This window comes from Oncorhynchus gorbuscha, linkage group LG06 (genome assembly GCF_021184085.1).
Source record: "Oncorhynchus gorbuscha isolate QuinsamMale2020 ecotype Even-year linkage group LG06, OgorEven_v1.0, whole genome shotgun sequence".
Lineage (NCBI taxonomy): Eukaryota > Metazoa > Chordata > Actinopteri > Salmoniformes > Salmonidae > Oncorhynchus > Oncorhynchus gorbuscha.
In genome coordinates this window covers 81,976,535-82,120,713 of record NC_060178.1, presented here as the reverse complement: position 1 = coordinate 82,120,713, position 144,179 = coordinate 81,976,535, and the positions used below count along the sequence as shown (strand labels likewise).

At 42.9% G+C, this 144,179-nt stretch overlaps 3 protein-coding genes across 4 annotated transcripts; 2 read left to right on the top strand and 1 right to left on the bottom strand.

Moving 5' to 3' along the window:
• The first annotated feature begins 39,250 nt into the window (after positions 1-39,250).
• Positions 39,251-80,960, top strand: LOC124038417 (microcephalin-like). The gene is made up of 12 exons (XM_046354275.1): positions 39,251-39,297; positions 39,532-39,616; positions 39,878-39,989; positions 40,063-40,194; positions 40,318-40,401; positions 40,505-40,930; positions 42,266-42,387; positions 46,715-46,752; positions 46,909-47,071; positions 47,271-47,348; positions 79,384-79,621; positions 80,772-80,960. Exons 3-12 carry the CDS (start codon positions 39,887-39,889, stop codon positions 80,834-80,836), a joined length of 1,449 nt encoding a protein of 482 aa, XP_046210231.1. The 5' UTR covers positions 39,251-39,297; positions 39,532-39,616; positions 39,878-39,886; the 3' UTR covers positions 80,837-80,960.
• Positions 48,819-61,421, bottom strand: angpt2a (angiopoietin 2a). The gene is made up of 9 exons (XM_046354274.1): positions 60,916-61,421; positions 57,466-57,621; positions 56,202-56,323; positions 55,685-55,923; positions 54,097-54,224; positions 53,613-53,714; positions 53,281-53,447; positions 50,531-50,661; positions 48,819-49,771 (listed from the first exon to the last, which is right to left on the bottom strand). The coding sequence occupies exons 1-9, from the start codon at positions 61,195-61,197 to the stop codon at positions 49,611-49,613; spliced, it is 1,488 nt and encodes a 495-aa protein (XP_046210230.1). The 5' UTR covers positions 61,198-61,421; the 3' UTR covers positions 48,819-49,610.
• Positions 80,961-82,954: 1,994 nt separating the features above from the next.
• Positions 82,955-139,272, top strand: LOC124038415 (1-acyl-sn-glycerol-3-phosphate acyltransferase epsilon-like). Of its 2 annotated transcripts, none has more exons than XM_046354273.1 (8): positions 82,955-84,070; positions 107,962-108,031; positions 108,165-108,277; positions 108,396-108,485; positions 110,561-110,651; positions 118,897-119,058; positions 135,570-135,693; positions 136,168-139,272. In XM_046354273.1, the coding sequence occupies exons 1-8, from the start codon at positions 83,852-83,854 to the stop codon at positions 136,310-136,312; spliced, it is 1,014 nt and encodes a 337-aa protein (XP_046210229.1). In that variant the 5' UTR covers positions 82,955-83,851; the 3' UTR covers positions 136,313-139,272. The 2 variants fall into 2 exon arrangements, with proteins under 2 accessions (XP_046210229.1, XP_046210227.1); XM_046354271.1 differs by having other exon boundaries at positions 82,956-84,070; positions 108,162-108,277.
• Positions 139,273-144,179: the final 4,907 nt, after the last annotated feature.

The window sequence follows — 144,179 nt, the reverse complement described above, 5'->3', positions numbered from 1 at the left end:
CACTTGGAGATTTGGACATGGGAGGAGGAATTAGACGGAAAAGGAACCTAGTCGCAGCCGGGAGAATATCGCCGTCCCAAGGATGAAATAGACGCGGATAAAGCCGGGAGGCGCAGGTATGAGGAGGCAGCACGGCGACGCGGTTGGAAGCCGGAAAAGCAGCCCAAAAAAATTATTGGGGGGTGGCTAGAAGGGAGAGTAGTTATGCCAGGTAGGAGACCTGTGCAAACTCCCTGTGCTCACCGTTGGGCTAGAGAGACCGGGCAGGCACCGTGTTATTCTATGGAGCGCACGGTGTTTCCAGTGTGGGTGCAGAGCCAGGTGCGGCACATACCAGCCCTGCCTATTGGCCGGGCTAGAGTGGGCATCGAGCCAGGTCAGCTTGGGCAGGCTCGGTGCTCAAGAGCTCCAGTGCGCCTGCACAGTCCGGTCTATACAGAGCCACCTCTACACAACAGTCCTCCGGTAGCAGCTCCCCGCACCAGGCTTCCTGTGCATGTCCTCGAGCCAGTACCACCAGTTCCAGCACCACGCACCAGGCCTCCAATGCGCCTCGCCTGTTCAGCGCAGCCAGCACTTTTCTCCTCTCCTGCGCTGTTGGAGTCTCCCGCCTGTTTAGCACAGCCAGAGCCTTTCTCCTCTCCTGTGCTGCCGGAGTCTCCAGTCTGCCCAGCGCCGCCAGTGCTCCCAGTCGGCCCAGTGTGGCCAGTGATCCCAGTCGGCCCAGCGCGGCCAGTGCTCCCAGTCTGCCCAGCGCAGCCAGTGCTCCCAGTCTGCCCAGCGCGGCCAGTGCTCCCAGTCTGCCCAGCGCGGCCAGTGTTCCCAGTCTGCCCAGCGCGGCCAGTGCTCCCAGTCTGCCCAGCGCCGCCAGTGCTCCCAGTCTGCCCAGCGCCGCCAGTCTGCCCAGCGCCGCCAGTGCCGCCAGTCAGCCCAGCGAAGAGACAACCAGTCTCTTCCAGATCTGCCCGACAACCAGTCTCTTCCAGATCTGCCCGACAACCAGTCTCTTCCAGATCTGCCCGACAACCGGTCTCTTCCAGATCTGCCCGACAACCGGTCTCTTCCAGATCTGCCAGCCAGCCAGGATTTACCGGAGCCTACTACCTGCCTGAGCTTCAGCTCAGTACTGGTCTTCCTCTCAGTACTGGGCTTCCTCTCAGTACTGGGCTTCCTCTCAGTACTGGGCTTCCTCTCAGTACCGGGCTTCCCATCTGTCCCGAGCTGCCCTTCTGTCCTGGGCTGCCCCTCTGTCCCGGGCTGCCCCTCTGTCCCGAGATGCCCCTCTGTCCCGAGATGCCCCTCTGTCCTGAGATGCCCCTCTGTCCTGAGATACCCCTCTGTCCTGAGATGCCCCTCTGTCCTGAGATGCCCCTCTGACCTGAGCTGCCCCTCTGTCCCGAGCTGCCCCTCTGTCACGAGCTACTCCTCAGTTATGTGGGGATCAGGGTGAGGACTATTAGGCCATGGTCGGCGGAGAAGGTGGATTATCCCAGGACGCGAAGGGGAGGAAATAGGACATTTATGGAGTGGGGTCCACGTCCCGAGCCAGAACCGCCACCATGGACAGACGCCCACCCGGACCCTCCCTATGCTCTTGAGGTGCGTCCGGGAGTCCGCACCTTAGGGGGGGGTTCTGTCACGCCTTGGTCATTGTATTTTGTGTTTTTGTTATATGTTTGGGTAGGCCAGGGTGTGACATGGGTTTATATGTTGTTTTTCGTATTGGGGTTTGTAGTATTTGGGATCGCGGCTAATTAGGGGTGTTGTATAGGCTTGGCTGCCTGAGGCGATTCTCAATTGGAGTCAGGTGCTTATCGTTGTCTCTGATTGGGAACCGTATTTAGGTAGCTTGAGTTCGCTTTGTATTTTGTGGGTGTTTGTACCTGTCTCTGTGTAGTAGTCACCAGATAGGCTGTAATTAGTTTCACGTTTCGTTTGTTGTTTTCGTATTCAGTTATTTCATGTACCTTTTCATTCATTAAAGTCATGCGTAACCTACACGCTGCATTTCGGTCTGACTCTCTTCTTACAACAGACGAACGTCGTTACACCTCTGATCTGGCGGACTCACTAAACACAAATGCTTTGTTTGTAAATAATGTCTGACTGTTGGTGTGTGCCCCTGGCTTTCTGTAAATAAAAAATACAAGAAAATGTTTGCTTAATAAAGGAATTTGAAAAAATGTATACTTTTACTTTTGATACTTAAGTATATTTTAAACCAAATACTTTTAGACTTTTACGCAAGTGGAATTTTACTGGGTGACTTTTACTTTTACTTGAGTCATTTTCTATTAAGGTATCTTTACTTTTACTCAAGTATGACAGTTTGGTACTTTTTCCACCACTTCACACACACACACACACACTCGGAAGTGCCCAATTGACTGACTATTAGCTAAACTATGTTTTTATTTTACTTATTTTGTTGTCTCCATATTATGTCTATCACTGCTAAGCTACCCTGGAAAGGGCTAAGAATATCCCATATTAATATACTGTATGTAGCCTTAGAAATAAGGTTAATGAAATCAATAACTTCCTAACATCAGATAACATTCATGTACTGGCCATCTCCGAAACGCACTTAGATAATTCATTTGATGATACAGCAGTAGCAATACAAGTATATAACATCTACAGAAAAGACAGGAATGCCTATGGGTGAGGTGTTGCTGTATATGTTCAGAGCCATTATTCCTGTAAAGCTTAGACTGGATCTCATGTCAAATGTTTTTGAAGGGTTGTAAGTTCACTTGCCTCATCTAAAGCCTCATCTTTTGGGGTGCTGCTATCGGCCACCAAATGCTAACAGTCAGTATTTGGATAATATGTGTGCAAAGCTTGATCGTGCATGTAATGTTAACAGAGAGATCTAGTTTCTGGGTGACCTGAACATTGACTGGTTAGCAACTAGATGTCCTCTCAAGAGGAAGCTTCTAACTGTGACTAATGCTCGAAATATGACCCAGGTTATCACTCAACCAATTGGAGTGCATACCAATAGTGTTGGATCTGTGACATACAATTGTATTGATCATATCAAATGAAAATAAAATGTTATTGGTCACATACACATATTTAGCAGATGTTACTGTGGGTGTAGCGGAATGCTTGTGTTCCTAGTTCCAACAGTGCAGTAGTATCTAACAATTCACAACAATACACAAATCTAAAGAGTAAAATAATGGAATTAAGAAACATATAAATATTAGAACGAGCAATGTTGGAGTGGCATTGACTAAAATACAGTTGAATAGAATACAGTATATACATATGAGATGGGTAAAGCAGTATGTAAACATTATTAAAGTGACTAGTGTTCCATTATTAGTGGCCAGTGATTCTATGTCTACGTATATAAGGCAGCAGCCTCGAAAGTGTAGGGTTGAGTAACCGCCTTCCTGTGACATTGGGTGCTGTAGGTGTCCTGGAGGTCAGGCAGTGTGCCCCCGGTGATGCGTTGGGCAGACCCCATCACCCTCTGGGGAGCCCTGCGGTTGCGGGCGGTGCAGTTTTATTGATTTATTTTACCTTTATTTAACTAGGCAAGTCAGTTAAGAACAAATTCTTATTTTCAATGACGGCCTAGGAACAGTGGGTTAACTGCCTGTTCAGGGGCAGAACGACAGATTTGTACCTTGTCAGCTCGGGGATTTGAACTTGCAACCTTCCGGTTACTAGTCCAATGCTCTAACCACTAGGCTACCCTTGCCGTACCATGCGGTGATATAGCCCGATAGGATGCTATCAATTGTGCATCTGTAATAGTTTCTGAGTGTCTTAGGAGCCAAGCCGAATTTCTTCAGCCTCCTGAGGTTAAAGAGGCGCTGTTGCGCCTTCTCCACCACACACATTCTGTGTGGGTGGACCATTTCAGATCATCAGTGATGTATACGCAGAGGAACATGAAGTTTTCCACCTTCTCCACTGCGGTTCCGTCGATGTGGATGATGGCGTGCTCATTGGTGTGCTGTTTCCTGAAGTCCACTATCGGCTCTTTCGTTTTGTTGACGTTGAGGGAGAGGTTACTTTCCTGGCACCACTCTGCCAGGGTCCTTCCTCCTCCCTGTAGGCTGTCTATTCATTGTTGGTTATCATGCCTACTACTGGTGTGTCGTCTGCAAACTTGATGATTTGAGTTGGGGCGTGCGTGGCCACATAGTCATGGGTGGACAGGGAATACAGGAGGGGGCTGTGGGGCCTCTGTGTTGCAAAATGTTGTTTCCTGCCTTCACCACATGGGGGCTGATCTTCAGGAAGTCCAGGACCCAGTTCCACAGGGCGGGATTCAGACCCAGGGCCCCGAGCTTAATGATGAGCTTGGAGGGTACTATTTTGAATACTTCGCTATAGTCAATGAACAGCATTCTGACGTAGGTATTCCTCTTGTCCAGATGCGATAGGGCAGTGTGCAGTACGATTTCATCGTCTGTGGATCTATTAGGGCAGTAAGCAAATTGGGTCTAGGTGGGTCTAGGGTGTCAGGTAAGGTAGAGGCGATATGATCCTTAGCTAGCCTCTCAAAGCACTTCATGATGACAGAAGTGAGTGCTACGGGGCCATTGTCATTTAGTTCAGTTACCTTTGCTTTCTTGGGTATAAGAACAATGGTGGACATCTTGAAGAAAGTGTGGACAGCAGACTGGGATAGGGAGAGCTTGAATATGTCCACAAACACTTCAGCCAGCTGGTCTGTGCATGCTCTTAGGACGCAGCCTTGTGAGGGTTAACAAGATTAAATGTCTTACTCACGTTGGCCACGAAGAGCGAGAGACCACAGTCCTTAGGAGCAGGCTGCGTCAGTGGCACTGTGTTAGCCTCAAAGCGGGCGAAGAAGGTGTTTAGCTTGTCTGCGGGTAAGATGTCAGTGTCTGCGACGTGGATGGGTTTCCCTTTGTAATCCGTGATTATCTGTAGACCATGCCACATACCTCTCATGTCTGAGCCGTTGAATTGCGACTCCACTTTGTCTCTATATTGACTTTTTGCCTGTTTGATTAGGTTACAGAGGGAATATCTACACTGTTTCTATTCAACCATATTCCCAGTCACCTTGCCATGGTTAAATGTGATGGTTCACGCTTTCAGTTTTGTGTGAATGCTGCCATCTTCCACGGTTTCTGGTATGGGTAGGTTTTAATAGTGGGAACAACATCCCCTATACACTTCCTGATGAACTCAGTCACCGTGTCCGTGTAAGTGTCAATGTTGTGCTTAGAGGCTACCCGGAACATATCCCAGTCCGCATGATCAAAACAATCTTGAAGCATGCATTCCGATTGGTCAGACCAGCGTTAAATAGACCTTAGCACCGGCACTTCCTGTTTGAGTTTCTGGCTATAGGAATGGAGGAGCAAAATAGAGTCGTGATCTGATTTGCTGAAGGAAGGGCGGGGGAGGGCTTTGTAGCCATCTTGAAAAGGCAAGTAGCAGTGGTCTGTTTTTCCTAAGTGAGTACTACAGTCAATGTGTTGATAAAACTTTGGTAGCGTTTTCCTTAATTTGCTTTGTTAAAATCACCAGATATAAATGCGACCTCAGGATATGTGGTTTCCAGTTTGCATAAAATCCAGTGTAATTCATTGAGGGCCGACCATTGTATCAGCTTGAGGGGGAATATACACGGCTGTGACTATAACCGAAGATATATTTATCATGGGAGGTAATACAGTCACCATTTGATTGTGAGGCATTCTAGGTCAGGTGAACAAAAGGACTTTAGTTCCTGTATGTTATCACAATCACACCATGAGTAGTTAATCATGAAATATACACCCCCGCCTTTCTTCTTCGTGGAGAGTTCTTTATTTCTGTATGTGCAATGAACTGAGAACCCAGCTGGCTGTATACAGTGTGGCAAAAAAGTATTTAGTCAGCCACCAATTGTGCAAGTTCTCCCACTTAAAAAGATGAGAGGCCTGTAATTTTCATCATAGGTACACTTCAACTATGACAGACAAAATGAGAAAAAAATATCCAGAAAATCACATTGTAGGATTTTTAATTAATTAATTTGCAAATTATCTCAATACTTTGTTATATACCCTTTGTTGGCAATGACAGTGTCACGCCTTGGTCACTGTATCTTGTGTTTTTGTTATATGTTTGGGTAGGCCAGGGTGTGACATGGGTTTATATGTTGTATTTCGTATTAGGGTTTGTATTAATTGGGAGTGTGTATTATTAGGGGTGTGTCTAGTTAGGCTTGGCTGCCTGAGGCGATTCCTAATTGGAGTCAGCTGATTCTAGTTGTCTCGGATTGGGAACCGTATTTAGGTAGCCTGAGTGCGCGTTGTATTTCGTGGGTGATTGTACCTGTCTTAGTGTTAGTCACCAGATGGGCTGTATTAGTTTCATTCGTTTGTTGTTTTCTTCTTCGTTATTTCATGTACTGTATTAGCTTCATTAAAAGTCATGAGTAACCTACACGCTGCATTTCGGTCTGACTTTCTACAAACAACAGACGAAGATCATTACAGACAGAGGTCAAACGTTTTCTGTTCTTCCGAAGAGGAGAGGCGAAAAGGATCAGAGGACCAATATGCGGCGTGGTAAGTGTCCATGGTTTTTTTTTATTCGTAAACGTACACATGAACAACTGACTACAAAAAATAAGAAATGTGAAAAACCCCAAACAGTCCTATCTGGTGCAAAACACAGAGACAGGAACAATCACCCACAAACACACAGTGAAACCCAGGCTACCTAAGTATGATTCTCAATCAGAGACAACTAGTGACACCTGCCTCTGATTGAGAACCATACTAGGCCGAAACATAGAAATACCACAAAACATAGAAAAACAAACATAGACTGTCCACCCAACTCACGCCCTGACCATACTAAAATAAATACAAAACCATGGAAATAAATGTCAGAACGTGACAGGACAGTATATCCCAGTCCCTGATGTCTCTCTGGAAGGATATCCTCACCCTGAGCTCTTCTATTTTCATGTCCAGAGACTGAACATTAGCAAGTAATTTACTCGAAAGAAGTGGATGCTGTGCCTGCCTCCTGAGTCGGACTAGAAGTCCACTCCGAATACCTCTTCTCCACCGTTGGCATCTCGGAGCAGCCTCTGGGATAGGTTAAATTGCCGTGGGGGGTACAATGCACTTAAAAATTGGAGGAATTGGTGTCTAGGGCATTTCAGACAGTTTCTAGGAGACCTTTTTACTGAAGAATGTGTCTGTTTTTTATGATTGTGTTTTGCTTTTCATGTATTGTTGTGTATCATTACATGTTTTCTATTGAGTATATGAATGTGTAGCTTAATGTGTATTGTATTTTAATGTGTGTTGTGGTGCTGTACAGGGCTCATCTGGAAAAGAGACCTTGGTCTCAGCCTTGACTCCCTGTCAACATTTTAAATAACAAGTCACATAGACAAAGATGTTGTGATATTGGGAAGTATGTCTGTTAGAAAATATGATTAGCGTTTTTAAAATAAAATAATTAACTGTACTAGTTGTTCAGGCTCTGGTCTTGTCCCATCTTGATTACTGTGGGGTAAAATGGTCAAAGAAAGATCTACCAAAGCTGCAACTCGCTTGAAACAGAGCAGCACGCTTTGCTCTTAACTGCACACACAGAACTAACACCATCAACAGCATTTTATTTTATTTTTTTTACCTTTATTTAACCAGGCAAGTCAGTTAAGAACATATTCTTATTTTCAATGACGGCCTGGGAACAGTGGGTTAACTGCCTGTTCAGGGGCAGAACGACACATTTGTACCTTGTCAGCTCAGGGGTTTGAACTAGTAACCTTCCGGTTACTAGTCCAACGCTCTAACCACTAGGCTACTCTGCCGCCCCATGCATGCCAGTCTTTCCTGGTTGAGAGTTGATGAGAGATTAACTGCATCTCTTCTAGTTTTATGAGAAATATTACTGTGGTGAAAATTCCAGATTGTCTTCATAATTAAATAACATTCAGGTCAGACACCCATAAGACATGCAACCAGAGGTCTAGTTACAGTCCCCAAGTTCAAGTTCAAAACGAATTCACAGAAACGCACAGTATTATACAGAGCCATGATCGCATGGAACTCCCATCTCCAATTACTCAAGCAAACAGCAAAATTACCTTTACAAAACCAATTAAACAACATCTCATGGAACAGCAGGGATTGTGAGGGGACAGACACTAACACACACACACATTCTAACATACATCATTTTTTAGTTGTATAGTTTGTTGTATTGTTTGTATATCGTTATATTTTATTTGTGTTACTGTCTTTGACTATCAGTGTATCAGTGTTTTGTTACTTGTGATCTTTAGTTGTTTTTGTGGACCCCAGGAAGACTAGCTGCTGCTTCTGTAAAAGCTAATGGGGATCCTAGTAAAGAAATAGGCCCATGGGGATACGGTAAATAGATTTGCAACTTGTGAGCTTGCAATCTGCGAGGAGAAATGGATCTTTCAGCAGTCTGTCTGTCTGTCTGTCTAATAATCTACCTTTATAAACAATGCATCCCACTAGGCACAGGCGTCAGTTCAATGTCTAGTTTTGGTTGAGTTGTCAACTAATGTGAGTTCAACATTAAATCAACAAAAAGTGTCACCATGTCATTGGATTTAGGTTCAACGTTGTATGAAAAAGTCCCTTATGTTGATTACTTTTTGCAAATGCAATCAGTTTTCCACGTTGAATCAACGTCACATAGATTTTTTTTGGTTGAAATTACTTGATTCAGACCAGTTTTTGCCCAGTGGGTTGACATTGGTTAAGACCTGTGGTTATTTTGCATTGAGGCTACAATACCTTTAATTTGTGACGCCTTTGATTAAGCTCTGAAGGTAGAATTCTCAGAATTTGGCTGCTGCTTTTGTCATAAGGTGGGTGTAGCTGGTGCATGAAGTCAGGCGCAGGTGAGCAGAATGAGTGAGCAACGTACTTTACTCAAAATAAAGGCACAAGATAACAATACACTCGACCAACAATAAACGGTAATCAATTACGCACAGGTGAAAACAGCACATGTCGAAAACCAGCCATAACATACCAAATGAACATAGAAACAATCACACACAAAACATGGGGGAAACAGAGGGTAAATACATTAACATGTAATTGGGGAATGAAACCAGGTGTGTAGAAAACAAAGACAAAACAAATGTAAAATGAAAGGTGGATCAGCGATGGCTAGAAGACCGGTGACGTCGACCGCCGAACGCCGCCTGAACAAGGAGAGGGACCGACTTCGGCTGAAGTCGTGACAGCTTTCCTGTACGTGTCGGTGTGTATTGGCATCTACCTTTATTCCAATTCAGTCTAGGGAGAGGTGGTGTCCCAATACCAGAGAGCAGATGCACTGGGCCCAGCTGCACTGAGACAGATTGACACTGGTAGAACAGGACCACTGTTTGCTTTTTTAACTCCACCACATAGTTGGCAAAGGAGACAGAAAGAGGGAAAACAAACAGTAGACCCGATTTAACAGTGAACAAAGCAACAAGAGAATGCTCTTACCATCAGCCCAATGCTCTCCTGCACAGCTGTACTCTCACCAGCATCAGACACAGCCACTCTGTGCTCAGTCACTTTTTGAACAAGTGGATTCCAAAGAGGGTATAATTCATGCTTCTCCTCCAAAGATGTGCACTGGAAGAATGGGAGCAAAAAGAGGACAGACCTTAAATGTATATTTGGACAAAGGTCTGCAACTTCTGCATGTGTCCCAGAGCTATCTGGCTCATAGTTTTTACGAAGACTTTGTCTTCCTGCTGGAAAATCCTGTTTAACCTCTGAGCTGGTCAGTTGATGGAAGACTAGCTTCAAGCTGAAGGAAACAGGGTTGAGCTGGCTATAAGCTGGTTGAAATATGCTTTAACTGGCCAGGTTGGTATGGTAATACAATTGCTTGAGCTGATATTGACATTGGCATTGATGTTTATTTATTCTGCTACAGAAAACGAATATATGGTGGACATATATATTTTTTACAGAATATAAACATAGCCTATCCATGATTTTCATACACAAATGAACATGGAACATTTTAAGGTAGACTCAGCAAAATGTCATTGCCACGAGCAGCACCACAAATATTGCGATGATCGAGATGCAAGACTTCGCTCCCACACAGTCACAGACAGTATCTACGCATGTGCATGGGTTCGCTTCACGCTGTTTGAGTGTGGTAGGTATGAGACCAAAACAGTATTTAGAATTTATTAGTCACATGCACAGGGTCACAGATGTAATTGTAGGGTACAGTTACATTCTTAAGCTCCAATGGTACAGGTCAAACCGAAGTGAATGAAACAATAATACAAATAAAAATAATAATATACACAGTACCAGTCAAGTTTGGACACACCTATTCATTCACAGCAAAGCTGTTATCAATGCAAAGGTAGCCTTTGGTGGCTACCCTTTTGAAGAATCTCTAATATAAAATATATTTGTATTTGTTTCAGACGTTTTTGGTTACTTCATGATTCCATATGTGTTTTTTCATAGTTTTGATGTCTTCACCATTATACTACAATGTAGAAAATAGTAAAAATGTTAGGTGTGTGTCCAAGCTTTTGACTGGCATTCTACATATTTACAACTGTAAATATCATTGGGGGTGGGAGCAGGGAAGATGTCCATTGAGAAGGGGGTGGGGGGAAATGTCCATAGGTGTATTAGCAGGGGGTGGGGGTAGGAAGTCTGGAGGACAGGAGGGGGACAGGGGAGCAGGTAGCTGACTAGTGGTGGCTGTTCTGCAGCCTAATGGTCTGGGGGTAGAAACTATTGGCCAGTCTGTCAGTTTCTGCCATGATGCTCTTATATTGCCTGCCTTTGAGTGATGGAAGCAGGGAGAACACGCAGTGGCTCGAGTGCCCTGTCTTCATAATAGAAATACCTATGTGAGAATGCTGTTTATTCACTACAGCTCAGTGTTCAACACCATTGTCCCCTCCAAACTCGTCACCATGCTAAGTACCCTGGGACTGAACATCTCACTCTGCAACTGGATCATGGACTTCCTGACAGGCCGAACAATGGTTGTGAGGGTAGGCCGAGCTCCATACCATCCAGGACCTCTATATCAGGCGATGTGAAGGGAAGGCCCGGAAAATCGTTACAGACTCCAGCCAGACTGTTCTATCTGCTTCCGCACGGCAAGCGGTACTGGTGCATCAAGTCTGACACCAACAGGCACCTGAACAGCTTCTATCCCCAAGCTACAAGACTGCTAAATAGCTAACAAAATGGCTACACAAACTATCTGAGCTGACACTTGTATTTTGTTTTATTATGCACAGTCACAGGGCTCTACACACTCACCCATAAAAACACTCCAACACACACACAAAGCTAGCTTTGAAGTTTACAGTGATGTTGACTAGGTCTGAGTTTCTCTGACAGCACATATTTAGAGCTAGCTAGCTAGATAGATCAATACTATTTAAATAATTAACACCCCCGTAGTGAAGCCTCCTGTTCTGGAGCCTCGGCTGCATATCAGACCCAAATGTAAGTATTTCCCAATTAAATAAAAATGAGTGTTCTCAAAACATTTACGCCTACCCCTAAGTGTGCTTTGCTTCACTGCGTCTGTCATCTATGAATCTTTGTAGGTAATTGCAACTAATTTTAGGGGTGCAACTGTAACGGCGTTCGTTTGTCGAAAGAGAGTCGGACCAAAATGCAGCGTGGGTGTTACTCATGTTCTTTAAGGAATGATCACGATACATGAAATAACTTATAAATACAAAACAACAAACGGAACGAGAAACCTATTACAGCCTATCTGGTGAATACTAACACAGAGACAGGAACAATTACCCACGAAATACACAGTGAAACCCAGGCTACCTAAATATGGTTCCCAATCAGAGACAACGAGAATCACCTGACTCTGATTGAGAACCGCCTCAGGCAGCCAAGCCTATGCTAGACACACCCCTAATCATGCCACAATCCCAATGCCTACAAAAAAAACAAGACAACACAATAAACCCATGTCACACCCTGGCCTGAACAAATAATTAAAGAAAACACAAAATACTAAGACCAAGGCGTGACAGAACCCCCCCCCCCCCTCCAAGGTGCGGACTCCCGGACGCACCTCAAAACCATAGGGGGGGTTCGGGTGGGCGTCTGTCCATGGTGGCAGATCCGGCTCGGGACGTGGACCCCACTCCATTAATGTCATAGTTCCTCCCCCTCGCGTCCTGGGATAATCCACCCTCGCCGCCGACCATGGCCTAATAGTCCTCACCCAGAACCCCACTGGACTGAGGGGCAGCTCGGGACTGAGGGGCAGCTCGGGACTGAGGGGCAGCTCGGGACTGAGGCGCAGCTCGGGACTGAGGCAGCTCGGGACTGAGGGGAGCTCGGGACAGAGGGGCAGCTCGGGACAGAGGGGCAGCTCGGGACTGAGGGGCAGCCCGGACTGCGGGGAAGCCCGGGACTGAGGGGAAGCCCGGGACTGAGGGGAAGCCCGGAACTGAGGGGAAGCCCAGTACTGAGGGGAAGCCCAGTACTGAGAGGAAGCCCAGTACTGAGAGGAAGCCCAGTCCTGAGATGAAGCTCAGGCAGGTAGTTGGCTCCGGCAGATCCTGGCTGGCTGGCGGATCTGGAAGAGTCTGGTTGACTGGCAGATCTGGAAGAGTCTGGTTGACTGGCACATCTGGAAGAGTCTGGTTGACTGCCAGATCTGGAAGAATCTGGTTGACTGGCAGATCTGGAAGATCATGGCTGACTGGCGGATCTAGCTGCTCTGGCTGCTCCATGCAGACTGACAGCTCTGGCTGCTCCATGTAGACTGGCAGCTCTGGCTGCTCCATGCAGATTGGCAGCTCTGGCTGCTCCATGCAGACTGGCAGCTCTGGCTGCTCCATGCAGACTGGCAGCTCTGGCTTCTCCATGCAGACTGGCAGCTCTGGCTGCTCCATGCAGACTGACAGCTCTGGCTGCTCCATGCAGACTGGCAGCTCTGGCTGCTCCATGCAGACTGGCAGCTCTGGCTGCTCCATGCAGTCTGACAGCTCAGGCTGCTCCATGCAGGCTGAAAGCTCTGGCTGCTCCATGCAGACTGGCAGCCCTGGCTGCTCCATGCAGTCTGGCAGCTCAGGCTGCTCCGAGCAGGCAGGAGGCTCCGGCAGTGCTGTAGAGGAGGAAGGCTCTGGAAGCGCTGAACAGGCGGGAGACTCCGACAGCGCAGGAGAGGAGGAAAACGCTGGCTGCGCTGAACAGGCGGGAGGCTCCGACAGCGCTAGAGAGAAGGATGGCTCTGGCTGTGCCGAACAGGCGAGGCGCACTGAAGGCCTAGTGCGTGGTGCTGGAACTGGTGGTACTGGATCGAGGACACGCACAGGAAGCCTGGTGCGGGGAGCTGCCACCGGCGGACTGGTGTTTGGACGTGGCTCTGGATAGACCGGACCGTGCAGGCGCACTGGAGCTCTTGAGCACCGAGCCTGCCCAACCTTACCTGGCTCGATGCCCACTCTAGCCCGGCCAATACGAAGAGCTGGTATGAACCGCACTGGGCTATGCACCCGCACTGGAAACACTGTGCGCTCCATAGCATAACACGGTGCCTGCTCGGTCTCTCTAGCCCCCCAGTAAGCACAGGGAGTTTGCGCAGGTCTCCTACCTGGCATAGCCATACTCCATGTGAGCCCCCCCAATACATTTTTGGGGCTGACTCTCAGGCTTCCATCCGCGTCGTCGTGCTGCCTCTTCATACCAGCGCCTCTCCGCTCTTACCGCCTCCAGTTCTTCTTTGGGGCATCGATATTCACCAGGCTGAGCCCAGGATCCTTTTCCATCCAATATCTCTTCCCAAGTCCAGAAGTCCTTTGATCGCTGCTCCTCACGATTAACAGGGAGAGTTGGCTCAGGTCTGACTCCTGACTCTGCCACTCTCTCCCTGAGCCCCCCCCCAACACATTTTTGGGGCTGACTCACGGGCTTTCTTCTGCGCCATCGTGATTGTCTCTCCAACTCCATTCTCCTATAACCCTCTTCGCACTGCTCCAGCGAATCCCAGGCGGGCTACGGCACTCTCTCTGGGTCAACCGCCCACCTGTCTATTTCCTCCCACGTCGTATACTCCATACTTCTGCTGTCCATAACGTCCTCCCTTTGCTGCTCCTGCTGTCGCTGCCTGTTACCACGCCACTCGGTCCGTGTGGTGGGTGATTCTGTTTGTTTGTCGAAAGAGAGTCGGACCAAAATGCAGCGTGGGTGTTACTCATGTTCTTTAATGAATGATCGCGATACATGAAATAACGTATAAATACAAAACAACAAACGGAACGAGAAACCTATTACAGCCTATCTGGTGAATACTAACACAGAGACAGGAACAATCACCCACGAAATACACAGTGAAACCCAGGCTACCTAAATATGGTTCCCAATCAGAGACAACGAGAATCACCTGACTCTGATTGAGAACCGCCTCAGGCAGCCAAGCCTATGCTAGACACACCCCTAATCAGCTACAATCCCAATGCCTACAAAAAAAACAATACGACAACACAATAAACCCATGTCACACCCTGGCCTGAACAAATAATTAAAGAAAACACAAAATACTAAGACCAAGGCTTGACAGCAACAGAGCTCAAGAATGAGAAGCATCATGCTTAGATGTAGTTCTCGTCAGATCCCTGTATTTTGGATGAATCGATGTCCTCCATATAGGGTTCTAGCATAGGAAAGAATATGGATAGGGGACACATATACAACCTACCTTTACTTGGCAATGTTAATAAAACAGCAGTGCATATTCTAACTGTGCTCAACAGTTGCACATTGTCATAGCTGTAATTGAGACATATTGAATCACTACCGATGGTCAGGTCAGTGAGAGCAAGAGAGGATGAAAGGCTCACTCCCTGACTGTGCTGCCCCTGTAGCAGATTATATTTTCTTCAGTGGGGCTCTGTCTGGAGGTCCCTCACAGCTGTCCACAATTCCTCCACCACTTATGCATGCCAATGATTAATTATTGATATGCCTGACCACTGTGTCCAAGCTGTCAGACTAAATGAGATTGTCACAAACGTTGTTGTAAGAATCGACCAAGGTGCAGTGTGGTTTGGGTTCATCATCTTTAAAACAATAAAGAGCAAAGAAACTAACGTGCAGCTTTGTCGTGCTCAAAGGCAACCATACAAAAACAATATCCCACAACCAACAGGTGGGAAAAAGCTGCCTAAGTATGATCCCCAATCAGAGACAACGATAGAAAGCTGCCTCTGATTGGGAACCATACCAGCCCAACCTAGAAATAAAGAAACTAGAATGCCCACCCTAGTCACACCCCGACCTAACCCAAAATAGAGAATACAGGATCTCTAAGGTCAGGGCGTGACAGTACCCCCCCCCCCCAAAGGTGCGGACTCCGGCCGCAAAATCTGACTCTATGGGGGAGGGTCCGGGTGGGCATCTAGCCCCGGTGTCGGCTCCGGTGCGGGACGTAGACCCCGCTCCGCTCGCGGATCCGCCCACTTCGGTGGGGACTCCGGTGCGGGGATCGTCGCCGGAAGCTCCGGACCATGGATCGTCGCCAGAGGAACCGGACCGTGGATCATCGCCGGGGACTCCGGACAGTGGATCGTCGCCGGAGGAACCGGACGTGGATCGTCGCCGGAGGAACCGGGCCGTGGATCGTCGCCGGACGCTCCGGCCCATAGATCGTCGCCGGAGGAACCGGACATGGATCGTCGCCGGAGGAATCGGACCGTGGATCGTCGCCGGGGACTCCGGACTGGGAACCCTCGCTGAAGGCTCCGGACTGGGAAGCCTCGCAGGAGGCTCTGGACTGGGAACCCTCGCAGGAGGCTCTGGACTAGGAACCCTCACTGGAGGCTCTGGACTGGGAACTATCACAGGAGGTTCTGGACCATGGATCCGCACTGGAGGCTCTGGGCCATGGATCATCACTGGAGGCTCCGGGGCCATGGATCATCACTGGAGGCTCCGGGCCATGGATCACGACTGGACGCCCCAGGTCATGGATCACGACTGGACGCCCCGGGCCATGGATCATCGCTGAAGACTCCGGACTGGGAACCATCGCTGGAGGCTCCGGACTGGGAACCGTCACTGGAGGCTCTGGACTGCAGACTGTCGCTGGAGGCTCTGGACAGCAGACCATCGCTGGAAGCCTGGTGCGTGGAGATGGCACAGGGAGTCCCCGGGCTGGGAGACGCACTGGAGGCCGGGTGCGTGGAGCCGGCACAGGACGTACCAAGGCTGGGGAGATGCACAGGAGGCCTGGTGTGTGGAGCCGGCACAGGGCGTACCGGGCTGGGGAGACGCACTGGAGGCCGGGTGCGTGGAGCCGGCACAGGACATACCGGGCTGAGGAGACGCACAGGAGGCCTAGTGCGTGGAGCTGGCACAACGTGTCCTGGACAGATGACAACCTTCGCACGGCAAGTACCGGACGTACCGGGCTGTGGAGGCGTACTGGAGACTCAGTGCGTAGAACCTGCACACATTGTACCGGAACGATAATACGCTCCTCAAAGCGAGTGCGGAGAGCTGGCACAAGACATACTGGGCTGTAGAGGCGCACTGGAGACACGTTGCGTGGAACCGGCACACATTGTCCCGGAACACTGACACTCCTCAAAGCGAGTGCGGAGAGCTGGCACAGGTGGCATCGGAAGGCTAACACGCTCCTCAGGGCGACTGTCTTGCCTCTCCAGCCAAACCAACAGCCTCTCTCATCACTCTCCTCAACTTTCGCCAACCAACCTTCACTCAATCTATCCCAATATTCCTCCTTGGTCTCTGACTCACCCCTCAACTCCGCCGACCACCCCGTGTTCCCCCCCAAAAATAGTTTTTGAGGCTGCTTCTAGGGCCTACGTCATGGTTGCGAACCCCGGTGTCATCGCTGTCCCTCCCTCGCTGCTTACGTCTGCTCCTATGGAAGGCGATTCTTTCCGGCCAGGATTTCCTCCCATGTCCAGGATCCCTTCCCATCCAATATATCCTCCCACATCCAGGATGTCTGCCCCTCCTGGGCACGCTGCTTGGTCTGTGGGTGGTGGGATCTTCTGTCACGAATGTTGTTGTAAGAATATAATATATGCCATTTAGCGGACGCTTTTCATCCAAAGCGACTTACAGTCATGTGTGCATACATTCTACGTATGGGTGGTCCCGGGAATCGAACCCACTACCCTGGCGTTACAAGTGCCATGCTCTACCAACTGAGCTACAGAAGGACCACATTGTGTACCGGTGCTCGACCAGTCGGCGAAAGCCAACAGCACCCATGACAGAGAACAGTTGACTGTCAAAGGCAATGAATTCCATTATCTTGGCTTTCATGGATTTCGCCTTTGAGTTGAAATGTTCTTACTCTTTCAAATGACTGCTCGACTTGTTGACTGCTCAATCCACACAATCCACACAGCAGACATTGTGTGGGCTAGGTTAGGAATGTTATGTTGAACGTGCAGTGCAACATTTTACGTGGCGTTATCACGCCATGTACCTACATTATATAGGTGTGCACAGTAGCTTTGACATTGTTTTTTAACAATCAGTGTTAAACTTGGTATCGGGCCGATACCGATGTTGGCATTTTTAGCTAACATCAGCCAATTCCGATATATCGTGCATCCCTAGTAATATCATTGGTATAACTATCATAGTTTCACATAGACGTGAAGACAATCTTGTTAAAGACTCGTTCATTGAAGTATTGATATTACTATAGAGGAATATTGCCTTGTCCTGGACAATCATCATGGATTCTTCTTGTGGGGCGGGTCCATGTCCATTTTGGCCAATCCTACGGCAGAATTCACTTTGGGCCTTGCTCCAAGCTCCAAGCTCTGATTCTGGCCCAGAAGTTTCTTCTCCTCCACATCCTCTGGGTTATAGATGCCCTCCTCCGCCACCACCTTCTCTATCTTCTCCATAAGCTGCCACAGCTGGGGGTGCTCCCCAAATATGTAGTTGCTGATGACAAAATACCGCATCTTGCACTTTTCCAGCACCCACTGCAGATCCTTCGCCTCTCGCTTGATGTGCCTCTCGATGGACATGTTCCTCAGCACATCTGCCCAGGTGAACACCACAGAATCGGACCAAGGAAAGGTTTGGAAAGGCACACACATGTCTATATAAGGTCACACAGTGCACACATTTCTGCAGCCTTCAAGGTCCCCAAGAACACAGTGGCCTCCGTCATTCTTAAATGGAAGAAATTTGGAACCACCAAGACACTTCCTAGAGCTGGCCGCCCGGCCAAACTGAGCAATCAGGGCAGAAGTGCCTTGGTCAGGGAGGTGACCAAGAACCTGATGGTTCCTCTGTAGAGATGGGAGAACCTTCCAGAAGGACAATCATCTCTGCAGCACTCCACCAATCAGGTCTTTATGGTATTATGGTAGAGTGGCCAGACTGAAGTCAATCCTCAGTAAAAGGCACATGACAGCCCACTTGGAGTTTGCCAAAAGGCATCTAAAAGACTCTCAGACCATGAGACACAAGATTCTCTGGTCTTATAAAACCAATATTGAACTCTTTGGCCAGACTGCCAAGCAGCACGTCTGGAGGAAATCTGACACCATCCCTACGGTGGAGCATGGTGGTGGCACCATCATGCTGTGAGGATGTTTTTCAGTGGCAGGGATTGGGAACTAGACAGGATCAAGGAAAAGATGAATGGAGCAAAGTACATAGAGATCCTTGATGAAAGCCTTCTCAAGAGCGCTCAGGACCTGAGCGCTCTTGAGAAGGCTTTCATCAGACTGGGGCAAAGGTTCACCTTTCAACAGGACAACCCTAAGCACACAGCCAAGACAACGCAGGAGTGGCTTTGGGACAAGTCTCTGAATGTCCTTGGGTGGCCCAGCCAGAGCTGGGACTTGAACACGATCAAACATCTTTGGATTGACCTAAAAATAGCTGTGACGTGACGCTCCCCATCCAACCTGACAAAGCTTGAAATGATCTGCAGAGAAGAATGCTCTCAAATACAAAGTTTGTACTGAATACTTGAGGCTAAAGGGTGCTTCAACAAAGTACTGATACTTACTTATGTAACTGTGATATTTCAGTATTATATGGAGTATTGTGTGTAGATTGATGGGAAAAAAACAAACATTTAATACATTTGAGATTAATAAAAATGTGGAAAAAGTCAAGGGATCTGAATAATTTTTGAATGCACTGTATGTTTGCACGTGTGTGGTCATGTGAAAATATACAGTATGCATTGGTCATTAGGAAAAGGAAAATATTAGTTGTAATTTCTTTGAAAGTTCAAAGATCAATGAACAGTGGGAAAATGCATTGCCATACTCTCATACCCCTGGATATTGTTTTTATTTTTTTAAACAATTTTTATGAGAAATGCTTGATGCTCATTTCTCATGCTCTGCTTCATGTCTGCACAATGGAATTATTAAAGAATGCTAGCTGGATAAACCAACAGAGGTTAAATCAGGGGGAATTTTTTAAACTTTTACTTTCTTTACTTGTCCAGTCATGTAGAAACAAAGGAAGCTGGCTCTTGATCCACAAGCAATTGGACTCCATAGCCTTTTTCACCGTGATGCAGCCATCTGAGTAAATTAATTCACAGAAGAAGCATCTCAGACGTATCAAGGTATGGGGGGAAATGATATGCATGATCTTTCCTTAAACAGTGTGAAACATAACAATATCAAGAATGTGAAACAACAATACCATTAGATACTGTGAACCATCAACATTCAGTAACAAAAATGTGGGTGTAACTGTAACAGATGTGATTGTACTTCGTTTGTAACTCTCTTGCGTTTTTATAGAAAGGAATGCCCAGCCAGCGGTCTCAGTTGGTGTTTATTCTGACGATAGACAAAGGGAAGAACATTAGATGTGCAGGACAACAGTGTGTCGATGGCTGTATATGTGTGATTTGTCGCTTGCATGTCAATATCAGACTGGGTATTTTGTAATCAAACATCTTAAGTAGTACTTTAAGTGTGTGTATGATGTTGGGCTGAAGCTACTGACCTGGAAACTCTCGACAATGAGCTTGTCATTGCGGATGTAAGCAATATCCCCACACTCTATGGCAGCCTTCATAGCTGGATTAAGTTCTTTCCATCTCTGGCATTGAAGAAGATCTTCGTTGATGTCATCCAACTTAGTGTCTGTTACAATGGAACTCTTTGTCAATTAGCTTTATTTTTCAAAGTGCTCTAAACAAAAATGCTATTAGTTGTGTTGTCAAGGTGAATTGTGCATGAGGAGATAACTGCATGCTGTCGGTGGTAGCACATTCAGGCAACCATCTTTATTTATTTTATACACTGACCATTTTAGAGATTTATGTAAATAATGTCATTCTTCTCTCCATGAAACAGGTAGATGTTGGACTAAGCACAATACCAGAGGTACTGTATTTCTACTCAAAGACTCCAGACATAGGTCAAATAAATACATGTTCTGATTTAATTTGCCTGGTATTCTGGAACCAATAGAATAGTCCCAGAAGTGAAAAAGCTAAATCAAGCTAAAATATTTGATTAATATTTGATTTATTAATATTTATGAAAAAGACCATGTGTCTTTGGTACACTGTATGGTATCACCTTGATGAACTGCGGAATAGAATCAACGCCTCAATACACACACATCAATCATCCACTGCAGAATGTTGAGGCAAGCTGGAGACATAGAGACCTCTACTGGCAAGAGTTTACAGCATATTAGGTATGGTATCACCTTGATGAACTGCTAAATAAAATCACACCTGAAAACTCAGTGGATAAAAGGTTACATTATATTAGGTTAGTAAACCTTTACATAGAGGGTCATTCAAAAAACGTTCAACATAGATGATTCTAAAAATATGATAAACTGTATAAAAAACATTTTTTGTATGTACTGTCTTGCTGTTTGCTTTGGCAAGAGCTGCACATGTGCTGCTCTATGTTAGGGTCTATGAATCCAATAGAGTAGTTGAAAATCAATTTAGCATTACCCCTGCTAATGCCTATGAGTGATAGAAAGCTTCTCAGTGCCATGCACCTGCGATTGCATCACATCTAAATGATCAATCAATCTGAGCTAATGCATTTTGAGACTTTTCTCCATGGCCCTTTGCCAAAATTGTCTTAGTTTTGTATGGAGAGGGAAATGTATTAATGATTATTGGATTGACAGTCAACCTTTTGATGGTTGTGTCCCCTGCACATTACTTAGCTTTATATGAACTCTCATAATTCACATTTTTTTTCACAGAGAGACTGCACTGAATGCATTAGTTACTTTCTAAAAATGTTCAACTGTTTCTCATTATTCTCATTAGAGATAACATGTACAATTGGAATTTCATACCTGAAATGCAATTTGCTTAATTGAAGCAAGATAGTAAAAATGTCTCACCAACCAACAAGCACAGCACAGTATGAGCACAAATGTGGCAACTATTTATGCAAATGAGTGCATTCATATCCAAAAGAATGATGAATTAGAATGATAGTCAGGCAGGTATTGTGATTCCAGATGCCAGTGTTGCATGGATAATTTAGAACAATCAACTCCATCACCCAGCCTCACCAGCCTTTCATAGTATGCTTTTGAGACGTGCCAACGAAATACATTTTTAACTAAACATGCAGGCCTATTCTTACTTCAGCAGCATCATACCTAAATAATATGTGTCAGACACTTGTCATCCTCACTGTTTTATCAACAAAAAAAATGCATTGTTTCGCAGAGATATTAGTTGAAACACAAAACAGCTTGTCAGGAGGTGTCTGGGGACATCAGATAGTGAAAGCTAGAATGAGGAGAGGAGATTATATGGCTATGGCTTCAAAAGATATTGTTCTCATAAATGCTGTATCGTGATCTTGTTAAAAGACCCACAAATCTAGCTAGCTAATAATGTACATTACTGTATATTTCAGACCAACCAATGACAGGTTCGTACGTCTTCTATTTCCCAGCATGCCTTGTGTCATAAAATTACACCCGCGGAAAGTCTCAAGATTGTAAGTATGGAGAAGTGTTTTTTAAAGCTATACAGTTTTAGTACATTCTTTATAAAAGTAACTGGCTGGATGACAGTCTTGGATCTGTTTGAAATTGTCGACACACTCAGTCGGAATATACTAGCTAAATTGCTTTGTTTTTAGCTAGCCAGCGTTAGTACTCATACCTTTTTGTCAAGTTGCTATGTATCATGGTACGATTTGCACTCACACGCTAGGAAGTTAGCTATTGTTAGCTACTTTGCTAGAACTCTTCGGACTCAAGGTTATGTGAATTTGCTAGCCGTCAAAGAAATACGTAAACGTTAATGTTACACCACAGACAGAATTGAGTTGTATAAATATTTGGTTACACTTTCGAGTTCTTGGTTTGAAGATACTATTTGGGCATGACATTTAGAGTATGCTATCTGGGGGAGACTGAATGACATTGGTGTTGGATTAGAACATGCTAATATTAACGTGGAATTGAAAGCGTTTTAGCAACAAATCAAACTATGTCGCATGCACCGAATTCAACAAGTGTAGACCTTACCGTGAAGTCCTTAACCAACAGTGCAGAAGAGTTAAGAAAATATTTACCAAATAAACTAAAGTAACATAACAATAACGAGGCTATATGCATACTTTCTGGCCCCCTTCTAATTTTCTTAATATTGTGGCTAGAGTCAAATACTATCTGTGGCACACATCAGAGTGAAATACTTTTAAAAGAAGAACACATTTCACGTCAGGATAGGCAACCGAAATTAATAATGAATGTATGTGTGTTATATTAAACAGAGGGAGTAAAATGTTGGCAAGCAATAAATGGCTGAATTATTATCCTTACACTTTCAAAAATACTAGTCGAATAAGACATGGGAGAGATGACACTTTTGTCAAAGAGATTTATTTATAGACTAATACAGATCAGTAGCGGATTTAGGTACTGGCGACATGGGCGGGTGCTTGAAGTTAGGGTTCGCCCAGTGCGCTATACAAGCTAGAACTCTTTCCGCTACTAAGATGAGTGAGACATAGGCTAAACTGACAATGGAGTGAAGAGCAGAAATCTCAACTAACAAGCAATGAAGAACGAGAGAGGGAGAATTCTGGCACAACACCGGTACGGCGTCAGTGTGCGGGGGTACAAAAGAGCGGTAATTTGTACATGTAGGTAGGGGTGAAGTGACTATGTATAGATAATAAACAGCAAGTAGCATCAGTGTACAAAACAAATGGGGGGTCAATAGTCCGTTGGCAATTTGAGTAATTGTTCAGCAGTCTTATGGCTTGGGGGTAGGGTAGAAGCCAAATAAGTACAGACTCAGTCAGGGAGAGGTTGAAAATGTCAGGTGAAGACACTTGCCAGTTGGTCCGCCCATGCTTTGAGTACACGTCCTGGTAATCCATCTGGCCACGCGGCTTTGTGAATGTTGGCCTGTTTAAAGGTCTTGCTCACATCGGCTATCGAGTGCGTTATCACACAGTCATCCAGAACAGCTGGTGCTCTCGTGCATGCGTTAGTGTTTCTTGCCTGAAGCGATCATAAAAGGCATTTAGTTTGTCTGGTAGGCTCACGTTACTGGTCAGCTCATGTCTGGGTTTCCCTTTGTAGTCCGTAATAGTTTTCAAGCCCTGTCACATCTGATGAGCGTCAGAGCCGGTGTAGTAGGATTCAATCTTAATCCTGTATTGATGCTTTGCTTGTTTGATGGTTCGTCTGAGGGCATAGCAGGATTTCTTATGGGTGTCCGGATAAGTGTTCCGCTCCTTGAAAGCGGCAGCTCTAGCCTTTAGCTTGATGCGGATGTTGCCTGTAATCCATGGCTTCTGGTTGCGATATGTATGTACGGTCACTGTGGGGATGATGTCATCAATGCACTTATTGATGAAGCCAATGACTGAGGTGGTATTATACTCAATGCCATTGGATGAATCCTGGAACATATTCCAGTCTGTGCTAGCGAAACAGTCCTGTAGCGTAGCATCCGCGTCATCTTACCACTTCTGTATTGAGTGAGTCTCTGGTACTTCCTGCTTTAGTTTTTGCTTGTAAGCAGGAATCTAGAGGATATAATTATGGTCATATTTGCCAAATATAGGGCTGGGGAGAGCTTTGTATGAAACTAATGTTTTTCTACAATCATGAAACTCTCATGGGCTCTGCAGAAATTGAGAGGACAGTGAGCAAAACATTGCATCCGGATCAGCCCAATTGTTTAATATTGTGTATTATTTTTTTCCTGACAACTTAAATCTATAATTCCCTTGCCCAACAATTTTCATGTCAAGCCCTGTGTAACATAAAAAAAAAATGTACTGCATGGATTACTGGTGCGATTGAATGCAGCATTGCTGTTTGGTGCATTCAAAATGTATTGTCGTTGAGTGGCCAGCCAAGTTGGCTTGGGCAGAGTACTGGGGTATTTGGAAATAGCCATGGGATGGTTTTCAATATCGTTGAAAAAGGAAAAAAAAAACGTTTTTCCTTGCATTTGGAAATTTAACAATTTAAGTAAATACCTGCAGTCAAATTGTGCAATACGTTAGGAGATAATAAAAAAAGTTTATTTTCATTTCACCGGTCATATTATTTTAAAGTATGAAGTTTCCAGAACAGTTGAGCCAGTCAAGTGTTTTTGTCAACAGCACAACGGAGAAAGCGGGAGCAGGTGAGTCCAGCTGTGTATTGACGGGTTGCATTTTACCTTGAAAGTTGTGTTTTTTGTGAGTGATCATGCATATATAGAGTGGGGCAAAAAGTATTTAGTCAGCCACCAATTGTGCAAGTTCTCCCACTTAAAGTTGAGAGGCCTGTAATGTTCATCATAGGTACACTTCAACTATGACAGACAAAATTAGGCAAAAAATCCAGAAAATCACATTGTAGGATTTTTTTAATGGATTTATTTGCAAATTATGGTGGAAAATAAGTATTTGGTCACCTACAAACAAGCAAGATTTCTGGCTCTCACAGACCTGTAACTTCTTCTTTAAGAGGCTCCTCTGTCCTCCACTCGTTACCTGTATTAATGGCACCTGTTTGAACTTGTTATCAGTATAAAAGACACCTGTCCAAAACCTCAAACAGTCACACTCCAAACTTCACTATGGCCAAGACCAAAGAGCTGTCAAAGGACACCAGAAACAACATTGCAGACCTGCACCCGGCTGGGAAGACTGAATCTGCAATAGGTAAGCAGCTTGGGTTGAACTGTGGGAGCAATTATTAGGAAATGGAAGACATACAAGACCACTGATAATCTCTCTTGATCTGGGGCTCCAAGCAAGATCTCACCCCGTGGGGTCAAAATGATCACAAGAACAGTGAGCAAAAATCCCAGAACCACACGGGGGGACCTAGTGAATGACCTGCAGAGAGCTGGGACCAAAGTATCAAAGCATACCATCAGTAACACACTACGCCACCAGGGACTCAAATCCTGCAGTGCCAGACGTGTCCCCCTGCTTAAGCCAGTACATGTCCAGGCCCCTCTGATGTTTGCTAGAGAGCATTTGGATGATCCAGAAGAAGATTGGGAGAATGTCATACGGTCAGATGAAACCAAAATAGAACTTTTTGGTAAAAACTCAACTCGTTGTGTTTGGAGGACAAAGAATGCTGAGTTGCATCCAAAGAACACCATACCTACTGTGAAGCATGGGGGTGGAAACATCATGCTTTGGGGATGTTTTTCTGCAAAGGGACCAGGACGACTGATCCGTGTAAAGGAAAGAAGGAATGGGGCCATGTATCGTGAGATTTTGAGTGAAAACCTCCTTCCGTCAGCAAGGGCATTGAAGATGAAACATGACTGGGTCTTTCAGCATGACAATGATCCCAAACACACACCCCGGGCAACGAAGGAGTGGCTTCGTAAGAAGCATTTGAACGCCCTGGAGTGGCCTAGCCAGTCTCTAGATCTCAACCCCATAGAAAATCTTTGGAGGGAGTTGAAAGATCTTCTCCTTTCCCCCTTCTGATGACCAGGTGGCGAATCGCATCTCTGCATGTCTGGCAGACATATCAGTGTGGATGACGGATCACCACCTCAAGCTGAACTTCGGCAAGACGGAGCTGCTCTTCCTCCCGGGGAAGGACTGCCCGTTCCATGATCTCGCCATCACGGTTGACAACTCCATTGTGTCCTCCTCCCAGAGTGCTAAGAACCTTGGCGTGATCCTGGACAACACCCTGTCGTTCTCAACTAACATCAAGGCGGTGGCCCGTTCCTGTAGGTTCATGCTCTACAACATCCGCAGAGTACGACCCTGCCTCACACAGGAAGCGGCGCAGGTCCTAATCCAGGCACTTGTCATCTCCCGTCTGGATTACTGCAACTCGCTGTTGGCTGGGCTCCCTGCCTGTGCCATTAAACCCCTACAACTCATCCAGAACGCCGCAGCCCGTCTAGTGTTCAACCTTCCCAAGTTCTCTCACGTCACCCCGCTCCTCCGCTCTCTCCACTGGCTTCCAGTTGAAGCTCGCATCCGCTACAAGACCATGGTGCTTGCCTACGGAGCTGTGAGGGGAACGGCACCTCAGTACCTCCAGGCTCTGATCAGGCCCTACACCCAAATAAGGGCACTGCGTTCATCCACCTCTGGCCTGCTCGCCTCCCTACCACTGAGGAAGTACAGTTCCCGCTCAGCCCAGTCAAAACTGTTCGCTGCTCTGGCTCCCCAATGGTGGAACAAACTCCCTCACGACGCCAGGACAGCGGAGTCAATCACCACCTTCCGGAGACACCTGAAACCCCACCTCTTTAAGGAATACCTAGGATAGGATAAAGTAATCCTTCTCACCCCCTCCCCCCCCTTAAAATATGTAGATGCACTATTGTAAAGTGGCTGTTCCACTGGATGTCATAAGGTGAATGCACCAATTTGTAAGTCGCTCTGGATAAGAGCGTCTGCTAAATGACTTAAATGTAATGTAAAATGTAAAAAGTCCGTGTTGCCCAGCAACAGCCCCAAAACATCACTGCTCTAGAGGAATGGGCCAAAATACCAGCAACAGTGTGTGAAAACCTTGTGAAGACTTACAGAAAACGTTTGACCTCTGTCATTGCCAACAAAGGGTATATAACAAGTATTGAGAAACTTTTGTTATTGACCAAATACTTATTTTCCACCATAATTTGCAAATTCATTAAAAATCCTACAATGTGATTTTCTGGATTTTTTTTTCTTCTCATTTTGTCTGTCATAGTTGAAGTGTACCTATGAGGAAAATTACAGGCCTCATCTTTTTAAGTGTGAGAACTTGCACAATTTGTGGCTGACTAAATACTTTTTTGCCCCACTGTAGTTTTCCTTCACAGAAAATACATTAGTGCAACACATTCGGCAGATGACAACAGAAGTGCAACAGTATTTGACTGTTAGCCACACAAGTAAATGAGCTTACAATGAAAAAGCAAGACATTTTTTTGCAAAAAACCTAGGTATGGCCATCCTATTTCTAATGTTTATCATAGCAATAATGTAAACAGCTTTGTTTCCTAATGTTTTGCTTAAAGTTTATCTTGCATTTCACCAAGAAAAGTAGGCTGGCTACACTGAGAAAAGGATGGAGAAAAGTCATGGTGGAAAAAGTACCCAATTGTCATACTTAAGTAATTTTCTATTAACATATCTTTACTTTTACTCAAGTAAAAGTGAGTCACCCAGTAAAATACTACTTTAGTAAAAATATTTGTTTTTAAATGTACTTAAGTATCAAAAGTAAATGTAATTGCTCAAATATACTTACAGTTGAAGTCGGAAGTTTATATACACCTTAGCCAAATACATTTAAATTAAGTTTTTCCCAATTCTTGACATTTAATCCTCGTAAAAATTCCCTGTTTTAGGTCAGTTAGGATGACCACTTTATTTTAAGAATGGGAAATGTCAGAATAATAGTAGTGATTTATTTGAGCTTTTATTTATTTCATCACATTCCCAGTGGGTCAGAAGTTTACATGCATTTGGTAGCAATGCCTTTAAGTTGATTAACTTGGGTCAAACGTTTTGGGTAGCCTTCCACAAGCTTCCCACAATAAGTTGGGTGAATTTTGACCCATTCCTCCTGACAAAGCTGGTGTAACTGAGTCAGGTTTGTAGGCCTCCTTGTTCGCACACGCTTATTCAGCTCTGCCCACACATTTTCTATAGGATTGAGGTCAGGGCTTTGTACATTGACTTTGTTGTCCTCAAGCCATTTTGCCACAACTTTGGAAGTATGCTTGGGGTCATTGTCCATTTGGAAGACCCATTTGCAACCAAGCTTTAACTTCCTGACTGATGTCTGGAGATGTTGCTTCAATATATCCATATAATTTCCTCATGATGCCTTCTATTTTGTGAAGTGCACCAGTCCCTCCTGCAGCAAAGCACCCCCACAACATGATGCTGCCACCCCCATTCTTCATGGTGGGATGGTGTTCTTTGGCGTGCAAGCCTCCCCTTTTTTTCCTCCAAACATAACAATGGTCATTATGGCCAAACAATTATATTTTTGTTTCATCAGACCAGAAGGTATTTCTCCAAAAAGTATGATCTTTGTCCCCATGTGCTGTTGCAAACAGTCATCTGGCTGTTTAATGGTGGTTTTGGAACAGTGGCTTCATCCTTGCTTAGTGGCCTTTCAGTTTATGTCAATATAGGACTCACTGCACTGTGGATATAGATACTTTTGTATCTGTTTCCTTCAGAATCTTCACAAGGTCCTTTGCTGTTGTTCTGGTATTGACTTACACTTTTTGCACCAAAGTATGTTCATCTCTAGGAGACAGAACGCGTCTCCTTTCCTGAGCAGTATGACAGCTGCGTGGTCCCATGGTGTTTATACTTGCATACTATTGTTTGTACAGATGAACGTGGTACCTTCAGGCATTTGGAAATTGCTCCCAAGGATGAACCAGACTTGTGGAGGGCTACAATTTTTTTTCTGAGGTCTTGGCTGATTTCTTTTGATTTTCCCATGATGTCAAACAAAGAGGCACTGAGTTTGAAGGTAGGCCTTGAAATACATTCACAGGTACACCTCCAATTGACTCAAATGATGTAAATTTGCCTATCAGAAGCTTCTGAAGCCATAACATTTGCTGGTATTTTCCAAGCTGTTTAAAGGCACAGTCAACTGGAATTGTGAAATAATCTGTCTGTAAACAATTGTTGGAAAAATTACTTGTGTCATGCACAGAGTAGATGTCCTAACCGACTTGCCAAAACTGTAGTGTGTTAACAAGGAATTTGTGGAGTGATTGAAAAACGAGTTTTAGTGACTCCAACCTAAGTGTATGTGAACTTCTGACTTCAACTGTAAGTATTAGAAGTAAACATATAAATCGTTTCATATTCCTTATATTAAGCAAACCAGACAGCACCATTTAATTGAATTTTTCTTTACGGGTAACCAGGGGCATACTCCAACACTCAGACATAATTTAATATGTGTTTAGTGCAGTCCTGGGCAAAGGCATACAGCCCCTGGCCTGATTCAATACGGCCTGCTGAATCATACTCGGATCACATAAATAATTTGGGATTAGTAAAATTTTGAAAAATGTATTTGTTATTCACATAAAAGGCCCAATGAATACTTGCCTTTGTGTAATGATTTAACTCCCACCGCTTGTGAACCATCTATTTTGAAGGCACGTATAAATAACTGCACGAGGACAGACAGTGACTGACCGGCTGACACATGCGTCACAGTTACAAATAATAGCTAGCTAGAAATTGTGCAAAAATGAGTTTTTCAAAGAAAAGGAAAGTAGACAGTGAATGTAGGGTGTTCCAGCAAGAGTGGGCATCGAAATATTTCTTACGAGGCATAACCCCAGACTTTCAAATTACAAAGGAGCTTGCTTCAGTGCGGTCAATGAAGAACACAACCACAGGGAAATATTAGTTGGAGGAGGTTAATAAGTGTGTGGCAAAGCTGGGACTGAGTTTTAAAAAGTTGTCCAGCGTGACCACTGATGGGTGCCCAAACTTGACAGGAAAAAATGTTGGCCTTTTGAAAAGGATACAAGATCAAGTTGCTGAGCTCAACCCAGATCAGAAAATTATTTCCTGCATTGGATTATTCATCAGGGGGTGCTCTGTAAATGTGTTGTGGATACAGTCACTAAAGTGGTGAACTTCATAAGAGCAAAATCTTTAAACCACATGCAGTTTGTCTCACTGTTGGAAGAGACCACGTCCGGTCCTGCAGATCTCCCCCTACCACACAAACATGAGATGGCTGAGTTTGGGGAAGGTGCTTAAAAGGGGGTGGGGCCTGATGTCGGTGCTTTCTGAGTTTTTGCATATGAAAGATAAAGAATGGTTGGCTGATTTTTTTATTTTTTATTATTATTTTTGTTTTTTCCTTCACTGTGGACATCATGGCCCTAATGAATGAACTGATTTCCAAACTACAAGGGAAGGGCCTTTTTGCATATCAGATGTACAGCCTTGTCAAAGCCTTCAAGGGAAAATTACTCCTCCTGTCCCACCATGTAGAAGCCAACAATCTCATTCACCTTCCGACACTACTAGTCGGTTCCCTATCAGATGACCAGCGGGAGAAGTATACATTGCTGTTGCGTGCTTTGGAACGGTGAGTTTTCTCATCATTTTGAGGATTTCAAAGTGTTGGAAAATGACATGCTGTTGGTTTCCTCTCCTTTCACCTTCAATGTGGATAACGCTTCCACTGACCTGCAACTTGAGCTTATCGATCTTCAGTCTGATGCAGTGCTTGGGGAACTATTCAAAACAATGTCACTGATGAAGTTCTATGTGTCTCTCGAACAAAACTTTCCAAAGATTAGGAGTCATGCTCAGAAGATGTTTGTACTGTTTGAGTCAATCTATGCATGTGAATAGACATGTTCAGTGACGAAATACACTGCTCAAAAAAATAAAGGGTACACTAAAATAACACATCCTAGATCTGAATGAATGAAATATTCTTATTAAATACTTTTTTTCTTTACATAGTTGAATGTGCTGACAACAATCACACAAATGATCAATGGAAATCAAATTTATCCAACTTTGATGTAATGTCCTTAAAACAAGTCAAAATGAGGCTCAGTAGTGTATGTTGCCTTCACGTATGACCTCCCTACAACGCCTGGGCATGCTCCTGATAAGGTGGCGGATGGTCTCCTGAGGGATCTCCTCCCAGACCTGGACTAAAGCATCCGGCAACTCCTGGACAGTCTGTGGTGCAACGTGGCATTGGTGGATGGAGCGAGACATGACGTCCCAGATGTGCTCAATTGGATTCAGGTCTGGGAAACGGGCGGGCCAGTCCATAGCATCAATGCCTTCCTCTTGCAGGAACTGCTGACACTCCAGCCACTCTTGCATTAGGAGGAACCCAGGGCCAACCGCACCAGCATATGGTCTCACAAGGGGTCTGAGGATCCTTCTGTAGCTCAGTTGGTAGAGCATGGCGCTTGTAACGCCAGGGTAGTGGGTTCGATCCCCGGGACCACCCATTCGTAGAATGTATGCACACATGACTGTAAGTCGCTTTGGATAAAAGCGTCTGCTAAATGGCATATATTAGGATCTCATATTCGGTACATTACATTTAAGTCATTTAGCAGACGCTCTTATCCAGAGCGACTTACAAATTGGTGCATTCACCTTATGACATCCAGTGGAACAGTCACTTTACAATAGTGCATCTAAATCTTAAAGGGGGGGGGGTGAGAGGGATTACTTATCCTATCCTAGGTATTCCTTAAAGAGGTGGGGTACCTAATGGCAGCCAGGCTACCTCTGGCGAGCACATGGAGGGCTGTGCGGCCCCCCCACACCATTTTTTACAATCTTTGTTTAACTAGGCAAGTCGGTTAAGAACAAATTCTTATTTTCAATGATGTCCTAGGAACTGCCTGTTCAGGGGCAGAACGACAGATTTGTACCTTGTCAGCTCAGGGATTTGAACTTGCAACCTTCCGGTTACTAGTCCAACGCTCTAACCACTAGGCTACTCTGCCACCATGACTGATCCACCGCCAAACCGGTCATGCTGGATGTTGCAGGCAGCAGAACGTTCTCCACGGCGTCTCCAGACTCTGTCATGTCTGTCACGTGCTCAGTGTGAACCTGCTTTCATCTGTGAAGAGCACAGGGTGCAAGTGGCGAATTTGCCAATCTTGGTGTTCTCTGGCAAATGCCAAACGTCCTGCACGGTGTTGGGCTGTAAGCACAAACTCCACCTGTGGACGTCGGGCCCTCATACCACCCTCATGGAGTCTGTTTCTGACCGTTTGAGCAGACACATGCATATTTATGGCCTGCTGGGGGTCATTTTGCAGGGTTCTGGCAGTGCTCCTCCTGCTCCTCCTTGCACAAAGGCGGAGGTAGCGGTCCTGCTGCTGGGTTGTTGCCCTCCTACGGCCTCCTCCACGTCTCCTGATGTACTGGCCTGTCTCCTGGTAGTGCCTCCATGCTCTAGACACTACGCTGACAGACACAGCATCCTGGATGAGCTGCACTACCTGAGCCACTTGTAGACTCCGTCTCATGCTACCACTTGAGTGAAAGCACCACCAGCATTCAAAAGTGACCAAAACATCAGCCAGGAAGCATATGAACCGGCGCCGCTAGAGATGGCTGCCTCGCTTCGCGTTCCTAGGAAACTATGCAGTTTTTTTTTTTTACGTGTTATTTCTTACATTAGTACCCCAGGTCATCCTAGGTTTCATTACATACAGTCGTGAAGAACTACTGAATATAAGATCAGCGTCAACTCACCATCAGTACGACCAAGAATATGATTTTCGCGACGCGGATCCTGTGTTCTGCCTTTCAAACAGGACAACGGAATGGATCCCATGCGGCGACCCAAAACGACTCCGAAAAAGAGGGAAACGAGGCGGTCTTCTGGTCAGACTCCGGAGACGGGCACATCGTGCACCACTCCCTAGCATTCTTCTCGCCAATGTCCAGTCTCTTGACAACAAGGTTGATGAAATCCGAGCAAGGGTAGCATTCCAGAGGGACATCAGAGACTGTAACGTTCATTGCTTCACGGAAACATGGCTCACTGGAGAGACTCTATCGGAGGCGTTGCAGCCAGCAGGTTTCTCCATGCATCGCGCCGACAGAAACAAACATCTTTCTGGTAAGAAGAGGGGCGGGGGCGTATGCCTTATGGCTAACTAGACATGGTGTGATGAAAGAAACCTACAGGAACTCAAATCATTCTGTTCACCTGATTTTAGAATTCCTCACAATCAAATGTCGACCACATTATCTACCAAGAGAATTCTCTTCGATTATAATCACAGCCGTATATATCCCCCCCAAGCAGACACATCGATGGCTCTGAACGAACTTTATGTAACTCTTTGCAAACTGGAAACCATTTATCCGGAGGCTGCATTCATTGTAGCTGGAGATTTTAAGAAGGCCTTATCTGAAAGCAAGACTCCCTACATTTTATCAGCATATCGATTGCGCAACCAGGGGTGGAAAAACCTTGGATCATTGTTACTCTAACTTCCGCGACGCATATAAGGCCCTGCCCCGCCCTCCTTTTGGAAAAGCTGACCACGACTCCATTTTGTTGATCCCTGCCTACAGACAGAAACTAAAAAAGAAGCTCCCACGCTGAGGTCTGTCCAACGCTGGTCCAACCAAGCTGACTCCACACTCCAAGACTGCTTCCATCACGTGGACTGGGATATGTTTCTTATTGCGTCAGATAACATTGACGAATACGCTGATTCGGTGTGCGAGTTCATTAGAACGTGCGTTGAAGATGTCGTTCCCATAGCAACGATTAAAACATTCCCTGACCAGAAACTGTGGATTGATGGCAGCATTCGCGTGAAACTGAAAGCGCGAACCACTGCTTTTAATCAGGGCAAGGTGACTGGTAACATGACCGAATACAAACAATGCAGCTATTCCCTCCGCAAGGCTATCAAACAAGCTACGCGTCAGTACAGAGACAAAGTAGAATCTCAATTCAACGGCTCAGACACGAGGCATGTGTACAGTCAATCACGGACTACAAGAAAACCAGCCCAGTCACGGACCAGGATGTCTTGCTCCCAGACAGACTAAATAACTTTTTTGCCCGCTTTGAGGACAATACAGTGCCACTGACACGGCCTGCAACGGAAACATGCGGACTCTCCTTCACTGCAGCCGAGGTGAGTAAGACATTTAAACGTGTTAACCCTCGCAAGGCTGCAGGCCCAGACGGCATCCCCAGCCGCGCCCTCAGAGCATGCGCAGACCAGCTGGCCGGTGTGTTTACGGACATATTCAATCAATCCCTATACCAGTCTGCTGTTCCCACATGCTTCAAGAGGGCCACTATTGTTCCTGTTCCCAAGAAAGCTAAGGTAACTGTGCTAAACGACTACCGCCCGTAGCACTCACTTCCGTCATCATGAAGTGCTTTGAGAGACTAGTCACGGACCATATCACCTCCACCCTACCTGACACCCTAGACCCACTCCAATTTGCTTACCGCCCAAATAGGTCCACAGACGATGCAATCTCAACCACACTGCACACTGCCCTAACCCATCTGGACAAGAGGAATACCTATGTGAGAATGCTGTTCATCGACTACAGCTCGGCATTCAACACCATAGTACCCTCCAAGCTGTGAGGGGAACGGCACCTCAGTACCTCCAGGCTCTGATCAGGCCCTACACCCAAACAAGGGCACTGCGTTCATCCACCTCTGGCCTGCTCGCCTCCCTACCACTGAGGAAGTACAGCTCCCGCTCAGCCCAGTCAAAACTGTTCGCTGCCCTGGCCCCCCAATGGTGGAACAAACTCCCTCACGACGCCAGGACAGCGGAGTCAATCACCACCTTCCGGAGACACCTGAAACCCCACCTCTTTAAGGAATACCTAGGATAGGATAAGTAATCCCTCTCACCCCCCCCCCCCCTAAGTTTTAGATGCACTATTGTTAAGTGACTGTCCCACTGGATGTCATAAGGTGAATGCACCAATTTGTAAGTCGCTCTGGATAAGAGCGTCTGCTAAATGACGTAAATGTAAATGTATCAAGCTCGAGACCCTGGGTCTCGACACCGCCCTGTGCAACTGGGTACTGGACTTCCTGACGGGCCGCCCCCCAGGTGGTGAGGGTAGGCACCAACATCTCAACCCCGCTGATCCTCAACACTGGGGCCCCACAACGGTGCGTTCTGAGCCCTCTCCTGTACTCCCTGTTCACCCACGACTGCGTGGCCACGCACGCCTCCAACTCAATCATCAAGTTTGCGGACGACACAACAGTGGTAGGCTTGATTACCAACAACGACGAGACGGCCTACAGGGGGGAGGTGAGGGCCCTCGGAGTGTGGTGTCAGGAAAATAACCTCACACTCAACGTCAACAAAACTAAGGAGATGATTGTGGACTTCAGGAAACAGCAGAGGGAACACCCCCCTATCCACATCGATGGAACAGTAGTGGAGAGGGTAGCAAGTTTTAAGTTCCTCGACATACACATCACAGACAAACTGAATTGGTCTACTCACACAGACAGCATCGTGAAGAAGGCGCAGCAGCGCCTCTTCAACCTCAGGAGGCTGAAGAAATTCGGCTTGACACCAAAAGCACTCACAAACTTCTACAGATGCACAATCGAGAGCATCCTGGCGGGCTGTATCACCGCCTGGTACGGGAACTGCTCCGCCCACAACCGTAAGGCTCTCCAGAGGGTAGTGAGGTCTGCACAACGCATCACCGGGGGCAAACTACCTGCCCTCCAGGACACCTATACCACCCAATGTCACAGGAAGGCCATAAAGATCATCAAGGACAACAACCACCCGAGCCACTGCCTGTTCACCCAGCTATCATCCAGAAGGCGAGGTCAGTACAGGTGCATCAAAGCTGGGACCGAGAGACTGAAAAACAGCTTCTATCTCAAGGCCATCAGACTGTTAAACAGCCACCACTAACATTGAGTGTCTGCTGCCAACACACTGACACTGACACTGACTCAACTCCAGCCACTTTAATAATGGGAATTGATGGGAAATGATGTAAAATATATCACTAGCCACTTTAAAAAATGCTACCTTATATAATGTTACATACCCTACATTTATTCATCTCATATGCATATGTATATACTGTACTCTATCATCCACTGCATCCTTATGTAATACATGTATCACTAACCACTAACTATGCCACTTTGTTTACATACTCATCTCATATGGTATCGAGTACAGTATATACATCTACTGTATCTTGCCTATGCTGCTCTGTACCATCACTCATTCATATATCTTTATGTACATATTCTTTATCCCCTTACACTGTGTATAAGACAGTAGTTTTGGAATTGTTAGTTAGATTACTTGTTGGTTATTACTGCATTGTCGGAACTAGAAGCACAAGCATTTCGTTACACTCGCATTAACATCTGCTAACCATGTGTATGTGACAAATAAAATTTGATTTGATAGGAACTGAGAAGTGGTCTGTGGTCATCACCTGCAGAACCACTCCTTTATTGGGGGTGTCTTGCTAATTGCATATAATTTCCACCTGTTGTCTATTCCATTTGCACAACAGCATGTGAAATGTATTGTCAATCAGTGTTGCTTCCTAAGTGGACAGTTTGATTTCACAGAAGTGTGATTGACTTGGAATTACATTGTGTTGTTTAAGTGTTCCCTTTATTTTTTTGAGCAGTGTATAACAAGTCAAGGCACAGATCATCTCTTACGGATTCTCACCTCAGCTATCCTGCGCATAACGACGTCAGAAACTACTGACTCTACTGCTCTAGTCAATGCCCATCAGAGATGTCACTGATTGAGTAGTTTAAATGTAATGTTGAGCTCTTGTTTTTGTGCATACCCATTAACAAGAGTTCTGTCTGTTTACTTTTCCCTCCATGTAGTTCATTGCATGTTTAATAATGAAAATACCTAACAAAAGGAGAACATGGATGTGGGTTATTTCTGCACCTTCCCAATTACACCATAGATCTGTGTATAATCACGAGATGATCATGCCTGCGCGCTAACAATGAGTCGTTTCCACACTACGTCAGATTTAGTCTTTTACAATTATGACATGTCACACTGTGCAATGTTACCAAATCATGATCTTGATATCAACCTGTACGATTTGCTTCAGTTTTGTCGTCATAACCTCGCATGCCAATCACAGAATATGTCAGCCGACGTAAGCTATGTCAACTGCAGCGGTGTATGTTCCATCAAAGCAGTGCAAGCCTCACTCTATGCATATCCGCGAGTGAAGTGAGTTTGAAAATGCTGGAAGTATGCGTCTTAGAAATAGTTTTCAGAAGTTTGCATACTTCATATGCCTGAACTCAGAAAGAAATGGTCACTGTGGAAGAACATTTATTTTGATTTGCCGATTTTGTGACTTTACAAAATCCCGTTAGGTAGCCTAATTTTAAGATGTCATGTAGTAGGCTGAACAAGATAATTAGGGCCGTGTTCCTATTGGTCAGTCACCGGGATCTGCTCATAACACCAACCACACTAGGGCATACACGATAAAGGCTTGACATTTCTGATGTTGCCAGAACTTTGTCGGAGCCTACGACCACACGTGTAGCTGTACTTAATCGGCAGACCTAGACCCTGTCACACTGAACAAGCCAAGTCATCCGACAACCATTTACTACCTAAGAGTTTGGGATGGCAAAATCGTGGCATAAGACCGCCAAAATCATAGCCGGCGGGCCTTAAGCGGTGCTTATAGCTGAGAACCTTTGGGATAAAACAGCATGTCTTGTTAATGCCTTAGATTCTGGAGAGCAAGCTAGCTAGCTAGCTAGCTATCTATGAGTTTCAGTTTGCATGTAGGTGTAGCCTTAACATTTACATGTCATCAGATGGTTTGTTGCTTGCCAGAAGCACGTCCTCCGCAGCATTTTACACTTTCCTTCCCTAAATTTAACTTGGTTACTTATTTTTCTCTGATTGTACACTGAAGTTCAGTGAGGATCTCTGAATGATCGATAAATGATTGAAATGGAAGGAGTATCAGACCACTGCAAATCTAAGAACAAGGAACAAGACCTGGCCTGATTTGGATACCCCAAGCTCTCCCAAAACTTTCAGCTCAAATCTACAAGGAAAACTTTCAGAAGACTGATCAGAGATGCAGCCAAGAGGCCCATGATCACTCTGGATGAACTGCAGAGATCTACAGCTGAGGTGGGAGACTCTGTCCATAGGACATCAATCAGTCGTATATTGCACAAATCTGGGCTTTATGGAAGAGTGGCAAGAAGAAAGCCATTTCTTAAAGATATCCATAAAAAGTGTCGTTTAAAGTTTGCCACAAGCCACCTGGGAGACACACCAAACATGTGGAAGAAGGTGCTCTGGTCAGATGAAACCAAAATTGAACTTTTTGGCAACAATGCAAAATGTTATGTTTGGGGTAAAAGCAACACCCTGAACACACCATCCCCACTGTCAAACATGGTGGTGACAGCATCATGGTTTGGGCCTGCTTTTTTTCTTCAGCAGGGACAGGGAAGATGGTCAAAATTGATGGGAAGATGGATGGAGCCAAATACAGGATCATTCTGGAAGAAAACCTGATGGAGTCAGCAAAAGACCTGAGACTGGGACGTAATTTTTTTTCTTCCAACAAGACAATGATCCAAAACATAAAGCAAAATCTACAATGGAATGGTTCAAAAATAAACATATCCAGGTGTTAGAATGGCCAAGTCAAAGTCCAGACCTGAATCCAATCGATAATCTGTGGAAAGAACTAAAAACTGCTGTTCACAAATGCTCTCCATCCAACCTCACTGAGCTCGAGCTGTTTTGCAAGGAGGAATGGGAAAAAATTTCAGTCTCTCGATGTGCAAAACTGATACACATACCCCAAGCGACTTACAGCTGTAATCGCAGCAAAAGTTGGCACTACAAAGTATTAACTTAAGGGGGCTGAATAATTTTGCACGCCCAATTTCTCAGTTTTTGATTTGTTAAAAAAGTTTGAAATATCCAATAAATGTCGTTCCACTTCATGATTGTGTCCCACTTGTTGTTGATTCTTCACAAAAAATACAGTTTTATATCTTTGTTTGAAGCCTGAAATGTGGCAAAAGGTCGCAAAGTTCAAGGGGGCTGAATACTTTCGCAAGGCACTGTAGCTACACTGCTAACTAACTACACAGAAGTTTGTTTTTACTATGTGCCGTTTCACATTGTGATTTTCCCTGTATAATTCCAGGTGTCAAAAACCTTCAATAAACAAGTCACCCACGTAGTCTTTAAAAATGGCCATCAAGCCACCTGGAATAAAGCCAAGAAGACTGGTGTGAAACTTGTGTCTGTCCTTTGGGTGGCCAGGTAAACCTCAAGCTTAATTTCTGTGTATATTCTTTATTTTCTTTAAAGTGCATGATCACAGCAATGGCAACAATGTATCTTCAATATACTTTGGTCTGGTGATGACAAGTTAGTGATATGGCCATTTTGTTTTTGCAATTATTACACCAGCCACAAGGTGTCACTGACTGACAAATAAAATAGTTGGGTTCTCTGTTATCCTATCACTCATGATGTTTTTGTTTATTAATGCAGATGTAAAGATGATGGTGAACATGTTAATGAAGAGTTGTGTCCGGCATTAAATGATGAAGTTAATCCAGCACTCAAGAAAAGGGTGGTAAGCAAATGTACAATTCTTTGTTTGGTTAAAATAATTACTGTACATAACTTTTCTTTGATCACTGTCTACTTGGCTGTCTGGAGTTAAACTATATTTATTTTATTTCTTAAAAATTGTAATGGTCGAGCAAGGACTTTTTGCCAAAGAACATGAATAATTTGTCTATTGGTTTAATACGTGTATTTATTGAAAGGGTCTTTAAAAGTTTTTTTATGAGATTAATCCAAATACAAAATAATATTATTTTCTTTCATACAGCATCGTTGTATGCAGCCAAGAGACACCCCTCAGAGGACCCCTGAGAATGACAGGCGCTTGAAAAAAAAACTGGATAAGATGATCAAAGACCTAGTGCCAAAATCACCTCTTAGTAAGAAATCTCTCCTCATGGCTGTCATTTTGTGCGTGGATGTGGTTTCATATTGAAATTTATTTCTGTATAGTTACAGATGTGTCCCCTTACATTATCGATGAAGAGAACGGAATAGTTTACAGTCCTTCTATGAAAAGGTCTGAGTCCATGGCACAGCGCCTGAAAGAAATGAGAGAAAAAAGGGAAAACCTCTCCCCGACAGGTATGTGTTACGTCTATGGCCAATTGTTTGAATTTTATAGTATGTTTAGCACCTACAAAACATGGGCCAGAGTCTGTGAAAGACATGAGATATGTGGCAACTCTAGTTAATGATTTCTCTCAGCTTCACAGATAAAATCTAGGTTATCACCTGAGCTCAAGCCTCCTCTTGGGAATACACCATCCCGCTCTTTTTTGCAACAACTGTGTAAGTACTTGGACATAAGATACATTGACGCTGTCATTTATATAATGCTATAAGTTTCAGTGTATTTTCTTATTCTCATAATGGCATATCTTTCCCTATGCAGATGAAGAACCGGATGAGGATTTTAATGTATCTGTTGGCTCAAATAAGACAGATGGAGAGGAGCAACATTTTGACACCATTGAAATACAGCACAAGAAAGACTTTCAGAAACCTTCGATGTCACCTTGCAGTGTTGTGCCAAGACAAAAGACAAGTCCGTTACCCAATTCACCGGCTAAAGAAAAAGCAAATAAACAAGACAAAAATCCTAAAAGGACCTCAATCAAAAGTGATGGCATCAAGAAACACAGGTCTTTAGAGAGTCCATGCCTGGATGACTTCCCGGAGGGTAGCAAGAGTGTGCAATCAGTGTTTACGTTTGACAGTTTTGTAGTGGGAAAGAATAGACGATCAACCAGCAGAAGTAACATGTCAAAAGTCACACCACCTGTTAGGAAAAGCAGAACACCACCGTCTCTTCCAGAAAGTAAGCCAACTGTTAATCTGGACATTTCTAGTCGCCATTCTTCTACAATTTTACCAGACAACCCCAATGTGCCTAATCAAACGTCCGTAAAGATGACCACACTGAAATCAAAAGTGAGCCAACGGAGAAAATCCTTGCTTCCTGCTTTGGCAAGATCTTGCACTGTCTCAAATTACTCTCATGCCTCCTGTGCATATGATGATGATGATGATGGCGTATTTGAGGACTTCTTCTCTACAGCTAACAACCCGCGGAGACAACAAAGTCTTCGTTTGCCCCGCTTGCCCTCAGAGTCAAATGTTCTTGTTCCCTTTGAACTGGAGCCTCAGCCTAGCCCTGGGAAGCGGAAGAGGGGCAACAGTGAAACCACAGGGTCTGACTCGGCCAGTGCCAAAAAGAGTAAACGTGGGGTGCCAAGTGTAAAAGAGTCCAGCAGTGTAAGCAGCATGTTGTCTCAACACGAGCACCCACACCAGGATACAAAAGGACTTGCATCCTCAGAGGACAATAATACAAAACAAACGGTGACTAAAAGAAGTGCACAAAGCACATTGCCATTCTCCAGAGTGCCTAAATACTCCACCAATGAACTGACTTGTGCCCCTGAGAAGCAGATCGCGTCAACAGATCCCACACAACTTTCAAAACCAAATTTGACAGCGGCCAAAAAATCACTATATAAGCACAAGGACAATAAAGGGAAAAGTAGCCCACGTTTGGAAAGTATGTGAATTCTAAAACCTAAATATTACAAGATGTTACCATGTCATCAATATAATCAATGCAATAGCATATAAGAGTGTTTTACTAATTAATATAACTGATCAACATAAAACACCTTAGACTCTCCAGTAGTAATAATGTGCTGTGAAATTGGTACTGTGGTCATTCATGGTTTCATTATCTATCCACATGAATGTTTACAATCTTTTCTCTGCAAGTGTCCCAAACTGGGGTTTTATCACAGCAACGGCACTTATTAGCCACATCAGAATTATTACCGTGATCAGTATTTTGTGAAGCAAAAGCTGAAAATATGTACTTTCATATTGGAAAATGTTTAGCCATGTAAGTTAATCATAGTGTGAATTTTTAAGTTTTAGTATAGCTGTGTCATTCCAGCACAATTGGAAAATTGATTAAATTAACTATTTTAATACTGATGTGACGGTACATTTTCTAATAAACAGATGTTAACCTTTCATTCCAGAATAACCTTACTGACAATATCTGTTCGCATGATAGCTGTAAACACACAAACACAAGTGAATCAGCATTCAGCAGGAAGAAAATGCACCTGTGTGTGTTGTTTTGTAACGTTTTCAACGTTTTCAGTTGTAGGCAGAGGAACTGCATATGCTGCAACAGCTGGTGTCACGGACACAATTTCTGACAATTTAAGCAAACAGAAAGGACAAGTCGATGTGGTGGAGAAGAGCATGGACAAAAACACAAAGGTAACCATTTAAGTTGCTGTTGTGGTGTTTGCTGTAATTGTTATAGCCCAGCATTTAAACAGACTATAAACATACAACAGCATTTTCAACAAAATGTTTTCTTAGATATTGATTAACCTGACAGTTTGTGAATTAAATATGAAACCTAAACTTTAAACTTGTCCTCTATCTCTTGGTAAAACCAAGCTGTGAAGGAACCGGCATCTTTTTGCCTTTGTGTTCCATTCCTTTTGAATACAGCTACTCAGAAAGTGCAGTACACGCATGAGTATTCATGGGTAGTCTTTGAAGCTGCTGCCACGGGGGCTCGGTCTGTGTAGTCTTCAGGGGTTCCTGTGTGTTACCTCCATGTTGGTAGCACAACATCCTTGTCTGTGAAGATGCACCTGGCTCAGTCTTTGTGTTCTCTCAACCTGAACAAAACTTCAGCTTTTAACACTATGGTGAAAATGTCTTTCATCTTCCCTAGGAACCTTGTTTGAATTCCCATGTGAACTGTATCACAGAATGCATAATATTCTTTCATCATTAAATGATCGAGATTAAATATTAGTTTAAATTAATTGTGATTTGACTATAACACTCATGTTACTTCTACCCCCAAATTAGTTTATTTTTAATTCCAGAAAATGGTTTACTTAGCAGGGTCTCGAAAACTGGCCACCTGTTTTACATCTGTGAAAGATGGTATTGGTTCTCTGTGCTAGGTTGCAGGTGCAACCTTCACAGAACAGCCCACGTAAGAAGAGCACTCATTATGAGGTTATGGAGTGCTTTGTTTGGATTAGACTCCATCCCCCTCAGCATCTGGACAAAGGTAGTCTTACCAAAAGTTGAAAGTAATGTGGAAGTGCAACAGCCATCACAGAAACCGCTTTTAGTCTCTTTGTTCTTTAGACAGTATCAAACATACCAAATTTAGACAATCTATGGTTTTGTAAAATAGTTTAGAGACATTACAGAATAGTGATTTTAATACTCACTAAAAGCAATTGTAAAATAACTCATATTTGGTGAAAAGTTGTTTGGGTTGATGAAGCATGGCATCTGATGTGTACTTTGTACCCTTAGCAGCTAGGGGAGTTGTCCTGTATGTGTATCATTCAGCATGTGTATGATGCCCTAAAGTAGAAATGAGTTAATTTTACCTGAGTACTTGGCTCTATACAATGGCATTGTGTATGTGTCCTTAAAGAACTTCAGGAAATATGTCATAACCACGTTATTCATAGCATGCAGCCTAACCATGTGATTGAAATGTTTCAATGCACTGCCTTTGCAAATTAACTCACTGTTGAGTTGTGACAAGTTGTTATCAGATTTTTGTACTCTCAAAGGTGATTTTTCAGTTATAATTGGCCATCCCAGACCCACAGATGGATTAGGACAAGGGCCTATGGAAGTTGACCTCTTTCACTGTATGAATAGGGCCTGAGTCATTTCAGTTTGCATAGACCGACCATCAAGGGGACCTTGTCATACCCAAAAGAATTTCCTTCATTTGTGTGAGGCACATTGAAATGGAGCCTGGTGCAACAGTTCACCAACTCTTTGTCTCATGTTTATTTAGTGTGGACCCATTCTTCAACTGCTGCAAGAACATGTCAATTGCATAAGTAAAGCCAAAAATTCCCCTTGAGGAACCATTAAAACATAGCTGCTGAAATTCCTTGTAGTTTGTTTCTTGTTGAATAAGTGAAAAGTGAATAGAACTGCTAGTGCTTTAGGGTTGTCCCCTCTAACAAAGTCCTCGTGCTACTGAAAGCATTGTTTTCCCCCCGATTAATACCTTTCTTTGGTATTAGCAGCAGCTGCGTTATTTTCCATGTCACTTAATCAGCATCATCACATTGGTGATGGTTTATGTCCACCTTAAAGATTAGTAACTTATTTCAGCACTGAGCTAAGGACAATCCTTTGTGATTAATGACACAAACCATGCCATGCTTGGTTGAATACGAATCCCTTTATGTGCATTCATATAGGGATTTTGGGTGTGTTATGAACTCAGCACAAAAATACACGTTCCTTTTTCAGGACCCTGTCTTTCAAAGATAATTCATAAAAATCTAAATAACTTCACAGATCTTCATTGTAAAGGGATTAAACACTGTTTCCTATGCTTGTTCAATGAACCATAAACAATTAATGAACATGCATTCGTGGAATGGTCATTAAGACACTAACAGCTTACAACGGTAGGCAATTAAGGTCATAGTTATGAAAACTTAGAACACTAAAGAGGCCTTTCTACTGACTATGAACACCAAAAGAAAGATGCCCAGGGTCCCTGCTCATCTATGTGAATGTGCCTTAGGCATGCTGCAAGGAGGCATGAGGACTGTAGATGTGGCCAGGGCAATAAATTGCAATGTCTGTACTGTGATACACCTAAGACAGCGCTACAGGGAGACAGGACGGACAGCTGATCATCCTCAGTGGCAGACCACGTGTAACAACACCTGCACAGGATCGGTACATCTGAACATCACCCATGCTGGACAGGTTCAGAATGGCAACAACAACTGTCCGAGTTATACGCACAACCCCTCCATCAGTCCTCCTACTGTCCGCAATCGGCTGAGAGGCTGGACTGAGGGCTTGTAGGCCTGTTGTAAAGCAGGTCCTCACCAGACATCACCGGCAACAACATCACCTATGGGCACAAACCCACCATCGCTGGACCAGACGGGACTGGCAAAAAGTGCTCTTCACTGACGAGTCGCAGTTTTGTCTCACCAGGGGTGATGGTCGGATTCGCTTTTATTGTGGAAGGAATGAGCGTTACACCGAGGCCTGTACTCTGGAGCGGGATTGATTTGGAGGTGGAGGGTCCATCATGTGGTACCCTTCCTGCAGGCTCATCCTGACATGACCCTCCAACATGACAATGCCACCAGCCATACTGTTAGTTCTGTGTGTGATTTCCTGTAAGACAGGAATGTCAGTGTTCTGCCATGGCCAGCGAAGAGCCCGGATCTCAATCCCATTGAGCACATCTGGGACCTGTTGGATCGGAGGATAAGGGCAAGGGCCATTCTCCCCAGAAATGTCCGGGAACTTGCAGGTGCCATGGTGCAAGAGTGGGGTAACATCTCACAGCAAGAACTGGCAAATCTGGTGCAGTCCATGAGATGGAGATGCACTGCAGTACTTAATGCTGCTGGTGGCCACACCAGATACTGACTGTTACTTTTGATTTTGACCCCCCCCCCCTTGTTCAGGGACACATTCAATTTCTGTTAGTCACATGTCTGTGGAACTTGTTCAGTTTGTCTGTAGTTGAATCTTGTTATATCCATACAAATATTTACACATGTTATGTTCGCTGAAAATAGATGCAGTTGACAGTGAGAGGACTCTCTTTTTTTGCTGAGTTTATTGGGTATGGTTGATCAAAAAGGTTATTTTGGCACGGAGGCTCTAGGTGTTCTTGTTGAAAACCTTCAAATGAAAAGCAAGGACTTCTCTATAATGGGTTTGGGCAAGGTGAATTATTTAGTATTTCTAACTAAGTTATTTATTTGAGTCATGACAGCCCTCGGATAAAATGTCAAGCCTCAGCTCCGTCAATATACTGTGTTAGCTTCTTCTCATCCTAATGCCTGTTTTAAACTACCTTGGCCCCTGCCGTATGCTGCCAGTTTCCAACCCCCGCATTGCTAATATGCAACAAGCAACCTTTTTATTAGTGATCACACTTGGCCACATATTGATGTCACGGACACCCTGTTATGCCTGTAAAGCAGTCATATATGGGGCTGTGTACTGGTGGGTTGTTTTGGCTGCCCTCTACTCAGGAGGCCTTCACCCCAGACTTCCTGCTCGGGGACTGGAGAGCGGTTCCTGACAGGAAAGAGCCTGGTCGCCCTGTCAGTCTCTCTTAACTGGCGCTCAGGTGTTCAGTGCTGATGGCCTGCTGTGTGGGGGACCACGGCACTGCATCAGTACATGATATGGATGGGACAGAACCACACTAACCTACAATTATATTTCAATACCGGTGCTCTCCAGCCTGTTTATCACTGTTCATGGCCTTGGGTTTCATTTCCTTTTCACACATCAAATATGCAGATATCTGGCATGTGGTGTTTTTTGTGTGAAAATGAGCGAGATACTGTTTACCTATCCAGAGCTGTAACACTGTGTTGCCCCTCAATATCAACCTTGGAAAGCAATAAGGAAACTATTGAAAACTGAAAGCCTTTATCAATGCTATTATCCCATGGTCATTTTTAGGTGTGTACTTTGTATTGAACCTCACTCCATGCTAATGTACTCTCAAGTGCATATAATTGGTTTACATTTGGTTGATTTTTCATTTCAGACTCTAAGGACGTTAGTTATGACAAGCATGCCCACCGAGTAAGTATATCCAGTTTTAGGACACATCCACCTTTTTGGACAGAGTAACATTTGATAGTGTCTTGTTGAATCCAATGCTTTGCCTTCTCAACCTACTAAACTAGGTATTTAGAAATCTCATTTCAGGTTTTCCTCTTTTCTCCTCTGGTTCTTCAGAAAGCAGCACACAGTGACCCAGGTGGTCAGAGCTCTGGGTGGGTTCTCAGTGGTGGCCCAGGTGTGTGAGAGCACTACCCACGTGGTGTCAGGGGGCCACCGGCGGACCCTCAACATTCTCCTGGGCATTGCCCGTGGCTGTTGGATTCTCTCTTTTGAGTGGGTATGTATGTTATTTGTGTGGGTCTTCGGCAACGTGAATTAGCTAATTTTAGATGGTTTGAGTGTTAGTTGAAGAACACAACACTGTTTAGCACACGTTGTACAGTAGATTGTACATTACACATGATTTTGCCATCCATAAACTCCACAGCTCAAAAATTCTGGCCAATGGTAAACTCTAGTAATTTTCCCCTCAACAGATTTTGTGGTGTTTGGAGCAAAGACAATGGATTCCAGAAGAACCATATGAACTTTCAGATCAGTTTCCAGCAGCATCTGTAAGTAACTGAAGATTCTGCTAATATTGTATACCATTCAAATCTAAATGCATAGCCCTTGGGGTCAAATTGGTTAAATATATGCTTTTATAATGAAATAGCCTGGTCAGTTTACCATCTTTTTGACTATCATAGACCTGGAATTCCAAACAGAAGGAAGTGGGTTGGAAACCTGCTAATTTTATTGCCATTCATTAATTTAAGGCGGTTGTTTTTTACTCCGGCATCCTGTGTCAGATGTGGATGTTGCCTCTTCCTGTCCTCCTCCATTCATGAATCTTTGTCCTGCATCTGTGAAGGGGAAGGGGTGTTTTGGTATAGAATATGTCTCATCACATTTCCTCTTGAAATCACACACAGTTCTGTTGTGGTGGCCATAACAATCCACACATTCCCTAAAGGCTTTTTTGATGGGGTCCAATCAGCATTTTTACCTGACACATACTCCATCTGTGCTAATTCCTCTGTCTTGTGGATTGTGTTGAGGTAAATAGCTTCCTGGCAGTTCCTGAAAAATGTCTGATATTTGCAGAAAATCTAACTGAATTGAAAGTTAAAGGCATTTTTAAAGCAGAGGCATATGACACATCAGACATTAAAACAAGTATTTTATGTTTTATGTTAAAGCAGAATGAAAACATAAGAACTGTAGGTTGTAGTTTCAACATGATTGGAATTAAGTTCTAAAGTCTATTTGTTTGCATTCCTGCCGTTGACAAAGACATTATCCATACTCCACATAGAAAAAGTCCCAAATAGACTAATCTTACTCATACCACAAGTCACTTAGAAGAATTAAGTGAAAATTAACTTGTGGTCCCGAATGTTCACAAAACAATGGGTGAAGTATATTGAATAAGTTATGACCATAAATCACATTTCTACAATAAAACAATTAAATTAGATTGATAAATATAAGCAGATATGCTCCATAGTACTGGATAACCTGTACAGATTGGAGTATGTAGTCTAAGTCAGGCAAAAAAGGTGGAAGTCGAAGTAATCATGGAAAAAGTTGAACACACTTTAGGATTTGCAATTGATATTACGTTTGCTTGAATAATTAGGTTAATTGACATTGATGACATGTTTTTAGTAACATGCCGATCAAAGTTATCACATTGATTTTAATACATTTTGTGAACCATCTATACATTTGAATTAAATAATTTACAGTGCCATCAGAAAGTGTTCACACCCCTTGACTTTTTCCACATTTTGTTGTCTTAGTGCGAATTTAATATGGATTAAATTGAGTTTTTGTGTCACTGGCCAACACACAATACTTCATGTCAAAATGGAATGATGTTTTTACAAATGAATTAGAAATGAAAAGCTGAAATGTCTTGTCAATAAGTATTCAATCCCATTGTTATGGCAAGCCTAAATAAGTTCAGAAGTAATAATGTGCTTAACAAGTCACATAAGTTGCAATAATAGTGTTTTAACATGATTTTTTTAATGACTATCATCTCTGTACCCCATTCATACAATTATCTGTAAGGACACTCAGTTGAGCAGTGAATTTCAAACCCATTCAACCACAAAGACCAGGGAGGTATGAGTACTTTCTGAAGACACTGAGTATGTACAATTCCTGTAAGGAAGAAAAGCTGTAGATTCATTACAGATTTCCTTTTCGCATGATGTTCATATTTGATATGTATGAAGTATTGTGCTTTGTACCCTAGTTTTTTTTGCTTTTAAAATTAGGGCTATTGTTACATTTTTATTTTACATTATAAATGTAACTTATTTTCCAATTCATTGTATCAAATGTTAATGGGGTGAAATATCGTTATTACAAAATTAACTTTGTCAACCTTGCAATGTGTTACACACTAACATTTCCCCTAGTAATGCTTATTAATAGAAAACAATACTGTTATCTCTACCACAGTTCCAGTTTGCCATAAATACAAGATTTCCAACGCGTCATCTTTTGACTGCCTTGTCCTGGTTGGTTATGCAGTCCAAAGCCCATATATTTAGTATAGATAGTTCATAGACTTTTCTGCTAGTCTTCACCTGTCCATTTTGTACAAAAGTTTTACAAAATAAAATAAAAAGACTTGTTGGAGCAAAGCTAATTGTTCCTTCCCTTGTGGAATGTTCGGAAGTGATGAGGTTGCTGTTATGGAGCACTTCGGTATGTTTGGTCTTTTTGTTTGTCTGTCTTGTCTGTGTAGTTGTTTCCCAGAGTGACAGAGCTCTGCTCTCCATTCTATACATGTCTGTGAGAGGCATGTCTCTGTCACAGCCTCAGAAGTCTACTGGTCTGATCATCATTGTGGTGGACTTCAGTGAGTAGCCTGAGCCTTTCCAATAGTACCATTTGATTCCATTGAATCGATTTGAGTTCTGGCCCTGCTGGAAAAATATTCCGTTCAAGTTGGAGGGGCCGCAGGCGTCAAACCACCAGCCTAGGAAAGCAGAAAATGAGATTGTCAGTCTGAGGGTTTTCAGTATGTGCATTGGGTGCATTGTCTATAAGGCAACAAGCCCAATGAGTAACTGTGCTTCTCCGTCTAACATTGATGCTTTGAATTATCACATTACAACAAACTTGCACACTTTTGTACCTCTTTGTTGAGTTAAATGGGAAGGTCTGGATAGTTATCACATGGAGTGCAAGCTAGTCTAGGTCATTCCCCCCGAGTGTCTGTCATCTTAGTCCTATTTCGTTAATATGCAGCTGGTTATCCCAAACAATTCCCTGAGGTGGAGGGATTCCTCTGTGCAAGACCTCTGAGGGGACCCTCTCATTTGGAGGAGACCCTCTCATATGTCAAGTAAGCAGACACCGATACTGAAGGAGTCCAAGTCTGGCCCCAAAGCAGTCCAAATGTCAGTAGCATGGAGCAGGACCTCCTATTCTGAGCTCCAAGAGAGGGAGGGGAAAAAAATCCTCAGTTCCCAGACTATTAATGTCAGCAGTTGCAGGGGCAGAATTCCCAAATGAACTCATCAGTGATTAACTCTGAGCTAATTTTGCTCAAGAACCTTGACCCCACGACAGAAAGAAAAAGCAAGAGGTCTTTTAACTTTCTTGCAGATTTCTGGGAGAAGTACCCAAGCTTGTAGGGGGGTCAAGTGGTGGGAATAATGAAGGGAATAATTGATCTTCTTAATAAAGGCCAGTGAAAACTGTAAGGTGATTTGCAAATGAACCTGTTCCTTACCTCCTGTGGTCAGTTGTGAGCATTTGCAAACACATTTGTCGTTGTCTGCATCTTTTGTGCTGAAATCACTTCCTGGCTGACCAAGGCTACTAATTTTGCCTGCTGTGCCACTGTAGCCTTTAAGGTGTATTCTGTGAAATGAAAACGGAGAAATACACTGTGAGGAGGAAGTACGTGATTGCCATTCCTCAAAAGACCCAAGTTTAGGGAATGACTTGGTGAATGTTTTTTTCAGCAGTGGTGGCAATTATTTTGTTTGTTGGTTCTCAAAGATGATCTTATAAAAAATAATGGCTCCATTTATCTTAGCCTAGTGGTTAGAGCGTTGGACTAGTAACCGGAAGGTTGCAAGTTCAAACCCCCGAGCTGACAAGGTACAAATCTGTCGTTCTGCCCCTGAACAGGCAGTTAACCCACTGTTCCTAGGCCGTCATTGAAAATAAGAATTAGTTCTTAACTGACTTGCCTAGTTAAATAAAAGTAAAAAAAAATATATATATATATATATAGTTTTAGTCTAAGTTTACAATAAACATTTTACCATCCCGAAAATTAAATATTATACACAGTACCAGTCAAAAGTTTGGACACACCAACTCATTCAACGGTTTTTATTGACTATTTTCTACGTTGTCGAACAATAGTGAAGACCTCAAAACTATGAAATAACACATATGGAATCATGTATTTCCCACATATGCTGAGCACTTTTTGGTTGCTTTTCATTCACTCTGCGGTCCAACTCATCCCAAACCATCTCAATTGGGTTGAGGTCAGGTGATTTGTGGAGGCCAGGTCATCTGATGCATGACTCCATCACTCTCCTTGTTTAAATAGCCCTTACACAGCCTTGAGGTGTGTTGGGTCATTGTCCTGTTGAAAAAGAAATGATAGTCCCACTAAGCTCAAACCAGATGAGTTGGCATATCGCTGCAGAATGCTGTGGTGCCTTGAATTCGAATAAATTACAGTGTCACCAGCAAAGCACCGTCACACCACCTCCATGCTTCACCGTGGGATCCACACATCTGTTCACCTACTCTGCATCTCACAAAGACACAGCGGTTGAATCCAAAAATCTCAAATTTTGACTCATCAGACAAAGAACAAATGTCCATTGGTCTAATGTCCATTGCACTTGTTTCTTGGCCCAAGCAAGTCTCTTCTTGTTATTGGTGTCCTTTAGTAGTGGTTTCTTTGCAGCAATTCAAACATGGCCTGTTTCATGCGGTCTCCTCTGAACAGTTGGTGTTGATGTGTTTGTTACTTGAACTTTGAAGCATTTATTTGGGCTGCAATTTCTGAGGCTGGTAACTCTAATGAACTTATCCTCTGCAGCAGAGGTAACTCGGTCTTCCTTTCCTGTGGCGTTCCTCATGCGAGACAGTTTCATAGCGCTTTTTGCGACTGCACTTGAAGAAACTTTAAAAGTTCTTGAAACGTTCCATATTGACTTCAGGTTTTAAAGTCATGATGAACTGTCATTTCTCTTTGCTTATTTAAGCTGTTCTTGCCATAATATGGACTTGGTCTTTTACCAAATAGGGCTATCTTGTGTATACCACCCCTACCTTGTCACAACTGATTGGCTCAAGCGCATTAAGAAGGAAAGATATTCCACAAATGAACTTTTAACAAGGCACACCTGTTAGTTGAAATGCATTCCAGGTGACTACCTCATGAAGCTGGTTGAGAGAATGCCTAGATTGTGCAAAGCTGTCAAGGCAAAGGGTGGAGACTTTGGAGAATCTCAAATATATTTTGATTCCATGTGTGTTATTTCACAGTTGTGATGTCTTCACTATTATTCTACAATTTAGAACATAGTAAAAATGAAGAGTAGCTGTGTCAACTTTCACTGGTGCTGTTGATTTATTATGAATCTTTTTACAATATAAGGGAAATGCTGGAATTGAGTCCGCCATGTATTCCTTACTCTGCTAGCAGTAAACTATGTACAGGAGAGGTTGTATTTGTAGATGTGTTTTCCTTTTTAGTTATTTTTACTGACTTTTTAAACTTTCTTGTGCTCCATGATAACCTAATAGGCTATGTCTACACACTAGTCATTTGGATGTTAAGTGACTCATGAAAGTTGCAGCAGGGTTTTCTGAAAGAAGTGCCCTGTAATGGTTTGGTTGTCATTCATTCTGTACAAAATGAGATATTGATGTTAATGCTGACCTCCATTGTTTTGTGGCCTCTCAATTCCATTGGATATACTTTGAGACTAAAGGAATTAACAGGAGTGTGCTTGAGTTGAGGTCTGCTGCTCAAATAGAAAGGAAGTATCGGCTCTCTCCTTGAAATCAGCTTATGTTCTAGCAGGCGCTGGTGATGTCTAGGGGTACAGATTGAAGGTTTAGAAGACTGATTCATTTTAGCCTTCTGTGTCACAGATCCGAAACATATTCTAGATGGCAACACATTTGTTTTGGACTGGTGACCCTTCCACCCCATTTTGTATTTATGTATATTTTCAGGCAAGTTAAATGTTTTGTTTGTCATTTGTTGATTTTCAAGAACATGACTTGCACACCATTTCATTATAATACTTTACTCAACATGTTTTGATATAGTAATGTTAATGGACTCTTATGCAGCTATGATATATTTCAGTCCACATCACAAAGTAATAAAAACTATCACCTATATTCAATGGTCCTCCACACACAGACTCCCCTAACATTGTTTTTATATTACATATGTAGCCTATATTTAGACACCACACATAGGAAACCTAGGCCTACCTGTAGTTTTCTGCTTCACTGCCTAGAGAGAACTGGTCATATAGTGAGAATCCTGTGTTTTCCTCCCAATCCATCATAAGTATCCTCAAGACGTATGGGTGCTGACTGGTCAGTATCGAAACAAACTCATTTCCCAACCAGTATTCACCTGAAGGGTTTCCAAAGCCCTTTGAAGGAACATAAAACAATGATTCACCTTTAGCATAATCACAATCACAGTTGAGTTGCATTCTGAGATATTTTAACAAAACATTTTTCACTCTTTGTTGACACTTGGCAGTGTTATCTAAGCTTTGTGCTGTGGAACTTGGATAATTTCCTCTAGCTCTCACCATTTTGTACTCTTTCCACGTACGGTGAAAGTCAACACGGCCATCAAATCGTTTTTGTAGTACCGTCCATCCACCCCCCTCTGTCTCCATGTCACAGTAAGCCTTCAAACAAAAAACATAGATTACTCCAGCTATAATAAATTCAGATTTTTGACTACACTGAGGGACTTACGACTTCAGCAGCAAACTTGACAAAAGCAGTGCACTCTCAGTCTAGTTGAATGGAATGGGAGGTTTCTTAAAACAAGTGATGTGCCAGAGTCTAACTCTAACCACTGAAAAGTATCTAAGGAGATCCCTACTTGAGCTCGGGCATGCACAAAACAAACCAAAGGCTGAGAACATTTGAATTTACTCTGAATTAAAGGATTGGCTGAAAAATTTAACTTATTTCTTAACAAGTCTCCATGTGATTGTACTTCTGATTTAAGGTTGGGAGCTTATAGCTTGAATAGGACCAATATTAACATAAGTTTAATTCTACCTTAATCTCCTGTGTAGTGTTGGAAAGGGTCAGTGAGTAGACTCCACTGTCTGTGTTTCCTGACTTGTAGACAGCAGCACAGTCTGGGTATGTGGTTGGTGTGTCCTGCATCATGGTAGGCTTGTTCCCTGCAAAAAGTGGAGCGCTGATCAAATTGATAATACAGCAAATTTGTACATGTACTTTAACATACAGTGCCTTCGGAAAGTATTCAGACCCCTTGACTTTTTCCACATTTTGTTATATCCTTATTTTAAAATAGATTTAAAAAATAAATAATCCTCAGCAATCTAGACACAATACCCCATAACGACAAAGCAAAAAAAACACTTTTTAGAATTTTTTTCACATTTCTTACAAATAAAATACTGATATCTTATTTACATAACTATTCAGACCCTTTGCTATGCGACTCACAATCGAGCTCAGGTGCATCCTGTTTCCATTGATCATCCTTGAGATGTTTATACAACTTCATTGGAGTCCACCTGTGGTAAATTCAATTGATTTGGAAAGGCACACACCTGTCTATATAAGGTCCCACAGTTGGCAATGCATGTCAGAGCATAAACCAAGCCATGGGGTCGAAGGAATTGTCCGTAGAGCTCCGAGACAGGATTGTGTCATGGCAGAGATCTGGGGAAGGGTACCAAAAAATGTCTGCCACATTGAAAGTCCCCAAAAACACAGTGGCGTCCATAACTCTTAAATTAAAGAAGTTTCGAACCACCAAGACTCTCCCTAGAGCTGGCCGCCCGACCAAACTAAGCAATTGAGGAAGAAGGGTCTTCGTCAGGGAGGTGACCAAGAACCCGATGGTCACTCTGACAGAGCTATAGAATTCCTCAGTGGAGATGGGACAACCATCTATGCAGCACTCCACCAATCAGGCTTTTATGGTAAAGTGGCCAGACACTTTACTTCTTAGTAAAAGGTACATGACCGCCCGCTTGGAGTTTGCCAAAAGGCACCTAAAGACTCTGGGGCAAAGGTTCACCTTCCAACAGGACAACAACCCCAAGCACACAGCCAAGACCATGCAGGAGTGGCTTCGGGACAATTCTCAATGTCCTGGAGTGGCCCAGCCAGAGCCCAGACTTGAACACAATCGAACAACTCTGGAGAGACCTGACAGAGCTTGAGATGGTCCGCAGAGAAGAATGGGAGAAACTCTCCAAATACAGGTGTGCCAAGCTTGTAGCGTCATACCCAAGACGACTTGGTTGTAATCGCTGCCAAAGATGCTTCAACAAAGTACTGAGTAAATGGTCTGAATACTTATGTAAATGTGATATTTCTGTTTTTTATTTTTAATAATTGATGAGGGGATAAAAGCAGGCTGTAACCTAACAAAATGTGGAAAAGTCAAGGGGTCTGAATACTTTGCGAAGGCACTGTAAATACATACTGGTATACTGTGACTTTTCAAAGGTTGATTTGATCAACAGTTGACAATCTATATTTTACTAAACTGTGGCTTATTAGTTATGCTACACAAATTGAATTGCCCATAGCATTCTGGTCTTAATCAGTGATGCCAATGTAGCCCCCTCCTAAGTCTACCAGACGCTGTCATAGTGTCACCCACCTCCACCTGTGGGGATAGAGATTGTGTTGATGAGGTTGTTGACGGTCTCAAGCAGCTCCTGTTGCTGCCGCTGCAGGGCAGAGTTGTTGGTGGTGGCCCGCAACAGCTGTTGTTCCAGCTCCTCGATGACAGCCGTCTGTCTCAGTACCAGTGTAGAGAGCTGCTCCTTCTCCTCCTTCAGCGTCTTCAGCTCCACCTGCCTCTGCTCCTCCATCTCCCCCACCCTCTTCTCCAGGTAGCTGGGGAGGAACAAGGGCAAGGTACACACTCAGCAACTCGCAGCAGAGCTGGTTGGCATTACAGGTCTTGTAGTATTTCATATCAAGTATCAAATTGTTTTATGGAAACAGAAGCCTACAATTGGGCAAAAATGTGTTTAACAGAAAACACAGGAAATATTAGCCTAAATATTTAGGCTACTGTCTAGTGTTTGTAGCCTTGTTTTAGTTGAAGCATGATTTTGAGATGGGGCACCTGAATGAAAGTGAAGTTTGTTAATGCAAACAAATATCCTTACCTGTTTTTGTCATTCAGCTTGGTTATTTCATTTGTTTGGAAAATGAGCTGTTTTTCCAACTTACTCGTTGATAGAGAGTTCTCAAGAAGCTGACGTTCGAGCCGAGTTGTATGATTTATTACCTAAAGATTACATAGACAATTCCCACAATTATTATATTTTAGATTAGATGGAGCTAGTAATTGCTGCAACCCCTTTACAGATTAAATTAAGTAAACACCATTTTGATTTGTCATTATGTTGAATATTTGGCAAGAACCAAATTAACAAGTCATTTTACTTCTGTAATTTCACAACCTGTCCTTGAGGTACTCTCTCAATTAGGGATGTGGTATGATTAAATGAAAACTTGGTCTTTCCTGGTTAGAAAAAATGTCAAATTGGTAATGGATTCTGACATCTCCCTGTTTTTCTCTTGAGTAATTTGTTTCACAAACAATTCCACAGTTCACTTCAATACTTTTGGATCAGCTACAGTTAAAAATAAATTGTGCACAGCCTGCCATCAGTTTAGTTTTTTCCCTCTCACTGAAAACATTTACAGTACACTAAATATTAATACAGGGCCTCAGTACACTTATCTTGTAATAGTAGCGCTTAACTTGATTACAATTTAAGTCCAAACTCGATTTGTAACAGTTCTATCTCACTTCATGTGCAAACACAGTTTTGTGGTTCGCTTCACTTTCTAAAGCGCACAATGTGCATAGGCCTAGATGGTCGGAAAAATCTGTTTCGTAACAGGAAAAAACAGAACAATCAAATTCCAATAAAGGACAGATATGTTTGAAAGGGGTCAGGGGATGTAGGGTCTACTGTGAAAGTGGCTGTATAATGTAATGAAAGTCTCCTAAACAGACGTATTGAACTCCTGGTTCTAAAAAGCCCCCTCTTATTTTCCAGTTTGAGGAACTGAACTCAGCAAAATCCTGTGCCAATTTGTTGTTTACATGAATGTTGGGTATGTGTCGGGCTACTATTGGACCTGGTGTTGGTGGCTTTGAACAGACGGATGTCTGATTATGACAAATTGATAGGCCCTTTCTTGTGGGAATACAATGCCGTTAATAACAGGAAATGCTGTGTAGTTCGTTCACAAAAGGTCAATGACTTTCTACAGCAAATCCTGGCCCTGTTGGACAGCATTTTATTTTTTTCATATTTTTCACATTTTTATAACTTTTGTTTGGTGTAGGCTATTGGGTTTTGAATGTTTTATTAATTTAGCATATTTTCAAAACTATATTAAGTAAAAGGTCCTCACCTGCGCCTCTACGTTGGTCAGCTTCCGTGTTTGTTCAACAGTCTGACTCAGCAGGTTGGTTCCGAACTCTATCATGGCTGCCGTGTGGTTGTGCACTGCATTCTGCTGGATCTGGAACATCTCTTGTTTCATGTTTTCCTGTATGTAGTTCTCCAGCTGCAGTAAGGATGAAGAAAAGTTGAAGGCAGGTTAGTGAGATGGTTTAAGTGATATACCATGATATTGGGCCTTTCCATGTTTTCTCAGCAATGGTAGAGGAGCTGGAAAAGGAGTGGTTATATTTCATACAGGGCATAACGATTGGAGCTTACTGCCTTGTCCCCTGGCAGAGTTATTGGGTCATTGCGATGGGTTCAAATTAATTGCCGTTTACCATATGGATGTCACAGTGAAAGTATAGGCTGTTCTTCTTTAGAATTACTATTTTTAAGCACTACCGCCTTGTCATGGAGTTCATGGCTTCCCCCTTGTGTCTGACCTAGAAATCTCTTGAGCGGTACAAGTGGGCAGAATTATCTGGTGACAGGCCAGGCAATTTTGACAACTGTTTAGATTACATGATGTTGAAGCCTCTATAAATTGGGGCAGGAAGTTGATGTGCTTCTGTTTTTCAGAGGGGTCAAAAATGGAAGACTGAGAATATTTTCCCAGCATCCCTGCTGATTCATATTTGATCTACACAAGGGATTAATAGCTTCCCGAAAATTAAAACATTTTTAATATGGTCATTTTTGATCATATCAAATTGTATCACTGTCAATGGGGACTGCACTGGAATGCCCTTTCAATGCCCTTTGGTTTAGTCATCGTGAAGGCAAACTCATAATTGTAACATTCCTACCTGTAGAAAAGTTTGAAATAAGATTTTTTCTCAATTGTCTGTCCCACACTGTATAATTTTCTTTAGAGCAAATAAGAGCTTTAAATAGGAGTCTTGTCCCCCTATCCAGTAGCCACTTGTCAAAATGAAACTGCCAGATTTAAAACAAACCCAATCATAAAGCTCTTTCCTGCATTGAGTTCCTGAGTGGCAATCAGGCCTGAAATTCTTGTAAACAGGATGGAAATGATGAGTGACGAGTTGCATCCTCTACGACACTGCGTCTTATACTGCAAGAGGATATTAGTAGCGTTAGTAGGCCTAGTCGTTCTGATCTTTGTTTGCGTAAACAATTAGGCTGTATACCCATCTGCCAAAAAGGTAAACTATTGGGACAATTTTAAAACGGGAAGTATATTTTGCTTTTTGCCATGACAAGTGCTGCAATCATTGCTAATTTTGTTTGTCTTCCTTTCTCCACTTCCATCTTGTCTGTGTTCCTGGTCACAGGCACGTGGAGGCTGGAAGAGTGTGTCATCGGAACTGCGAGCGGGACATTCCATTAACTGCAAATGTTCTAATCAGTTGTTTACTCCACTCCTGCCTCTATGTATTCCACAAGGAATTCTTGTTTGTACACCCACATGAAAAGCGTGACGGCAAAATGACATTTTATTTTACCGGCACGACAGCAAAGTTCCTTATCCTGTCTTCCAATTTTGAGAGTGAGGCAGTGCAAGATTGAGGTATTACCTCGGCTCTCACAAATTGTCTTTTCGTCAGTTGATGTACAATGATTTCCTCTGTCTTCGACTCGGTCTTACATGGGGAAGTTCAAAGGAAGACCTTTTTCCTCTGTTATTACGTATAATGCTGATATACCGACAAGCTGTAGTGTATGAAATTGACACTTCAGGAAATATTTCCTGTTTAAAGGGTCATTTCAGGTGTTTGTTTATTAGCATCGTATTAGGAAAATGTATACTTATATTTTGGATAAGACTTATATTTTGGATAAGTTAATTGTTAGTAGTAGTGATGTGCATATTACATAGCTTACTTTTTCCTTTACAATACCTCCAGAATTCTGGATGCGTTGAAATCAACCTAAATTTTACCAGGAGAGTCTCTTAACCTTTGCAGAGCTCCTATAGATTAGTTACGCTCACTTAATGTTTGTTTTTACATCAATCAATTAAGTATTTCAATTCTTTCCTTGATGGATATTAATGACAAAGTTCTAATCCTTCCGGGGATCCTCCTTGGAGGATAAAAGCCTGTGAGGCAGTAAATGCTTAACGAACTGAATGAAGGATCATTATGGAGTCTAAAGACTAGAGGTTCACTATTTGAACCACTTCATTTCTAGGTATTTAAACTCTTCCGGTGTGATGACATCTTATTAAACAGTAGCCCAATCACTGTCCTTAGCTGAAAAGTCGCTGTCTTTACCTTTAAAAGCTAAATTATGTTCAGTGCCAAATTCAAAGCATCAAAGCCTACATTATTCTAAATAAAGTGTTCTTAAGCAGTGACTCTGCTCTAATAAAACGGCAATGACAAAAGGTCTAGGGACCCCAATGCTTAGTAGCAGCTGAGCTGGTGGAATGATTCAGGCCAGGGTCTGTTTCTTTTGGTTTTGAGCTGTGTGATCAGGCAATGAGTTGTGCTTGTCTTGTCAGAGCTCTATAGACTTCATCATTAATCAAACTCTCTAAAGAGTGGGAAAGAATGTAGGGAGCCTGAGCCCATTCCTTTCACACAAGTGATGGCTCAGTAGTGCTGAAAGGGATGTGCAGATCCTTCATCTGGGCACCTGTGTAGAGGCTTTGTCACTACTCGGCCCTTCTCACCCACTCAGAGCCACCACAGCCCTGCTTCTGTGACACAGGCTACTTTCTCCCTACCTCGTCTCACATTCGCTTTCTTATTGCTCAAGACTGAATCCATGTGAAGATGCCCCCTTCAAATAGTAGGACAATGTCACAATTCACTTGCCTGCTTCATCACAAGGAACATTTTAAAAATCTGAATTAGTCTTTCAAAGCCTTCTTTGCAGTAACAAAGGTGACTGGAGTATAACGCGTCTGCACATCACTGAAAAGTTGGTGTGTATACTCATCTTTTCTGACGGGGTGGGAAATGAGACATTCCTATAGAAAGCAACTTCTTAATAATATTGTGCAGAGTGGGAAATCATGACACTACATAACATCACCTCTGCACAGTAGGCTACATAATGAGGTCAGTTTGTCCCCCACCCCCTTCTAAATTATACCTCTATACCAAAGGCTGCAAAAACTTGCGGTCTCTTTATCTCAAATTGACGTAACATGATGGCAGAGCAGCAGAACCATTCATTTAATTTTTAATCTCTGAAAGGTTCACAGCACCCAACGGGTTATCCGGAACCAAGTTCCTTGTTACGTTTTAAATGCAGGCACTACACCAGAGTGCACCTGGACATGCAAGTAATACAACATACAAATTGGAGGGATGTAAAATATCATACAAGATAGAGGGACCCCAAAAAAGTATAATACTATGGGAATAGGTGTGAGACGGCATTGAACACAGACCTGTTCTCCTAGTAGAGAAGCTGCTGTGTGACGTCAAGCAGAAGACTTTACCTTGAGGAGCCACTGTGTGTTGTTCTCAATGATGTTCTCCAGCTGCTCTAGCCTTTGGACCGACTCATCATACTCTGCCGGATCGTCCTTCTGGACCAGGTTGGTGTAGGTGCTGCTTGGGGTCTTGCAGTTGTCCTGCTCAGGCAGCAGGAAGGTGTAGCTGCACGGGCCATTTTGGATCTGGTACTGTCTCTTAGCAGCTGTTGGGTCTGGAGTTTTCCTGTAGCCTGCCCCCAGGGCCAGGCAGCTACTCAAGACCACCAGTAAGCCAACATAAAACATTTATAAGAATTAAAACAAAAATGTTTTGTAAAAATGTTACCCAAGCTCTCCTTTTGGGTCACTGCCTTTTCAGTTGAATGTTTTTCGAGGTTAAATATAGTTGTATTGCTATCCTCTGGAATATCGAAGTGCATACAGTCCAATTCTGCAGGTTCTTTTATAGGCAGGAGGAGGGGATACAGTCAGTGGGTATGCCGTGTAGATGGTGTCATTCCTAGACTGCACGTTTCCCCCTTTTTCACTAAGCCTCCAGCCTCTTGATTTCAGCTGCAGTTGGCCCTCTGGTTACTAGCTATGGGAGTAATGGCAAGGCCCCTCCCACTATATCCCTGTAGCCAGTCACTGTGAAGAGCTGCTAGGCTGGAAGAAGCAATGTGTAGACTCCACTTGTTACACACACACACAGGAGCAGATGCACTAATTAAACACTTCCCACCATATCCTCATCTTTGCCTGGGATAGAGCTTCATCAACAGGTCAGGGAGAAGGGTAGAGAGGATAAAACAACAATACCCATATTTGTGTTTTCTCACAAGCCGATGGCCGAACATCTATTCAGGATGCAGCTTCCTTCAAGTAAAGTCTGGAATTGCAATGTCCATCCTCAACCATGGTAAATATTTTTTTCCCCACGACAAAGCACAGACATTTGTTTAAGTGAGAATGTTAAAGGAAGGAGAGCCTTTTCTCTGTCACATCCCATTCCGATCTCTTTGCTCAGTCATAAAAAAACATTAGCTCTTATTTCCTGTCATTCTCCAACTCTGGGTTGTATCTGGATCTTGTTACACATGTAGGGGTGAGATCCAGTATGTTTACAGAAGGAGACGAGTATCTGGCTGGGGTTCTGGGGACATTAATAAAGCTCATCCTTCCACTTCATGTCATCATGATAAGATGCTAAATCTCAATTTTAATGTGACTTAAAATAGACTTATCTTGGCTTCACAGAGCCCTGTTGTCCAGATTGCCTGCCCCCCCCCCCCCCCCCCTGTGGGAATGAAGTAAAGGTTCTTCATCTAGTCCTTTTCATAAAGTATATTTTCTTCCATCCTCTGATCCTGGCAACTGTAGACGGGCAGCTGGGGAACCATCAGAATCAAACTACACAGTAGCCATGTCTGAAGCTACGGTATTGTAGCCTGAATATTAGCTTATTGTGCTGTAGTTAACTTTTGATTACAATCTTCAGTGGTGCCTGGCTGTCGCCAGACCACGTTCCCCTCACGATTTTCCCACCTTTGATTTTAGAGGATGTTTCAGGTCAGGGCGGCTGTGTTCCCTGCATCCTGTCTCAATCCTTCTCAGACTATCATGGAGTAGCATGAGGAAAAAACGGCCCCAAATAGCCTAGTCATTTGAGCCCAGACCTAGGTTCAAATCATATTTAAAAACAAAAGTGGAGCCTTTTTGTCCATACTGATACAATATTGTGATTATTCAGGAGTTCAAGCATGGTTTGATAATTATTTATTCTTAGGGAGGGGGTATAGGCAATACATTTAGCTGGAAAACTGTCTTCCAAGGAGACTTGTGCCTCTTGAGGAAAGCAGACACTTAAATTTCATAAGTGCCAACAAAGCTCCGGAATGTTAATGGTTTGTCTGCTGTTCATCAAGATGTCCAACTGACACACTTGGCAAACATAACTAGTTTACATTAACCTTTGGCTTAAATGGATGAGAGGTCAAGTTGGGTCGGTGCAAGGTGAGGGTCACACATTAAAAGTCCAATGCAGCTGTTTTTATTTCAATATCTAATCATTTCAGAGTAACAATTAAGTACCTTACTGTGATGTTTTTGTTTTTGACTATTGTAATCGAAAACAAATAGCTTCTTAGCGAAGGGCAATTTAGCTAGGACTGTCTGGGAGTGGTCAGAGTTGGGAGGGGAAACTGAAAACTAGCTGTTATTAGCAGAGAGGTTTGGAACCAGGTAGGCCAAAACATCCCACCAAAACAGGTAGAAATTTCAAGTGGTCTTTTTCAAACCGCTCTCACAGTAAAAGGACATTATAATTTTCACGTTATTCCAAACTCGGTGTGGAATTGTATATAAAACACAAGAATATCACATTTTTGATATTCCTAGTTTATGGCTTTTTGTAAAAAACCAACATAAATAAGTTTAATGTCAAAACTACTAATAAGGCTGCTTATCGCTCAGTTTATACAATTTAACATCAAACATAAGATTTATGGAGAGTGTATTGCATTTATTATCTTCAAGATAATGAGCCAGCCTGTGATGTATAGTGAAGGTGTTTTTCAGTCATTGTCTATTCCAATGATGTGACCTATATCAAACAGCTGATATCACACACGGAGGTGGTCTGTACAGGAAGTGAGTCCGCTTGGAGGATGTTTAGTCTTAAACCCCAGGGATGTTTCTCAATCATGATCATCTTCCTATTGCTCCACTGGCTTCATTCTTAATTTCCTTTAACACTGAAGCTGAACATATTTCACCTCTGAGTGAAACTGCTTGAGTCTCTCTTAGGTGTCCGCATGCATTCCATCTGAAACAGTACGGAACAGTTTGCATATATTACGCCAACGTTTTAGCCTTCATTCAGCAAGGTTTTTTTTTCAGATTTGTATTTTTTTGTAAAGTGTTAGTCTTATTTTTAGTAAGTTGAAATAAAGGTATCCCAGAAATGTTCCAAACGCACTAAAAGGTTATGTCTCCAATTGTGTGCGTAAATTTGGTTACATCCCTGTTCGTGAATAATCCATCCACCGGACATGTTGCATATAAGGAAGCTGATTAAATGGGATGATCATTACACAGGTGCACCTTGTGCTGGGGACAATAAAAGGCCAATCTAAAATGTGCAGTTTTGTCACAACTTGACATCTGTGGCATTATGTTTTCAGGGAGCCTGCAATTAGTATGCTGACTGCAGGAATGTCCACCAGAGCTGTTGCCAGATAATTTAATGTTAATTTCTCTACCATAAGCCTCCTCCAACATCGTTTTAGAGAATTTGGCTGTATGTCCAACCGGGAAAAAAAACATTCTGATTGGCTGGGCCTGGCTCCCCAGTGGGTGGGCCTTTCCCTCCTAGGGCCCACCCATGGCTGCGCCCCTGCCCAGTTATTTGAAATCCATAGATTAGGGCCTAATGAATTTATTTAAATTGACTGATTTTCCTTTTATGAATTGAAAAATTGTTGCATTTATATATTTGTTTAGTATAGATGTAAAATTGCGCAACCTAAGCGCTCCTCTACAAAAAAAATCAGAATTAATGACCGTTATCTTGAGTTATCTATTAATTCAGACTTTTTAGGTAGTGTATACTGGCTATGGCATCTCAAAATTGACAAGCGGTACTATTGACACTTTTTTTTCTTTTTCTTTCAAGTGAAGGTCAAAGGAATGCGGGCACACTTTCACCTAGCCAAACCGAAGAATGTGGAAGCCTTTTGAGTGACAGTTTTGTGATCAAAATTATCAACATAGCCAAAGGTCTTACATTATTCCAAAGGTTCTTTAGTCTTGTCTCCTTTTAGGTATATTCTGTCTATTTCTAAGCATCAGTTCCTATTACAATGCATTGACCATCATCATATAGGCCTACATACTAACCAACATACTCCGTTATTGATGCGATCCATGAATGCATTGCATTTGCCTTCTACTCACACTCTCTCTTTAGTCCCAGCACACACAAGAAGCTGAACTACAGGAAGTGAAGTAATGTAATAGAATGTGAAGGAAATGCGGCAAGTTTTAGTCAGATGACCACAGAGGAAGGCTGTTCATTCCAGAAACACAGAACATGGAATGGTTCAGGTGTTCTGGTTGAATCGCTACACCATTAGATGTGTGGGCGTGGATGTTTGTCTGTCAGTCGTTTCATGTCGGGAGGAAGAGCATCAGGGGGAAGGAAGTGTCACACAATGACCTAGCCTCTCTTTTTTGCCGGAATTGACATTCAAAACCCAATCTGCTTCATGCCCCTTTGTGGATGCTACAAGGTTCTATAGACACAATAGGCTACATCTGGTGTATAGTGTAGAGCAGTGGTTCCCAAATGTTTTATTGTCCCATACCCCTTCAAACATTCAACCTCCAGCTGCGTACCCTCTCCAGCACCAGGGTCAGCGCACTCTCAAATGTTGTTTTTTTGCCATCATTGTAAGCCTGCCACACACACACTGTACGATACATTTATTAAACATAAGAATCAGTGTGTTTCTGTCACAACCTGGTTCGTGGGAAGTGACAAAGAGCTCTTATAGGACCAGGGCACAAATAATAATATAATCAATAATTTCTCATTTTATTTAGCCCTCTAACATATAACACTTTATTTGTTAATCGAAAATTGTGAATAATTCACCACAGGTTAATGAGAAGGGTGTGCTTGAAAGGATGTACATAACTCTGCAATGTTGGGTTGTATTGGAGAGTCTGTCTTAAATCATTTTCCACACACAGTCTGTGCCTGTATTTAGTTTTCATGCTAGTGAGGGCCGAGAATCCACTCTCACATATTTTTCAAGACAGGATACTCTGAGCGCAGCCCAATCCAGAAATCTGGCAGTGGCTTCTGATTTAAATACAATTTTCACAGAACCGCTTGTTGAAATTTTGATGAGGCTCTCGTGTTCAGATATTGGTAAGTGGACAGGAGGCAGGGCATGAAAGGTATAATAAATTCAGTTGTTTGTCATCCGTTTCGAGAAGGTACCTGCGTAATTGTGTACCAAACTCACTCAGGTGCATCGCGATATCACATTTGACATTGTCCATAAACTTGAGTTTATTTGATGGAAAGACCTGTGTGTTGTCCTTGTTAATGCAGACACGGGAGAGCTCAAACTTCTTAAATCATAGCCTCAATTTTGTCCCACACATTGAATATAGTTGCGGAGAGTCCCTGTAATCCTAGATTCAGATCATTCAGGCGATTTAAAAAATTTCAAATAAATAAACACCCAGATAGGCCAGTCGTGTGTGAAACTCGTCATCATGTAGGCGGTCAGACAAGTGAAAATTATGCTCAGTAAAGAATACTTTAAGCTCGTCTTCAATTTTAAAAAAGTGTGTCAATACTTTGCCCCTTGATAACCAGCGCACTTCTGTATGTTGTAAAAGCGTTACATGGTCGCTGCCCATATCATTGCATAGTGGAGAAAATACAGTGCTGTGAAAAAGTATTTGCCCCCTTTCTGATTTCTTATTTTTTTGCACATTTGTCACACACACTTAAATGTTTCAGATGATCCAAATGTTTTAAATATTACACAAAGATAAACTGCATTTTGTGTTTACTTGGGTTAAGTGATAATTGTTTTAAGGGAAAAAATATATCCAAACCTTCATGGCCCTATGTGATAAAGTAATTGCCCCCCCCTTGTTAAATCATGAATTTACTGTGGTTAATCACATTTTTTGGAAAGCTGAGTTCAATTTCACTAGCCACACCCAGGCCTGATTACTGCCAGACCTGTTGAATCAAGAAATCACTTAAATACAACCTGTCTGACAAAGTGAAGTAGGCCAAAAGATCTCAAAAGGCAAGACATCATGCCGCGATCCAAGGAAAGGAACAGATGAGAAACAAAGTAATTTACATCTATCAGTCTGGAAAAGGGTTACAAAGCCATTTCTAAAGTTTTGGGACTCCAGCTAATCACGGTGAGAGCCATTATCCACAAATGGAGAAAATTTGGAACAGTGGTGAACCTTCCCAGGAGTGGCCGGCCTACCAAAATTACCCCAAGAGCGCAGCGACGACTCATCCAAGAGGTCACAAAAGAACCCACAACAACATCTAAAGAACTGCAGGCCTCCGTTAAGGTCAGTGCTCATGACTCAACCATAAGAAAGAGACTGGGCAAAAATGGCATCCATGGCAGAGTTCCAAGGTGAAAACCACTGCTGACCAAAAAGAACATAAAGGCTCATCTCACTGTTGGCAAAAAACATCTTGATTATCCCCAAGACTTTTGGGGAAATATTCTGTGGACTGACGAGACAAAAGTTGAACTGTTTGGAAGGACTGCGTCCCGTTACATCTGGCATAAAAGTAACACAGCATTTCAGAAAAAGAACATCATACCAACAGTCAAATATGGTGGTGGTAGTGTGATGGTCTGGGGCTGCTTTGCTGCTTCAGGACCTAGATGACTTGCTGTGATTGATGGAACCATGAATTCTGCTCTCTACCAAAAAATCCTGAAGGAGAATGTCCGGCCATCAGTTTGTGACCTCAAGCTGAAGTGCACTTGGGTTCTGCAGCAGGACAATGATCCAAAACACACCAGCATGTCCACCTCCTGAATGGCTTAAAAAAGAGAATGGGGGGTTTGGAGTGGCCTAGTCAAAGTCCGGACTTGAATCCGATTGAGATGCTGTGGCGTGACCTTAAAAAGGTGGTTCATGCTTGAAAACCCTCCAATGTGGCTGAATTAAAACAATTCTGCAAAGAAGAATGGGCCAAAAAGTCCTCCACAGCGATGTGAAAGACTCAATGCCAGTTATTGCAAACGCTTGATTGCAGTTGTTGCTGCTGAGGGTGGCACAACCAGTTATGTTTAGGGGGCAATTACTTTGTCACATAGGGCCATGAAGATTCGGATAGCTTTTTTCCCTCAAATAAAATCATCACTTAAACTGCATTTTGTGTTATCTTTGTATAATATTTTAATTTGTTTGATCTGAAACATTTGCGTAACGGACATATACCAGGAGCTGTCCCAGGCCCGCCGCCACGTCTGTTGACTCATCCAGCTGTAACGCATAGAATTCACTAGCTTGTATGCAAAGCAGTCATTTTTTCAAAACATCTCCTGCCATGTTACTGATGCATCGTGAAACAGTGTTGTTTGATGAAGAAATTGTCTGTGTAGTTCTTTTTTGCATTTTCCCTCAGCATTGTCCCAGCCATATCCACTGCAGCAGGAAGAATTAAGAACCTCCACAATAGTATGGTGCTTGCCTGTCCGAGCCACTCGGTAGCTCACCATATAAGACGCTTCTAGCCCCTTCTTATTAATGGTATCCGTTGCTTTTATACATGTCTTACTACTCGAAAGTCATCTTAATTCTCACTCAACTCCTGTGGCTTATTTTTCAAATTGGCATGTTTTTGTTTCTAAATGTCCGCGCAAGAGTGAAGGTTTCATTGAGTGATGAGATAGTACTTTTGCAAATATAATGCACTGTAACTGAGGAAAGGCACTACTCCCAATCTAAGTGAACCCCAAATCAATGTAGTTCTCATCATATTTGCACCTTTTCGATGGTCTAATGTCTATTGTTCGGTGCTTTCCCGGGTAAGGGGGCAGCAGCTCTTCGGCTGCATCAGTTTCACAACTGTCAGTGTCCATGCTAGCTGGGCTAACAACAAGTGTAGAATTAAGGGTCCTAGCATTGATTGTGCTCGTGGAAGCGGAACAGCTTGTGTCGTCAACAGGATGTTACTACCAGTAGAGCTGGTATGTGTCTCTATGGATTCGGGCCTTTTTTTAACCATTTATCAATTTTCGAGCAAACTGAAGGAGCAGCAGCTACGTTTGGCTACATACGGACCGTTAGTGGAATTCCCATGAGAGAGTAACGGTTAATGTGATTGGATGTTAATTATTTTACTAGGCTATCTGTATTTGACATTGTGTTGTTGCTTAGATGATTTAAATGTATTTTTGGCAGTGAAACGAGGCTACTCAGGTGAGAGTAAATGTATAGCCCCGTTGGAAAATATGAATGGACTGTTTGAATATGTGAATAGAAATAAAACTATTTCTTTTTCTTTTTTAAATGTGAATCACATTTATATTTGGCGTACTCCTGACAGCATTGCACGTACCCCAGTTTGGGAATACCTGGTATAGAGGATATGTTTTTGTTAATTCAATAGTAGTTTGTTCTTGGGACACATTTTAAGATCATTAAAGACTATTTATTTTCAAAGATGCAAAACTGCTCCACAATCGCCCAGTGTGGCAGCCCACTGCTCCAACCTCTCCCACCTGTATATGAATCTTTCGGAAGGGGTTGGGATAAAGCGGAAGTCAAATTTTGGTTGGACCTAAGTGGCACTGAAATGCTCAAATCAACCTACATTGTTTTACATGTCGATGTTAGGTAACCTTGTTGAATGTGATGTTATGAAAATGTTTTGAGCATAATATTAAACGTTTTCAAGAGCCTAGCACAAGCTTAGAGATGTGGCCGCAGCCATATTGAAACAACGTTATGGGAATTGATAGTTTATAAAAAACAGAAAGAACTTATTTACATAACTATTCAGACCCTTGGCTATGAAACTCGAAATTGGGCATTGTGTTTCCATTGATAATCCTTGATGCTTTTACAGATTGATTGGAGTCCATGTGGTAAATTCAATTGATTGGACATGATTTGGAAAGGCACACACCTGTCTATATAAGGTCCCACAGTTGACAATGCATGTCAGAGCATAAACCAAGCCATGGGGTCGAAGAAACTGTCCGTAGAGCCCAGAGACAGGATTGTGTCGAGGCACAGATCTGGGGAAGGGCATTGAAGGTCCCCAAGAACACCGTGGCCTCCATCATTCTTAAATGGAAGAAGTTTGGAACCACTAACACTCTTTCTAGAGCTGGCCTCCCAGCCAAACTGAGCAATCAGGAGAGAAGGACCTTGGTCAGGGAGGTGACCAAGAACCTGATGGTTACTGACAGTGCTTCATAGTTCCTCTGTGGAGATGGTTGTCCTTCTGGAAGATTCTCCCATCTCTGCAGCAATCTATCATTCAGGCCTTTTTATGGTAGAGTGGCCAGAAAATCCGCTTGGATTTTGCCAAAATGCACCTAAAGGACTCAGACCATGAGAAACAAGATTCTTAGGTCTAATGTTTCCAAGACTGAACTATTTCGCCTGAATGAGAAGCATCACGTCCAGAGGAAACCTGGCACCATTCCAACAGTGAAGCATGGTGGTGGCAGCATCATGTTGTGGGATGTTTTTCAGCGGCAGGGATTGGAAAATAGTCTGGATCGAGACAAAGATGAATGGAGCAAAGTATAGAGATACATGATGAAAACTTGCTTCAGAGCACTCTGACTGGGGTGATGGTTTACAATCCAACAGGACAATGACCCTAAGCACACGGCCAAGACACCGCAGGAGTGGCTTCGGGACAAGTCTCTGAATGTTCTTGAATTGCTCAGCCAGAGCCCGGACTTGAACACGATCGAACATATCTGGAGAGACCTGAAATTGGCTATGCAGCGACGCTCCCCATCCAACCTGACAGAACTTGAAAGGATCTACAGAAAAAAATGGGAGAAACTCCCCACATACAGGTGTGCCAAGCTTGTAGCATCATACCCAAAAAGACTCAAGGCTGTAATCGCTGCCAAAGGAACGTCAATAAAGTACTGAGGAAAAGGTCTGAATACTCATGTAAATGTGATATTTTTTTATATAAATTCGCAAAAATGTCTAAAAACCTGTTCGTTTTTTGCCATTATAGTGTATTGTGTGTAGATTGATCGGGGGGGGGGAAATATTTTAATCAATTTTAGAATAAGGCTATAACGTAACAATGTGGAAAAAGTCAAGGGGTCAGAATACTTTCCGAATGCACTGTATATAATATCTTTTTTGAAAAATGTGACATGGCCGGAGGCCCATGGGCCTATAGTATTTTGTTTAGATTTTTGGCTAAATGTTTGTTATACTACTCATGAGCCATTGCCTGACCAGTGGGCAACGGCCAGCCCCCCTACCAAGATGGACCAGCCCGGTTTTCTGAGCTGAGGTTACTCAACCTCACATTCAAAGTCAAGCGCGGCACCGGGAAAGATACCTGCTCTGACTCGTCATCAGTTAGTCTGCCAAGATCATTGATCGTAAAAAAAAGTGTGAATCGTGACTATAAACGTAGGAGCACATTCTACGTTATCACCTCACTCAAAACTTCCGATTTTTGTGGCGGCTAAAACCATGATTTGGTCAACCGGTAAAGTGCATTATGATTTCTCTAATGAAAGTGTCTGCCCTGCCGCTGTGCTTGTTTCGCTGGGGTATCCTGCTGTGATGAGCGAACACTGTCCTCGCTGCCCCATGCATTTCAGAGAGATGCATCAGATCGTATAACATTTCAAAATGCAATTGGTGGAAAAAGTACTCAATTGTCATACTTGAGTAAAAGTAAAGATACCTTAATTAATAGAAAGTGAATCAAGTTCGTCACCCAATAAAATACTAGAGGAAAAGTCAAAGAATTTGGTTTTAAATATACATAAGTATCAAAAGTAAATGGAATTGCTAAAATGTACTTAAGTATCAAAAGTATAAACCATTTCAAATTCTTATATTAAGCAAACCAGATGGCACCATTTAACTTTTTATTTTTAAATTTATGGATAGCCAGGGACACACTCCAACACTGACATAATTCACAAACAAAGCATTTGTTTGAATCCATCAGATCAGAGGCAGGAGGGATTTTTTTATTTTTTTTATTTCATCAGGTTGGCTAGTTAAGAACATTTGCAACTGCGACCTGGCAAAGATAAAGCAAAGCAAGTGTGACACAGACAACAACACAGAGTTACACATGGAGTAAACAATAAACAAGCCAATGACACAGTAGGAAAAAAAGTCTATATACAGAATGTGCAAAAGGCATGAGGAGGTAGGCAATAAATAGGCCATAGGAGCGAATAATTACAATTTAGCAGATTAACACTGGAGTGATAAATGAGCATATGATGATATGCAAGTAGAGATACTGGTGTGCAAAAGAGCAGAAAAGTAAATAAAATAAAAACAGTATGGGGATGAGGTAGGTAGATTGGGTGGGCTATTTACAGATGGACTATGTACAGCTGCAGCGATCGGTTAGCTGCTCAGATAGCAGATGTTTAAAGTTGGTGAGGGAAATGAAAGTCTCCAACTTCAGCGATTTTTGCAATTCGTTCCAGTCACTGGCAGCAGAGAACTGGAAGGAAAGGCAGCCAAATGAGGTGTTGGCTTTGGGGATGATCAGTGAGATAGAACTGCTGGAACGTGTGCTACGGGGGGGGGTGTTGTTAGTGTGACCAGTGAGCTGAGATAAGGCGGAGCTTTACCTAGCATGGACTTGTAGATGACCTTGAGCCAGTGGGTCTGGCGACGAATATGTAGCGAGGGCCAGCCGACTAGAGCATACAGGTCGCAGTGGTGGGTGGTATAAGGTGATTTGGTAACAAAACGGATGACACTGTGATAGACTGCATCCAGTTTGCTGAGTAGAGTGTTGGACGCTATTTTGTAGAGGACATCGCCGAAGTCGAGGATCGGAAGGATAGTCAGTTTTACGAGGGTAAATTTGGCGGCGTGAGTGTAGGAGGCTTTGTCGCGAAATAGAAAGCCGATTCTTCTAGATTTGATTTTTGGAGATGTTTAATATGAGTCTGGAAGGAGAGTTTACAGTCTAACCAGACACCAAGATATTTATAGATATCCACATATTCTAGGTCAGAACCGTCCAGGGTGGTGATGCTACTCGGGCGGACAGGTGGGGGCAGTGAAAGGTTGAAAAGCATGCATTTGGTTTTACTAGCATTTTAAGAGCAGTTGGAGGCCACGGAAGGAGTTGTTGTATGGCATTGATGCTCGTTTGGAGGTTAGTTAGCACAGTTTCCAAAGAAGGGCCAGAAGCATACAAAATGGTGTCGTCTGTATAGAGGTGGATCAGGGAATCGCCCACAGCAAGACGACATCATTGATATATACAAAGAAAAGAGTCGGCCCAAGAATTTAACCCTGTGGCACCCCCATAGAAACTGCCAGAGGTCCGGACAACATGCCCTCCGATTTTGACACACTGAACTCCGTCTGCAAAGTAGTTGGTGAACCAGGCGAGGCATTCGTTTAAAAAACCAAGGCTATTGAGTCTGCCGATAAGAATACGGTGATTGACAGAGTCGAAAGCCTTGGCCAGGTCGATGAAGACGGCTGCACAGTACTGTCTTTTATCGATGGCGGTTATGATATCGTTTAGTACCTTGAGCGTGGCTGTGGTGCACCCGTGACCGGCTCGGAAGCCAGATTGTGCAGCGGAAAAGGTACCGTGGGATTCGAAATGGTCAGTGATCTGTTTATTAACTTGGCTTTCGAAGACTTTAGATAGGCAGTGCAGGATGGATATAGGTCTGGGATGACTGGCAGCTTTCCGATTTTTAGGGATCTCGGACGATACGAAAGAGGTTGAACAGGCTGGTAAGGGGTTGCAACAGGCTGGTATAGGGGTTGCAACAATGGCGGCGGATAGTTTTAGAAAAGAGAGGGTCCAGATTGTCTAGCCCAGCTGATTTTATGGGTCCAGGTTTTGCAGCTTTTTTAGAACCTCTGCGATCTGGATTTCGGTGAAGGAGAAGCTGGGGGAGGCGGGGCTGTTGGCCAGGGTTGGAGTAGCCAGGAGGAAGGCATGGCCAGCCGTTGAGAAATGCTTCTTGAAATTTTCGATTATCATGGATTTATCAGTGGTGACCGTGTTACCTAGCCTCAGTGCAGTGGACAGCTGGGAGGAGGTGCTCTTGTTCTCCATGGACTTTACAGTGTCCCGAAACCTTTTGGAGTTAGAGCTACAGGATTCAAATTTCTGCTTGAAGACGCAAGCCTTTGACTGTGTGTATTGGTTCCTGACTTCCCTTAACTGTTGCATATCGTGGGGACTATTCGATGCTATTGCAGTCCGCCACAGGATGTTTTTCTGCTGGTCAAGGGCAGTCCGGTCTGGAGTGAACCAAGAGCAATATCTGTTCTTCGTTCTGCATTTTTTGAACGGGACATGCTTATCTAAGATGGTGAGGAAGTTACTTTTAAAGAATGACCAGGCATCCTCAACTGACGGGATGAGGTCAATATCCTTCCAGGATACCCGGGCCAGGTCGATTAGAAAGGCCTGCTTGCAGAAGTGTTTTTGGGAGCGTTTGACAGTGATGAGGGGTGGTCGTTTGACCGCGGGCCCAAAGCGGATACAGGCAATCAGGCAGCGATCGCCGAGATCCTGATTGAAAACAGCAGAGGTGTATTTGGAGGGCAAGTCAGGATAATGTCTATGAGGGTGCCCATGTTGACAGATTTAGGGTTGTACCTGGTGGGTTCCTTGATGATTTGTGTGAGATTGAGGGCATCTTGATTAGATTGTAGGACTGCCGGGGTGTTAAGCATATCCCAGTTTAGGTCGCCTAACAGAACGAACTCTGAAGCTAGATGGGGGGGGGGCGATCAATTCACAAATGGTGTCCAGGGCACAGCTGGGAGCGGAGGGGGGTGATAGCAGGCGGCAACAGTGAGAGACTTATTTCTGGAGAGATACATTTTTTAAATTAGAAGTTCAAACTGTTTTGGTATAGACCTGTAAAGTATGACAGAACTTTGCAGGCTATCTCTGCAGTAGATTGCAACTCCTCCCCCTTTGGCAGTTCTATCTTGACGGAAAATGTTGTAGCTGGGTATGGAAATCTCAGAATTGTTGGTGGCCTTCCTAATCCAGGATTCAGACACGGCAAGGACACCAGGGTTGGCAGAGTTTGCTAAAGCCGTGAGTAAAACAAACTTAGGGAGGAGGCTTCTGATGTTGACATGCATGAAACCAAGGTTCAACAAATGAGGGTGCCTGGGGACAAGCAGGGCCTGGGTTTACCTCCACATCACCCGAGGAACAGAGGAGGAGTAGGATGAGGGTACGGCTCAAGGCTATCAAAACTGGTCGCCTAGGGGACAAAGAATAAAAGGATCAGGTTTCTGGGCGTGGTAGATTAGATTCAGGGCATAATGTGCAGACTGGTATGGTGGGGTGCGGGCACAGCGGAGGTAAGCCGCTGTACAGACAATGACAACAGAAACACTGTATGAAATGTGGCTAAAATATAAACTTAACATGCAACAATTTCAAAGATTTTACTGAGTTACAGTTCATATAAGCAAATCAGTCAATTGAAATAAATTCATTAGGCATTAATCTATGGATTTCACATGAATGGGAATACAGATATGCAACTGTTGGTTACAGATACTTTTGAAAATGTATTTGTCACATACACATGGTTAGCAGATGTTAATGCGAGTGTAGCGAAATGCTTGCGCTTCTAGTTCCGACCATGCAGTGATAACCAACAAGTAATCTAACTAACAATTTCAAAACTACTGTCTTATACACAGTGTAAGGGGATAAGGAATATGTACATAAGGATATATGAATGAGTGATGGTACAGAGCAGCATACAGTAGATGGTATCTAGTACAGTATATACATATGAGATGAGTGTGTAGACAAAGTAAACAAAGTGGCATAGTTAAAGTGGCTAGTGATACATGTATTACATAAGGATGCAGTCGATGATGTAGAGTACAGTATATACGTATGCATATGAGATGAATAATGTAGGTAAGTAACATTATATAAGGTAGCATTGTTTAAAGTGGCTAGTGATATATTTACATTTCCCATCAATTCCCATTATTAAAGTGGCTGGAGTTGGGTCAGTGTCAATGACAGTGTGTTGGCAGCAGCCTCTCAATGTTAGTGGTGGCTGTTTGACAGTCTGATGGCCTTGAGATAGAAGCTGTTTTTCAGTCTCTCGGTCCCAGCTTTGATGCACCTGTACTGACCTCGCCTTCTGGATGATAGCGGGGTGAACAGGCAGTGGTTCGGGTGGTTGATGTCCTTGATGATCTTTATGTCCTTCCTGTAACATCGGGTGGTGTAGGTATCCTGGAGGGCAGGTAGTTTGCCCCCGGCGATGCGTTGTGTAGTGCTCACTACCCTCTGGAGAGCCTTATGGTTGAGGGCGGAGCAGTTGCCGTACCAGGCGGTGATACAGCCCGCCAGGATGCTCTCGATTGTGCATCTGTAGAAGTTTGTGAGTGCTTTTGGTGACAAGCCGAATTTCTTCAGCCTCCTGAGGTTGAAGAGGCGCTGCTGCGCCTTCTTCACGACGCTGTCAGTGTGAGTGGACCAATTCAGTTTGTCTGTGATGTGTATGTCGAGGAACTTAAAACTTGCTACCCTCTCCACTACTGTTCCATCGATGTGGATAGGGGGGTGTTCCCTCTGCTGTTTCCTGAAGTCCACAATCATCTCCTTAGTTTTGTTGACGTTGAGTGTGAGGTTATTTTCCTGACACCACACTCCGAGGGCCCTCACCTCCTCCCTGTAGGCCGTCTCGTCGTTGTTGGTAATCAAGCCTACCACTGTTGTGTCGTCCGCAAACTTGATGATTGAGTTGGAGGCGTGCGTGGCCACGCAGTCGTGGGTGAACAGGGAGTACAGGAGAGGGCTCAGAACGCACCCTTGTGGGGCCCCCGTGTTGAGGATCAGCGGGGAGGAGATGTTGTTGCCTACCCTCACCACCTGGGGGCGGCCCGTCAGGAAGTCCAGTACCGAGTTGCACAGGGCGGGGTCGAGACCCAGGGTCTCGAGCTTGATGACGAGCTTGGAGGGTACTATGGTGTTGAATGCCGAGCTGTAGTCGATGAACAGCATTCTCACATAGGTATTCCTCTTGTCCAGGTGGGTTAGGGCAGTGTGCAGTGTGGTTGAGATTGCATCGTCTGTGGACCTATTTGGGCGGTAAGCAAATTGGAGTGGGTCTAGGGTGTCCGGTAGGGTGGAGGTGATATGGTCCTTGACTAGTCTCTCAAAGCACTTCATGATGACGGAAGTGAGTGCTACGGGGCGTTAGTCGTTTAGCTCAGTTACCTTAGATTTCTTGGGAACAGGAACAATGGTGGCCCTCTTGAAGCATGTGGGAACAGCACACTCGTATAGGGATTGATTGAATATGTCCGTAAACACACCGGCCAGCTGGTCTGCGCATGCTCTGAGGGCGCGGCTGGGGATGCCGTCTGGGCCTGCAGCCTTGCGAGGGTTAACACGTTTAAATGTCTTACTCACCTCGGCTGCAGTGAAGGAGAGACCGCATGTTTTCGTTGCAGGCCGTGTCAGTGGCACTGTATTGTCCTCAAAGCGGGCAAAAAAAGTTATTTAGTCTGCCTGGGAGCAAGACATCCTGGTCCGTGACTGGGCTGGGTTTCTTCTTGTAGTCCGTGATTGACTGTAGACCCTGCCACATGCCTCTTGTGTTTGAGCAATTGAATTGAGATTCCACTTTGTCTCTGTACTGACGCTTAGCTTGTTTAATAGCCTTGCGGAGGGAATAGCTGCATTGTTTATATTCGGACATGTTACCAGACACCTTGCTCTGATTAAAAGCAGTGGTTCGCGCTTTCAGTTTCACACGAATGCTGCCATCAATCCACGGTTTCTGGTTTGGGAATGTTTTTATCGTTGCTATGGGAACGACATCTTCGACGCACATTCTAATGAACTCGCACACCGAATCAGCGTATTCATCAATATTTTCATCTGACGCAATACGAAACATGTCCCAGTCCACGTGATGGAAGCAGTCTTGGAGTGTAGAGTCAGCTTGGTCTGACCAGCGTTGGACAGACCTCAGCGTGGGAGCCTCTTGTTTTAGCTTCTGCCTGTAGGCAGGGATCAGCAAAATGGAGTCGTGGTCAGCTTTCCCGAAAGGGGGGCGGGGCAGGGCCTTATATGCGTCCCGGAAGTTAGAGTAACAATGATCCAAGGTTTTACCACCCCTGGTTGTGCAATCGATATGCTGATAAAATTTAGGGAGTCTTGTTTTCAGATTAGCTTTGTTAAAATCCCCAGCTACAATGAATGCAGACTCCGGATAAATGGTTTCCAGTTTGCAAAGGGTTAAATAAAGTTCGTTCAGAGCCATCGATGTGTCTGCTTGGGGGGGGATATATACGGCTGTGATTATAATCGAAGAGAATTCTCTTGGAAGATAATGCGGTCTACATTTGATTGTGAGGAATTCTAAATCAGGTGAACAGAAGGATTTGAGTTCCTGTATGTTTCCTTCATCACACCATGTCCCGTTAGTCATGAGGCATACGCCCCCGCCACTCTTCTTACCAGAGAGATGTTTGTTTCTGTCGGCGCGATGCGTGGAGAAACCCGTTGGCTGCACCGCATCGGATAGCGTCTTCCCAGTAAGCCATGTTTCCGTGAAGCAGAGAACGTTGCAGTCTCTGATGTCCCTCTGGAATGCCACCCTTGCTCGGATTTCGTCAACCTTGTTGTCAAGAGCCTGGACATTGGCAAGAAGAATGCTGGGAAGTGGTGCGCGATGTGCCCTTTTTCGGAGTCTGACCAGAACACCGCCTCGTTTTTTCTCTTTTTCGGAGTCGTTTTTTTGGGTCGCTGCATGCGATCCATTCCGTTGTCCTGTTTGTAAGGCAGAACACAGGATCCGCGTCGCGGAAAACATATTTTTGGTCGTACTGATGGTGAGTTGACACTGATCTTATATTCAGTCTCTGTGCATTTACATTTCTATCGATAAAATGCCATTGTGTTTGTTGTCCGTAACTTATGAATGCCCACACCATAACATTTACATTTAAGTCACCGCCACCATGGGGCACTCTGTTCACAACGTTGAAATCAGCAAACCGCTCACCCACGCAAAGCCATACACCTGGACTGTGGTTGTGAAGCTGGTTGGACATAATGCTGAATTCTCTAAAACAATGGAGGCAGCTAATAGTAAAGAAATTAATATTAAATTATCTGGCAAAGCTCTGGTGGATATTCCTGCAGTCACCATGCCAATTGCACGCTCCGTCAACTTGAGACATTTGTGGCATTGTGTTGTGACAAAACTGCACATTTCAGTGGCATTTTATTGCCCCCAGCACAACGTGGTATATAATAATCATATTGTTTCATCAAATTCTTGATACGCCACACCAGTCAGGTGGATGGATTACCTTGGAAAAGGGGAAATGCTCACTAAAAGGGATGTAATCAAATTTGTGCGCAAAAGTTGAGAGAAACATGATTTTTGTGGGTATGGAAAATGTCTGATCTTTTATTTCAGCTCATGAAACTTGGGACCAAAACGTTCCGTGTTGTGTTTATATTTTTGTTCAATGTATTTACAAATTCAAGGTGTTTTTCTGCCCTCTCCTTGTGAAAAGAGAACACTGCAACACACTTGAGTTGTGACAACTAATGGTCAGGCAAATGCACAATACATATACAAAATGTACATTTCTGAATAACTACTCATTTAGCTATATTAAGATGAGCACTTTTATAACACAGCTGCAAACAACTCCATCACATCTAAGACCCTATCATGTCTCTCCTCCCAGATCTGCCGTCTACAGCAGCACCTGTCTGCAGGGGAGCACCAGCAGGACCTCTTCTTGGGTCAGCCTGCAATGTTTGTCTCCCGAAACACCCAGCCCCCCACCCACAGCCTGGTGGAGCTCATCCAGCTATGTGGGGGCACAGTCTGCAAAACAGTCCGGCAGACAGGCCTCTGCATAGGGGAGTACAACGGCAAGAGACCAGAAGGGAGCAGGATTCTCTCCGAGCAGTGGGTGCTGGGTAAGATGTCAGCCCAGTGTTAATTGATGTGTAGTCCTTTTACTCTCCATCCCATATACAGGTTGAAAATGTAGATTACATTTACATTTACATTTAAGTCTTTTAGCAGACGCTCATCACTGATAAGCACTTACATTGGAACACAGTGGCTGTACAGAGCAGGCACTGGGTCACCGCTTTACTGCGATGTATGGGATTCAAGTTCTAAGCCGGAGCATCACCCGCAACAAGATGCCCCCATCCTTCCCGCAAATTGGGTTACATTTGCACATTGTAGTGTTGTCTCAGTAAGGGGAGTGCTGTAAATCAAGAGCACTCGATGTGTTCAGAAAGATGAGAAGTCGAAATGTATAAATACGTCTTTGTCACACAAGCAAACCACACACCCATGAATCCAAATGTGCACTTCACATTTCCAACTCATGTCATTTACAGCATCGAAATGTATGATCGCAATGATGCTTTACAAGAAGAATATTGCGTCATACCCCAGGTTATTCTGAACAAAATGGGCTATGTTCTGTGTTGTGAAGAAAATGGCCATGGAAGTCTCACCTGAATGCACTCATGACATTCCATATGCACCAAAATTGTATTGTTCTCTGAAGTACCTTGGGAAAGCCTAACACTGCAAGGTCATATTTTATAACTTCACTAGTCATGTTGGCAATAGAATAAGCTTTCAAATGATGCCCACCTGACCCAGATTGCGATTTGTGATGGGCTGGTTTTGGATTGCATAACAACAGTAATTGCGTGAAGGTGGGGTGCATGGCTGCATTCCAGACAAAACTGCTCATTCAGTTCCTCAATGGAACAGCTAGGAGAGCTCCAGAAAACATCGAATAACAGTTGAAGGCTCTTTTTTTGTTATAAAAGTGCATTGAAATTACTTAGGAACTGTGCACACTTTGAATAGCTGTATAGCCACTTGGAGACACCTCTCACTCAAACCCTTGACATTTTCAGTTTCTCATGTTGCACCTACCCCGAATATTTGTATTATGTTACTAAATGTTGTGATTTGTTTTTTTGATTGTGTGGTGTTACATTTGGCTTCAGCATAGAATATTTATGTAAATTTAAGTTTTTACCCTCTGTGTCATTGTTTCTTTAACAATGGTATTCATTGACTTCCTTTTTCCTCTAGATTGTATCACACATCTCAAGCAACTTCCATATGAGAAGTATGACTTGGAATGGAAGTCCCGGTAATATGAAGTTGGACTTAAACATGGAGAACACACATGGAAATCGTTCTGGCTATTTTTCTCCCTTGAATGTGAATTGACTTTCTACTGTTATTGCATTCTATTTAATAAAACTTTTACCTTGTCAGAATGTTCTCATCGCAGCATAACTTTGCAGGTTTTTATTTGATATAGACTGAAGTATAAGGACATCTCTATTTGTGATTATTTGTCACAAAACTAGTCATGTCAGTCCATCCACTCATCACAGTTCCAATTCAAAGATGAGTATTGTCAAAGCAGTGCTTTAATGTCATAGGAGTTTACTATGCATCAAAGATAGCTGGTTATACGACACAAACTGATCTGGGACCAGGATAGTGCTTATACAGTGTCTATTTAACAATTCACTTAGTAATTTAATGTCAAGTTATACTGGATAGCACAGGTCACACACTTGTCAGGTTTCATCAGACTCACACTACTATCTAAATAACTTTAAAACTCAGCCTTAGTTTTTGGCAGATCTTTCTTTACTGTTGCTGGCATCTGGCACTGACACCAGGGTTAGTTCAAGGCCGGGTCCTTGGGACAACCTTACCCTAACCTTAAAGGCCCAGTGCAGCCAAAAAAATGCGATTCCCTGTTTATTTTATTTCCACAGTGAGGTTAGAATAATATTGTGGAAATTATAATGCCCTTTTAGTGTAAGAGTTGTTTGAAAAGACAGCCTGAAATGTCAGCCTGTTTTGGTGGGTATAGTTTTTGCCTGCCTGGGGAATTAGTTACAAATAACAGTTACAAACCTCTCAGCCAATAACATAATTTTTCATTTTCTCCTCCCCACTCAGACCCCTCCCAGACAGACATCTTGCAAAATTATTGCTAAGACGCTATTTTATTTACCATGTTTAATTTAAAACAATCACAGTAAGGTACTTAATTGTTACCCAGAAATTATTTGAAATTGAATTTTTTTTTAAATGTCTGCATTGGAACCTTAAACGTTTTAAATGTCAACTTAAATGATGTCAGATGGGATGTCTCAAGTATCCCGTTTAGACTTTTCCCTGACACCAGCACATTAGCAACTGTCATCCACTCTTACCAACCACCAATCTCAGAACTCTTCTTTAAACCAATCAGCGTGCACAATGTTGGCAAGTGGCTTACGCCTCCATCACACCAACAGTATCATTGCATTTTGGCACACCAGAAGTACATTAATATCCAATGGAATGCTCCGTTTGCAGTGCGTTCTGTGTGGTGCATATGTTGGATGTTATCGAAGTATGCATCAAATTGAATAATTCGTCAGCTTGACAGAAAAGGTAGCAGAAGGTGAATGTTGGACTTATGTTGCAAAAGCTCTGTAGGTGTGATCGAGGCGTTCGGTCAGATAGCATGACCTCAGTCTACACTGATTCCGCATTTATGTGGTAGTTGGAACTAGGAAACTGACATTTCCAACTTGCCAAATGGTTGTAGTTATACAGGTGCCACTGCCACCTTCAACCAGTTAGCAAGTCGGACATTTGAGTTTCCTCGTTTCGAGTAGTGCATGATGATGATGAGGGGCGAGCGTAGCATAGGAGTGACGCCATCTGACATGACACTAGAGGTGCGTTCAGTTTGCTACTTTGCGGAACGGGTTTGTACTGTATGACAAGTTTCCCCAAAACGTTCTTGTACTTTCTTAATAGACTTTCAACTTGATCACACCTACAGCATCATTGCGCAAATTGGTACGCAACAGCAAGCTGGCTACAGCATACAATTTGATAAATACAAGGTAAGTGCCACACAGAATGCACTGCACCTGCCTCTGCAACGCAATGCTGGAAGGCAAACACCTTGATCACACCTACCGTGTCTGGGCGCAAAATAGTATGCAGCATCACTTGGATATGCCTGCAACAGAAGTTCAACATTCACGTTCTGCTACCATTTCTATGCATAGTTTGATGCAAAAAATATATATAAATCCAACATATGCATCACAGAACATACTGCAACTGCCTCTGCAACACAATGATTGTACTAGTGTACAAAAATGCAATGATGCTGTTGGTGTGATCATGTGTAGTACTTCTGGTGTACCAAAACCCTGTCCGTGTAAACAAGACATTTGAAGTACGTTTGCTCCCGTTTGGTGGGTGTGGCTTCAAGCAATGAAATACGTATTTAAAGGGAAGTAGCGATGCTGGCAGCATCCTACTACAACCCTTCTGGTGTTTCAACTGGTTGTTCTCTACTGCAGCGTGCACCCAGGTACGGGTGAAGTTTAGGGTATAGAAGCCCCAAGGACCCCAGATATCATGAATCATTATTAAACATGGATATAATTTCAATACCCAGTGCTATGCGGGATCATTGGGATGTCCCGACCTTAACCCCTACTTTATCCATTTAAAATTCAATTTAAAATGTTAACTTCAGTGGAGTAGAGACGTCCCAATGATACCGGATAGCACGGACCAATCGCAATTGCGTCTTCCCTCCTCAAACCACATTGGATGAGAGAGCCAGAAGTCCTGCCCCTCCGACCTACTCCTCCAATGGGGTTTGAGGAGGCGAGGAGAATGTGATTGAGATTTCCCCATTGAGTCCATGAGCAGGCTTGTGTGTGACTTTGGTAGAGGTAGTTTTTGAACTAAAACTTCACTGTTGACCGAGGAGAATGTAAATGCTAAGCATGTAGTAATGATTTACCACTGCTGTTTTAACCGTGGTTTTGTACGAAACCATTCGTTTGGTTCATGTGCCGGTTGAACAGTGTTTAGCGGCAAAGTAAGTCAGCTTCGCTAGCTAGGTAAAGTTAGCTGGCTATCGGAGATTCGATGTCGTTTGCTGGTTGTTACATTGAGCTGTTGCGATATTCATAACGTTGACATGTGGTGTTACTATGTGGCCGTTGTATAAGCTATATTTGCAACTTCTCATCCTAGCTTACTTTCATCCGGAAATAGTCAACCGAGAAGTGAACGTGCATATCTTATAGTTATAGCTAGTTGAACTAGCTAGAAGTGTGTAGTACAGAATGCTGCTCTCCCTGGTTGTGCACACATACTCGTTGCGGTACTGGTTTCCTGCAGTGGTAATGTTAGGCACAGCTCCGGTTTATGTGCTGTCATGGGGTGCATGTCGTGTGCTTACCGCTGTCCTCCCATCAAGACTATACCGCAGGATGGACGACCACCTCTATAACATATACCAGAGCCTCGTCCTATTTTTCTTCGAAAACTATACCGGGGTGGAGGTGAGTATACGTGCATTTAATTTTAAACACTCACATTAAACTGTTAGGTCCTAAATGGAATTGCATGCAACCTGTATTGCCTTCTGGCTTGCTATACGATAGCTGATTGCACGTGGGGAATCCTCACTGTAGTCAACCTAACATGAAAATGATCGGTTAAGCCATACGAGTTGTAGAATTTAGGTGCGCGCATACACTGCACATTATGGTATCACGCGGAATATGCTTGAAAGGAGAGAATCTCCGATCAATGAACCTCTTCTGAACATATTTAGTGTTGCCAGTGAATTGTATGATGACGTGATGTTTACACCCAGTTACTTGATTCAAAAAGTGAGGTGAATTTGTATCGACTTTATTCCCCGAGGTAAAAAAGTTAAGTTCGATATTCGACTGATAATCGCGCTTTCAAACCACCTGAGCCACAGACTCCAAATAAGTGTCATGATGTTGGAAAAGTTGCGCCCACATTGCACAGGTCTTATTTTCACGATGTAGACATTAATTTGCTTTCCAAAGCTAATAAAGCATGTGGAAATGTGAGCAGCGTTTTGTATTCCAAGTTGTATTAGTTACGGAGCGTGAACAAAGTACAAACTTTTTTACCCTCAAATTTCAATAGCTCCTTGGTCATGTGAAATACTTATTTCAAACAAGGTTCAGAATGTCCACTTACTGCTCTTCTATATTGCACACCCTTTAGTTTGTCAATTTATCTCACAAGATTTTACATGAATTTTTCCAAGTGTAAAGTTTCAATAGCTCCAAGGTCATGTGACTTCAAACAAGGTTCAGAATGTCCACTGAGTGGGCCTACATATTGCACACCCTTTAGTTTATCAATTTTTATCTCGCATGGTTTTACATGAATTTTTCAAAATGTAGAATTTCAATAGCTCCTTGCTCATGTGACCTAATGTCCGCTGACTACCCTTCTATATTGCACACTGCTTCTACACCTGCATTGCTTGCTGTTTGGGGTTTTAGGCTGGGTTTCTGTACAGCACTTTGAGATATCAGCTGATGTACGAAGGGCTATATAAATAAATTTGATTTGATTTGGTCTTGTTTGTGTACTGTAAAATCACGAGGTGTAACGTACATTTTTCATATTTTAAAATTTGCATTAGCTCCTTGGTCATGTCAATTACACACCTAAGAAGCATGCAGTGGATATACACCCGTATTGCAAAACATCGAGTCATGCATCTTCTATATTGTTGTACATTATTATTAGTTTGACAATTAGGGGGTTCAGTCAGTGTTTACCCTTTAATATTTATCTACCATAATTGGTTGTTCAAAGTACCCAGTTTTTTTGTGTTTTTTTTTCACGGTATTTAACTTCTTGCGTCGAGCCATCCCGGATCCGGTATTGTGACTACAGCCTAAAACTCATTACCATAACGCAACGTTAACTATTCATGAAAATCGCAAATGAAATGAAATGAATCTATTTCCTCTCAAGCTTAGCCTTTTGTTAACAACACTCATCTCAGATTTTCAAAATATGCTTCTCAACCATTGCAAAACATGCTTCTCAACCATTGCAAAACAAGCATTTGTGTAACAGTATTGATGGCTAACGTAGCATTTAGCGTAGCATTTAGCGTTAGCATTCAGCATGCAACATTTTCCACAAAACCATAAAAGCATTCCAACAAAATCATTTACCTTTGAAGAACTTAAGATGTTTTCAATGAGGAGACTCAGATAGCAAATGTTCAGTTTTTCCTGAAAGATTATTTGTTTAGGACAAATTGCTCAGTTTTCTGCGTTACGTTTAGGTACGAAAAAAACCTGTATCCAGGATTGTGTAAATCTATCAGCAAGCTCATTAGCATAACACAATGTTAACTATTCATGAAAATCGCAAATGAAATGAAATTAATCTATTTGCTCTCAAGCTTAGCCTTTTGTTAACACTGTCATCTCAGATTTTCAAAATATGCTTCTCAACCATTGCAAAACAAGCATTTGTGTAACCGTATTGATGGCTAATGTACCATTTAGCATTAGCATTCAGCATGCAACATTTTCCACAAAAACCATAAAAGCATTCAAATAAAATCATTTACCTTTGAAGAACTTAAATGTAAATGTAAATGTAAACTTCAGATGTTTTCAATGAGGAGACTCTGTTAGATAGCAAATGTTCCGTTTTTACAAAAAATATTATTTGTCGACTAATCGCTCCGTTTTGTTCATTGCGTTTGGGTAAGAAAAAAATAATAAGTCATTAAAACGCAAACTTTTTTCCAAATTAACTCCATATTATCGACAGAAACATGGCAAACGATGTTTAGAATCAATCCTCAAGGTGTTTTTCACATATCTATCGACGATAAAATCCATCGTGGCAGTTTACTTTCAATTCTGAAGAAATGGAACGCGCATGGACGTACAGATTACGCACACCGGGCGGGACACCAGGTAAATGTAGTCTCTTATGGTCAATCTTCAAATGATGTGCCTACAAACACTGTCACAATGCTGCAGACTCCTCGGGGAATAGACAGAAAGCGCAGGCTCATTCCTGGCGCATTCACAGCCATATAAGGAGACATTGGAACACAGCGGCTTCAGAATCCGGGGCATTTCCTGTATGAAACTTCATCTTAGTTTTGCCTGTTGCATTAGTTCTGGGGCACGCACAGATAATATCTTTGCCGTTTTGGAGATGTCAAAGTTGTCTTTCCAAGGCTGTCAATTCCATGCATAGTCGAGCATCTTTTAGTGACAAAATATTGCGCTTAAAACGGGCACGTCTTTTTATCCAATAATGACACAGCGCCCCCATAGGTTCAACAGGTTAACAGTGGTACACAATAGGAGAGAGACAGATAATATCTCCTTTCGTCGTTAATATCAACCATAAAGGAAAAGGGCAAAGTACGAGAGTCATGCTATTAATTGTCCAAAGCAGGGACGGAGAGTGAGCTAGTGAGGTAGACTGCAGTGGGTTTGCTGGTCAAGACATATACTGAACATGTAACTGCAGTAATTGTGGCCAGTAAATCAATGAATAAAAATATAATATTGACAAATTAAACAAATTGTAGACCTTTAATCTTTTCCAGCATGTCAACAGACACTTAACTTCAATTAAGTATGAAACATTTCACAGTGTTAACTTTCTCTTTATCCCTGGTTGATGTACATTTCAGAGCCTCTTCAGTGTGGATGGGGTATAGCATACATTTTCAACAACAGACTGCACTTCCAGTTTGTTCTTTACTCTGAACTCTTGTCTTCATTCCTAGGCACAGCACATGGAGCCTCAGTTGGTATGCAAAACATTCAATCAAAACAAAACACGTTATAAATAATATCAAATATTAGCCATAAATTGTCTCACATGCCGTCACTATTGTCAAAGATTATAAACATGTTAAATGAAGTTACTAACCCAGTCAGTCTTTGGGCCACATCCAGGTTCTTTGTCAGTGGCACACATGAAGCAGTTGTTGGCTTTGTTGAACTCTAGACATGAACTGAACATATGGCTGTCCCATGCAACTACATAAAAATAAAGAATTTACTTTGAATTAAATGTCATTTACATACCAGACATTTTTTGTATATCCTCAGCCATTTCTTTTCGCAGTTGCTCCATGTGTTTTTGAAGGTTCCATATCAATTTGGGTGGGGATGTTGGAAGTTCTGTGCAACTTCCTTGGCCATCTACACCAAAAAAATACATTTTTACCTAATTGTCACATAACAGCTAACCATTCATTATTGGAAATATAACTATCAAACCTGCATTTCAAAGACCCCACAGCTGAAGGTGTCCTGCTGCATGGAGTTATTTCCCTTCCTTTACACTTTTTCCACCCAGTTGTCTTTTCCATGGCAGGATCTTGTCACTTTGAAGTGTTCTCTTTTATGTAAAAATAATGGAATTATGATTAGTTATAGGAAAATGAATACACAAGCCACATTTGAATGCTGTTTTCCTTATCACTAAAATCTAGTAATTTATAAGCAGAGGTCATTTCCTTTATGCCCCGTTCTACACGCAGCCTAAATTATAGGCACGGAACCATTTACAGGACAGTAAAAGTCGCATATAGGATCCAACAATATCACAGAGTGAATAAATGTACAGTCGTGGCCAAAAGTTTTGAGAATGATATATTAATTTTCAGTCTGCTGCCTCAGTTTGTATGATGGCAATTTGCATATACTCGAGAATGTTATGAAGAGTGATCAGATGAATTGCAATTAATTGCAAAGTCCCTCTTCATCACGGACAAACTGAATTGGTCCAGCCACACAGACGGCATCGTGAAGAAGGCGCAGCAGCACCTCTTCAACCTCAGGAGGTGAAGAAATTCAGCTTGTCACCAAAAGCACTCACAAACTTCTACAGATGCACAATCGAGAGCATCCTGTAGGGCTGTATCACCGCCTGGTACGGCAACTGCTCCGCCCACAACCGTAAGGCTCTCCAGCGGGTAGTGAGGTCTGCACAACGCATCACCGGGAACAAACTACCTGCCCTCCAGGACACCTATACCACCCGATGTCACAGGAAGGCCATAAAGATCAACAAGGACAACAACCACCCGAGCCACTGCCTGTTCACCCCGCTATCATCCAGATGGCAAGGTCAGTACAGGTGCATCAAAGCAGGGACCAAGAGAAGCTGTTTTTCAGTCTTTCTAAAAGCCATCAGACGGTTAAACAGCCACCACTAACATTGAGTGGCTGCTGCCAACACACTGACTCAACTCCAGCCACTTTAATAATGGAAATTGATGTAAAACTATCACTAGCCACTTTAAACCATGCTACTTAATATGCTTACATACCCTACATTACTCATCTCATATGTATATACTGTACTCTATACCATCTACTCCATCTCACCTATGCCATTCTGTACCATCACTCATTCTTATATCTTTATGTACATATTCTTTATCCCTTTACACTTGTGTATATAAGGTAGTAGTTTTTGGAATTGTTCGGTTAGATTACTCGTTGGTTATTACTGCATTGTCGGAACGAAAAGCACAAGCATTTCGCTACACTCGCATTAACATCTGCTAACCATGTTTGTGACAAATAGATTTGATTTGAATCCCCCAAAAATTCCACTGCATTTCAGCCCTGCCACAAAAGGACCAGCTGACATCATGTCAGTGGTTCTCTCGTTAACATAGGTGTGAGTGTTGACGAGGACAAGGCTGGAGATCACTCTGTCATGCTGATTGAGTTCAAATAACAGACTGGAAGCTTCAAAGCGAGGGTGGTGCTTGGGATCATTGTTCTTCCTCGGTCAATCATTGTTACCTAAAAGGAAACACGTGCCATCATCGTTGCTTTGCTCAAAAAGGGCTTCACAGGCAATCAACCATTTATCGGATCATCAAGAACTTCAAGGAGAGCGGTTCAATTGTGAAGGCTTCTGGGCGCCCAAGAAAGTTCAGAAAGCGCCAAGACCGTCTCCTAAAAAGTTGATTCAGCTGCAGGATCGGGGCACCACTAGTACAGAGCTTGCTCAGGAATGGCAGCAGGCAGGTGTGAGTGCATCTGCACAGCCAGTGAGGTGAAGACGTTGAGGATGGCCTGGTGTCAAGAATGGCAGCAAAGAGGAAAAATATCAGGGACAGACTGATATTATGCAAAAGGTACAGGGATTGGACTGCTGAGCACCGGGGTACTGTGATTCTCTCTGAATCCCTTTCCGATTGTTTGGGTCATCCGGACAAAAGCTTGTCCGGAGAAGACAAGGTGAGTGCTACCATCAGTCCTGTGTCATGCCAACAGTAAAGCATCCTGATACTATTCATGTGTGGGGTTGCTTCTCAGCCAAGGGAGTGGGCTCACTCACAATTTTGCCTAAGAACACAGCCATAAATAAAGAATGGTATCAACACATCCCCCGAGAACAACTTCTCCCAACCATCCAGGAACAGGTTGGTGACGAACAATGCCTTTTCCAGCATGATGGAGCACCTTGCCATAAGGCAAAAGTGATAACTAAGTGTCTTGGGGAACAAAACATCAATATTTTGGTTCCATGGCCAGGAAACTCCCCAGACCTTAATCCCATTGAGAACTTGTGGTCAATCCTCAAGACGCTGGTGGACAAACAAAACCCCACATTCTGACAGACTCCAAGCATTGATTATGCAAGAATGGGTTGCCATCAGTCAGGATTAGGCCCAGAAGTTAATTGACAGCATGCCAGGACAGATTGCAGAGATGTTAAAAGAAGGGTCAACACTGTAAATATTGACTTTTTGCATCAACTTCATGTAATTGTCAATAAAAGCCTTTGACACTTATGAAATGCTTGTAATTATACTTCAGTATTCCATAGTAACATCTGACAAAAATATCTAAAGACACTGAAGCAGCAAACTTTGGAAATTAATATTTGTGTCATTCTCAAAACATTTGGCCACGACTGTAAAGCGTTTGTAGACTAAGAAAAAAATATTAAATGAAGGTTTCATCAGTACCTGCTTAAAGAAAGTCATATCACAAAGATCAGATGACAGTGCCCAACAAATCTATGACAATAGAACGAATTGTAAGCACCAAAGTGTTTGTCAAAACAATATCTGAAAATGTCAGTTGATGAACATAATACTTTATGTAATTTATTTATGTAATTTATGATACGCTGTTGAGGAATATTCCATGTACCAACACTACGTGTAGGACGGACATAAGACGTTCCCACATACAGTATTTTTTTCACCTTTATTCAACCAGGTAAGCCAGTTGAGAACAAGTTCTCATTTACAACTGCGACCTGGCTAAGATAAAGCAAAGCAGTGTGACACAAACAGCAGTTACACATGGAATAAACAAATGTACAGTCAACACAGTACAAAAGTCTATATCCAATGTGTGCAAATTAAGATTAGGGAGGTGAGGCAATAAATAGGCCTAAGTGGCGAAATACAATTTCGCAAATAAACACGAGTGAGATGTGCAAGTAGAGCTATTGTGGTGCAAAGGGGCAAAAAATATATAAAGAAATGTGGGGATGAGGTAGTTGGATGGGCTATTTATAGATGGACTACGTACAGGTGCAATGATCTGTTAGCTGCTCTGACAGCTGATGCTTAAAGATAGTGAGGTTCAAACCGTGCCAGGCGGTTGCCGTACCAGGCGGTGATACAGCCCGACAGGATGCTCTCGATTGTGCATCTGTAAAAGTTCACAACGCTGTCTGTGTGGGACCAATTCGGTTTGTCTGTGATGTGTACGCAGAGGATCTTAACTGACTACCCTCTCCACTACAGTCCCATCAATGAGGATAGGGGGGTGCTCCCTCTGCTGTTTCCTGAAGTCCACAATCATCTCCTTTTTTTTTGACGTTGAGTGTGAGGTTAGGCCGTCTCGCCATTGTTGGTAATTGTTACGAATGGGTAGGAAACAGGAGGTGTGTCTTCTGATTGATGATTGGTGACTGATTGGGGAGTGATGATTTTCACCTGTGAGGGAGAAGGAGAGAAAAGAACACAGGATACATACACACACACACAGGATACTGGTATCCATAACACTCCCACCCTAAAAAGAGCAACCCTAGGGATTGCGACTACAGTATTTCAATGAATAACCCACAAGATCAACAACAAAGTCAACCTCACAAAACATACAAAAATCATTACACACGAGACAAAGCATCCGCAAACACATTTTCAGAACCCTTTTTGTGGCGGATCTCCAAATTATAATTTTGTACTATCAGCACCCAATGAAAAACTAAGGGGTTATGGTCAGTATATACAATCACTGGTAGGGCACTGGAACCAATATATACTTCAAAGTATTGCAGAGGCAACAATAAAGCAAGAGCTTCTTGTTCTATTGTTGCATAGTTTGTTTGACATTATTGGCGACAGCGTAGCCTAGTGGTCAGAGCGTTGGACTAGTTACCGGAAGGTTGCAAGTTCAAACCGCCGTGCTGACGAGGTACAAATATGTCGTTCTGCCCCTGAACAGGCAGTTAACCCACTGTTCCTAGGCTATCATTGAAAATAAGAATTTGTTCTTAACTGACTTGCCTAGTTAAATAAAAGTAAAATAAATACAAATTTAATTTACGGGAAAAATAACAAACAGGATGATCCACTCCACTCTTGTCCTGCTGCAGTAGAACAGCACCAGCCCCTCTGGCACTAGCATCTACCTCAAGCTTGAACGGTTGTTCAAAATCCAGAGCAGCAAGTACAGGGGTACTACATGAGTGCTTTCACAGATTCAAAAGCTCTCTTACAATCAGGGGACCACACAAATGATTTAGCCGGACTGAGCAAATCGGTCAATGGAGCAACGACCGCAGATACATTTTTACAGAAGCTACAGTAGTAGCCAACCATCCCTAAAAAGCGGCGTAGCTCTCGTTTGGTGGTAGGTGCAGGGAATGCAGTTATATCCAAGACCTTGGCATCAACAGGGCGCACCTGTCCATGGCCAACCTCTTTACCGAGATTGGTAACAGTAGCCTTCCCAAACTCACACTTTGCCAAGTTCAGGGATAGAGAAGCAGCTGCCAACCGTTCACATACTACCCTTAGAGAGTCAACATGATCTGACCTCTCAGACAAATAAATCCCTAGGTCATCAAGGTATGCATTACAATTAGGAACACCAGCTAATACGGAGTTAACCAGTCGTTGGAAAGTGGCTGGTGCATTTCGCATCCCAAAAGATATGACTGAGTACTGTAGGAAGTTGTCTGGGGTCACAAACGCAGAAATCTCAGAAGCACGTGAAGTTAACGGAACCTGCCAGTAACCTTTTAAGAGGTCCAACTTAGTTACATACTTAGCAGCACCAATAGTGTCGATACAGTCGTCCAGTCTGGGTAACGGGTACAAATCTGGCATTGTGACAGAATTTACCTTTCGATAATCTGTACATAACCTGGACGTACCATCAGGTTTAGGAACCAGAATGAAAGGAGAACTCAAAGGGCTTGAACTTGGCGTAGCCAGGTCATTCTCCAACAAATATCTCACCTCATCCCTCATTATCTTCCTCTTGGAAGCGTTGATATGATATGGGTGTTGCTTGATAGGTGTAGCATTTCCAACATTAATGTCATGTTCCAACACGTTTGTGCGAGTAGGAACATCATTAAAGAGACATGGAAAACTGTGTAGTAGCCTCACAATATCATTGGCCTGTCCATCCGTTAAATGAACCAGACCTGACTGGATAGACAGCAGCATTTCTGAGTTGGGCAATCTAACACACTGCTGCTGAGTATTGCGCAACTCTTTTTGAACTATCTAACTGTGTGATGGGTCGGGTGTGGTAAGCTTTCAACATGTTAATGTGACACACACGAGATTGGCGTTGTCTATCAGGAGTTTGAAGCACATAGTCAGTTTCACTTTTCTTTTCAATTAAATAAGGACCAGAGAAACGAGCTGACAGTGAAGATCCTGGAACAGGTAATAACACCAGTACTTGGTCACCTGGCTGTAGTGGATGAGAAACAGCCTCTTTATCATAGTGTCTTTTCATGCTCCTCTGTGAGGAAGACAGAGCTGCCTTTGCGAGAGCACAAGCTTGGTGTAGGCGCTCACGAAAGCGACTACCGTAGTCCAACACATTCTCATCTCCTGTACACAACTCTTGGGACAAGAACTGTTCTTTAAGGACTTTCATTGGTCCTCTCACTGTGTGACCAAACACTAGTTCAGCCGGGCTGAAACCTAGGGACTCCTGCACAGTTTCACGAGCAGCAAACAAAACTAGAGGAACTCCCTCATCCCAATCTTTCTCAAACAATATCTACGTAGCATAGACTTCAGTGTCTGATGCCATCTTTCAAGCGCACCCTGAGACTCTGGGTGATAGGCGCTTGACACACGGTGCGTAATTGACAAGGATTTTAACACCTGCTTGAAGAGCTTGGATAGGAAATTGGTACCTTGATCGCTTTGTACCACCTTAGGTAACCCGAATGTCGTGAAGAATTTTATTAAGGCTTTACTCACTACCGGGGCTGTAATCCTTCGCAGAAGAATGGCCTCGGGGTATCTTGTAGCCATACACATAATCGTTAACAAAAACTGGTTACCCGAGTTTTGTCTTCGGTAACGGTCCGACACAATCAACCACCACATGCTCGAATGGTTCAACCAATGACAGGTATGGGACAAAGAGGAGCGGGAGGAATAACCTGATTTGGTTTTCCTGTTATCTGACATGTGAGGCATGTCCGACAACTGAGCCACATCTTGTTTTAAACCTGGCCAAAAGAAGTGTCGAAGGATCCGATCATAAGTCTTTGTGATTCCTAAATGACCAGACCACTGGTGATCATGAACAAGGGATAATACATTTTGTCGAAAGGCTGTCGGAATCAAGATTTGGTAAACAGCATTCCAATCTCTACCCGCGTCAACATGGGAATTCCATTTACGCACAAGGAGATTACCATCAATGAAGTAAGACACGTTCTTCTTCTTTACATCTTCCAATGAGACAACACTAGAAAAACATTTAGCAAGCTTGTTGTCAACGTTTTGGTTAGCAATCAGCTGCTCACGAGTGACTGGTTATCAGCAATAAGTTCAACGTTCTTTGATTCTTTCCTGGGCTGTTTGTCAGAGTTGATCAGCTTCTCAGAGGTATCACACAATCCATCCTCTTGATCAACCTCTTTGAACAGAACAGTGTTCGACAAATCTCTCTCGTCACCTTGTCGTGCCTGAGACTTTCAAACTACAGTTACCCTGAGGCACCTGTTTTGTTGCAGACCTCACAACCATACGAATTAGACCAACACCTGTTGGCGGCTTGGCACGAAGAGGCATCCCTTGTTTGCGTTTAAGCATGAAGCAATCATTAATCATATGTCCCACTTTATGACAATAGAAACAGGGACGCTCATTCTTCTGGCGTGCTTGATATACTTCTGCTGGCCGACTAGGGCTAAATGTAGGAAACTCAGTGGCTCTACTCTCAGTATGAGCCGAAAATACACTCTGCGTCAACACAAACTCGTCTGCCAACACAGACGCTTCTGCCAGGGAGGATACTTTCTGTTCGTTTTGGTAAACTACAATGCGTTCGGGTAAGCAATTTTAAACTCTTCCAACAAGATTAACTCCCGGAGAGAGTTGAAATCAGTTACCTTACTAGCAGCATGCCATTTATCAAACAGATTTCCCTTGTCTCTAGCAAATTCCACATAAGTCTTACTAGAAGACTTTCTATGAGACCTAAATCTCTGTCAGTATGCCTCAGGCACAAGCTCATAGGCACGAAGAACAGTAGCTTTGACCACTTCATAATTCAAACTGTCCTCCAGAGGTAGCGCTGACAAAACCTCTTGAGTCTCTCGCCTAATTTGGGCTCTCTCTTCCGCCTGCAGTTGGAACTGTGCTAAACGGACATCCCTCCTGGCATCACCGTTTGTCCCGTTTTGATCCACTCTCCCCACTGTCAATGTGGCTGGTGTTTTAGCCTCGCCCTCATTATCAGACACCAATGGGCTTACAGGAGCAGCAACATCCCCTACAGGGGTAGTAGGCTCAGGCAGCGGTAACACAAGCACCTGCTCTTCCAACAATGCATTTAACACTAGCTGTTTAACCTCTGCCTTAACTAAACTCTGCGGCATCGATATTGAATAATGGTCAGCCAAGGTCATTAAATCAACTCTACGACATTTATCAAAAATCTCCCACGAAGGGTTATCCAAAAAGGACTTCAACTCAAAAGTAGACATCTTTACCTACTTCACAAGAGCCAACGAAAATAGCAAACACTAATGCTACCTCAGCTATAATGTTCAACACTGAACTATACCACTAAAACAATCTGCATGAGCTGCATGGGTGTCATTAAAGACAAATCCCGGTCGAGTCCCCACTTATGTTACGAATCCCTTTTGGCCCGACAGTCTAGGGGGGATGGTAATGAGACCCGTAACATAACTCAGGCAAATTTATAATAGAGACAAAGTAAAAGTGTGAACGAAATAACCGGGACAACTGAAATCTACCATCAAACTCAGGGTTTATTGTAAAACACACGGTAACGGGGGGAGCAGGAAAGGGGGCTGAGCTGGACCCAAGGAAAGAAACAATAAGTATTCAAAAACACCCCTAAGCCAGACTAGCCTACTTTAACAACAGCTAACTAACTAACCAAAATACAGTGGGTGGTCCGCCCAGTTCTAACTAGTGTATTTAACAAAGTCTACCTACGGGTAGTGTATGCCCATGGGCGACTTGTCTTGGTTTCCCCTTTTCCCACCAGCAAACAAACACCATAACCAAAAACAGTACTCACAGGTGAGGACAAAGTGCTATGGAGGTGCTCAAACAAAAGAGAGGATAATACACAAAGAGAGAGTAAAACACAGAGACCTACAGACATGGCATTTACAGAGATTGAGCTCTACTGACAGCAAACAACTGACAGGGTTTTTAAACCAAGGGAAGGAGGTGTGTCTTCTGATGAGTGTATTGGTGACTGATTGGGGAGTGATGATTTTCACCTGTGAGGGGAGAAGGAGTGAAAAGAACACAGGATATACACACACACACACACACACACACACACACACACACACACACACACACAGGATACTGGTATCCGTAACAGTAATCAATCAGCAAACTTGATGATTGAGTTGGAGGCGTGCATGGCCACGCAGTCATGGGTGAACAGGGAGTACATGAGAGGGCTCAGAACGCACCCTTGTGGGGCCACTGTATTGAGGATCAGCGGGGTGGAGATGTTGTTACCTACTCTCACCACCTCGGGGCGGCCCGTCAGGAAGTCCAGTACCCAGTTGCACATGGCGGGGTCTCGAGCTCGATGACGAGTTTGGAGGGTACTATGGTGTTAAATGCTGAGCTGTAGTCGATGAACTGCATTCTCACAGGTATTTCTCTTGTACAGATGGGTTAGGGCAGTGTGGTTGCGATTGCGTCGTCTGTGGACCTATTGGGGCGGTAAGCATATTGGAGTGGGTCTAGGGTGTCAGGTAGGGTGAAGGTGATATGGTCCTTGACTAGTGTCATGATGTTGGCCTGGAGGATAGGTTTATTCGAGTCATAAATACCTCTTCCCCCCCCCTTTCCTCTCCACCCTACTGAGGATACATCTAAAAAAAATTGGTTCACATAGAGATTCTGGGAACATCAGTAGGTGGGGGACAATGAACTATATTCTGGTAAACTGAACAATTGAACATATGCGGTGGTACTTAATGAATATGATGTCAGTTCGGTTGTCATCTGAGACATTCTCATCAATGATCAGATGACATAAACTCTACAGTGGAAAGTCTACACATCAGAGTTATCGGATTCACATGGAATTGTTCAATTTAAATGTTTGAATATGAAATTATTTGTGATGGGATGATGTGATTTTAGCTTCTAAAATGAGATTTGGATTTTCATAAGATAGGGCTGCTCAATCAGTGACCCGCCTCTGTGAATGGACATGGGTTATAAAACTTTTCAAACATGCCCTCTTCTCCCTTCCTATATAAAGCCTTGATGTCAACATAACTTCCTGTTCCGAGGATGTGAGGACCGATGTCAGAATGGTTCAGATAATAACTACAGAATGAAGCCAACATCCGCATGAGCTTTGGTTGCGAATGGTATGAACTTTGAACTCTTATTCGCGATAGAAGTGATACCTCCTAGCCGTTGAGTTAGCGACCGCAGCTGCAAACGCAGGTTATGAAGGAACAGACAGAGTATCCCATCTACCACACAACAACGTTACTACAACATATCCAATTGACCACCATAGATATTCTTCAAAGGACTCGGTTTGGCAACACGGTCTTCCATCTACCACCAACCTACTGAAGCGCAGCTCAGAGTAAATATTTATTGCATTTTCCTTTTCCAAATGGGCGGTAATTTAGAATGCATTTACGATAGCACTATATTTCCGATAGCACAGATTTTTTTCCTTTGTTCCTCAGTCTCCTGCTCTTTCACTCAACCCAGCCCCTTTTCCTGTGTGTAACAAGCTGTCATATCTGTTCCACCCGCTAGGGACATTATCCTTTATGACGTAATTTGTAATCAAGTTATGACTTAATTATGTATGTGTGTGATTAGTTAGGTATTTAGTAAATAACTGATTTAAACCCCATTTTTGTATTGCTGACAATTCAAATTGTTAGCCAGGGTTCTTGCAGATAACCAAGAATTGACAACTTTCAGATGAGACTGAAGTAAGGTTTTGGTAGCGGGCCATGTCAGTGGCACTGTATTGTCCTCAAAGCGAGCAAAAAAGTTTATTTAGTCTGTCTGGGAGCAAGACATCCTGGTCTGCGTAGGGGCTGGTTTTCTTTTTGTAATCCGCGATTGACTGTAAACCCTGCCACATACCTCTGAGCTGTTGAATTGCGACTCTACTTTGTCTCTATACTGACGCTTAGCTTGTTTGATTGCCTTGCGGGGGGAGAAGATACACTGTTTATATTCGGTCATGTTTCCGGTCACTTTGCCCTGGTTAAAAGCAGTGGTTCGTGCTTTCAGTTTCGCACAAATGCTGCCATCAATCCATGGTTTCTGGTTTGGCAATGTTTTAATCGTTGCTGTGGGTATAACATCGCCGATGCACTTTCTAATGAACTCGCTCACCGAATCAGTCTTGAAGTGTGGAATCAGATTGGTCGGACCAGTGTTGAACAGGCCTGAGCGCGGGAGCTTCTTGTTTTAGTCTCTGCCTGTAGGCTGGAAGCAACAAAATGGTGTTGTGGTCAGCTTTTCCAAAAGGAGTGCAGGGGAGGGCCTTATATGCGTCGTAGAAGTAAGAATAACAATGATCCAGGGTTTTAATCAGCCCTGGTTGCACAATCGATATGCTGATACAATTTAGGGAGTCAGATTAGCCTTGTTAAAATCCCCAACTACAATGAATGCAGCCTCAGGATATGTGGTTTCCAGTTTACATAGTCAGAAAGTTAGTTCAGGGCCATCGATGTGTCTGCTTGGGGGGGGAATATATAAGTCTGTGATTATAATCGAAGAGAATTCCCTTGGTAGATAATGGGGTCGACATTTGATTGTGAGGAATTCTAAGTCAGGTTAACAGAAGGACTTGAGTTCCTGTATGTTGTTATGATCACACCACATCTCGTTAATCATAAGGCATACCCCCCCCCGCCCCTCTTGTTACCAGAAAGATGCTTGTTTCTGTCGGCGCGATGCCTGAAGAAACCAGCTGGCTGCACCAACTCCGATAGCGTCTCTCGAGTGAGCCATGTTTCTGTGAAGCAAAGAACGTTAGTCTCTATCTCGCTGGAATGCTATCCTTGCTCGGATTTCATCAACCTTGTTGTCAAGAGACTGGACATTAGCGAATAGTATGCTAGGGAGTGGTGCGCGATGTGCCCGTCTCCGGAGCCTGACCAGAAGACCACTTCGTTTGCCCCTTTTATGGCGTGGTTGTTTTGGGTCGCCAGCTGGGTTCCGATCCATTGTCCTGGGTGGAAGGCAAAACACAGGATCCTCTTCGGTAAAGTCATATTCCTGGTCTTAATGATGGTGAGTTGACGTTGCTCTTATATTCAATAGTTCCTCCTGACTGTATGTAATGAAACCTAAGATTACCTGGGGTACCAATGTAAGAAATAACACATAAAAAAAACTAAATACTGCATAGTTTCCTAGGAACGCGAAGCGAGGTGGCCATCTCTGTCGGCGCTCTAACACTGGTCGACGGTTGCAGTGGTGTGGGTAGTATATGGGGCTTTGTTGATGAAATGGATGGCACTGTGATAGACTGCATCCAATTTGCTGAGTAGAGTGTTGGAGGTTATTTTGTAAATGACATCGCCGAAGTCGAGGATCGTCAGTTCTACGGGGGTTAGTTTGGCAGCATGAGTGAAGGATGCTTTGTTGCGAAATAGGAATCTTTTTCTAGATTTTATTTTGGATTGGAGTTGTGTAATATGAGTCTGGAAGGAGAGTTTACAGTCTAATCTAGGTATTTGTAGTTGTCCACATAGTCAGAACCGTCCAGAGTAGTGATGATAGATGGGTGGGCAGATGCGGGCAGCGATCGGTTGAAGAGCATGCATTTAGTTCCATTTAAGAGCAGTTGGAGGCCACGGAAGGAGAGTTGTTTGGCATTGAAGCTCGTTTGGAGGTTAGTTTGACACAGTTTCCAAGAAGGGCCAGAAGTGTACAGAATGGTGTCGTTTGCGTGGAGGTGGATTAGAGAATCACCAGCCGCAAGAGCTACATCATTGATGTATACAGAGAAGATAGTCGGCCCGGGAATTGAACCCTGTGGCATCCCCAGAAATTCTGGCAGAGGTCCGGACAACAGGCACTCCAATTTGACACACTGAACTTTGTCTGAGAAGTAGTTGGTGAACCAGGCGAGGAAATCATTTGAGAAATTAAGGCTGCTCAGTCTGCCGATAAGAATGCTATGATTGACAGATTCGAAAGCCTTGGGCTGGTCGACGTATACGGCTGCACAGTATTGTTTTTTGTCGATGGCGATTATGATATCGTTTAAGATCTTGAGCGTGGCTGAGGTGCACGCATGACCAGCTTGGAAGCCATAGCATAGCGGAGAAGGTACGGTGGGATTCGAAATGGTCTGATCTGTTCGTTAACTTTGCTTTCGAAGACCTTAGAAAGGCAGGGTAGGATAGATATAGGTCTGTAACAGTTTGGGTCTAGAGTGCTTCCCCCTTTGAAGAGGGGGATGACCGCTGCAGCTTTCCAATCTTTGGGTATCTCAGACGATACGAAAGAGGTTCAACAGGCTAGTATTAGGGGTTGCAGCAATTGCGGCGGATAATTTTAGAAAGAGGGTCCTGATTGTCTAGCCCAGCTGATTTGTAGGTGTCCAGATTTTGCAGATCTTTCAGAACATCAGCTATATGGATTTGGGTGAAGGAGAAATGGGGGGAGTTTGGGCGAGTTGCTGTGGGGGGTGCAGAGCTGTTGACCGGGGTAGGGGTAGCCAGGTGGTAACCAAGCCCAGCCTTAGAAAAATGCTTATTGAAATTCTCAATAATTGTAGAATTATCGGTGGTGACAGTTTCCTAACCTCAGTGCAGTGGGCAGCTGGGAGGAGGTGCTTTTATTTTCCATGGACCTACGTATCCCAGATCTTTTTGGAGTTTGTGCTACATGATGTACATTTCTGTTTGAAAAGCTAGCCTTAGCTTTCCTAAATGCATGTGTATATTAGTTCCTAACTTCTCTGAAAAGTTGCATATTGTAGGGGCTATTCGATGCTAATGCAGTACTCCACATGTATTTGTGCTGGTCAAGGGCTGTCCGGTCTGGAGTGAACCAAGGGCTATATCTGTTCCTGGGTCTACATTTTTTTTGAATGGGGCATGCTTATTTAAGGTGGTGAGGAAAGCACTTTTAAAGAATAACCAGACATCCTCTGATGGAATGAGGTCAATATCTTTCCAGGATACCCGGGACAGGTCGATGAGAAAGCCCTGCTCGCTGAAGTGTTTTAGGGAGCGTTTGACTGTGACGAGGGGTGGTTGTTTGACACCGGACCCATTATTGACGCAGGACATGAGGCAGTGATCGCTGAGATCCTGGTTGAAGACAGCGGAGGTGTATTTAGAGGACAGGTTGGTCAGGATGATATCTATGAGGGTTTACGAGTTTACGGATTTGGGTTTGTACCTGGTAGGTTCCATGATAATTTGGGTGAGATTGAGGGCATCTAGTTTAGATTGTAGGACGGCCGAGGTGTTAAGCATGTCCCAGTTTAGGTCACCTAACAGCATGAGCTCTGAAGATAGTTGGGGGGGCAATTAATTCACATATGGTTGTCCTGGGTGCAGCTGGGGGCTGAGGGGGGTCTGTAACAAGTAGCAACAGTGAGAGACTTATTTCTGTAAAGGTGGATTTTTAAAAGTAGAAGCTCGAACTGTTTGGGCACAGACCTGGATAGCATGACAGAACTCTGCAGGCTGTCTCTGCAGTAGATTGCAACTCCACCCCCTTTGGCAGTTCTTATCTGGTAAACTGCTACTATGTGTCAAGAAAAGAGCCCCAATTAGGTGTTGGTGTACTCCAGTAAAAAAGGGTTGGTTTAGATTAAAAACTACTGCCCTGTGTCCCCGTTCATAGGGGCATGAGACTAGTCAGTGGTAGAATTGAGTTGGCACTTTATTGGCCCAAACCCCTTAGACCCACAAGGTTGGGGTTACTCATGGACAGTAATTAGTAATACATTTTTTGTTACATTGATGCATTGTGTCTTCTAACTGTTCAAGAATAGGATCCAAAGTGTTAGGAAGTATTTGTTCCCATAAATACAAAGGAGGATGTATCTCCTCATACCTCTGGCACTTTAGTCATATTGCCAGACTGCACCACAGAGCTAATCAGGAGAGAATACATACAGGTCAACGGTGCCAATTGAAAGTCAAGGGGTGTGTCTGTGCCTTTTGGATTACTCTCTCTTTAGAGAACCCCTGTGGTTCAAGTCTGCTCTGCGCTTGTCTGAAAGGGACAGAGCCAGCAGCAAAGAGTTTTTCACAGTATGTCATAAAAATGTATTACACTTATGAATGTATGTAAAATGCTAATATGTATTAGATCCAGTACAATGGAATAACTAGGACCTGAATTTGAATGCAACGTGTTCAGATTCCTCCTTCTCTTTCTGTCCAGCAGGGTCAACCAAAAACACTTGGCCTGATGGTTCATACAGATACTGGGGAAGCAATATAGAATGTATTGATCCCTTAAATGATTTTATTATTAAATGACCCGTATCACAACCCTCATAGCTCTTCACAAAAATGTACCTAAATCAATTTTGGAAAAAGGATTTTACTCACAAAAGATGTACGATTTTATTTTCCCAATTAGAAATAGTAGGCCATGCATCAACTATTTATATCAGAAAAGCTAACCCTCAAATGCAATATCACATTTTCTAAGTTGTCTGCAGGTGGCTTGTTGTGAATGCACTCAAATATCAAGTCATTATCAGGTTATGTAAACTGCGTTCTAATTGTCAACGTAGAAGGATTTGTCTTAATGTACACTATATAAAAGTGATGCTATAAAAATGATTCTTTCACATTATCAAGCTCACTGTGACTGACAAATCACTGCCTATTACTGTGATTAAAAAGAGAATATGAAACACTGTTTTCATGAGGCCTACCTGAGCCCCTTCCTTTAGCACCTCTCCTGTCCTTGATCCAGTCCACATACAGCCATTTGCGGATCTTTTCAGTGTCCATGTGGACGATAGTTATTGCGAGGATGAAACATTTGTTGACTTAAGTTTTTTAATTTACATTTTTGAACACCCATGTAAAATGAAGGCCTGCAAAGCATACAGATTTAAGTATAATAGCATGAGGTGAAAGTAGACAAACATCAGTGTGCAATATGAAGGGATAGTCAGTGGACATTCTGAACCTTGTTTGATGTCGCTAGGTCACATGACCAAGGAGCTATTGAAATTCTACATTTTGAAAAATTTGTATAACACCATGTGATAGAAAAATGGACAAACTAAAGGGTGTGCAATGTGTGTCTATGCCATCGGGTTAGCTTCGACCAGTTTTTAAAGTTATTGGAGTTATGGTTAAAGAGCTATTGACATTTGAAAAATGTGATTTGTCACTATGTTGACGGTCCCTAACTGCTGTTGGTGGACGTAAGGAAAACTACAGGCAACTACAGGCAACTATCTTTCAAATATCCAACCTGAAACTGTCTTTACCTCGGTACTTTATTCACCCTTATTTTGTTTCGCTTTGTAAACAACACGCGGTAGTTCGGTTAGACCATCTTTAGTGATTGAGATTGCACTTAACTATGATTGCAATTGGATGTCATGACATACGTTAGGTCAAGAATAGTCTTGCTACAAAGAAACATCAAACTACTTTATAAAGGCACGGGTCTGATTTTAAAATCATATTCGGATTAGTATAGCCACAATTGGAATTTCTAATCATATCCTATTGTCAAATATCATCATGTATAATATTTGAATGTTTTTTTTTTTTTTTATTGAAGAGCTGATTCAAATAGATTGCCAATACAAGTCATTACTGGGTTAGTTTCATCTCATATTCTAAAAAATATGTATCCCGTATTTGAGACTCGGTGAAAGTTTAACATACTCTTTCAAATACGGTATGTACCATTTTGAAAATACACATCGCATTCGTAATAATGGCATTTATCCCATATTGGAGACTCGATGAAAGGACCTTTTCAAGTATTTTGTCAGCTAACTCAGTGTATTTATGTTGTACAACTACTCAATCACATTCTATTTAAATCCCTTTATGCATCAGCAGTTGACACAAAGTGCTTATATGGATAGATACCATCCTTAAACCCCAAAGCGCAAGTAATGCCTATGTAGAAGCAGTGGCTAGGAATAACTCCCATCGAAAGGCAGTAACCTAGGAAGACAGCGCAAAAACAGGCTCCGAGGAGTGGCCAGTCCTCTTCTGACTTGGCGGAGTGGAGATTTATAAGAGTACATGGCCATTAAGGCCAGATTATTCTTCAAGATTTTCTAACATTCATAGATGACTAGCAGGGTCTAATAATAGTAATAATAATAATAATAATAATAATAATACCAGTGGTTAAAGAGGGTGCAACAGGTCAGCACCTTTGGGAGTAACTGTCGGTTGGCTTTTCATAGCTGAGCATTCAGAGGTGGAGAGAGGTAGAAACGGCAGGTCCGGGACAAAGTAGCACATCCAGTGAACAGGTCAGGGTTCCAACTACTCCACTATATGTTATGCACTAGAAACATGCTTATTTTACTATTTTGGAAATGCACCCCTCCAAACATACTTGCATCACATAAGCGATAATAGCATTCATCCCTATTAGACTCAATTAAAAATACTGTTTCAAATACATGAATCAATTGATTTCACTTAAGATAGGAGTAGTTGTAATACTTTTATGTACTAAAATCATTTATACTGTACCCTTTTGAAAATGCACCTCCAAACTACTTACACTACATGACAAAAGGTATGTGGATACCTGCTTGTCGATCATCTCATTAAGAAATCATGGACATTAATAGGGAGTTGGTCCCCTTTGCTGCTAAAACAGCCTCCACTATTCTAGGAAGGCTTTCCACTAGATGTTGGAACATTGCTGCAGGGACTTGCTTCACTTCAGCCACGAGCATTAGTGAGGTTAGACACTGATGTTGGGAGATCAGGCCTGGGTCACATTTGGCTTTCCAATTCATCCCCAGGGTTTAAGAAGGGGTTGAGGTCAGGGCTCAGTGCAGGCCAGTCAAGTTCTTCCACACCGATCTCTACAAACAATTTCTTTATGGGCCTCGCTTTGTGCATGGGGCATTGTCATTCTGAAACAGGAAAGGGCCTTCCCCAAACTGTTTTCACAACGTTTGAAGCACAGAATTGTCTAGTATGTCATTGTATGCTATATCGTAAGATTTCCTGTCACTGGAACTAAGGGGCCTAGCTAGCGGAACCCCTCGACAACATTCCGCGGAAAAGGCAGCGCGAAATTCAAAAATATTTTGGGGAAATATTTAACTTTCACACATTAACAAGTCCAATACGGCAAATGAAAGAAACTTCTTGTTAATCTACCCACCGTGTCCAATTTAAAAAATGCTTTACAGCGAAAGCACAATGATATGATGATTGTTAGATCACCGCCAAGTAAAAAAAAAACACAGCCATTTTTCCAGCCAAAGATAGGAGTCACAAAAAGCAGAAATAGAGAGAAAATGAATCACTAACCTTTGATCTTCATCAGATGACACTCATAGGACATCATGTTACACAATATATGTATGTTCGATAATGTGCATATTTATATCTGAAAACCTGTTTACATTGGCGCCTTAAGTGCAGTAATGTTTTGATTTCAAAACCTCCAGTGATTTTGCAGAAATACTCATAATAAACATAATAAACATTGATAAAAGATACAATTGTTATTCACAGAATTAAAGATAGACTTCTCCTTAATGCAAATGCTGTGTCAGATTTCAAGAAAACTTTACGGAAAAAGCATAATCTGAGAACAGCGCTCAGTGCCCAGGGTGGCAGGGTAGCCTAGTGGTTAGAGCGTTGGACCGGAAGGTTGCAAGTTCAAACCCCTGAGCTGACATGGTACAAATCTGTCATTCTGCCCCAGAACAGGCAGTTAACCCCCGCAGTTAACCCACTGTTCCTAGGCCGTCTTTGAAAATAAGAATTTAAATAAAGGTAAAATTTTAAAAAAGAGATCTGCCTTTTTTGGAGTCAACAGAAGTTAGAAATAACACAATATTCACTTACGTTTGGGACAGAGTAGGAGGCAGTTCACTCTGGGCATGATATTCATCCAAAAGTGAAAATGCTGCCCCCTATCCCAAAAGCATTAACCCACTGTTCCTATCCAGTCAATAAAAAAAAATACAAATCTTGAAATCGGCCCTAATTAATCGTCCATTCCAATTAATCGGTCGACCTCTGAGAAGAGTAGCCCCTATCTGCAAAAGCAGGGTGTCTGCGGAAAGCTGAGTATCTTGGCTATCTGTGCCTTAAAATTGTTGGTGTGACTGCCGATGATCTCATTTCAAGATTGCTGCTACCTACTTTCCGTTTAGGGTTGCGAAGCATAAACTAAATTAACACGGAATACGTTGCTTCACACCGAAATCCGGGACTCCAGAGATCATGAGGATGTCTTATTTGTCCGTCTGTGACCTACCGCTTTTGACCACCAGCCCCGAGTCCAAATGTTTATTTTACACTAGGGCTGGGCGATATGGCCAAAATATTATGGTATTTTTTTCAAGTTGAACAGTATTTTATGTTTTTGATGAATAAAAGTTCTACATTTGCTTTGAGTAGTGCGTGACCCTAGGCAACACATATTATAAATTATTTAAATGGCTTTCTCCATTCTGATTGTTTTACACTGTTCAATTCAACTTCAACCTAAAATAATTTCCTGCATTTCCATAAAGGTCTGCATTTCCTGCACTCACTGCCACGATATGGGCAAAAAAACTAGGCCTTATTTTTAACCAAATGTTGCGATTTAGATCAAACCAGTTGGGTAAACTGTTGGAATCTTGGAAATAGAATGTTTATTCTAATTCTATAATTAGAATACTAATAATAGTGGGCACTTTGAATACAGTGTTTGACATGACAATTAATAAAAATGGATGGATGAGTTATTGTGACAGAGTAGGAACCAAAGTGATGTTCAGTGTTTCCTAGGGGACCCTATAATCTTTGGCTACATTAAATCTTTATTCGTGTAGCCAATATGGTCACGCTTCGCCTATTTCTCTTTGATTTTGAAGATACTGTTGCACAAACATGCTGATTTAGGCCTCCACCAGCACTGGTATCAGGCTGTATTAGCTAGATACATTTGCCCTGACTTTTAGCCAGCTGACTAGCGATTAGCATTAGTGGCTAACACGATTTAGCTTAACTTGCTAAGACAGTACAAACTAGCTGTCTGCTGATGTAAGAAACACAAACTAATATTGTAATTATAGAACGCTTGTGGATTTATATTAAGGTTAAAGTGGAAACAACTCTGTTGCATGTGCTACATTGACCATTACACATTTAACAAACATTCAAGTATTGTTATAGAAGGTAAAGTAAAAACCCAAACCAGTCCGTGCATCAATACCGGTATAGTAAAATACGGTATACCGCCCAGGCCTATTTTACACAATGTTTTCACCAAACAACTAACAAAGCTTTGATTTGGTCTGTTTGAGCTATTGTTACATGGGTGTTATGAAATTAATCCTTCCTTAGGTTGGTAGGAACAAATCTAGTCTATTGCCAATGTTATCTGATTTATGTATGACTTTCTGTTTGTCATTATGCCCTTATGTCTTTTAGGCCTAGTAAAACAGTGTTCATTCTTCTTTAGATTGTTATTTATGGAGATGTGCCAAAGAAAAAAGAGAATGTAGTCTACCTTTCCAACCATCAATGCACAGGTGAGCTGTTCCTTTTCAACAAAATGCTTAACTAATTCATTTCTGTTCATTCTGAGTGAGAATAATTTGTTAGTTTGGCACATGATGCAGTTGGACTAAAACCCTTGCTTTCTCTTGTCTTGTCATACAGCAGACTGGATCATTGCTGACATGTTAGCCATTAGGCAGAAAGCACTTGGCCATGTGAGATACGTCCTAAAAGATGGGCTGAAATGGCTCCCATTATACGGATGGTATTTCTCTCAGGTAATATATTTATCTAAAAGTTTTGGACTGTTAGATTCTATAATATATATTGTGCTTATTGGTAAGAGTGATTTAAGCCTATTTGGTATCATTTTTTAAATCAAATGTTCATTTTTAGCATGGAGGTGTCTACGTGAAGCGAAGCTCAAAGTTTGACGAGAAGGCAATGAAAAAGAAGCTCTTGTCACAAGCAGTGTTGGGAACACCAGTAAGTATTTAAGGAGCACACTGGCACAAACTGTCTGATTTGGGAATGTTATTTACTCCCGAAAGCATTTTTGGTGATAAGCATGTTATTTCTTGCATCGCAGCCAATAACTTTTTACATGGCTGCCAACAAAACTAATGTTTAATACTATCACTTCATTCAATGGATTCTATTGATGGGCTGTGAGGGTGTCTGTGAAATACCATAAAAGTGCTCTTACTTTATCCCAATTTGTCATTCTTTGAAGAGCGTTGCTATTCTAAAATACACATGAAACCAACTGAAATTAATATTTATAAAGGCCATTTTGGTCACTGGCATATCCGTTCTAAATGTTTCCCTGTGCCTAGTCTATATCAGGAAGGACAGCTGTTGCCAAATAACTTCTTCCCAGGACACTAAGATCCACAGCTTGTTGTTTGAGCTTCTGGGCTACCCTTTGTCCCTGGGCTTCTGTGCTAGCATTTTGTCATGATTTTCTGACTAGTCTAGTCTTCATGGCACCCAGGTTTTCATATGGGCATGGGTACAGTTTATTCGGAAAGTATTAAGACCTTTTTCCACATTAGGTATGTTACTGCCTTTTCCTCATCAAGCTACACACAATACTCCATAAATGGCAAAGCGAAAACAGGTTTCTAGAAATTTTAGCAAATTTCTAGCAAAAAATGAAAACAGCTTATTTGCATAAGTATTCTGATCCTTTGAATTGGGACTCAAAATGGATCTCAGGTGCATCCTGTTTTTGTTGATCATCATTGAGATGTTTCAAGAACTTGACTGGAGTCCACCTTTGGTAAATTAAATTGATTGGACATGATTTGGAAATGCACACATCTGTCTACATAAGGTCCCACAGTTGACCGTGCATGTCTGAGCAAAAACCAAGCCATGAGGTTGAAGGAATAGTCTGTACAGCTCCGACAGGATTGTGTCGAGGCACATATCTGGGGAAGCGTAGCAAAACATTTCTGCAGCATTGAAGGTCCCCAAGAACACTGGCCTGCATCATTCTTAAATTGAAGAAGTTAGGAACCGTCAAGACTCTTCCTAGAGCTGGCCACCTGCCCAAACTGGGCAATCGGGGGAGAAGGGCCTTGGTCAGAGAGGTGACCAAGAACCCGATGGCTACTCTGAAAGGGCTCTAGATTGACAACCATCTCCAGAGGCATTCTGGAAGGTTATCCCATCTCTGCAGCACTCACCCAATCAGGCCTTTTATGGTAGTGGCCAGACGGAAGCCACTCAGTAGAAGGCACATGACAGCCCGTTTGGCGTTTGCTAAAAGGCACCTAAATGTCTCTGACCATAAGAAACAAAATTCTCTTGTCTGATACAATCAAGATTGAACTTGGCCTGAATGCCAAGCGTCACGTCTGGAGGAATCCTGTCACCATCCCTACGGTGAAGCATGGTGTGGCAGCATCATGCTGTGGGGATGTTTTTCAGTGGCAGGGACTGGGAGACTAGTCTGGATTGAGGGAAAGATGAACATCGCAAAATATAGAGCTCCTTAATGAAAGCCTGCTCCAGAGTGTTCAGGACCTCAGACTGGGGCCAAGGTTAACCTTCTAACAGGACAACGACCTTAAGTACATGGTCAAGACAACGCAGGAGTGGCTTCGGGACAAGTTTCTGAATGTGTTTGAGTGGCCAGAGCCCGGACTTGAAACCGATTGAACATCTCTGGAGAGACCTGAAAATAGCTGTTCAGCGACGCTCCCCATCCAACCTGACAGAGGATCTGCAGGTGTACCAAGCTAGTAGCGTGATACCCAAGAAGACTCGAGGCTGTAATCCCTGCCTAAGGTCCTTCAACAAAGTGCTGAGTAAAGGGTCTCAACACTTGTGATATTTTGCTTTGTCATTATGGGGTATTGTGTGTAGATTAATACATTTTAGATTAAGGCTGTAACAAAGTAGAAAAAGTCAAGTGCTCTGAATACTTTCCGAATGCGCTCTATGTAGAAACATAGTCTTAGACTACTAACCTTGCGAGTAATGATGTGCTGATCTCCCCTGCAAGACTTCACTTGCTGTAACTTAAACCCCTGTTTGTTTTGATTTTGGTGCAGATGTATCTTGTCATCTTCCCAGAAGGAACCCGATACAACCCTGAACTCAAGAAGATGATCAGCGACAGTCAGGATTTTGCCACTAAAGAAGGTGCTCTTTCATACTTTAACATTAATTTATAAATTCCGAGCTAGTGTATTCTTTCATGACTAATCATAAAGCTTTGGGGAGGATTAACGAATGGGGGTCATGTAGGGGTACTGCATTGGAATGGGTACTTCACCTTATTCCCCTCCCATGCTTAATGGATTCCTTATCCCACATTGAAAGTGATTGTTGTAGCACTGCTTTCTTTTTCAACCTTTAAACTCTGAAACTCAGCAACTTCCCATTGGCCATGTTCAGTGGCAGAATACAGAGGGGTACTCAATCCCAAACATTTTTTAAACTGTATAATGGTTTTTGGGTAATAAGGTATTTGGTAACAAGGGTTTTAACAAATACAACTTGCAACTTCAGTCAGTGCATTGCTGGTTCAGTGCTAAGAGCTTGGCAGCTTGAACCAGTGAGCTCCTTTTAATTAAATATTCCAGAGGCTGTAGCTTATAAATTGGGCTAAAGGTTCATTTGTGATTACAAAAGTATGTTACTGCTGACTTATAAGTGATTTATGTTGCTAGACCTAATTAGCAAGAGAAAGTTGAAAGGTTTGAACTGGCTTCTTGTTTATGACCTTTTCTTTCAGAAAGCAGGATTTTTTTTCGTTTGGTAGTCGACTACCACACTACATGGCCAAATGTATGTGGACACCTGCTTGTCGAAAATCTCATTCCAAAATCTTGGGCATTAATATGGAGTTGGTCCCCCTAACTGATATATAAGCCTCCCCACTTCTGGAATTGCTTTCCAGTAGATGTTGGAACATTGCTGCGGGACCTTGCTTCCATTCAGCCACAAGCATTAGTGAGGTTGTCTACTGATGTTGGGCGACTACGTCTGGCTCGCAGTCGGCGTTCCAATTTATTCCGAAAATGTTCGATGGGTTTGAGGTCAGGGCTCTGTGCAGGCCAGTCAAGTTCTTCCACACCCATCTCGACAAACCATTTATGTATTGACCTCACTTGGTGTACTGGGGCATTGTCATGCTGAAACAGGAAAGGGCCTTCCTCAAACTGTTGCCACAAAGTTGGAAGCACAGAATCGTCTATAATGTTATTGTATGTAGTAGCTATAAGATTTTCCTTCACTGGATCTAAGGGGCCAAGCCCGAACCATGAAAAACAGCCCCCAGATCATTATTCCTCCACCAAACTTTACGCTATGCATTGGGGCAGGTAGTGTTCTCCTGGCATCCGGCAAACCCAGATTTGTCAGTTGGACTGACAAATGGAGAAGCGTGATTCATAACTCCAGAGAACGCGCTTCCACTGCTCCTGCCGATGCTTGGCATTGCGCATGCTAATCTGAGCCTTGTGTGCGGCTGCTCGGCCATGGAAACCCATTTCATGAAGCTCACGATGAACAGTTATTGTGCTGACGTTGCTTCCAGGGGCAGTTTAGAACTCTGTAGTGAGTGTTGCAACTGAGGACAGACAATTTTTATGAGCTGAAGCTCTCGGTGGTCCCATTATGTGAGCTTTTGTGGCCTACCACTTCTCGGTGGAAACGTCTAGGAGCAATGTTTCAACATCACAATAACAGCACTTGATTAACTGACTTGTTGGCATCTTATCTCGGTGCCATGTTGAAAGTCACTGAGCTCTTTAGTAAGGCCATTCTACTGTCAATGTTTGTCTATGGAGATTGCATATGTGTGCTCTATTTTGCACACGTCAGCAACGGGTGTGGCTAAAATAGCCAAATCTACTAATTTGAAGGGGTGTCCACATACTACTTGTTTACTATAATGTACTTATTTTTCTATACTTAGCATTAGCTTAATTTTATTAATACTCTAAAGATCAAATGCCCTGTGCAGTCAAGTGATATTCCTGTGTTTTAATATTTCCACACTGGTTGGAATAATATTGTGAAAATGATAATGCCCTTAGTGTATGAACTGTTTAAAAAGACTGCCTGGAATTTCAGTCTGCTTTGGTGGAATAGCGTTTTGGCCTGCCTGGTGACCTTACCAGGCAGTTAATTAGTTAGTAGACCAGTAAGGGGCGGCAGGGTAGCCTAGTGGTTAGAGCGTTGGACTTGTAACGGAAGGTTGCAAGGTCAAATCCCCGAGCTGGCAATGTACAAATCTGCCGTTCTGCCCCTGAACAGGCAGTTAACCCACTGTTCCTAGGCCGTCATTGAAAATAAGAATTTGTTCTTAACTGACTTGCCTAGTAAAATAAAGGTTAAATTAAAAAGAACGAGAGTTCCAAACCTCTGCCAATAACAGCTAGTTTTCCTCTCGGACCACTCCCAGAATGTCCTAGCAAAATTATTGCTTGAGAAATTGCTCTTTGCTAAGAAGCTATTGTTTATTTTTTACCATTTTAATTTAAAACAATTAGGTACTTAGTTTTTACCCAGAAATTGTTTGATATTGAGAAACTGCTGCTGTGGGTCTTTTAGATCATAATCCCTTGTGTGAGCTGCTTCTGAAGTTAACATCACAGCCATATCACCATGAAATGGAATGCAATATATACCCAGTGTGGCACTCAAACTTGCGGTCTTATGTTTGCATAGCAACAGATTTAACTACACTGAAGAACAATATTAACGTAAAATGTTGGTCCATGTTTAATGAGTTGAAATAAAAGATCCCAGAAATCGTTTGTGCACAAAACGCTTATTTTTTCTGATGTTCTGCACAAATGTGTTTACATCCCTGTTAGTGAGCATATCTGCTTTGCCAAGATAATTCATCCATCTGACAGGTGTGGCTTTTCAAGAAGCTGAAACAGCATGGCCATTACGCAGATGCACCTTGTGCTGGGAACAATAAAAGGCCACTCTAAAATCTGCCGTACAGCACAATGTCTCAAGTTGAGGGAGCATGCAATTGGCGTGCTGACTGCAGCAATATCCGCGGCAAATAGTCTTTGTAGCAATTTGATTATATGTTCAGTAGTCTTATGGCTTGGGGGTAGAAGCTGTTTAGAAGCCTCTTGGACCTAGACTTGGTGCTCCGGTACCGCTTTCCGTGCGGTAGCAGAGAGAACAGTCTATGACTAGCGTGGCTGCAGTCTTGGACAATTTTTGGGGGGCCTTCCTCTGACACTGCCTGGTATAGAGGTCCTGAATGGCAGGAAGCTTAGCCCCAGTGATGTACTGAGCCATTAGCACTACCCTCTGTAGTGCCTTGCGGTCGGAGGCAGAGCAGTTGACATACCAGGGCAGGAGTACAGGAGGGGACTGAGCACACAACCCCGTGTTGAGGATCAGCGTGGAGGATGTGTTGTTCCCTACCCTTACCGCCTGGGTGCGTCCCGTCAGGAAGTCCAGGATCCAGTTGCAGAGCGAGGTATTTAATCCCAAGGTCCTTAGCTTAGTGATGAGCTTTGATTGCACTATGGTGTTGAATGCTGAGCTACTGTCAATGAACAGCATTCTCACACAAGTGTTCCTTTTGTCCAGTTGTGACAGTGCAGTGTGGAGTGGATCTGATGGGATGGTATGCAAATTGGAGTGGGTCTATAGTTTCTGGGATAATGATGTTGATGTGAGCCATGACCAGCCTTTCAAAGCACTTCATGGCTACAGACGTGAGTGCTATGGGTCGGTAATCATTTAGGCAGGTTACCTTGGTGGTTTTGGACACGGGGACTATGGTGGTCTGCTTAAAACATGTTGGTATTAAAGACTCGGACAGGGAGAGGTTAAAAATGTCAATGAAGTCACTTGCCAGTTGGTCAGCGCATGCTCGGAGTATACATCCTGGTAATCTGTCTGGCCCTGTGTCCTTGTGAATGTTGACCTGTTTAAAGGTCTTACTCACATCGACTGTGGAGAGCGTGATTACGTAGTCATCTGGAACAGCTGGTGCGCTCTTGCATGTTTCAGTGTTACTTGCCTCGACGTGAGCATAGAAATAATTTAGCTCGTGTCAATGGGTAGCTCTCGGCTGTGCTTCCCTTTGTAGTCTGTAATAGTTTGCAACCCCTGCCACATCCGACGAGCATCAGAGCCAGTGTAGTATGATTCGATCTTAGTCCTGTATTGACGCTTTGCCTGTTTGATGGTTCGTCGGAGGGCATAGCGGAATTTCTTATAAGCTTCCGGGTTAGAGTCCCGCTCCTTGAAAGCTGCAGCTCTACCTTTCAGCTCAGTGCGGATGTTGCCTGTAATCCATGGCTTCTCGTTGGGGTATGTACGTACAGTCACTGTGGGAGACAACGTCATCAATGCACTTATTGATGAAGCCGATAACTGATATGATGTACTCCTCAATGCCATTGGAGGAATCGCGGAACATATTCCAGTCTGTGCTAGCAAAAAAATCCTGTAGCTTAGCATCTGCTTCATCTGACCACTTTTTTTTCATTGATCTAGTCACTGTTGCTTCCTGCTTTAGTTTTTGCTTGTAAGCAGGAATTGGGACGATAGAATTATGATCAATTTAGCCAAATGGAGGGTGAGAGAGAGCTTGGTAAGCGTCTGTGTGTGGAGTAAAAGGGATTGCTAGTTTTTTTAAATTAATTTATTTCTCTCCTCTGGCTGCACATTTAACATGCTGATGGAAATTGGGTATAACCGATTTGTTTCCCTGCATTAAAGTCCTCGGCCACGAGGTAGTGGTCTACAGCTTATCATGTGATACTCTACCTCAAGTGAGCAAAACCTTGAGACTTCTTTAGATATGGTTATTTTCCAGCGATTGTGCATTGGCCAGTAGTATGGATGGCAAGGAAAGATTAGCCACTCGTCGGCAGATCCTCACAAGGCACCCTGATCTCTTTCCGCAATGTCTCTTTCTCCTGCGAATGACAGAGATGAGGGTCTGTTCGGGTGTCTGGAGTAAATCCCTCTCGTCCTTTTCGTTAGAGATTATTCGTCCAGTTCAAGGTGAGGAATCACTGTTCTGATTTCCAGAAGCTCTTTTCGGTCATAAGAGACGGTTGCAGCAACATTATGTACAAAATAAGTTACAAAAATGCAAATATACAAACAAAATCACACGGTTGGTTAAGAGCCCATGAAACGGCAGCCATCCTCCGGCGCCAATTCATATATGGTTTTAGATAATTGCTGGTCTCAAGTGCAGCTGACATTCTTTCTGATTTTAGTGATTACAGAGACTATATTCGTCACCTCTCAATTAAGTATGGGCTCGTTTGTCCATTGATCCTGCAATTTGTCCACTGTCTACCATTCAGATATATTACCTGATTATTTAAATGGAGTGCTGTATTGCTTTTAGCATTTATTGAAAGATCAGTTTGGAGATAATGGTACAATTATTACATTTTGTGGTAAATTATTATATTTACTGTACTTTTCATTTTCGTGAGCAAAATCTGAAAATACTCTGGATACATGAGAGGAATTTTCCTGGAAAATGTGGGTTAGGTGCAACATACCAACATCCCTGGGTCGCTCCTCTTTTCAGTTCTCTGCAGCTAGCAACTGGAACGAGCTGCAACATACTCAAACTGGACAGTTTTACCTCACAAAGACTCAATCATGGACACTTTGTGACAGTTGTGGCTGCTTTGTGTGTTGTATTGTCTCTTACCTTATTGATCTTTGTGCTGTTGACTGTGCCCAGTAATGTTTGTACCATGTTTTGTGTTTTGTGTTGTTACCATGCTGTGTTGTCCTTCTGTAGCTCAGTTGTTTTGTGTTGGGTTATCCACCACCCATACGTAGAATGTATGCACACATGACTGTAAGTCGCTTTGGATAAAAGCGTCTGCTAAATGGCATATATTATTATTATTATATTGTCATATGTTGCTGCCTTGCTATGTTGTCTTAATTCTCCCTTTGCTGTGTTGTCTCTCTTGTTGTGATGTGTTTGGTCCTATATTTATATTGTATTTTTTTTTATCCCAAGACCTCGTCCCTGCAGGAGGCCTTTTGGTAGGCCGTCATTGTAAATAAGAATTTGTTCTTGCCTAGTTAAATAAAATAAACAAACAAACTAGGGTTTGAGTGAGAGGACTGGTGTCTCCAAGTGGCCATGCACCTCTCCAAAGACTCAATCCAAAAACATCCATTATAAAACCGCAAACTGGGTCACTTGGGCATGATTCTAAAGCTAAGTTATGAAATACGATCTCAGGCAATTCAGAGAAAAACTGATTCTGTAATATTTGTGTGCGTAGAAAGGAGTCCAGTGCATGCAAATGTTATTCAGAATGAGCAGGCTAATTATGTTCAGAACAACCCAGGCTATGACATGATATCTTGTAACTGAATGTTGACACTATATACAGTTGAAGTCAGAAGTTTACATACACTTAGGTTGGAGTCATTAACTTGTTTTTCAACCACTCCGTAATTTTCTTGTTAACAAATTAGTTTTGGCAAGTCGATTTGGACATTACGTTGTGCATGACACACGTAATATTTCACATATAATTCACTGTATCACAAATCCAGTGGGTCAGAGGTTTACATACACTAAGTTGACTGTGCCTTTTTAAACAGCTTGGAAAATACCAGAAAATGATGTCATGGCTTTAGAAGCTTCTGGTGGGCTAATTAACATAATTTGAGTCAATTGGAGGTGTACCTGTGGATGTATTTCAAGGCCTACCTTCAAATTCAGTGCCTCTTTACTTGACATCATGGGAAAATCAAAATAAATCAGCCAAGACCTCAGGAAAAAGATTTAGGCCTCCACAAGTCTGGTTCATCCTTGGGAGCAATTTCCAAATGGCTGAATGTACCAGGTTCATCTGTACAAACAATAGCACGCAAGTATAAACACCATGCAGCCGTCAAACCGCTCAGGAAGGACGTGTTCTGTCTCCTAGAGATGAACGTACTTTGGTGCGAAAAGTGCAAATCAATCCCAGAACAGCAAAGGACCTTGTGAAGATGCTGGAGGAAACGGGTACAAAAGTATCTATATCCACAGTAAAAACATGTCTTATTTCGACATAACCTGAAAGGCCGCTCAGCAAGGAAGAAGCCACTGTTCCAAAACTGCCATTAAAAAAGGCAGACTACGGTTTGCAACTGCACATGGGGACAAATCGTACTTTTTGGATAAATGTCCTCTGGTCTGATGAAACAAAAATAGAGCTGTTTGGCCCCATAATGACCGTGGTTATGTTTGGGGGAGACCTGCAAGCCGAAGAACACCACCCCAACTGTGAAGCACGGGGGTGGCAGCATCATGTTGTGGGGGTGCTTTGCTGCAAGAGGCACTGGTGCAATTCAAAATGGATGGCACCATGAGGAGGAAAATTATGTGGATTTATTGAAGCAACATCTCAAGACATCAGTCAGGAAGTTAAACCTTGGTCGCAAGTGGGTCTTCCAAATGGACAATGACCCCAAGCATACTTCCAAAGTTGTGGCAAAATGGCATACGGACAACAAAGTCTAGGTATTGGAGTGGCCATCACAAAGCCCTGACCTCACTCCTATAAAACATTTGTGGGCATTACTGAAAAAGCATGTGTGAGCAAGGAGGCCTACAATCCTGACTCAGTTACACCAACTTTGTCAGGATGAATGGGCCCAAATTCAACCAATTTATTGTTGGAAACGTGTTGAAGGCTCTCAAACATTTGACCCAATTTAAATAATTTTAAAGGCAATGCTACCAAATACTAATTAAGTGTATATGAACTTCTGACCCACTGGGCATGTAATGACAGAAATAAAAGCTGAAATAAATCATTCTCTACTATTATTCTGACATTTCACATTCTTAAAATAGTGGTGATCCTAACTGACCTAAGACAATTTTTACTAGGATTAAATGTCAGGAATTGTGAAAAACTGAGTTTAAATGTAGTTGGCTAAGGTCTATGTGAACTTCTGACTTCAGCTGTATGACATGAGTTTAATGATTTGGAAATGTACAGTGCACATTTGGACTCACGGGTGTTTGGCTTGTATGACATCAAAGCAGTATTTATTATAATCCTCAATGTCTCAAATACTTTGAGTCCTCTTAATTTACAGCATTTCCCTCACTCAGACAAAACATTTGCAAAAGTTTCCCAATTACTGGGAGGGAGGAGGGGGACGACTACTTGTCAAGCTCAAGTTCAGAACAGCCGTCAATCAAAAACCATACAGCAATGTGAAGCACAGAGCCCGAGCTCTGATGTCATGTATAGCATTTTACTGTACAGCTACTACGTTCCAGTTGAGACCTATTAGTGCCCAAACCTGCCATTTTCAACATGTATACAGGTACGAGTGTAAAGGGCTACCACTGCATGTTGCCTGGTACATCAGAGTTAACCAATGCTCTCCTGTTTATTTCCCTCAGGGCTGGCTGCCTTAGACCATGTTCTGACCCCAAGAATGAAAGCCTCTCACGTTGCCATAGAGACCATGAGGGATCACCTGGATGCTGTTTATGATATCACCGTTGTGTATGAGGCAACACGGGGCAAAAGCAGTGATAGACAACCTGCCCCAACCATGCCAGGTATGAAGTTGTTCGAGACCATTTCGTTTTTTCAGGTATTAAAGGGGAACACTTTAGGAAGTAAAACTAAGCAAAGTGATGTTTTCAACCCACTAATACTAAACATGTGCAATTAACAATCTATATTTAATTTTTTGATCATCGACAAGGCTGTTTCAGAGTGATTGGGTTAAGTGTAGAAGACACATTTCAGAAGGCATTCAGTTGTACAACTGACTAGGTATCCCCCTTTCCCTTTATTTGAGCTAATGTCAGCACCATTTTAAATTTCAATAGTAATGACTGATGCCAGTGAGTCACTGGCAGGGATCATCAAATTGTCTGTGGCAGCCTTAAAGTATGGATCAAATCATCAAATTGTATTTGTCACATACACATGTTTAGCAGATGTTAATGCGAGCATAGCGAAATGCTTGTGCTTCTAGTTCCGACAATGCAGTGATAACCAACGACTAATCTAACCTAACAATTCCACAACTACTACCTTATACACACAAGTGTAAAGGGATAAAGAATATGTACATAAAGATATATGAATGAGTGATGGTATAGAACAGCAAAAGCAAGATGCAGTAGATGGTAGTGCCCAACTAAGGACCCTGGGATTAAACACCTCCCTTTGCAACTGGCCGTCCCCAGGTGGTAAGGGTAGGCAACAACATGTCGACAACGCTGACTCTCTGGGGTACCTCAGGGGTGTGTACTTAGTCCCCTCCTGCATTCCCTGTTCACCCACGACTGCGAGGCCGAACATGACTCCAACATCTGTAGCTCAGTTGGTAGAGCATGGCGCTTGTAACGCCAGGGTAGTGGGTTCAATCCCCGGGACCACCCATATGTAGAATGTATGCACACATGACTGTAAGTCGCTTTGGATAAAAGCGTCTGCTAAATGGCATTTATTATTATTATTATATTATCGTCAAGTTTGCTGATGACACAACACTGGTAGGCACGACACTGACGACACAACGATGAGACAGCCTATAGGAAGGAGGTCAGAGAACTGGCAGTGTGGTGCCAGGACAACAACGTCTCCCTCAACGTGAGCAAGACAAAGGAGCTGATTGAGGAGTACAGAAAAAGGCGGGCCGAACAAGCCCCCATTAACATCAACAGGGCTGTAGTGGAGCGGGTCGAGAGTTTCATGTTCCCTGGTGTCCACATCACCAACGATCTATCATGGTCCAAACACACCAAGACAATCGTGAAGAGGGCAAGACAAAACCTTATCCCCCTCAGGAGACTGAAGAGATTTGGCATGGGTCCCCAGATCCTCAAAAAGGTTCTATAGCTGCACCATCGAGAGCATCCTGACCAGTTGCACCACCGCCTGGTATGGCAACTGCTCAGCATCTGACCGCAAGGCTCTAGAGGGTAGTGCGTATGGCCCCAGTGATGTACTGGGGCCAAGCTTCCTGCAGTCCAGGACCTATCTTATAGGCGGTGTCAGAGGAAAGCCCATAAAATTGTCATACTCCAGCCTCCCATGTCATAGACTGTTCTCTCTGCTACCGCACGGCAAGCGGTACCAGCCAGTGAAAGTGCAGGGCGCAAATTCAAAACAACAACAACCTCATAATTAAAATTCCTCAAGCATACAAGTATTTTACACCATTTTAAAGATAAAATACTCGTTAATCCAGCAACAGTGTCTGATTTTCAAAATGCTTTACAGCGAAAGCACCACAAATGATTGTTAGGTCACCACCAACTCACAGAAACACAGCCATTTTTCCAGCCAAAGAGAGGAGTCACACCATGCACAGTTAAAATTAATCACTAACCTTTGATCTTCATCAATGACACTCCTAGAAGTTCATGGTACACAATACATGTATGTTTTGTTTGCTAAAGTGCATATTTATATCAAAAAATCAAATTTTACATTGGTGCGTTACGTTCAGTAGTTCAAAAACATGCAGTGATTGTGCAGAGAGCCACATCTATTTACATAAATACTCATTATAAATGTTGATGGAAATACAACTGTTATACATGCAATTAAAGATATACTTCTCCTTAATGCAACCGCTGTGTCAGATTTCAAAAAACCTTTACGGAAAAAGCAAACCATGCAATAATCTGAGTACAGCTTTAAGACAACAAAGCAGCCAAAAAGATATCCGCCATATTGGGAAGTCATATTAGTCATAAATAGCATTGTAAATATTCACTTACCTTTGATCTTCATCAGAATGCACTCCCAGGAATCCCAGTTCCACAATAAATCGATAATTTCATCATTATGTCCAAATAGCTTCTTTTGTTAGGGTGTTTTGTTTGGTAAAAAATCCAAAAGCGCGTTCAGGTCCCGTCGGACGAAAAGTTCAAAAAGTTCCGTTACAGCCCGTAGAAACTTGTCAAACTAATTATAGAATCAATCTTTAGGATGTTTTTAACATAAATCATCAATGAGGTTCCAACCTGAGAATTCCATTATTTATCTGTTATTTTACCAGGTAAATTGACTGAGAACACGTTCTCATTTGCAGCAAAAACCTGGGGAATAGTTACAGGAGAGAGGAGGGGGGATGAATGTTCCAATTGTAAACTGGGGATTATTAGGTGACCGTGATGGTTTGAGGGCCAGATTGGGAATTTAGCCAGGACACCGGGGTTAACACCCCTACTCTTACGATAAGTGCCATGGGATCTTTAATGACCTCAGAGTCAGGACACCCATTTAACTTCCCATCCGAAAGACTGCACCCAATCACTGCCCTGGGGCATTGGGAAAGTTTTTTTGAATCAGAGGAAAGAGTGCCTCCTGGCCCTCCAACACCACCATTGTCTGTAGAAAAGCAATGGAACGAGAGCTAACACTCATGACCGCACCTCAGAGCCTGTGGCAATCTGCCAGACACCTGGCTCAAACAGCCCTTCTGAGCCCCCACTTCACAGTAGAATCCTCAAATAAAATTCTAAAGACTGTTAACATTTATTGGAAGCCTTAACAAGTGCAACAACCAATGTCTCACTGTATCTACAATAGGGGCTGAGTTTTTAAAAAACTACAAGCTTCAGATTTCCCACTTCCTGGTTGGATTTTTCTCAGGTTTTCGCCTGCCATATGAGTTATGTTATACGTCAGACATCATTCAGTTTTAGAAACTTCAGAGTTTTCTATCCAATACTACTAATAATATGCATTTATTAACATCTGGGACGACAGTAGCAGGCAGTTTACTCTGGGCACCTTATTCATCCAAGCTACTCAATACTGCCCCCCTGTCACCAAGAAGTTTAACATCTTCTACCCGCAAGCCATAACACTGTTGCTAGTCACTGTTTATTATCTATGCATAGTCACTTCACCCCTACCTACAGTCGTGGCCAAAAGTTCTAAGAATGACACTCATATTCATTTCCACAATGTTTGCTGCCTCGGTGTCTTTAGATTTTTTGTCAGATGTTACTATGGAATACTGAAGTATAATTACAAATTTCATAAGTGTCAAAGGCTTTTATTGACAATTACATTAAGTTTATGCAAAGAGACAATATTTGCAGTGTTGACCCTTCTTTTTCAACACCTCTGCAATCTGTCCTGGCATGCTGTCAATTAACTTCTGGGCCCCATCCTGACTGATGGCAGCCCATTCTTGCATAATCAATGCTTGGATTTTGTCAGAATTTGTGGGTTTTTTGTTTGTCCACCTGACTTTTGAGGATTGACCACAAGCTGTTAATGTGATTAAGGTCTGGGGAGTTTCCTGGCCATGGAACCAAAATATTGATGTTTTGTTCCCCAAGACACTTAGTTATCACTTTTGCCTTATGGCAAGGTGCTCCATCATGCTGGAAAAGGCATTGTTCGTCACCAACCTGTTCCTGGATGGTTGGGAGAAGTTGTTCTCGGGGGATGTGTTGATACCATTCTTTATTTATGGCTGTGTTCTTAGGCAAAATTGTGAGTGAGCCCACTCCCTTGGCTGAGAAGCAACCCCACACATGAATAGTATCAGGATGCTTTACTGTTGGCATGACACAGGACTGATGGTAGTGCTCACCTTGTCTTCTCCGGACAAGCTTTTTTCCAGATGACCCAAGCAATCAGAAAGGGGATTCAACAGAGAATGACTTTATCCCAGTCCTCAACAGTCCAATCCCTGTACCTTTTGCAGAATATCAGTCTGTCCCTGCTGTTTTTCCTGGAGAGAAGTGGCATCTTTGCTGCCCTTCTTGACACCAGGCCATCCTCTAAAAGTCTACACCTCACTGGCCGTGCAGATGCACTCACACCTGCCTACTACCATTCCTGAGCAAGCTCTGTACTGGTGGTGCCCCGATCCCGCAGCTGAATCAACTTTTTAGGAGACGGTCCTGGCGCTTTCTGGACTTTCTTGGACGCCCTAAAGCCTTCTTCACAACAATTGAACAGCTCTTCTTGAATTTCTTGATGATCCGATAAATGGTTGATTTAGGTGAAATCTTACTGGCAGCAATCTCCTTGACTGTGAAGCCCTTTTTGTGCAAAGCAATGATGACGGTACGTGTTTCCTTGGAGGTAACCATGGTTGACAGCGGAAGAACAATGATTCCAAACACCATTCTCCTTTTGAAGCTTCCAGTCTGTTAATTGAACTTAATCAGCATGACAGAGTGATCTCCAGCCTTGTCCTCGTCAACACTCACACTTGTGTTAACGAGAGAATCGCCGACATGTCAGCTGGTCCTTTTGTGGCAGGGCTGAAATGCAGTGGAAATGTTTTTGGGGGATTTTGTTCATTTGCATGGCAAAGAGGGACTTTGCAATTAATTGTAATTCATCTGATCACTCTTCATAACATTCTGGAGTATATCATGGTACAGCAAATTTTGTGAAAAATAATATTTGTCATCCTCAACCTTTTGCCACGACTGTACAAATTACCTCTAACCTGTACCCCCCCCCACCCCACCGCACACTGACTTGGTACCGGTACCCCCTGTATATAGCCTCGTTATTATGTTTTATTTGTTTTATTATTTCTTACTTTAGTTCATTTGGTAAATATTTTCTTAACTCTTCTTGAACTGCACTGTTGGTTAAGGGCTTGTAAGTAAGCATTTCACGGTAATGTCTATACTTTTTGCATTTGGCGCATGTGACCAATAAAGTTTGATTTAATGAGTCTCTCAACTAAAGAAATGTATAAAACGACACGACACGGGGGTATATCTGACCTCCATCGAGGATGTGACAATGGTTAATCAAATCTCCCCGTTTCTGCCCATTTTCTTTTGCGCAGTTTTACAAGCCTTCTCATACAGCTGCAACTGTATATGCATTTGTAAATCAAGACCTTTCTTGAGTTGGCTCTGGGATGGTGCAACTGTTGATAATCTGAGTCTATGGTTGAGTGTGTAGGTATCCCAGAACTGTGGTGAGGGAAAAAAATATGTTCGGGGCCATGTAGGATGATTCACAATAATTGTTTGCCATAATGTAATTTTGGTAATGGCGAAACTGGTGAGAAATCCTTTGCATAAATTGCCCACGTTACTACAAATATTAATAGCTAATTATGAAAAATAAGATGCAGGATTTAAAAATATAAATATAATTTTTTAATGGCTATTAAAAAATACAAATCGAAGTGAGGGTGATTGAAATGCATTTGGCGCTTGATCTGATTCTTTTCTATGGGTGGCACTGTGTGCTCTTTTCGAAGGATGGATCCGGGGGGTTGGCGGAGGTCTGCCGGACATTGGGATGACAACCCAACTCGGGATGAGCTGGTGGAATTAGTGGGGACCAATTGGAGGTTTACTTAGTAGCAATGCAAATATGGTACAGCTATATAGACACTCAATCATCATGTTACTTTTTAATGGTACGTTTACAAACATAAGTTTCGATTCTATTGTCCAAACAGATCATCAAGGTAGATGGATTATTTTAAATATGTTATTGGACAAATATAAGGTCCAAATAATGATCCAAGCTTCTTTGAAAATATAAGAATTTATCAACTCTACAAGCCGCTCTAGACTATTATTATAGTGGGAGATTTTAAAGATGGTTTTAAACACCTATGGACCGTAAAAGAAATCGCACTACAAACTATCACCCTCGGGCACTTCAGGAAATCATGAACATCATGGATATATTGGAGGTAGTGGATATATGGAGGCTTAAATGAGAGGTCGACCAATTAATCAGAATAGCTGATTAACTTAGGGCCGATTTTGAAGTTTTCATAACAATCGAAAACCGGTTTTTGGGCCGCCAATTTTTTTTATATATATATATATATAAAAAAAGAATAATAATTATACCATTTTTTATTTAACTAGGCAAGTCAGTTTAGAACACACTTATTTACAATGACGGCCTAGGAACGGTGGGTCAGCTCGGGATCCAATCTTGCAACCTTACAGTTAACTAGTCCAACGCAATAGCAACCTGCCTCTTTCTCATTGCACTCCACAAGGAGACTGACTGCCTGTTACGCGAATGCAATAAGCCAAGGTAAGTTGCTAGCTAGCATTAAACTTATCTTAGAAAAAACAATCATAATCACTAGTTAACTTCACATGGTTGATATTACTAGATATTATCTGGCATGTCCTGCATTGCATATAATCTGACTGAGCAAACCAGTATCTGACTGAGCGGTGGTAGGCAGAAGCAGGTTCCTTAAACATTCATTCAAACAGCACTTTTGTGCGTTTTGCCAGCAGCTCTTCGTTTTGCGTCAAGCATCGCGCTGTTTATCACTTTAAGCCTATCAACTCCCGAGATGAGGCTGGTGTAACCGAAGTGAAATGGCTAGCTAGTTAGCGCTCGCTAATAGCGTTTCAAACATCACTCGCTCTGAGCCTTCTAGTAGTTGTTCCCCTTGCTCTGCATGGGTAACGCTGCTTCGATGGTGGCTGTTGTCGTTGTGTTGCTGGTTCGAGGCCAGGGAGGAGCGAGGAAAGGGACGGAAGCTATACTGTTACACTGGCAATACTAAAGTGCCTATAAGAACATCCAATAGTCAAAGGTATATGAAATACAAATGGTATAGAGGGAAATAGTCCTAATAATAACTACAATCTAAAACTTCTTACCTGGGAATATTGAAGACTCATGTTAAAAGGAACATTTACATTTAAGTCATTTAGCAGACGCTCTTATCCAGAGCGACTTACAAATTGGTGCATTCACCTTATGACATCCAGTAGAACAGTCACTTTACAATAGTGCATCTAAATCTTACAGGGGGGGGGGGGTGAGAAGGATTGCTTATCCTATCCTAGGTATTCCTTAAAGAGGTGGGGTTTCAGGTGTCTCCGGAAGGTGGTGATTGACTCCTGTCCTGGCGTCGTGATGGAGTTTGTTCCACCATTGGGGGGCCAGAGCAGCGAACAGTTTTGACTGGGCTGAGCGGGAACTGTACTTCCTCAGTGGTAGGGAGGCGAGCAGGCCAGAGGTGGATGAACGCAGTGCCCTTGTTTGGGTGTAGGGCCTGATCAGAGCCTGGAGGTACTGAGGTGCCGTTCCCCTCACAGCTCCGTAGGCAAGCACCATGGTCTTGTAACGGATGCGAGCTTCAACTGGAAGCCAGTGGAGAGAGCGGAGGAGCGGGGTGACGTGAGAGAACTTGGGAAGGTTGAACACCAGACAGGCTGCGGAGTTCTGGATGAGTTGTAGGGGTTTAATGGCACAGGCAGGGAGCCCAGCCAACAGCGAGTTGCAGTAATCCAGACGGGAGATGACAAGTGCCTGGATTAGGACCTGTGCCGCTTCCTGTGTGAGGCAGGGTCGTACTCTGCGGATGTTGTAGAGCATGAACCTGCAGGAACGGGCCACCGCCTTGATGTTAGTTGAGAACGACAGGGTGTTGTCCAGGATCACGCCAAGGTTCTTAGCGCTCTGGGAGGAGGACACAATGGAGTTGTCAACCGTGATGGCGAGATCATGGAACGGGCAGTCCTTCCCCGGGAAGAAGAGCAGCTCCGTCTTGCCGAGGTTCAGCTTGAGGTGGTGATCCGTCATCCACACTGATATGTCTGCCAGACATGCAGAGATGCGATTCGCCACCTGGTCATCAGAAGGGGGAAAGGAGAAGATTAATTGTGTGTCGTCTGCATAGCAATGATAAGAGAGACCATGTGAGGTTATGACAGAGCCAAGTGACTTGGTGTATAGCGAGAATAGGAGAGGGCCTAGAACAGAGCCCTGGGGGACACCAGTGGTGAGAGCGCGTGGTGAGGAGACAGATTCTCGCCACGCCACCTGGTAGGAGCGACCTGTCAGGTAGGACGCAATCCAAGCGTGGGCCGCGCCGGAGATGCCCAACTCGGAGAGGGTGGAGAGGAGGATCTGATGGTTCACAGTATCGAAGGCAGCCGATAGGTCTAGAAGGATGAGAGCAGAGGAGAGAGAGTTAGCTTTAGCAGTGCGGAGCGCCTCCGTGATACAGAGAAGAGCAGTCTCAGTTGAATGACTAGTCTTGAAACCTGACTGATTTGGATCAAGAAGGTCATTCAGAGAGAGATAGCGGGAGAGCTGGCCAAGGACGGCACGTTCAAGATTTTTGGAGAGAAAAGAAAGAAGGGATACTGGTCTGTAGTTGTTGACATCGGAGGGATCGAGTGTAGGTTTTTTCAGAAGGGGTGCAACTCTCGCTCTCTTGAAGACAGAAGGGACGTAGCCAGCGGTCAGGGATGAGTTGATGAGCGAGGTGAGGTAAGGGAGAAGGTCTCCGGAAATGGTCTGGAGAAGAGGGGAGGGGATAGGGTCAAGCGGGCAGGTTGTTGGGCGGCCGGCCATCACAAGACACGAGATTTCATCTGGAGAGAGAGGGGAGAAAGAGGTCAGAGCACAGGGTGGGGCAGTGTGAGCAGAACCAGCGGTGCCGTTTGACTTAGCAAACGAGGATCGGATGTCGTCGACCTTCTTTTCAAAATGGTTGACGAAGTCATCTGCAGAGAGGGGGGGGGGGAGGAGGATTCAGGAGGGAGGAGAAGGTGGCAAAGAGCTTCCTAGGGTTAGAGGCAGATGCTTGGAATTTAGAGTGGTAGAAAATGGCTTTAGCAGCAGAGACAGAGGAGGAAAATGTAGAGAGGAGGGAGTGAAAGGATGCCAGGTCCGCAGGGAGGCGAGTTTTCCTCCATTTCCGCTCGGCTGCCGGGAGCCCTGTTTAGAGTTTATTGGGTAAAAATACCAATATAAATGGTTGTTTTCATTTCATTGTTATTTGTTTTTGTCTATATTGCATTTGTTTTAGCCATAAGGGAATGCATTTACATATAGTTTCCGAGGCTTGGGTCCCAGGAAAAATCAGAGTTTCTAATTTTTCTCCCAGGCTGAAAAAGTTTAAGAACCCCTGGTCTGTGGTATTGAGTCGGAGTGAGGTTAGGTGCAGACCATGAAGTTGGCAACAACATGTAGTAATTCAAATATGAACTGTATAGTGCCAGGCTGTACAAATTAACTCCATAACCACTGGTTATTATTTTGATGTATAAAGGGATTTTTTAAATATTTGCTATGCTGTGTATTCACTAACTGTGTGAGTGATGTGACATTTTTATAGTATCTGTAACATATTTAATCTACAATTTAACTTCTTAAAGCGGCAATCAGCAGTTGAAATAATAACAAAGTGTTCTTCCTGCTCCTCTTTCGGTAAAAAGCTGAGGAATGGGGCTGAAGAAATAGGAATAATTTGAGTGATTACATGTCTTAAACATTACAGCAGGGTAGATTTACTAAATGAACTGGTTTTATTCAAACTCAAACCCTATATAAATGCCACTTGCGCTTTATGGAAGAGACGGCATGCGCAGGGATGGCACGCCATTCACCTCGTCCAATTCTCCCTTGTGTTCATAGGGTGAACTGGCGGTTAGCTGCCAGAGTGTATGCACTGCAAACAAAATCATAAAAGAAATTCTGATACTGAAACTAAATCATAATGTATTTATATTTAGCATGCCCTGTGTTTGGTTAGAATGAGATTTAATGAATCATGGCTGCGATTCAAATGCGTTACCATTTTGCCAAACAGCGCTTGTGATAATGGTCGTTATAGGTTACTGATTATATATGTTGAGCACTTACCCACTACTGTTAGCTTTTAAACAATGTATAATCAAGAAGAATTTCAGTAACCTCTTCTACCAAGAAATGACACGTCCAATACATCGCCATCAAGACACTGACAGGAACTGCTGACTGTATGTAATACAGCCACCATCCGCTGGGATTTTGTGCTGTATCCTCACCATTTCTCTCCTGTAGACTGAAAATTGACCAAGAAGCCCAAACATATATTTGACTAACACAATAATTTCAAACCTTGCTTACATTTGTATACGTTAACTTTTCTTTATATTATGTATGGGAATACTTGAACAGATTTCTTAAATTAAAATCACTTGGAGCAGATTTCCTGGTGTTTTTACTCTTTTATAAAGGTGGTTCTGATCCTGAATGCTGATTGGTTAAAACCACATTCCAGCCCGTGTTTATTCCACAAGTTACCACCAGCTAAATCTACGGCATTACATTTACATTACATTTAAGTCATTTAGCAGACGCTCTTATCCAGAGCGACTTACAAATTGGTGCATTCACCTTATGACATCCAGTGGAACAGCCACTTTACAATAGTGCATCTAAATATTTTAAGGGGGGGGGGGGGTGAGAAGGATTACTTTATCCTATCCTAAGTATTCCTTAAAGAGGTGGGGTTTCAGGTGTCTCCGGAAGGTGGTGATTGACTCCGCTGTCCTGGCGTCTTGAGGGAGTTTGTTCCACCATTGGGGAGCCAGAGCAGCGAACAGTTTTGACTGGGCTGAGCGGGAACTGTACTTCCTCAGTGGTAGGGAGGCGAGCAGGCCAGAGGTGGATGAACGCAGTGCCCTTGTTTGGGTGTAGGGCCTGATCAGAGCCTGGAGGTACTGAGGTGCCGTTCCCCTCACAGCTCCGTAGGCAAGCACCATGGTCTTGTAGCGGATGCGAGCTTCAACTGGAAGCCAGTGGAGAGAGCGGAGGAGCGGGGTGACGTGAGAGAACTTGGGAATTAAAATGCCTATTTACCTCATCTGACTTTGCAATCCACTGGCTCATCAGTCCAGCCAGGCAATTGTATTTATAAAGCCCTTCTTACATCAGCTGATGTCACAAAGTGCTGTTCAGAAACCCAGCCTTATTATTTATTAACTTGATCTCCACTGTAAAAAGCATCTAGACATCATCTCACATTTCGTTTAGACTAATATTTAGTTTTCAACAGCGGCGGTTAAAATAAACCTTGCTGTCTGCCTCTAACATTTGCAAGATTGTTTCAGTATTCAAATTCGATCTCCCGCTGTAATGTAATGAACATGTCAGGATGAGACAGACTGGCAGGCAGCATTTCTCAGCCTGTCGAAATCAGGAAACAGCCGGCAGCATTTTATGTATTTATATACAGTACCAGTCAAGAGTTTGGACACTTAATTATTCAAGGGTTTTAATTTATTTTGACTATTTACTAAGTGTTCAAAGCTGCCATCGAGGCAAAGGGTGGCTACTTTGAAGAATCTCACTTATCAAATGTATTTTGATTTAACACTTTTTTTGGTTAGTACATGATACCATATTTATTTCATAGTTTTGATGTATTCACTATTCTACAATGTAGAAAATAGTATTAAAAAACTGGAATGACTAGGTGCCAACTTTTGACTGGTACTGTATGTATACACACATTTTACTAGGCAAGTCAGTTAAGAACAAATTCTTATTTTCAATGACTGCCTAGGAACAGTGGGTTAACTGCCTGTTCAGGAGCAGAACTACAGATTTGTACCTTGTCAGCTCGAGGATTTGAACTTGCAACCTTTCTGTTACTAGTCCAACGCTCTAACCACTAGGCTACCCTAGGAAGTTTACATGCACTTAGGTTGGAGTCATTAAAACTAATTTTTCAACCACTCCACAAATTCCTTGTTAACAAACTATGGTTTTGGCAATTCTTTTAGGACATCTACTTCTAGCTTGACAAGTAATTTTTCCAACAATTGTTTACAGACAGATTATTTCACATGTAATTCACTGTATCACAATTCCAGTGGGTCAGAAGTATACATACACTAAGTTGACTGCCTTTAAACAGCTTGGAAAATTCCTGAAACTGATGTTATGGCTTTAGAAGATTCTGATGTGCTGCAGGAGGTACTGGTGCACTTCACAAAATAGATGGCATCATGAGGAAATGTTGCTTCAATATATCCACATCATCTCCATACATCAGTCATGAAGTTAAAGCTTGGTCGCAAATGGGTCTTCCAAATGAACAATGACCCCACACATACTTCCAAAGTTGTGGCAAAATGGCTTGAGGACAAAGTCATGGTTTTAGAGTGGCAATCACAAAGCCCTGACCTCGATCATAGAGAATTTGTGATCAGAACTGAATTAGCGTGTGCGAGCAAGGGGGCCTACAATCCTGACTCTGTTATACACCAGCTCTTAGGAGGAATGGGCCAAAATTCACCCCTTATTGTGGGAAGCTTGTGGAAGGCTACCTAAAACGTTTGACCCAAGTTAAACAATTTAAAGGCAATGCTACCAAATACCAATTGAGTGTATGTAAACTTCTGACCCACTGGGAATGTGATGAAAGAAATAAAAGCTGAAATAAATCACTCTACTATTATTCTGACATTTCCCATTCTTAAAATAAAGTGGTCATCCTAACTGACCTAAAACAGGGAATTTTTACTTGGATTAAATGTCAGGAATTGTGAAAAACTGAGTTTAAATGTATTTGGCTACAGTGTATGTAAACTTCCGACTTCAATTGTATATACAGGGTCAGTTCCAATACCATATTTACATTGTGCAGTGATACTGGAGTGATGGAGGTAGATATGTATAGGGGTAAGGTGACTAGGCATCGGGATATAAGATAAACAGAGTAACAGCAGCTTGTAGGTGTGCGTGTGTGGAGAGTCAGTATAAAAGTATGTGCATATTATGTGTGAGTGAAGAGATGATGGTGTGTGTCGGGTCCTGTGAGTGTGCAATACTAAAAGGTCAATAAAGATCCAAGGTTAACTGTGTAGCTATTTTTCAGTCTTAGTCCTTGGGTATGTAAGCTGTTCAAGAGCCTGTTGGTGCCAGACTTGATGTAACGGTACCGCTTGCCATGTGGAAGCAGAGAGAATAGTCTATGGGTTGGGGTTGGAGTTAACGATTTTCCAAGCCTTCCTTTCACATCGCCTGATATTGATGTCCTGGATTGCAAGGAGCTCGGCCCAAGTGATATACTAGGCTGTCCGTACTATCCTCTGTAGAACCATGCAATCGAGGGCGGTGCTATTGCCATACCAGGCAGTGATGCACCCTGTCAAGATGCTCTCAATGGTACAGCTGTAGAACTTTTTGAGGATTTGAGAATCCATGCCAAACTTTTTCAACCTCCTGAGGGGGAAGAGGCGCGATCTTGTGTGTTTTGACCATTTGAAGTTTTTTGTGATTTGAACTTGAAGCTTTTGACCTGCTCCACTGCAGCCATGTTCAAATGTATTTATGAAGCCCTTTTTAAATCTGCAGATGTAAGAGTGCTTTATACAGAAAATGTCCGTTGGCTTTTCATAGCCAAGCATTCAGAAGTGGAGAGAGGTAGAGAGACTAAAACAGCAGGTTTGTTGGTGATCAGGCCTACCACCATCGAGTCGTCAGCAAACTTGATGGTGGTGTTGAAGTTGTGCGCAGCCACGTAGTTGTGGGTGAACAGGGTGTACAGGAGGGGGCTAAGCACACACCCCTGTGTTGAGGGTCAGCGTGGCGAAGGTGATGCCTTTCCTCACCATCTGGCATCGGCTCAGTCTCAACGTCAACAGTGAAGAGGCGACCCCGAGATGCTGGCCTTCTAGGCAGGGTTGCACAGAAAATAACAGACCAATAAAAAGAAAATAATTAAGATGGACAAAAGAACACAAACACTGGACAGAGGACTCCAGCATCCCGACAGTCACCTATTCACTGTTGACGTTTGGTGTTTTGCGGGTACTATTTAATGAAGCTACCAGTTGAGGACTTGGAGAGGCGTCTGTTTCTCAAACTAGACACTAATGTATTTGTCCTCTTGCTCGGTTGTGCACCGGGGTCTCCCACTCCTCTTTCTATTCTGGTTAGAGCCAGTTTGCATTGTTCTGTGAAGGGGAGTAATTACACAGCGTTGTATGAGATCTTCAGTTTCTTGGCAATTTCTTGCATGGAATAGCCTTCATTTCTCAAAAATAATAGTTTCAGAAGAAAGTTATTTGTTTCTGGACATTTTGAGCCTGTATTCGAACTGGTGCTCCAGATACTCAACTAGTCTAAAGGCCAGTTAAAGGGGTTAACATTTTTTTTTTTTCAATTTCGTGGTATCCAATTAGTTACTGTCTTGTCTCATCGCTGCAACTCCTGTACGGACTTGGGAGAGGCGAAGGTCGAGAGCCATGCGTCCTCCGAAATGCAACCCAACCAAGCTGCACTGCTTCTTGACACAGCGCACATCCAACCCGGAAGCCAGCTGCACCAATGTGTCGGAGGAAACACTATACCTAGCGACCTGGTCAGCGTGCACTGCGCCCGGTCCGCCACAGGAGTCGCTAGTGGGCGATGAGACGAGGATATCCCTGCCGGCCAAACCCTCCCTAACCCTGGGCCAATTGTGCGTCGCCCCATGAGCCTCCCGGTCGGCTGCGGCAGAGCCTGGATTCAAACCCAGAATCTCTGGTGGCACAGTTACCACTGCAATGCAGTGCCTTAGACCACTGCGCCACCTGGGAAGAAGGCCAGTTTTATTGCTTCCTTAATCAGCACAACCATTTTCAGCTGTGTTAACATAATTGTAAAAGGGTTTTCTAATGATCAATTAGCCTTCTAAAATGATAAACTTGGATTAGCTAACACAACGTGCCATTGGAACATAGGGGTGATGGTTGCTGGTAATGGGCCTCTGTACGCTTATGTATAAATTCCAAAAATCTGCTGTTTCCAGCTAATCAAATCAAATCAAATTTATTTATATAGCCCTTCGTACGTCAGCTGATATCTCAAAGTGCTGTACAGAAACCCAGCCTAAAACCCCAAACAGCAAACAATGCAGGTGTAAAAGCACGGTGGCTAGGAAAAACTCCCTAGAAAGGCCAAAACCTAGGAAGAAACCTAGAGAGGAACCGGGCTATGTGGGGTGGCCAGTCCTCTTCTGGCTGTGCCGGGTAGAGATTATAACAGAACATGACCAAGATGTTCAAATGTTCATAAATGACCAGCATGGTCAAATAATAATAAGGCAGAACAGTTGAAACTGGAGCAGCAGCACAGTCAGGTGGACTGAGGACAGCAAGGAGCCATCATGTCAGGTAGTCCTGGGGCACGGTCCTAGGGCTCAGGTCCTCCGAGAGAGAGAAAGAAAGAGAGAATTAGAGAGAGCATATGTGGGGTGGCCAGTCCTCTTCCGGCTGTGCCGGGTGGAGATTATAACAGAACGTGGCCAAGATGTTCAAATGTTCATAAATGACCAGCATGGTTGAATAATAGTAAGGCAGAACAGTTGAAACTGGAGCAGGAGCATGGCCAGGTGGACTGGGGACAGCAAGGAGTCCTCATGTCAGGTAGTCCTGGGACATGGTCCTAGGGCCCAGGCCAGTTGAAACTGGAGCAGCAGCATGGCCAGGTGGACTGGGGACAGCAAGGAGTCATCATGTCAGGTAGTCCTGGGGCATGGTTCTAGGGCTCAGGTCCTCCGAGAGAGAGAAAGAAAGAAAGAGAGAAGGAGAGAATTAGAGAACGCACACTTAGATTTACACAGGACACCGAATAGGACAGGAGAAGTACTCCAGATACAATAGTCATTTACAACATTAACAATGTCTACACTGTATTTCTGATCAATTTGATGTTATTTTAATGGACAAAAGAGTTGATTCTCTATCAAAAACAAGGACATTTCTAAGTGACCCCAAACTTTTGAACTGTAGTGTAGGTAGGAGCTACCTTCACAAGTGAATGTGAACAAGAGACATTGTGCAAATTAACAAAATGTTGATGCATGCTTGTTTGACGGAAGAACTGTACTGGCCCTGGAGCAGCATGTGTACAGCATGTGTACACACTGTGTAGAGTCTGGAATTGCTAGGGCAACGGGCTTGCCTGCTCTGCTCAGAAAAGAGGAGGGAGGAGCAGACCTGAGATTAGAAAAAACGCAAGGAAATCAAGATAGCAGTGGCCTATAAAAAACACAGCAGGCAGGGCTCTTGAGGATTCTATAGTTTCTTAAACTGGGCATTCAAATTATGATCAGATTATAGTGTTTTGGAAATTATGGGGGAAACCACCTGAGTGCAAATTGTAGTCGCTTAATTCCCTAATTTGGAGTTGGAGGATGGAAGAATTTAGGGTCACATCCATAATCTTCTGAACCTACATGGTGCCTCATAAACAACCTGTTGAACACACTTTTGATTTGATGGCTGACTACGTGGCCTTCGGCTCCTATGCTCTTCCTCGTGTTGTTCTGTCTCTCATTCATGTTTTCTCTGTTTGATAGAATTCCTGTGTAAGGAATCTCCCAGAGTTCACATCCACTTTGAACGTGTGGACATGAAGGAAATTCCTCTGGAGTCTGTGTTTTTCCGTGGGTGGCTGCACAAGCGATTTGAGATCAAGGACCAGTGGGTATCCTCATACTTACCCCCTCTCTCTAACCCTGTCTGACATTACGACACTGACCAACCTGCTATACACAATTTCCACGTGTAGGCCAAGGTTCAGTTCATGTTAGGAAAATGAATCAGAACTGTTGCCACCACTTCAAATGGTGGACTGCAATGTTAATTTTTAGGATGTTATAGCTGTTCTGTTTTGATTGCTCATTCAATCATATGAGTGCCCTGACTACACAATACAACTGTGCACAGAATATCCAGGTTTATGGGAAAATCCGATTGGAGGAGTCAGGACTTCTTGGTTATTCTCATTTGATGCCGTGAATTTTTCAACCATAATTTCTGGAAGATCTCGGAATTAGTGAATATTTGCAAACCTAGAACTGACAATTACAGTTATCAATTGGTATGATTGGCTAATTTTATACACAAACTGGGGATATGTGTTAACTCTAAAATGAACCTTCTCTTTATCCACAGGATGTTGACTGCTTTCTATGAGTCTGAGGATCCAGACAAAAAAGGCAAATTCCCTGGAGAAGGTCAAAGGTCCCATCTGAGTATTATGAAGACGTTGCCATCGCTGCTATTTTGGGGGGCTAACACTGCCAATGCTGATGACTGAGTCTGGCAGGAAACTCTATGTCCGAACCTGGGTGTATGGGACTCTGTTGGGATGGCTCTGGGTGAATGTTAGTCCATAGGAAGCTTGTGGTGGTCATCATGCCATTTGCTCTGGGTATGGAAAGACCTTGCCCTTTCACTCACCCATCAAGCAGGTGAGTGTGGGTTTTTTTCTTCAAACAAAGCACTTGTTGCTGTTAAGGTTTATGGGCTTCTACAATTCTGTCCAAATGTATGGCTCATTTCCTAACTAAACAGCTGTAAGAGAGATTGGGAGAGAGAAGCAGTTTTGTTTCTTGTGCTGCTTGTTTCTTGCTCTATTGTTGTGTGCATCAGAACTTGCATCCAGATAAGGTGAGAAAAATATAAATGGGGGATGTTGAAATGAGGCATATTTCTTTCTTGAATTTCCCCCTTTATCTCAGCCATAAAGTATGACTCGATAGATTTCTTCCCTAAACCCTTTAGGTCTGTTATATAATAAATGTAGCCAATTCTGTACATTTGCATGTCCAGTGTCCAGCATCCCTTTTCAACATGATGTAATCTTTCATTAGTTGACTAGAGTTAAGAGTTCAGCTCTCTGTTTGAGATGTAATGCTGCGCTCATGTGCTCTTGGAATTATTGACATCTCGGGACAGAGAAGCTCCCAGAATGTTCAGAACTGAGTTTACAACATCCAAAAACGTTCTTTGAGTTTCCAAGTAGTAAATAGGAGTGGGGAGTTCACATGTAACAATAACATATATCATACTCTGAGTCTGATCTTCCCAGTAAGCTGGCTTCGAGTTTACTATTCTAAGAAGCATGTGAACCCAGCATTAGAGAACAGATTTAATATTCAGTACTCGTTCAAAAAAAGAGTGATTAGTGTTTATCCAATTGATTGATATGTTCATGAGGGTGATGTAGGGTTTAGGTCTTTAGTGATGGTTACTTAGCCATACATGTTTAATGTTCTCTTTTTTTAATGCCAGGTTCCAAGGTGTCTGCTGTGTTTTTTACTTTTTGTTGCAAAAGTTCCACAAATTGTTGCCAAACTACATACAAGTGCAGGGGTATCGAATAGGTATTTTAGGTGGAGCAACACGTCTGCAATCAGGTCAATGTCCTGTCTGCTCTACCTGAAGAACCAATATTGTATTGTCTTTTGTAGTTTACTACAAAAGAGTGTACTACATTTTCATTAGATTTTCTAAAACTAATTCTGTTGGTACAGCTTGTTATTCAGAGGAAATTTTGTGTACACTGCCTTTATGCCATGTTATAGATTACACAAGGGGTATGGATAGCTATGTATTGAGAAGGCCAACTGTAGAGGATCCCTATATAGAATTAATATTTCTTTGTATACAAAGCCAACTGCATAATATGCATCACTATAACAAAAAAATACTATGCCCATTGTTTTTCATAATATAAACATTACTTTTTCCACTGTCACTTTACATGACTCTATTCTTAGCTTATTAATTAAAGGACTCTTCCGATAAGGATTTAATTAGGCAGTGGTAATAGCAACTGCCACGCCAAGGCCTCGCTTACTTATCCTTCCTTTAATAACAATGTGTAACGATAAAACAGTTAAAACGTTACTTCATTCAATTTGTTTAATTCTGTCAATTTGATTTTTAAAAAGCAAACAAGCTGATTGTAAATAATAAAACAATTATTGTAGAAACTATTGTGCCAATTGTCCACCTTCTGTAGGAGTTAGTCAGTCCTTGGCTTCACTTCTACTGAGGACAGCAAGTAATGACTGCACTGGGACTCCCTCTACTGGACAGCACTTGAACTGTTCTGCACACCACAGTTTATTAGTCTTTCTTCAGTTTTTTTAGTTTATTTTATTTAACCTTTATTTACCTAGGCAAGTCAGTTAAGAAACCATTCTTATTTACATTAATGGCCTACCTGGGTGACACTGGGCCAATTGTGCGCTGCTCTATGGGACTCTCAATCACGACTGGTTGTGATACACCCTGGAATTGAACTAGGGTCTTTAGTGACGCAGTGCCTTAGACTGCAGTGCCACAGTTCATGAGCTTTTAGTGGGCAGTAGTATATGCTGGAATATTTTTGTTTTAAAGCACTTGATTTTGAGAAACTTGTGGAATTTCTAAAGTAATGTTTTAATATTTGAAATGTTTTATGGTAAATAAAGTACCTCTTGGTGTTTCATCAAGCTAAGAGGAGTTTTTTTTATTTTTATGTCCATGTCTTTTTCATACACTGGCATAAAGCTTCAAGTCTCTATTTTATTCTGGTATTACTTGTCAGCATGATAATGTATCATGCTTTTGTATATCACTGGTCAAAAAATAAATCCTGGCTATCAAACGCACCCACATGCAGTGCTGTTCGAAATGTCTAACAAATGGCTTTGTATAAAAAGTTCAGAATCACAAATGTTACTATTCAGCTCGGTTCCAATGGTATATTGTTCACTTTGAAGTTTGTTTCAAGTCTACTTTGAAATTCAGGTATTTTCTTTAAAATTGTCAAATGTGTTTATTTTCTGATATGTACATGGATAGACTGTATTGCTGAAAATGTTGTAGTACTGGGACTTCTACCGCTGCCATTGCTACAGTTCAAACATTCCTAAAAAAAAATATGGAATGAAAATTGAAGGCTCTGAAGTTTATAATCTTTGCATGTTGATTGAATAGATTTTATTTTTTTTATGTTAATTTCACAATGTCCCTCTAAAACTATCTAATGTGCTGCTGAAAACGTTCAGAAGATTGTGCTGCTCTTATGCCTGACCTTTAATACTTGTTAATGCAGTGCAGCCAAAGAGACATACTTATGTACTTCGACCTTATGTACTCACCTTTACCCTATAGCACATAACTGAACCTGATCAGAAACCATAAACTTGTTCAGTGATGATTCAAACATGCTTGTGTTCATTTGTGTTTTTGAGACTTTAGTAATAAAGGAATGACATTCAAAATAATTTTGATTGAATTTCTTACTTTTTAGTTGGTTGAAAACTGGTTGAACGAGAAGGGTGCAGTCAATATCCTGAATATTCATCAGTCAACATAGTACCTGTTGGGTGATTGGTTGAGCCGTCTTGAGTGTGTGACTTCAGATGCTCTACAGAGCCATCTGTTTAGCTAGCTCGTGCCGCCGGTATGAGCAGTTAGCACCGTCTGAACGACTTGGGAAACCAGCTTCAGCTTCATCACCAAATTAATTGGGAAATAAATAAGTCTCACCAGCTAGCTACCAATTTATTTTGGTTTCACTGTCCGATCATTCAAAAAAACGACCCCTTGTTATTTTTAGCTTTCCACAAAGGTATGTGTTGTTTGACATGAGCAAGTTAACCCAAATGTATCAAATAGGCAGTGGTGATTTTAGCATGTAAATCTTGGTGGGGCAAAAAAATAAGTGGGATGCATGCCAGCAAAGCCACTAAACAATACATTAATTGCACTATAACATTGACAGTGTCCACAAACTGCCTACATAAAGCAGTCCCAACATCTTACCGCTGCTACACCTGGCTATCAGCGGAGCCTTATCTGGCAGCGAAACAGTTCAATTCAGCCTCATTTATTGCCTTTTTTTTTTAAACAGCTGATATGGATGACTTGTTTAAAGAAATGTGGTTTCTAATGAAAATGGAGATGTACAAACTATGGAATAAGGGGACAACAAGCGGATAAGAGGCAGTTCATAATTTTGTTTAAGCCATTAAGCGAGCCAGGACGGACGTAGTCAATATAACTATTTGTTTAGCACTTTTGAAATGTACAGCGACAGAATTCAGAACATGGGCCGTTCTTAGTGTTCTCCCTTTACACCAAGTCGGAACCGTAGGATAAATAAAGGGGGCATATAAGCAGACAATGACAGCTCTTACAATATTCGATGATTACATTTCTCTAAAACAAGCTATAGGCTACGTCCCCACCAAGTCAGAACAGTAAGTGAAATTAAGGTTAATGGACCAAATTATTAAGGTGAGGCACATGGACTAGTAACATCTTACTACACAACATACAGTTAGTATTACTTTCTTAGCGACAGTATACATATATCTCTGGCATATTACATAATTTATGCAGTGGCATACAATGCATTTTTGGTCTCACCTTGTGCTGTGCTCGCTTTGAGGACAATACAGTGCCACTGACACGGCAAGCTACCAAAACCTGTGGACTCTCCTTCACCTCAGCCAATGCGAGTAAAACATTTAAATGTGTTAACCATCGCAAGGCTGCCAGCCCAGACGGCATCCCTAGCCGCGTCCTCAGAGCATGTGCAGACCAGCTGGCTGGTGTGTTTCCGGACATATTCTATCAATTCCTATCCCTGTCTGCTGTTCCCACATGCTTCAAGAGGGCCACCATTGTTCCTGTTCCCAAGAAAGCTAAGGTAACTGAGCTAAACGACTATAGCACTCACTTCCGTCATCATGAAGTGCTTTGAGAGACTAGTCAAGGATCATATCACCTGCACCTTACCTGTCACCCTAGACTCACTCCAATCTGCTTACTGCCCCAATAGGTCCACAGACGATGCTATCACGCTGCACACTGCCCTATCCCATCTGGACAAGAGCAATACCTATGTAATAATGCAGTTCATCGACTACAGCTCAGCATTTAATACCATAGTACCCTCCAAACTCGTCATTAAAGTCTCGACCCCGCCCTGTGCAACTGGGTCCTGGACTTTCTGACGCCCCGCCCTCAGGTGGTAAGGGTAGGAAACAACATCTCCACCCTGCTGATCATCAACACCTGGGCGTTCGCAGCCCTCTCCTGTTCACCCATGACTAAGTGGCCATGCACGCCTCCAACTCGAATCAAGTTTGCAGACGACACTACAGTGGTAGGCTTGATTACCAACAATGATGAGACGGCCTACAGGGAGGAGGTGAGGGCCCTCAGAGTGTGGTGTCAGGAAGAAAACCTCGCACTCAACGTCAACAAAACAAAGGAGATGATCGTGGACTTCAGGAAACAGCAGAGGGAGCACCCCCCTATCCATATCGACTGGACAGTAGTGGAGAAGGTGGAAAGTTTTAAGTTCCTCTGCATACACATCACGGACAAACTGAAGTGGTCCACCCACACAGACAGCATGGTGAAGAAGGCACAACAGTGCCTCCTCAACCTCAGGAGGCTGAAGAAATTTGGCTTGTCACCAAAAACACTCAACCTTTACAGATGCACATCGAGAGCATCCTGACGGGCTGCTCCACCCACAACCGTAAGGCTCTCGAGAGGATAGTGAGGTCTGCAAAACGCATCACCGGGGGAAAACTATCTGCCCTCCAGGACACCTACACCCCACGATGTCACAGGAAGGCCAAAAAGATAATCAAGGACATCAACCACCCGAGCCACTGCCTATTCAACCCACTATCATCCAGAAGGCGAGGTCAGTACCGGTGCATCAAATCTGAGACCGAGAGACTGAAAAACAGCTTCTTTCTCAAGGCCATCAGACTGTTAAACAGCCATTACTAACATTGAGTGGCTGCTGTCAACATACTGACTCATCTCTAGCCACTTTAATAATTTTAAAAAATTGATATAATAAATGTATCACTAGTCACTTTAAACAATGCCACTTTATATAATATTTACATACCCTACATTACTCATCTCATATGTATATACTGTACTCTATACCATCTACTGCATCTTGCCTATGCCGTTCGGCCATCACTCATCCATATATTTATATGTACATATTCTTATTCATTCTTTTACACTTGTGTGTATAAGGTAGTTGTTGTGAAATTGTTAGATTACTTGTTCAATATTACTGCATGGTCGGAAAAAGAAGCACAAGCATTTCGCTACACTCGCATTAACATCAGCTAACCAGTTGTATGTGACCAATGAAAATTTGATTTGATTTGAATTAGCAAGGTGGCTCGGTGGTCCTTCTTGGGCAAATATTGTCATCAAAGACGGGCATTCTCTGGATTTAAGGTGCTTTCAAAACATCTGGGAACTCCGAAAAAACGAGGTTGAATCATGATGACGTCATTGATCTTCAGGTTGTAGCTCTGGAAAGAGGTTGGATTTACAATTCCGAGTTGGATGACTATTCAAAATGTATTTTCCCAGTCGGAGCTTGTTTATTCCCGACTTCCCAGTTGTCTTGAACTCACTGAAGTCAAGTTTTCGCAGTTCCGAGTTAACAGTTGATGTGAGCACGACATAAATCATGCTTCATCGACAACATGGCCAATGTTGAATGTTTATCATTTTAGACCTGGAAAAGAGCCCCTTAATCCCAGATTTGGGGGCACACAGCCTGAATAGCAGGCTAGTGATTTATTTGCAATGCTTGCAGTTTGTCACACTGATTCTTTCCAAACCACTCATTGTTGAATTTGCAATTTCCAACTTGTTGTGTAATGTTTATGGCCGATGAGCACCGATACGTTTTATCTATAATTTCTCTTCATTATTTCACTTCATATGACAAGGATTAAGAATGATTTTCCAGTAGATTGTCAACTTTATTCATGATGATGACTGCTAGCTAAGATTTTGAAGTATGATGTTGACATGATCAGTCCAATCAAAGCTACTGTACATATAACGTGATTTGACGCCATTTTATCTGTGGCCAATTACCTTGAGCCTTCTTGGATGGGCACTTCTAATGTAATTCTACGGCAGCACCCAAGGGGCTAGAATTTTCTAGCTCTACCCTTAGACTTGGCTGTGACAAAGTGTCCCCATGAGTGACACAACACTGAGCCAATCACGGCGCAACGCTCTGTATTTTCTGCTGGCTTGCCCCACCACCGCAGAAACCACTGCGCTAGGCTGTGTCATGACTTTGCCCTCTTTGGGTACAGCAAGCACCATCCCCTCTCTCTGCTACTACAACCAGGCTGCTGTGGTCAGAGAGAGGTCGTAAATTCCTGAGGAGAGGATCTCCTCATGGCCACACAGTATAGAGACAGTGAGTTTTCATAGAGAACAATGGAATTTCTTCCACCTCAAAAAACTTGAGGTCCGAACAATATTTATGTTCCGGAGAAGGTATAAAAGATCGGTGACGAATCCAGCTACGAACTGGTCCCTTTGTTACAACTTGGGGAAGCTCATGGGAGACGGTGTGGCCACATTACCATAACACTGTTTATATAATAGCCTCAGATATGAGGTTTACATCTAATTGTTGTATAAGATGAATGAGTGTGTATGATACTGTTTGTAAAATTGTGTAATGTGATTTCGGACTGGTTAATGAAGGAAACTCCAATTCCCTTTTGAGTTTAACTAAATCAGAGGACCGCCCATGAGCCCAGTTAGAGTCAGGCATCCTGGGGACAGCCCCTTTTCTGCAAATCCTGAATAAATTCTCAGGAGACCATGTTTTTCTCCATTACGAGGGGACAAAGGTTGCAGACCATTGCTGAATCTTTTAACCATACCACGTGGTTAAACTCTTAGACTATTGACACTGACAGAATAATAACAAGTCTTTGATATTAATTACTATTCTGCAGCTAGGAATTCGGTATCATTGAACACAAAGAACGACAACCGCAGAAACATCCATTCTACAACAACATTTTACATTTACATTTAAGTCATTTAGCAGACGCTCTTATCCAGAGCGACTTACAAATTGGTGCATTCACCTTAACATGAATGAATGTCGCTCTGAACTATCCCCTCTAACCATGATAGACAGAGAGAGAGAGAGAGAGAGAGAGAGAGAGAGAGAGAGAGAGAGAGAGAGAGAGAGAGAGAGAGAGAGAGAGAGAGAAATGGACAATTCTACAAAAGAAACAAACTTTTCAACAGCGATCAAGACGACACACTGAGCGTAAATATGTACATTGTTTGCAATTGTTCCCAAATGAGTGAGC

Excerpts from the sequence above, each read along its gene's own strand:
- LOC124038417 (XM_046354275.1), top strand. The coding sequence starts at position 39,887 with ATGCAGCCAAGAGACACCCCTCAGAGGACCCCTGAGAATGACAGGCGC. Across the intron at positions 42,388-46,714 it reads GCATGGACAAAAACACAAAG|ACTCTAAGGACGTTAGTTAT; the intron begins GTAACCATTTAA and ends TTTTCATTTCAG. Across the intron at positions 47,349-79,383 it reads ATCAGTTTCCAGCAGCATCT|ATCTGCCGTCTACAGCAGCA; the intron begins GTAAGTAACTGA and ends CTCTCCTCCCAG.
- angpt2a (XM_046354274.1), bottom strand. The coding sequence starts at position 61,197 with ATGTTTTATGTTGGCTTACTGGTGGTCTTGAGTAGCTGCCTGGCCCTG. Across the intron at positions 56,324-57,465 it reads TGACCAACGTAGAGGCGCAG|GTAATAAATCATACAACTCG; the intron begins GTGAGGACCTTT and ends TGTAATCTTTAG. Across the intron at positions 50,662-53,280 it reads AGTGAAGCAGAAAACTACAG|AATACACCTTAAAGGCTACA; the intron begins GTAGGCCTAGGT and ends TTCATTTCACAG.
- LOC124038415 (XM_046354271.1), top strand. The coding sequence starts at position 83,852 with ATGCTGCTCTCCCTGGTTGTGCACACATACTCGTTGCGGTACTGGTTT. Across the intron at positions 84,071-107,961 it reads AAAACTATACCGGGGTGGAG|ATTGTTATTTATGGAGATGT; the intron begins GTGAGTATACGT and ends ATTCTTCTTTAG. Across the intron at positions 108,486-110,560 it reads AAGCAGTGTTGGGAACACCA|ATGTATCTTGTCATCTTCCC; the intron begins GTAAGTATTTAA and ends ATTTTGGTGCAG.